Source organism: Lontra canadensis, unplaced genomic scaffold (genome assembly GCF_010015895.1).
Source record: "Lontra canadensis isolate GAN:19392208 unplaced genomic scaffold, GSC_riverotter_1.0 scaffold5, whole genome shotgun sequence".
In the NCBI taxonomy this organism is placed as follows: domain Eukaryota; kingdom Metazoa; phylum Chordata; class Mammalia; order Carnivora; family Mustelidae; genus Lontra; species Lontra canadensis.
The window spans coordinates 10,711,975-10,856,153 of record NW_022630999.1 but is presented as its reverse complement, the minus strand read 5'-3'; the positions used below and the strand labels follow the sequence as shown (position 1 = coordinate 10,856,153).

General features: G+C 37.7%; 1 protein-coding gene and 1 pseudogene across 3 annotated transcripts; one reads left to right on the top strand and one right to left on the bottom strand.

Moving 5' to 3' along the window:
* Nucleotides 1-68,628: 68,628 nt before the first annotated feature.
* LOC116864408 lies at nucleotides 68,629-80,822 on the bottom strand (annotated as a pseudogene).
* On the top strand, nucleotides 80,642-124,909 carry EMB (embigin). 3 transcript variants are annotated; one of them, XM_032851444.1, is made up of 10 exons: nucleotides 80,642-80,950; nucleotides 92,103-92,192; nucleotides 93,764-93,853; nucleotides 107,481-107,664; nucleotides 107,897-107,985; nucleotides 116,020-116,147; nucleotides 118,403-118,676; nucleotides 119,439-119,478; nucleotides 123,663-123,717; nucleotides 124,509-124,909. In XM_032851444.1, the coding sequence occupies exons 1-10, from the start codon at nucleotides 80,821-80,823 to the stop codon at nucleotides 124,524-124,526; spliced, it is 1,098 nt and encodes a 365-aa protein (XP_032707335.1). In that variant the 5' UTR covers nucleotides 80,642-80,820; the 3' UTR covers nucleotides 124,527-124,909. The 3 variants fall into 3 exon arrangements, with proteins under 3 accessions (XP_032707335.1, XP_032707336.1, XP_032707334.1); XM_032851443.1 differs by having other exon boundaries at nucleotides 80,643-80,950; nucleotides 118,403-118,682; nucleotides 119,445-119,478; XM_032851445.1 differs by lacking the exon at nucleotides 93,764-93,853 and having other exon boundaries at nucleotides 118,403-118,682; nucleotides 119,445-119,478.
* Nucleotides 124,910-144,179: the final 19,270 nt, after the last annotated feature.

Here is a 144,179-nt window from a genome sequence, read left to right as displayed (position 1 = left end):
TAAATGTACTGTAATATGACTTTTTTTCTCATTTTTACTTTCCAAATTCCATTCTGTCTCAAAAGTTGGCAATAAATAAAAGAACGTGGCATAAATTTATCATTTACAAATAATCACAGTGATAAAAATCATTTTTCATTTGAATTGTACTTGGTAGTTTTTCCAACACTTAGCTGTATGATTGCCTCGTTTCATAAAGTCCTTTGATGTGTATATGGCAAGGGATACCACAGCCTTTTGACCTGTGAGGAAACCAGGGCATATATTGGTTAGAGATGAGCTCAAAATAGAGAGCAATGTCATGACGCCTAGTCTCAAATTCTGAACCACAGGCGACCTCATGATGCTCCTGTGCCTAGGCCCTGGTGGCAGGGGTTTAGCTAGAAATTCTGAGCCCTTCATCTATAAATCTGAAGAGAACAACTTTACCTGGAAAGTTCAGGGGCCATGTGAATGACAGGCTGGGAAGAAGCTACAATTGAGGCATGTTCGATTTTGTTCTTCTCCCCTCAGCCTTCTTGCAGACCAGAGAAACACAAGTGGATCTTCAATCCACTAAAAGACTGATTTCGAATAAAATGTACTTTCCACAGTCTCCCAAGATTTAGCTGAAACGAGGAATGTAAATACGGTATCTAGGAGCTGAGCGGATAGCCTTGGTTGAATTATGTCCTCCACTTCCGTGACTCGCACTTTAGCTAAACTTATGCCTGCACCGATTTTTGTGTGCTTTGTTTTTGTTTTTTAGGGGAAAGAGAAAGGACATTTTTGAAGCAATGTGTGAACTACAATAGTAATTCTCAATCCTGACCTTTAAAAATCAACACATACGTGGTCCTACCCCAGAGATTCTGATTGAATTGGGCCCAAGCAACAATATATTTTCAAAGACTTCAAAAGGTTTCGATGTGAAGCTGGGGCTGAGAATCACTGTTCCCAGGAAAACACCATAGACATATTTTAGAGAAGCTTTAAAGAAAAGATATGCAATACTATATGCATTTAAAAACATTATTTTTTTGTTTTGGATTTTATTTATTTATTTTTTGGAGAGAGAGGGAGAGTGCACAAGCAGGGGGAATGGCAGGCAGAGGGAGAAGCAGGTTCCCCACCCAGCAAGGAGCCCGATACAGGACCCTGGGACCATGACCTGAGTCAAAGGCACACACTTAACTGACTGAGCCACCCAGGTGTCCTGCACTTAAACCTCTAAAAGGACACATATTAATCAAGCACCTGGGTGGTTCAGCTGATTAAGTATCTGACTCTTGGTTTCAGCTCATGTCATGATCTCAGGGTTATAAGCTTGAACCCCATGTCAGGCTCCAGCCTCACTGAGGAAACTGCTCAAGAGTCCCTCTCTCCCTCTTCTTCTGGCCCTCCCCCTGCTCACATGGGTTCTCTCATTCTAAAATAAATAAATAAATAAATAAATAAATAAATAAATAAATAAAATCTTTAAAAAATAATGACTAAAACAAAAGAACTTATATTAAGGGAGTATACATACTGAGGAAATGCCAATTTTGAAAAAGAATTCAGGGTCATCATGGGACAATTAATGCATACAGGTTTTTAACTCGGTGGACTCAGGTTCTGTTTAAGAAAGCTAAAAAGAAGCAAACTTTACAAACTATGCTCTGATCGAAGGAGATCTGATCCAATCAGGTCAGGTAAGAGTCATTAAGAGAGACTTTGAAAAGGCAGAAGTGGGAGAGAAAGATCTATTGGAAAAGGTGATGTCCAGTCTCTAAAATCTGAGTTGGAAGAAAATTGTGAATCAAGAAGTTGGAGATGTTGATGAAAGAGCCTCGTAGCTCAAGATAAAGATGTCACTCTGATTATGGCACCATATTTCCTAGTATTTCAGGGTATATTTCTTGAGAGATGAAATACTGACTCTTACTTCTTTCCTGTCTTAGAAAAGGAAAAACAAAAGTCATTATTAATTTAATTGCTTTTTCCTAGATAGCTTGCAATACTTGGCAGCAGGGCACAGTAGGAATAATAAATATGTACTTGGGACTCAGTCAGTCCTAGAATCACACCCTGACTCAGGCCATTTATTATAGTGAGAAAGGATTTTGAAATCTTGAACTGGGTACATCTCTTTCTTGTCTACATCTCTTGAGAATCCTAATTGCATTAGAGGAATTAGGTTGAGCAGAGAGGTAAAGAGAAAACACAGGTAACTTAAAAACATATTTTACTTTCAATCTACACTTTTTGAAAATAAAAAAAGAAGGCTGTCAGGGGATCAGAGTGCAGGATTGTCTGCCGTACCATTTCTCTCTTCTGTGGGACAAATGGCAAGAGGGTGGCCGGTCTTGAAGAGAAGTGGAGAAGGACAAGAGTGATGGTCTCCTTGTAGGAGCACTGCAGAGAAGTCTCCTGGGGGAACTGGTATACCCGTCATAAGAAAGACGCTGTAAAGAGCTTTTGAAAAGATTTGCTTGGACCTTCCTGCAGAGATTCTAGTGAGAAATCAGAGTAAAGTCTGAACATGTGTATACACATTCTGGAAGTCTCCCAGATGGTTTTCCATGCACCCAGGGCCCTGTAGAGCCTGTTGCCTGGCTGAGAGTAGGCAGTCAATATCTGTTGGCCTCTCTGTTTCCACCTTTTCATTATTTCCACCATTACCTGAATGCCTCATCAAATCAAATCCATATTACTGCACAAATGTCCACACTAGTTTCCAAAACTGTAATTTTGCGATGAAATTATTGACTTTGCTTTGTCTTCACCATGAATGAAAAGCACTGATGAGTTTACTCCTACTTTTGAAATAAGAATCTCCTATCTCTAGAGTTTAATATTTTCAGTGACATCTTACTGACATGCCCATGCTACCATAACAAACCTTTCCAATTCTCTGCCCTATATAAATTCAGCTACATAAAATTCATCATAATAGATAATGTCTTTGTTTACCTGATTAAGAGTTTTCATTGTTTTTCAATTCTTTTTGTGCCAGCTGCTTTACATATGTAATCTCATCAATCCCCCCCAAGAAACCATAGAGAGTAGGATAGCAATCTTATTTTAGTGATAGCCATTTTGTAGATTTTTAGAAGACATAACCTTGGTGCCTGGGTGGCTCAGTGGGTTACGTGTCTAACTTCCTCTCAGGTCATGATCTTGGGGACCTGGGATCGAGCCCTGTGTAGGGCTCCATGCTCAAAAGGGAATCTGCTTGTGCCTCTCCCTCTTACTCATTCCCTCTCTCTCTCTCTCTCTCTCTCAAATAAATAAAACCTTAAGAGGAAAAAAAAAAAAAAAAAGAAAGAACTGCGCTTTCTGCCTTTTGAAGCCTTGCTCCTTAAAGTGTGGTCTGGGCCAGCAGCACCAGTATCACTCCTTGAATTGCAGAATTTTGGACCCCACCCTAGACTTACTGGATCTGAAAATTAGAAAGGGCAGTTTAACAATATATTTGGTAGTTCACTTACACATTACAGTTTAAGAAATACTGCAAGTTTCAGTGCTCAGCTAGTTTAGCAAACACAGTACGCTCTGCAGTCTGTTAATTGAAGACAGGTAGTATTCATCCTGGAAACAGGGAACTTGTGGTCCCACTGGGGTATATATATAAAAAATATTCATAACGTATATTTACTATGAAGGCAAACTATGGCTTTTTTTTTTTTTTGTCTATTGTGTCATCCCATTAGACAACACTACCAACAACAAAACCACTAGCTTAATTCACTGACCCGTGTCTGGATAAACAACTTAAAGATGCATTAGGTGACGTCTGAGGAATTTCCAGATGAAGGATCACTACACTTGATTAGTTTTACAACTACTACATTCAGGACAATCATTGGAAACTACCATTATAACCTTTTAAGGAAAATGCAAGGGGGAAAGCATCATAGCAACCAAGCCTCATTTTTATTTGGAGACTGTACTGAAAAACAAATTTGATCAGTGAATTTTGCTCTTTCATTCACCTCATCAAGCAGTGATTTCAACCTCATGACGAAAATGTTTAATACAGTTTTTAATCTGACCTTGAAAGATATATGTGCTTGATAATAGTAAACTTATTTCTGCAGTCATTGATGTCTACAGCATTTTAAAAAATACAATGGAAAGCAAAATCTTTGATTGTAAAAATTAACTGCCGGCCATAGTACTTTCACATCCTTTTTAAGAGACCCAAAGAATAGATGCCATTTCTGAGTCTGACTACAAACTGGCCCTCAATCAAAGATCGCTAAAATAAATATCTCAGAATTGCCATACATTTCTCTATCTAAAATGATAATAATAATATATTAATTATTATATGACTCAGTTTAACCACGTGTTATGGAAGAATATTTGTGTCCCCTCCAAACTCAAATGGTAATGCTGTAACTCCTAGGAAGGTGATTAAGATAATGAGGATATCAAAGTGGGGCCTGAGATGATAAAATTCATGTTTTTATAAGAAGAAACACATTTTAAAAAACGTGTTTCTTTTTTTTTTTAAGATTTTATTTATTTATTTGACAGGCAGAGATTACAAGTAGGCAGAGAGGCAGGCAGAGAGAGAGGAGGAAGCAGGCTCCCTGCTGAGCAGAGAGCCCGATGTGGGGCTCGATCCCAAGACCCTGGGATCATGACCTGAGCCAAAGGCAGAGGCTTTATCCCACTGAGCCACCCAGGCACCCCAAACGTGTTTCTTTAATAAGAGGGGCACCTGGTGGCTCAGCTGGTTAAGCGCCCAACTCTTGATTTCGCCTCAGGTTGATCTCAAGTTCACATGATTGAGCCCCACATTGGGCTCTGTGCTTGGTGGGGAGTCTGCTTGAGAGTCTCTCCTTCTGCCCTTCCCCCAACTCTCTGTCTCTGTCTCTCTGTCTTTCAAATAAATAAATAAATATTCTTTTAAAAAAAGAGACACAGAAGAGCTTATTCTCTCTCTCTCTCCCTCTGCCATGTGAGGACACAATGAGAAGGTGACCACCTACAAACTAGGAAAAGAGTTTTCCCCAGAAACTGACCCTATTGGACTTAGATCTTGGACTTCTAGCCTCCAGAATAGTGAGAAAATAAACTTCTGTTGTGTAAGCTGCCTAGTCTATGGTATTTTATTTTGGCAGCCCAAGCAGCCCAGTTACCAATTTTCCCTTCTGCCAACATCATACAGAGAATATAGTAATGATGGGGAGCTCTAACTGTTAGTGAATATGCGAACCCAAAATTCTGTTCAAATCACTGAAGAAGTTTCCCAGAGTCCCGGCAAGTGATCAGGTACTTTTTAAGGATGTATTTCAGAATCTCACCAAACATAATTTTTATCGAAAGTTTACTTACCTGGTTTCACCTTTCCTGGATGATTAAAAAATGAAAGAATGAAAAATGTTGCAAATGTGGTATAAATTTGGGCATGCTTGGTGCCATAGAGGTTGGGAGACTTTTATTTAAGAGTAAGAGACACAGAGTCTAGAATATAGTCCTAGTACTTTACTTCAGTAATGGATGTTCATTGAAAGCCATTGAGACTATATGAATATACACAGATTACCCTTGGTTTAAAAGGCAAAAATGAGATGTCTTCAGTAATGATCCCATCTAATATTACGAAAACTCCATAAGGGTGGGGACTATGTTTTCTGCTGTGCCACTGGGTTAGCCTGATGCTTGGAAAACACAGTAGGCTTATATAAAATTTACACTTACAGAATGAGTGATGAAATAAACACAGGGATGCATCTTGGAGCTATAAGCCTTAGTTACCTGGAAAATTTGCTTATGTATAATGCAAATCTTAGTTCCTGATGTTTAATTGTATTTCTAGAAAGAGTAGTTCATTTTCAGAATGTCAACACTAGAGAATTGTTAACAAGGTTTATATGCTATTATTTCTTTGTATATTCTTTATTGAGTGTATGCAGTAGAAATGTACACAATATAAAATTCTAAGTGTTCCTTCCATAAAGTTCCTTAACTATCCAATGCTTTCCCTAGTGGAAAACACAATTACTTGTTTCTTTTTCATTCTTTCCCAACTACTATTAAATGCAAACAAATTTAGTTTTATTTAATTCAGTAGTGTTTAGGGGCTATTGTCTTGAAAAAGCAGGTGCTCTTTTCTTATAAGGTAAACTTGTTGTAATTAGAATAATTTGTGTCCCATAGATGAAATGCTGTCTAGAATCCAATGATCCAGAAGTGTTCTTTGAACATTAAAGTAAAAATGTGTATTGTTGTTCTTTATTACTCCCTAATGAAATTGGACTTGGCAGGAGCAGAGTCTGGAATAATACCAGGTTTATTCCCAGAGTTTGCAACCAGAGAGCAGACTGTACTCGAAACCATGGAGGCAGTATCGTGAGTGATTATTGGGTCAATGTTGGTCATTTACCAGGGACTGGAGAGAAGAAAGGGTAAGAACATTTATTAGTTAGTAATAATCAAACGCGGTGTGGTAAAAGGATTCCTGGACCCTGGTTCGACACACCTGAGATAGTTCCCTGATTTTCTTTCTGAAGAGGCTTTACCTTGGAAAATTGCCTTCACTTCTCTAGGAGATGTGTCCTCATTAATAAAATTTCAGATGCCTGAGTGGCTCAGTGGGTTAAGCGTCTGCCTTCAGCTCAGGTCATGATCTCAGGGTCCTGGGATTCAGCCCCATATAGGGCTTTCTGCTCGGCAGGGAGCCTGCTTCCCCCCCTCTCTCTGCATGACTCTCTGCCTACTTGTGTTCTCTCTCTGTCAAATAAATACATAAAATCTTTAAAAAGAAATAAAATTTCAAAGATTTCTTGCAAAACTAACATTTGATAATTCTCAAAAGGCTGGCCATATGTTGTCTTTTTTTTTTTTTCTTAAGATTTTGTTTATTTATTTATTTGACAGACAGAGATCACAAGTAGGCAGAGAAGCAGGCAGAGAGAGGGGAGGAAGCCGGCTCCCCGCTGAGCAGAGAACCCAACACAGGGCTCGATTCCAGGACCCCAGGATCATGATCCGAGCCGAAGGCAGAGGCTTTGACCCACTGAGCCACCCAGGCGCCCCTGTTGTGTGTGTGTTTTGTTTTTTTTTTTAAGATTTTATTTATTTATTTCACAGAGAGAGAGAGAGATCATAAGCAAGCAGACAGATAGGCAGAGAGAAAAGGGGAAACAGGCTCCCCGCCTTAGCAGAGAGCCTGATGAGGGGCTTGATCCCAGGATCCTGAGATCATGACTTAAGCCAAAGTCAGAGGCTTAACCCACTGAGCCACCCAGGAGCTCCTGGCCATAGCTTGTCTTAACCATTAAAATATCTCCGTTAACTATAACCAGTCATAGAATCTAAGGTATTACTTTTGTGGTAACACACAGGATCAATGAGGTTTTAAACTGGTATAGAACAGGAGCACAACTATTAACTTAGAGCCAGCTTGAGCTGGAGGGTATATTGGCAACCCCTGCTTCCAGTTACCTTCTGAAGAATTTAGGATTTCTGGATTCAGGTTTTAGGATTTCTGGATCTAGGTTTTCACCAGACCAGGCTGTTTTTTCTTGGCCTGAGAAATGTTTGTTTTACTTCACATGATTCTGAGTGTGTGCACCTGCATGTATGGATTTTTTTAGCTACAATCAACAGCACCGGAACCTTCTTGAATGTTACGCTCTGATATTAGGAAGCAACAAATCCAAAACAATTATGTCAGACCAACCTGAGATTTCAGCCCTGAATCTTTCAGTTACTTGCTTTGATTTACGTATCAGTTTTTTCATCTACAAGTTACGTAACAGATTAATAGTAACTCTCCAGAATGGATACAAAGATTAAATGAGATAATTCATTCAAAGTGTGTACTTCAGTGCCTGATATCAAACAAAAATGTAATTCATTCTTATTATATTTATTATGATAATGTTCTCGTATATCAGATATTTTCTTTCTTTTTTCAGCGTGCTTAGAATTTGTCTCATAAAGCTGATTTTGGTTTCCAGTTGGGTAAGAAGTTAGTTTTTGGAGACATATCATACAAGCTTCATTGACATTCATATTTCATTCCCTCATTTCATTTTAAAATAACAGCTTTATTGTGATAACATTCACATACCATATAATTCACCCATTTAAAGTGTACAATTCAGTGACTTTTATTACATTATTTTTTTATTGTGCAACCATACCACAATCAATTATAGAAAACTTCAATCACTCCAAAAAGAAACCCCATACCATTAGCAGTTACTCTCATTTATTTCATTTGTCTGCATAAGAGAAGGAAAGGTCATTCTCTAACTAAGACTGCTCTTGAATAAATGAGTGTTAAATAAATGAACAATAGATGAGGGGAGAGTATATAATGCAAATAAGCCCGAGAACAGGATACAAATATTTTAATAAAATGAATGCAATAAAATTCAATGAGTCCTGTTTCAAATCTGCAGAGTAATGTGAAAAAAAGTAACTATGAAAAAGAGCACTACTTTTTTTGATGAATATTACTCATCCTATTACTTTTGGCAATCATCACAAAAACATTTATTATTCTTGACTTAATAATGTTCTTCTGGAAGTATATCCTTAGAAAATCTTTCAAATTGGGGGGGGAAAAGTAAGAGCTCTGTTTACAGTGAGGATGTAAAAACACATGAAAGACCTTCACTCCCACTGACATAAGTTACCCAAGACAGCAAATATTGATACTTTTGTTCAAAACCACCATTTCAAGACAATCTTGTTTCACAGACACACATAAATCTAAAAGAACTGAACTTTCCAGAGAGACAAACTCTTCATCAGTAAGCAAAAGGTGGAGAACACTTTGACTCAGGGCTATGGCTGCAGTTGGGGTCAAGACAAGCAGAGGAGCAAGTGTCCACCTCAAAAACAATCTTGGCTTGCAGTAGGAGGAATTTTCCAAACTTTTTAAACCTTTGTGCTAATAGGAGGCCTTTGAGGCTGAAGAATTCTCAAAGGCAAAGAAAATGCTCTTCCCTATTTAGGGCTTTTACCAGAGTATTTCACTGAGTAATCAAATCTTGGACCAGGAAATTTAGAGATTGCATTATCTTGCAATCTCAGTTTAAAAGTCTCTTCATTGTTTCCTGACCTTAGAAAACCTGCAGCCCTCAGACATGAAATCGTGTGGTCTCACTGTCCTGTTGTCCTATGTGGCTGGAAAGAGTGATAAATGTTGGCAAGAATGGGGAGCAACTGGAACACCTATATATTGTTTGTTGGCAGTGAAATGCTACGCTTACTTAGGAAAATGGTTGAATACATTCTTATAAACATGCATCTACCCTATGACTCAGAAATTCTACTCTTAGGTATTTATCCAAGAGAAAGAAAAAACTATGTCCACAGAAAGACCTGGATAAGAATATTGGCAAAGTTTTATTCATAATCTAAATTGGAGGCAACCCAAATGTCCTCCAACACATGAAGGAATGAATAAATTCATACAATGGAAAACTCCTCTGTGATACAGAGAAAAAAGCTACCAGTACAGATGACCACATAGATGACTTCAAAAATATGCTGAACTGAAAGAGTCAGACACTCAAATAAATACTGTATCATTATTTGTATCTCATCCTAGAAAAGGCCAAATTAAAATGTGGTGATAGAAAGTTGATAAATTGCCTTGGGATAGGGCACTGGGGGAAGATAGGATTGACTGCCAGGGGCTCAAGGGAACTGTAAGTGTGATGAAAATATTCTATGTATTGATGGTTATATGGAATTAGACGTTTGTCAGGACTCATTGATCTTTATAATTAAATGTGTGCATTTTATATATAAGCTATCTCTCAATAAAATTGATTTTTAAAAAGGAAAATGTACTTGCAAATTCAAATAAATCTTCTAAACAGTTCTTTGCTGGAAAGTATTCATTTCAGTGTTCCCTAATACAGCAAAACGAAGACATTGAAACAAACTATGTAACTAGCAGTTAAGCAATGGCAGGGTCAAATTAAGGTGTCTCAGTGCTGAATAACATTATTCAGGGCAGTTAAATTTCTAATTTTATTAGAATATTTCATAATATTTCTAATATTGTTATTCGGAATGACATTAGTTAGGACAGTTAGATTTCTAATTATTAAGACTGCATAGCAGAATGGCAAAAGTTTAGATATATACAAAAACATTTAACTAGGAAATTGACTAAAAAATTGGAATGTTACAGATTGTTGACATTGAGATTAATGGGATTTGTAAATCTAAGCTCTACAGTCTTGAAAAAAATCTGTTATCATTTTTAGCTGACTCTATACTGAAAATGTGCAAACAAAATAACCATAATAAGAAGAAATAATATGGTTAGCAAGAGTAAGACAGTGGAATAGATCATGCATGTCTAGCTTAAATGATTACATTTGTGAAAGTTTATCATCATTCTTTCTCAATAAGAATTACGAAAACCTTTGTAAAAATTTTACATGCTAAAATTTTTCATTTCTAGTCTTGTAAGTATTAATGTTTGTTAAGTATTGTCCCTGTTTATTATATTAATTACTAAGTGAGGCAAGCAGCATAAAGTTTACATCTCTCTGCCTTGTTTTTTGTGTAATAATAATATTGGTTAAAGTTTAGCGAATTGTTCAGATCATGCAACATATCAGTTTTTTTTTCAAGTTTAACACCAGCAAATCTTGTGAAGAAGTGTCTTAATATATTACTATTCCTCAAATTCTATAAATATTTAATATTACAACAAAACTTTAGTGAGAATAAGCCTGTATCCTACAACTTAAAATAAATTCATGTCTCAAGTATGGACTATTTCTAGGTTAAAAGTTTCAAAAGTCCCAAATATTTTTTAAGGAAAATTTAGAAAATATATGTCAGGCTATGGTTTCTAGAAACCACTGCTTTAATGGTTTTATGATACTACACTTCTTAGTCAAAATGTAAATTTTGTCAAATGTAAATTTGAAAAAGTAACCTGCATTTCCAGTGTTTTGGGTATGGGATAAAACAATAGGAAAGATAACAGTAATATTTGGATATATTTTAGCATTAAAAAATATTCACAGCAGCAATACACCTATTCAGTGTTCTTAGTACTCTCAGCAAAATAATTGATCCTGATTTCAGTTGTCTTTGTACCTGTAACTCATACTGTTCAAGTAGTCTATGCTGGGCTTGCAAAGCAACGGTATGATGGAGGTGAGACAGGTAACATATATGAGTTTGAATTGCATTTTGGAATTCAAGGGCACAAGGTAAAGAATAATTGGGATTTGAGCTATTGAGGGAAGTCTTTCGAGTAGTTAGCAATGAAATAAAGCGAGGCTTAAGACTGTTCTTTTAGGCAGGGTAGGGAGTGCAGCTAGACTGTGTCACTGCGGGAGGCTTTATCCTTGAAACACAAGATGTCACAATGCATCAAATATGGCTAGTCCCTTGAAGAAAGAGAGAAAGGTAATATTTCTTCTCACAAACTCAAGCTTTCTTAAATCTGAGGTTCTGTCCTATATGTAGCCATAGATATATCTGACTGGTTTACAGTTTAAAAAACATATAATGGCCAGTTTTTAAAATTTCTTCCAATGTATTTATTGTCTATAAAGCTTAGGCACATTGGAAGTCCTTCCAATGTTTCACATAATTAATGTCTTTGCAACTGAAGAATCACTATTGTCTGAAATACTTAAACATCTATCTTTCTTTTAAAAGAATTTATTTATTTATTTGACAGATTGAGATCATAAATAGGCAGAGAGGCAGGCAGAGAGAGAGAGGAGGAGGACGCAGGCTCCCTGCCAAGTAGAGAGCCCGATGCGGGACTCAATTCCAGGACCCCGAGATCATGACCTGAGCCAAAAGCAGAGGCTTAACCCACTGAGCCACCCAGGCACCCTTAAACATCTATCTTTAGTTACAACTTCCCTAGATAATCTTCTACTTTATTTTGATAAAATAGATGTTTTCCTTGTATATATTTACTTTGAGAGTGAAAGAAAATGGTCCATAATAAGACATATGTAGTAAGGAATATAGCTTTTTTTTCTTTCTTGGTATGGTAGACTTTTATAAAGAGCTGATGATTAAAAGTTAAGTTTTCAGGGGTGCCTGTCTGGCTCAGTGGAAAAAGCATATGACTCTTAATCTTGGGGTTGTAAGTTCAAGCCCCATGGTGGGTGTAGAGTTTACTTAAATAAATAAAACTTACAAATAAATAAAATTAAGTTTTCAAAGAGGGTAGGGTCCCTACTTTTACTTTTATATGTGACTGTATATGGTTTACAGAATGCAAATAATTTTTTAAATTATTGTCTGCAATGGCAAAATTCCTATACACGGTAGAGAGAACTGAATTTCACACTAAAATCAAGACCCAGATATGCTTATTCATATATTTAACAAAGAGCAACTATTGGAATTTGACTACATTCCCGGACAATGGTGAACAAAATTAGTCATGTTTTCCTGTTTTTATTATAGTCTAATGGGGGAAGACAAACAGTAGTGCTATAATTTTTAAAATGACCATCAAATTAATAATCTTGCTAAGGGCCATAAGAGAAAGATGAATATTGTTTTAAGAATGTAGAAGTAAAGGGGTGCCTGGGTGGCTCAGTGGGTTAAGCCTCTGCCTTCGGCTAGGGTCGTGATCTCAGGGTCTTGGGATGGAGCCCCGCATCAGGCTCTTTGCTCAGCAGGGAACATGCTTCCCCCACTCTCTCTGCCTGCCTCTCTGCTTACTTGTGATCTCTCTCTCTCTCTCTGTCAAATAAAATCTTAAAAAAAAAAAAAAGTAAAAAAAAAAAAAGAATGTAGAAGTAAAATTGATTGGTCAGGTAAGAGTTTTCTGGGAATTAATCATTTCAACTAATCTAAAGAATGAGTAGGAGGACCTAGGCAAGAGGTGTTCTAAGATGAGGTAAATGCTAGTGCAAGAAATTCAAAAACCTAAAAGACTAGAGTGGCTGGAACTCCAAGTGAGGGAGGAAGCAGAATCAGATACAGCTGAAGATCTAGACAAGAGGAAGAACTTGCAGAGCCTTGTAGCCCACATTGAGGATTTGGATTTTCTCCTAAGATGAGTGGGGAAACATTAGTGTATTGAGCAGGAGAGGGGCGTGATCAAATGTCATCAAGACGTATTTTGGGTTTTGTGGGCAGAACAGAGAGGAAAGGAAAAGTTTGAATTGACTAGTTAGGAAGCAATTACAGTTGTGGTGAAAAACAGAGAGTAGCGTTGACTAGGATAATGGTACTGGAAATGGAGAGAATGGGATGGATTTAAAATACATCCCATTTTAAGATGTATAATTAGTAGGATTTGAGGATGTTTGGGTATGAGGGCTGAAGGAGAGGGAGATGCAGATGAAAAGTCTTTGGCTTGTGAAATTAAGTAAATGGTGATGCCATTAATTGAGCTAGTGAGTCCGGAAAGAGGGCAGGCTCATGAGTTTAGCTTTAGTTTTTTGTTTGTTGAATGACTTCGAGGCAGGTAAGTGAAAGCATCTGGAAGGAAAAAAAAAAAAAAAGAAGATATATTAATCTAAAGCAAAAAGAGATGTCTGTGCTAAAGGTGTACATTTGGGAGTCAATTCGTGGGGATAGTAATTAAAATCTTTGGAAAGAAGGAAATTACTGAGAGAAAGCAATAGAGGAGAAAAAAAAATCCAATCTTGAAATATTTAATGTGTGGGTAAGAGAGGTTAAATTTGACAAAGAATTTGAGTAGTTAAAGCCAGAATATAAGAACAAATCTGGAAATAAATAGTACTCGTGAAGCCAAGGGAAGACAGAAGTGGTCAACAGGTATAAATGTTACAAATGGATTAAATAAAATGAGGTTGAGAAGTTTTTGCATTAATAACTTAATGGGGCAGAGGATGGAGACTGAGGCGTGAACACATGGGAAGGAAATGAAGACAGTGAATATGGATAACTTGTTAAGGAGTTGGGCTGTGGAGAGCTAGAGAGGGACCTAAGAGTAAGGTTTATCTGTTTTGTTTGTGTTTGTTTGTTTTGATTAGTTTTAAATATAGTAAAAACATGAAGATATTTAAAGTTGATGTAGTTGAGACAAGGAGGAAAGAGAATTGGTAATGTCAGTTTCCCAAGAAGGCAAAAGAAGAGTTGGTTCAGAGTGCCCATGAAAAGGACTGGGCTCAGTTCCTTTACTCCACTTTGAAAGGAAAGAAGATGTAGTAGAAGGAGACAAGACTGTTGGGTTTATTTGGAGGGAACTGAAGTAAGTTCAATCCAATGGTTTTTTCTTTTCTCTTTGTGAAGGAGGGAGACAAGATCATAACTACATGTTTACTATTAGATTGAGTTCCCTACCTTTAAATGGAATGTTTTGAGGATTGGTTGGATTAATGAATATGAAAGCATTGTGACAAACTGAAAGTGTTGTTACACTAATTATTTGCATTACAGATATACCGCTGTAAATTTGGATAGGCTTCAATATTTTTTAACAATCAGTGAGGTCTTTTTACTTCGTAGTATTGTTTCAAAATCCTTTATCAGATAAATAACAGTATTTACTATCTCAAAATATTGTGAGAGTAAAAAAAAACTGTATAAATATTTTATTTTATTAAAAATCACAACATAAATTCAGTATTTTATTTTACTTATATATAGTGAGTTTAACATTCATTCTGTAGGCATTCAATCAATCTCTTATGGTACTTTATTTTTGGATGGAAAGTCAATGGTATCATGTAAAGTGTCTAAGAATAATACCTATTCTTCTCAAACTATTTAAAAAAATAGGAGGGAAAACTTATAAGTTCACTTTATAAGGATAGCATTATCCTAATACTTAAACTGGATGAACTCACTACAAATAAAATAAACTACAGGCCAATATCTCTGAGGAACACAGATGTAAAAATCCTCAACAAGATACTAGCAAACCAAATTCAATAACACATTAAAAAAATCATTCACCAAGATCAAATGGGATTTATTTCAGGGATGCAAGTTTGGCAGAACATCCTCAAATCAATGTTATACATCACATTAGGAAGAGAAAGAATAAAAACCATATAATCATCTCAATAAATGCAGGAACAGATTTTGACAAACTGTAATAGTTCTTCATGATAAGAGTTAGGTTTAGAGGGAACATATCTCAACATAATAAAGGCCATATAAAAAAAAAACCCACAGCTAACATCACACTCAATGGTCAAAACCCACAAGATTTTCCTCTAAGATCAGGAACAAGACAAAAATGCCCACTCTCCCCACTATGCAACAGCACTGGAAGTCCTAGTCATAGCAATCAGACAAGAAAAAGCAATAAAATCATTTAAATTGGTAAGGAAAAAGTAAAATCATGAATATTTGCAGAATACTGAATAACAATATATAGAAAACCTAAAGAGGCCACTAAAAAACTCTTATATCTGATAAACAAATTCAGTAAAATTGCAGGATACAAAATTAATGTACAGAAATCTGCTGCATTTCTACACACTAGTAATGAAGTTGCAGGAGAAATTAAGAAAACAATCCCATTTACAATTACTCAATAAGAATAAAATACCTAGGAATAAACTTAACCAAGGAGATGAAAAGACTCCAAAAACATTGATGAAAGAAATTGAAGATGACACAGATAAGTGGAAAGATTCCATGCTGCATGGACTGGGAAAACAAATATTGTTAAAATGCCCATACTACCCAGAGAAATCTATGGATTTAATGCAGTCCCTACGGAAATACCAACAGCATTTTTCACAGAACTAGTACAAATAATACTAAAATTCAAAAAAATATATAATGTGAAATATTTATGAAGCTTATTGTAAGCAAACCCTGTGTCTTGCCATATCCCCTACGTTTTAGCTTTGTCACGTATGCTGGTAAACTTCCAAAGACAGCATGAACATCTCTTGGTCTGAAGGTTTTCTCTGGCAATCTGAGGCTGTTCTTCTGGTACACAGTGGCAGTCTGAAAGTCCCCCCTCTGAGGAGCCACAACCAATGGAAGACTGTTTTTAAATACCCCAGCTCCCTAGCCCTTCATTTTGAATAAGGTACATGCTCTGCATTGACTCCCAAAGCTTACAGTAGTAACTTGCCTAATAAAGAACCCAGTTATTGTGTTAAGCTATTATGTCATTGTGCTATTAAATTTGTCTCCATTCCCTATTTCACTTCCTCACTCTGTCACCAGTGTTTCCTGAGGTCACTGCCGATCTAAACTACTTACACTTGAATCCCTTTTTTAGGGTTTTTTGTGGAGAAACTCAAACTCAGATACAATCACAAGTCCTCATATGTATTTTCTAACATAGCTTAAAAATTCTAAATATGGTGGAGTGAAAAGAGAACAGAAAGGTCACTTACTGCCACCACTGTGGTGCTCTTCTTATATCGGAGATATGTTCCAAGACCCCTAGTGGATGCCTAAAACTACAGATTGTACAGAACCCTAAATATATTGTGTTTTTTCCTATATATATGTACCTATGATGAAGTTTATAAATTAGGCACACTAAGAGATTAACAATAACTAATAATTAAGTTGAACAATAGTAATAATATGCTGAAAGTTATGTGAATAAAGTTATGTGAATGTCATCTCTCTCTCTCTCTCTCTTTCAACATATTTTATTGTACTGTACTCACCCCTTCTTTTTTTTTTTTTTTTAAGATTTATTTATTTATTTGGAAGAGAGTGCATGCAAGCAGGGGCTGGGAGTGGGGCAAAGAGAGAGAATTGAAGCCTTCTCCCCGCTGAGCACAGAGCCGAATGAGGGACTCGATCTCACGACCCTGAGATCATGACCTGAGCCGAAACTAAGTGTTGGATGCTCAACTGACTGAAACATCCAGACACACCTGTACTCACCCTTCTTGCTGTGATGATGTGAAATGATAAAATGCCTCTGTGATGAGACAAAGTGAGGTGAACGACAGAGGCATGGTGACATAGTGTTAGGCTGCTATTGACCTGAGGACTCTTCAGAAGGAGGATCCTTTGCTTCCAGGCCATGGTTGACTGCAGGTAACTGAACTGCAGATAGTGAAAACATGGATAAAGGGGGACTCCTGTATTTTTAGGAAAATTCATCTTATGACCACTCTGAACATAATAGCACTCCTGGATCATCTGAATTCACCTATATAAATTACAAAACACTGAAAATTCTATTATTGCTTTTTCATCAACATAAAGTTATAACTGCCATGTGGTGTCTACAGTCATTCAGTCAAAAATATTTCTTGCACACCTACTAGATCCTAGACAGTGCTAGGTTGTGAGGATAAAATAGTGAGTCAAACAGATAAGGTCTATTTTTACCCCTGGACCTTATAGTACCATCTGTACTCATGGTTATATATTTATCCTCATTCAATGTCAAACTGTGACAAGTGGTATTAGATGTGCATGTGACAGAGGAAACTGATCTAATCTGAGAGTCCGAGGAGAAAAGTTTTTATTCACATATGAACCAGGGTTTAGCTAAAAGGGTTGTGGGCACATTTCAGCAAAAAGAGGGAACACAAAGGTGAGAACCTGGGGACTGTGGAACTTTGGAAGAACTAGAAGATGCTCACTGTGGCTGGCATACAGAAACAGAAGAGAACCGTGGGTTGAACTTCTCTTTTAGATTCCGGTAAGATTTTGTTAAGGAATTTGACCTTGGGAAACCATTAGAGGGTTTAAGTTGGGAGGTAAAACAAGATTTGTATTTTTAAGCAACCTAGAGACTATTGAAAAACACACATAGTTTATATCAATGTCCAAGTAACTTGTGCTAAAGCCTAAAACTCAAGTCCAAATCATTAGAAATGTGAAACTAAGGTATCTTGCATCGACCTGACTATAATAATATGTTGAGATTGCAGAGTTTTTCAAATGTTTACTGGAGAGTATTTACAAAGCATAACACGAGTAGCCTGTCACCGTATCAGGACTATTCTCTGTTTCAAATTCAAAGGCATCTCATTTACATTCAGGTGTATATGAAGAGAACGCTAGCCAACAGCTTCTCTATTAACAAAAAATAAAGCAAAATAAAAAGCAATGACGAAGTTGTATTTGGTTCACAGTAGCTTCCATATTTGTCACAGTCTCTGTGCTGCCTGTTCTTAATGTTGAAAACAATTTAGAATAAATGAAGTATGACATCTTTCCTTTTACTTGTGAATTACAAAGCTACCATTTTGTCAAAGTTATGATTGTTTTCATTCTGAGACAGAGCCTGGGCAACTGAAGGAAATTCTGTAATATAATTTTGAAAATGTAAATGGAATTACCAGTTACCTTTCTAATTTTCCCCTTCTTCTTTTTCTTCTTCTTCTTTTTTTAAAAGATTTTATATATTTGCCAGAGAGAGAGAGAGAGAGACAGCACAAGCAGGGGGAGTGGCAGGCAGAAGGCTCCCTGCTGAGCAAGGATCCTGAAGTGGGAAGGGTGGGACTTGATCCCACGACTTGATCCCTGGGATCATAACCTGAGCCAAAGGCAGATGCTTAACCCTCTGGTCCACCCAGGTGTCCCTTCCCCTCCTTCTCTTCTTCTATATTTCCTCCTTCATAATCTAGGCACTTTCCTTGTGGAATTTTCCCATTGACTCACAAAGAGTAGATACAGCTAGACTTTCAGAAGTCTTCAGTGGATCTCTGTGTTTAAAGATATCTACGTGTGCGTTTTCTCCTCTTCAGCTTTGACTCACTGTCTCACTTTGAGTCTTAGTACCCACTGGACAACTATGTACTGCTACAGACAGTACTTCATGAGCCATTGCTCTCCCAGTTGTCAAGAGGAAACCATTTAGAAGTTTGGATCTCCATTCAAGAAAATAGCACCATGATGTTTTCAAGCAATTATGAATACATTGGTATAAGAAAAATGATTACTGATAAAAACAAGTAATACATTCTGAAATTATACTAATATTGGAGGAAATACATACTTTTGATGAACCAAAAGTGAAACTGCTTTAGTGTCATATCTTTTTTTTGAAATTTTTTATAAACATGTAGTGTCTCATTTGCCCCAGGGGTACAGGTCTGTGAATCGCCAGGTTTACACACTTCACAGCACTCACCATAGCACATACCCACCCCAATGTCCATAACCCCATCACTCTCTCCCTCCTCCCCACGTGTCATATCTTTTTTTCTGAAGCTCTTAAAGCATTTAATAAAAGAGAAAATAATTTCAGTAAATACATTTTATCGTAAAAAAGTAGGGGCAACTGTTAACATTTTAAGATCAATGATACAACTTGAAGAGACTAATGTGTTCTAAGATATGACCAAAGTAATTGTTTTTATTGTACATTGCAAATGAGAATAAGCATTTTCACCGCAGATGAAAACAGACATAAACTACAGCTATATTAGGAATTTAAAAAGTTGTAAGACAACATGAGTGCCCGTAAATTTGAAAATATACATGAAATAAAAATTCTCTCCAAGGAATAAATGAAAATAATCAAGCTGAGGCAAAAAAAAAATTAATGAACAAACAAAAATTGGGAAACATATATAGACTAATGACGATTTCAAGTAATTTTTTTAAAGATTAATTTATTTATTTTATAGAGAGAGCACGTGAGCAGCGGGAGGGGCAGAGGGGAAGGGAGAGGATCTCAAGCAGGCTCCTATGCCCTGCTGAGCTCACAGAGCCTGACGCTGGGCTCAGTCTCACCACCCTGTGATCATGACCTGAGCAGAAATGGAGAACAGTCTGCTTAACCCACTAAGCTACCCAGGCACCCCTATTTCATCAGGTAATTGGGTGCTAATGCCAATTAATCACATTGCTCTGCTGAAGAAAAGATTAGACCGACTTCAGTGTCTGGTGTCAGAAAGGTGCTAAAGAGAGTATTCTTCTGATCTATAACCCCAATTTGTCTCGTACCTTAAATCACAAAACCCCTTTTTAGACGTGCATAAATCTTATTTGAAAATACCACAAAATCAAGCTATGCTATTTCCATAACTCTCGAATGTAACTTTAAATAAACCATTTATTTCATTTTCCCTCTGCAAAAATCTTAACTTCAGCCACATTTGGGATAACCATTCTAATCTTCACCAGAAAATGAACTATATCTTTTATATAATTTGCATTCATTGGCCATCAATGAATAGAATATACCTTTTTTGGTGCTTATAAAAGATCCATTTATCTTTAATTCAGACTACATTATGTAAGATGCTGAAAAGTTATGTAAGAAAATGCATGCTAAATGTGCTTTATTTAATTACTTTTCTTTTGTTTTACTTAGTTATCGCCATTTTCTAAGCTACACAGATAAAAGTCTTGGCACTGCACGGTATACAGACATGGGAGTGTTTTATGAGAAATGCAGTTGGACAGGTTCCCAAATTTTCTAAATGATTCATGTACAACAGTATAAAGGTAGCTAGATTATGGTAACTTTTTTTTCCCTCTTCCTGAAAAAGACTATAATATTTAACTGCTGTGAAATGAAACCGTAACTTATAATGTACGTGGCAAAGAAAGAAAATCTGTCAAAACACATTCAAAATTGTTAAAGATATAAGTGGATGTGTCTGGCTAAATGAGATTTAGAACTCCTTAAGCCTCACTTGATTTTAGAAAGAAAAAAGACCTTGAGTTTTTAAGTCTAAATAGAATGGTCAAAGAAAACAAAGCATTAACCTCACCAGTCTCTCTGCCATTAGTCATTTTTGAACATCATCCATTTCCTTCATCCAATCAAATGATATAAAATTTTAATAGGAAGAAAGACATTTTACTAAGAGGAAAATAAATTTTGCTAATAGAGGAAACCAAAGAGACTTAATAAATAAATGCTTTATTGAGATATGTAATTAGCAATGATAACAGCAATACTTAAATTATGAGAGTAAAGTGATTTTTCTTCCTGCTAGGCTATAAAAGATGCCTTTTTAAGGACACATTAATACCATCCCTTTGATGTAAGCTTGGGCATCAGCCCAGGTGCCATTTCTAAAAGCAGTAAGCACTTTACAAGGCGCTCTGCAGAAATACCTCAGAAGTATTGCTTGAGGGGAGCTATGCATTTCTAGCGAAAGGGCTTGTAGCCATTAGCAATTTTTACAGAAATCTTTGGACAACTTTCCCAGGAAAACAATGAGAATATTCACTAAGCTAACTTCTCAGGGAAGTTAATTCCAAATGAGAGAAATGCACTTGCAATTCAAGAAATTGAGTGGTAATGCCAGTTAATCACATTTTCTATTTAAGAAAGGAAAGATACACTTCAAGTTCAGGATGACGGAAGAAACACATCCCTTCTTGTGTGCATTCTCTCTTCCTCTTTCTGATATATTACATACATTGATGTATCTCTACCTGTTATGTATACATGTATATGTATGTATATACAACAGAAAGATAGATAATGGTACAGATATAGATAGAGAATCTCCAAAGTCGGAATAAAAAAAGTGAAGTGTCTACATGTCTCGTTGTCAGAAACACAGAAGGATCATACTTCAGTGAGACAGATGTGAAGCCATTAGGCCCATGTAGAGAGTGACTGTTAACCTAGAAAATCCATGATGGCTAAGGCCTCAGCACCTGCACAGAAAGAGAAGCCAAGTTTCTAGGCCCTACATAAAGTGGGGAAGCAGAACTTGGAAACATCTGTGAATCCAGAGATGGAACGCATTAAAAGTGACAAAGGGAAATATTTCATAATGATAAAATGAACAATCCACCAAAATATGAAAACTAAAACTTGTGTGTGCTAAACCAGAACTTTGTAGGATATAAAGCAAGACTGACAGAATTAAAGAGGAGAAAATCCTAAATCTATATTTCTGGTAAGACATTTTAACCAACTAATTAAGAAATTGATAGAGTAAGCAGACAAAAAGTAGGTCTTGAAATACTCAATTAAGAATTTTTAGCTATAGATACTTTAGAGAACTAGTCATTAAATAGAGAATACATGTTTTTAAGCACATATTTTGGACCTTTATAAAATGAATTATTACCATAGACAAAAGTTTTAAGAAATTCAAAAAGTTACCATTAAATAACCCACAATTCTTTAGTCAAAATGGTAAATGAAATTTAAAATTAACGACCAAACACATCTAATAAAACACAATAATTTTGGAAATAAAAAAACCACATTGCTAAATAAGATGCATTGCTAAATAAAGAACAATGAAGATTTAAAAATATTTAAAACAAATGGAAAAGGCACTTTATGTCCTAACTGGTGGTCTAAAATCAAATTTGGATAGAGATATATGGTTTCATGTCCCTTACTTAAAAGAGGAGACAAATGGAGAATAAATAAGTTTAGCAATTGTCTCCAAGAGTTACAATTGTAGTTACCCAAGAGAATGTGGACAAATAAATGCTATAGGTAAAAGGAAAAGTTAATAAAATAGAAAATGACAAGAGTAACAGAAGCAATAACAACCACGAATCAGAATGATGATCAATACAACTAAGAAATAATTTACTGAAAAGACAAATAAAATAGATAATCTTATAAGTATGGTAATGGTATGGTATGAAACTAGAGAATAAGGGCAAAAACAGTTAAGAATGAGAAAAACATAAACTGAACCTACATTATAAATTTTTTAAACTTTTTTTTTAAATTTTTTTAACTGCTAAGAGAACATAATATATACACACACATTAACAAATTTGAAAGCATAAATGAAATTGTAATTTTCTCCAAGGATTGAATGATGTAAATCAAACCAGGGCAAGAGCAAGAAGATGAGAAAAATGCATAGAAAACCTACAAATTTCCCTCAGAAGCAGACCTCTAGGCAAGTATTTGGGTGCAAGTAGTTTACATAGGAGTTGATCTCCCAAAGCACGGATAGGGAAGTAGAGAGCGTGTGGGAAGAAAGTGAAGGCAATGTGAGAACATTCTTGTGTTGGTTACCAGTGGTGATGAGTGGAGCTGAGTCCCCTGGAGATCTCTGGAAGGCTGTGTGAAATATTCCTCAGAATTATCCTACTGGAGGAGCTGGGAAACTAAGATATATATCCACAAGCTCTTATCTTTCATTTGTCGAGGGTTTCTCCTGGAGGTGCTGGAAATTGTGTGGCCTTCTCTGCATGGAAGGCAAAGGCAGTCCTCAGCTAGAAAATTCCAGGTGCTTCCAGTAAGCTTTTTTAGGTATGCACAGTACGGATGAGTTACTGGCAGGACACCAGCTGTCTTTGCTACAGTATCTGTTCTTTGTCACAGTCATTGTCCTTGTTGTTTAAATGCTTGAGCAGGATGGTGGAGGGAGAATTCCAGTGGTGATCCCCACCACCACTCAGCACCTACCTTGGAAAGCCTCTCTATCCCCAAGGACCTGAGAACTCCCCTCTCCAACCCATTAACCTATTAACTCTCTTCTCCATTGACCTGAGAGTTCACGGTGCAAGACAAATTGTTTTGGTTTGGGGGTAATCAGAGTAGATTTTTAGAGAATGTGAAATATAAGCAGGGCAAAATTACAGTGGATGACAAGAAAGGAAGAGAACATTCCAGGTAGAGAGCACTGGTATACATAAAAATGCACAAAAGAGTAGAAATGAGAAAGGCCAGTGCATGTTTTTATATTGAGTGACCCAGGTTGACTTGGGGCCGAAAGGTAGGAGGTCTGTGTAGCAAGAAATTTCAGAGGCAAGTGATTTGGGGAGATCTGGAAAATGACTTAATCTAACTAACACCTCTAGCCATTTCAGGTAAAGCAATAAAGAAAACTGAGTTTTAAGAAGTTAAACCTGTTGGAAAGATCAAAGGTGGATTTTAGGCAAGAGTTGCAGTGATTTTTGAAGTAATGTAAACATCTACAAAGTCATAAGTGCCCATCTTTGGACTGGCTACAACGGGAATGAAAAGAAAGGGACAAATTGAGAACCACACAGAATTTTAGAAGGGAAAGGTATTTTCGAATACCACCCACTTCTCCACCATTTCAAAGATCAGGTAACTGAAGCAGAGAACAGAAGAGTCTTAGTTGATGTCAGCAGGCTAGTTAGTATCGGAGACAAGAATAGATATTTTGATCACTGGACTCTAGGCAAGGGCTATTTTAAAATTCAGAGGTTCCTTCTTCCAATGATAAGCAAATGATTGAACTGTGGTTGTTACATTTAGAATTTCCTTTCCCCTTTCTGGTTTGAGACTTTAAAAAAAGGAAAAACCACCAAATTTCTTATCTCTCCAGAAAAATTTCACAACTTGGTAACTGGTTAGACATGAGGTTTGAAATCCAATGAGGAATGAAAGATAAATGATTGTCTTGATGACTGAGAAAACAAAATGGATTTTGATTGAGAAAATGGAACTATTTTGCAGAGATAAATATTTTCTTCTAGGCTTGCTGAGTTTAAGTTACAACAGGACCGACGTCTGGGTGGCTCTGTCAGTTAAGAGTCTGACTCTTGATTTCGCCTCAGGTCATGATCTCGGGGTTGTGAGATCAAGCCCTGCACTGGGCCCTGTTTGAGATTCTCTGTCCCTTGCTACCTCTCTTTAAAAACAAAAAAAAAAAGTATAACAGGATATATAAGTATATATGGTTAGCACGAAGATGGAAATATGATCAGGAAGGCTTGAGATAGTTGAGATTTTTTTTTAAGATTTTATTTATTTATTTGACAGACAGAGATCACAAGTAGGCAGAGAGGCAGGCAGAGAGAGAAGAGGAAGCAGGCTCCCCGCCGAGCAGAGAGCCCGATGCGGGGCTCGATCCCAGGACCCTGGGATCATGACCTGAGCTGAAGGCAGCGGCTTAACCCACTGAGCCACCCAGGCACCCTGAGATAGTTGTGATTTTTGAAGTTACTTTATTTGCTCAAATTTCTTTTCTTTCCTATTCTAAAAGGCCTAGGATGGAAAAGGAACTTATTTGCTTAACTTTGGATGGTTTGATTCATCTCTGATACCAGTTTCTTTGTAATAATACGTGCATCAGCATTTCTAATTTTATAGTTAGACAAAGTTATTTTTAAGGAAATTTCATGGAGGGGTGCCTGAGTGGCTCAGTCGGTTAAGCGTCTGCCTTCAGCTCAGGTCATGATCTTAGGGTCCTGGGATGGAGCCCCACATTAGGCTCTCTGCTCAGCAGGGAGCCTGCTTCACCCCCGCCACCCCGCCTACTTGTGATCTATCTGTTAAATAAATAAATAAAATCTTTAAAAAAATATAAAGGAAATTTCATGGAGAAAGATTTGAATGTTTAGAAAATTTGTGTAGAATGTAATATCTAACTCCATAATGCCAAATAAATGATGTACAACCTTTTTTTAAGTCAAGCACAAATTATATAGTCTTCTTATTCTTTGAGGAATGTTTAATAAGAATATCTTTAAATAATTATTTTTCAAGTTTGTTTGAATCTCAGCTCTATTAAATTGATTATGAAAAATATTTTTTCCTTGGGATGCCTGGGTGGCTCAGTTGGTTAAGAGTCTGCCTTCAGCTCAGGTCATGATCCCAGGGTCCTGGGATTGAGTCACGCATTGGGCTCCCTCCTCAGTGGGGCACCTGCTCCTCCTTTTCCTTGTGCTCTCTCTCTCTGACAAATGAATAAATAAAATCTTTAAAAATATTTTTTTCCTTGAACTATTGTATATCTCCCTCCTTCCTTCCTTTTCTTCTTTCTCTCTTTCTTTTATTCATTCATTTTTTTCTCCCTCACTTCTTTTCAATCTTTTTAATTGAATTATAATTAATATACAATATTGTATTAGTTTCAGATGTACAATGAATTGTTTTGATATTTTAAAATACTGTGAAGTGATACGAGATATTGAGATATGATTGAGATATCATCTCAAAAGTTGCAGTTACCATGGTCACTATATAAAGTTATAATACTATGGAGTATATTCCCTATACTTACATTACATCCTCATTATCATTTATTTTTTTAAAAAATTTTATTTTTTAATAAACTTTTATTTTTTTAATTTGTTGTTATTATTATTTTAATTTAAATTTTAAGTAGTTAACACACAGTGCAATATTGGTTACTGGAGTAGAATTCAATGATTCATCACTTACATACAACACCCAGCGCTCATAACAAATGCCCTCCTTAAAACCCATCACCCGTCTAGCCCATCCCCAACCTGCCTCCCTCCATCCACCCTCAGTTTGTTCTGTATCATTAAGAGTCTCTCATGGCTTATTTCCCTTTCTCCTGTTTTTCTTTTCACCCTTCTATGTTCATCTGTTTTGTTTCTTAAATTCCACATATGAGTAAGACCACAGGGTATCTCTTTCTCTGATGAACTTATTTCACTGAGCATAATACACTCTAGCTCTATCTACATCATTGCAAATGGCAAGATTTCATTCTTTTTGATGGCTGAGTAGTATTCATTTATGTATACCACATATTCTTTATCCATTCATTGGTAGACGGACATTTGGGCTCTCCCCATAGTTTGGCTATTGCCAATAATGCTGCTGTAAACATCAGGGTGCGTGCATCCCTTCGAATCTGTGGTGGTTTTTTTTTTTTTTTTTTTTTTTTTTATCCTTTGGGTAAATACCTAGTAGTGCAATTGCTGGGTCATAGGATAGTTCTATTTTTAACATTTTGAAGAACCTCCATGCTGTTCTCCAGAGTGGCTGTTCTGTGACAACCACCAGTTCATTCTCTGGATCTATAAGTCTGTTTCGGTTTTGTTTGCTCATTTGTTTTGTTTTCCAGAGTCTGCATTCTCTTACCATATTCTCTCTAGGTCCATCTATGTTGTCACAAATGGCAAGGTTTCATTCTTTCTTTCTAGCTTAATAATATTTCATTATACATATACATATACATATATATGTATATCTGTCCCCACATCTTCTTTACTCATCTATCTTTTGATGGACACTTGGGTTGCCTCCATATTTTGGCTTTTGTAAATAATGTTGCAGTGAACATGGGGGTGCATATGTCTTTTCGAGTTAGTTTTTGTTTTGTTCAGACAAATACCCAGAAGAGGAATAACTGGATTTTATGGTTGTTCTATTTTTAATTTTTTGATGAACCTCCATGCTGTTTCTCATAGTGGCTGCACTAATTTACATTCCCACCAATAGTGCATGAAGGTTCCCTTTCTTTATATCCTCACTGGCACTTGTTGGTACTTCACTGTGGTTTTGATTTGCATTTCTCTGATGATTAGTGATGTTGAGCAACATTTCATATGCCTCTTGGCCATCTGTATGTCTTCTTTGGAAAAATATCTATTCTGGCCATTTTTAAATTGGGTTGTTTTTTTGTTACTGAGTTGTATGGGTTCTTTATATGTTTTGGATAGCAGTCTCTGATCAGTAATATTGTTTGCAAGTATCTTTTCTCATTCAGTAGTGGACCTTTTCATTTTATTGATGGATTCCTTCACTGTAGTCCTAATTGTTTATTTTTTGCTTTTGTTGCCCTTTCATTTTTCTTTTAAAAGACAATTTTTAGAGTGGTTTTGGGCTTACAACAACATTTAGGAGGTCCAGAGATTTTCTGTGTACCTCCCATTCCATAATATGTATAACCTCTCCCAGTGTCAACACCACTCACCAGAATGATACTTTTCTTTGTTTCTTTCTTTCTCTCCCTCTCTCCCTCTCTCTCTCTCTTTCTTTTAGAGAGGGAGAGAGAGAGGGAGAGAGAGGAGTGAGGAGCAGCAGACGGAGAGGGAGAGAGAGAGAGAGAGAGTATCTTAAGCCGGCTCCACACCCAGGGCGGGAGCCCAGTATGGGGCTTGATCTCATGATTCTAAGATCATGACCTCAGCTGAAATCAAGAATTAGACACTTAATTGACTGAATCACACAGGTGCCCCAGAATGATACTTTTTACACCAAGCATCCTTGGTGCAAAGGATCTCTGCATCGATACACTGTAATCATCACACAAAGTCCATAGCATTGATAGATCATAATCATACAATGTCCATAGCTTACCACAGAAAGTGTTTACTCTTGATGTACCTTCTATGGGTTTGGACAAAGGTATAATGGCATTTGCCTATGATTATACTATCATACAGAGTATTATTTTTAAAGATTCTATTCATTTATTTGAGAGAGAGGGAATGAAAAAGAGAGAGAGAGAGAACATGAGCAGGGGGAGGGTCAAAGGGAGAAGGGGACTCCCTGCCAAGCAGGGAGCCTGCTGTGGGACTTGATCCCGAGACTCCGGATCATGACCTGAGCCAAAGGTAGTCGCTCAACCAGCTGAGCCACCCGGCACCCCTATACAGAGTATTTTTATGCCTTAAAAATCCTCAATGCTCTGCCTGTTCATCTCTCCTTCCTGCACTTCTCTCCTGGCAACCACTGAACTTTTTATCATTTCCATAATTTTGCCTTTTCCAGAAAGTCACGTAGTTAGAATCATATAGTGTGTAGCCTTCTCAGATTGGCTTCTTTTACTTAGTAATATACATTTAGGATCCTTGTGTTTTAATAATGAGATTATTATTTTATTTGTTGCTACAGCCTCTTGATTATATAATTGCTACCTATTTGTTGCTACACCCATTAAGCTTTTAACACTATCAGTGAATATTCATTAAGTAGCAATTTGAATAGAGAACAGAATATAATATGTCTTTGGAGAATGTTGGCTTTCTAATATATATAAGCTGAAGTGATTTAAAATGGAAAACAAAGAAAAAAAAATAAAATTTCTAATATATGCCAAGAACTCTCTTAGCATTCCACTTAGTCCAGAAAAGTTTTTAAATTAGATACTGTTATCCTCACTTTAAAGATAAAGAAATGAAAACACATATAGATTAAGTAACTTAAGTAACTTTATATCATTACTAAGGGACAGAGCTCATATTTGAACACAGGTTTTCATTCACTTACTTGTTTATAAATGAGGAGACTGGGAAAAATCGATTCTGCATTTTAGCCTGACAATGCTTGACGTGGTGCTCACATCAAGCTACCCACCATTCCTTGTTTCCATGGGACATGGCTTACTCATTGTGTGATTTGCCTACCTTCTCAGTGAAGCCCCAATAGCCCAATAAACCTTAGAAAATCCTGTTTATTTTGAGAATCCGTCTAGGATAGTCCTCCGGGTTGTAAACTTCTTAAAAGTTTCAGCACTGATATGGAGTCCCAAAAAGCCAAGTACTATGCTATGGCTTCTTGGAATTCCCAGAGCAGCACACCATCATCTTGGAAAGCTCATGAAGCCCCTTTCATCCTAGGGACCTCCTGGTGAAGGGTCAAGTGGAAAGAGATTCCAAAGACACCCCCATCTGTGAATCGCTGATAGCTGTGTAAAACTTCAACAGGGACTACAGGGAATGATTTCTCTACATCCGCTGACTTCCAATTTAATAAAGCACGGAGAACTGAGGTACTAATTCATTCAGGAGCAAATACTTATTCAACTTCTAATGTGAGTTTTGCTCTGTGCAGTGTGCTGGAGGGTCCTTGGAAACACAACCCCCTATTGGGCATGGTCACTGCTCTCAAGAAACCCAAGTCAGGGGGAGGAGGAGTCAAGATGGCGGAGAATTAGCAGGCTGAGACTACTTCAGGTAGCGGGAGATCAGCTAGATAGCTTATCTAAAGATTGCAAACACCTAAAAATCCAACGGGAGATCGAAGAGAAGAACAGCAATTCTAGAAACAGAAAATCAACCACTTTCTGAAAAGTAGGACTGGCGGAGAAGTGAATCCAAAGCGACAGGAAGATAGACCGCGGGGGGAGGGTCCGGCTCCCGGCAAGCGGAGGAGCAATGGAGCACAAAATCAGGACTTTTAAAAGTCTGTTCTGCTGAGGGACATCGCTCCAGAGCCTTAACCGGGGTGAAGCCCACGCGGGATCAGCGTGGCCTCAGGTCCCGCAGGGCACAGAAGGATCGGGGGTGTCTGAGTGTCGCAGAGCTTACAGATACTAGAACGGGGAAGCCGGCGACAGAGACAGAGCCGAGGAGTGACTCTCAGCTCGGGGTTACCTTGAACCGGTCGCAGGCTCGGTCAGTTGGGAGCGCGGCCAGAGGCCAGAGTGACGGGAGGAATTGGGCGCTGTTCTCTGAGGGCGCACTGAGGAGTGGGGCCCCGAGCTCTCGGCTCCTCCAGGCCAGAGACTGGGCGGCCGCCATCTTCATTCCCGTCCTCCGGAACTCTACGGAAAGCGCTCAGGGAACAAAAGCTCCCGAAAGCAAACCCGAGCGGATTACTCAGCCCGGCCCCTCGTAAGGGCAGTGCAACTCCGCCTGGGGCAAAGACACTTGAGAATCACTACAACAGGCCCCTCCCCCAGAAGATCAACAAGAAACCCAGCCAGGACCAAGTTCACCTACCAAGGAGTGCAGTTTCAATACCAAGGAGAGCAGCGGAATTCCAGAGGAGGAGAAAGCAAAGCACAGAACTCATGGCTTTCTCCCCATGATTCTTTAGCCTTGCAGTTAATTTAATTTTTTTTTCAATTTTTTTTCTCTTATTCTGCTAAATTTTTTAAACTTTTACCCTTTTCTTTTTTAACGTTTTTTAACTAGTTTATCTAATATATATATATATTTTTTTTCCTTTCTATATTTTTTCATTATTGGTTTTCTTTTTTTATTTGTTTGTTTCTTTCTTTTTTTTTTTCTTTCTGAACCTCTTTTTATCCCCTTTCTCCCCGCTCACGATTTGGGATCTCTTCTGATTTGGCTAAAGCATATTTTCCTGGGGTTGTTGCCACCCTTTTAGTATTTTACTTGCTCCTTCATATGCTCTTATCTGGACAAAATGACAAGGCGGAAAAATTCACCACAAAAAAAAGAACAAGAGGCAGTACCAAAGGCCAGGGACCTAATCAATACAGACATTGGTAATATGTCAGATCTCGAGTTCAGAATGACGATTCTCAAGGTTCTAGCCGGGCTCGAAAAAGGCATGGAAGATATTAGAGAAACCCTCTTGGGAGATATAAAAGCCCTTTCTGGAGAAATAAAAGAACTAAAATCTAACCAAGCTGAAATCAAAAAAGCTATTAATGAGGTGCAATCAAAAATGGAGGCTCTCGCTGCTAGGATAAATGAGGCAGAAGAGAGAATTAGCGATATAGAAGACCAAATGACAGAGAATAAAGAAGCTGAGCAAAAGAGGGACAAACAGCTACTGGACCATGAGGGGAGAATTTGAGAGATAAGTGACACCATAAGACAAAACAACATTAGAATAATTGGGATTCCAGAAGAAGAAGAAAGAGTGAGGGGAACAGAAGGTATATTGGAGAGAATTATTGGAGAGAATTTCCCCAATATGGCAAAGGGAACAAGCATCAAAATCCAGGAGGTTCAGAGAACCCTCCTCAAAATCAATAAGAATAGGTCCACACCCCGTCACCTAATAGTAAAATTTACAAGTCTTAGTGACAAAGAGAAAATCCTGAAAGCAGCCCGGGAAAAGAAGTCTGTAACATACAATGGTAAAAATATTAGATTGGTAGCAGACTTATCCACAGAGACCTGGCAGGCCAGAAGGAGCTGGCATGATATATTCAGAGCACTAAACAAGAAAAACATGCAGCCAAGAATACTATATCCAGTTAGGCTATCATTGGAAATAGAAGGAGAGATTAAAAGCTTCCAGTACAAACAACAACTGAAAGAATTTGCAAACACCAAACCAGCTCTACAGGAAATATTGAAAGGGGTCCTCTAAGCAAAGAGAGAGCCTAAAAGTAGTAGATCAGAAAGGAACAGAAACAATATACAATAACAGTCACCTTACAGGCAATACAATGGCACTAAATTCATATCTCTCAATAGTTACCCTGAATGTTAATGGGCTAAATGCCCCAATCAAAAGACACAGGGTATCAGAATGGATAAAAAAACAAAACCCATCTATATGTTGCCTGCAAGAAACGCATTTTAAACCCAAAGACAACTCCAGATTTAAAGTGAGGGGGTGGAAAACAATTTACCATGCTAATGGACATCAGAAGAAAGCAGGAGTGGCAATCCTTATATCAGAGCAATTAGATTTTAAGCCAAAGACTGTAATAAGAGATGAGGAAGGACACTATATCATACTCAAAGGATCTGTCCAACAAGAAGATCTAACAATTTTAAATATCTATGCCCCTAACGTGGGAGCAGCCAACTATATAAACCAATTAATAACAAAATCAAAGAAACACATCAACAATAATACAATAATAGTAGAGGACTTTAACACTCCCCTCACTGAAATGGACAGATCATCCAAGCAAAAGATCAACAAGGAAATAAAGGCCTTAAATGACACACTGGACCAGATGGACATCACAGACATATTCAGAACATTTCATCCCAAAGCAACAGAATACACATTCTTCTCTAGTGCACATGGAACATTCTCCAGAATAGATCACATCCTCGGTCCTAAATCAGGTCTTAACCGGTATCAAAAGATTGGGATCATTCCCTGCATATTTTCAGACCACAATGCTCTGAAGCTAGAACTCAATCACAAGAGGAAATTTGGAAAGAACCCAAATACATGGAGACTAAACAGCATCCTTCTAAAGAATGAATGGGTCAACCAGGAAATTAAAGAAGAATTGAAAAAATTCATGGAAACAAATGATAATGAAAACACAACGGTTCAAAATCTGTGGGACACAACAAAGTCCTGAGAGGAAAATATATAGCGGTACAAGCCTTTCTCAAGAAACAAGAGAGGTCTCAGGTACACAACCTAACCCTACACCTAAAGGAGCTGGAGAAAGAACAAGAAAGAAACCCTAAACCCAGCAGGAAAAGAGAAATCATAAAGATCAGAGAAGAAATCAATGAAATAGAAACCAAAAAAACAATAGAACAAATCAACGAAACTAGGAGCTGGTTCTTTGAAAAAATTAATAAGATTGATAAACCCCTGGCCAGACTTCTCAAAAAGAAAAGAGAAAGGACCCAAATAAATAAAATCATGAATGAAAGAGAAGAGATCACAACTAACACCAAAGAAATACAGACAATTATAAGAACATACTATGAGCAACTCTACGCCAACAAATTTGACAATCTGGAAGAAATGGATGCATTCCTAGAGACATATAAACTACCACAACTGAACCAGGAAGAAATAGAAAGCCTGAACAGACCCATAACCAGTAAGGAGATTGAAACAGTCATCAAAAATCTCCAAACAAACAAAAGCCCAGGGCCAGACGGCTTCCCGGGGGAATTCTACCAAACATTTAAAGAAGAACTAATTCCTATTCTCCTGAAACTGTTCAAAAAAATAGAAATGGAAGGAAAACTTCCAAACTCATTTTATGAGGCCAGCCTCACCTTGATCCCCAAACCAGACAAGGATCCCATCAAAAAAGAGAACTACAGACCAATATCCTTGATGAACACAGATGCGAAAATTCTCACCCAAATACTAGCCAGTAGGATTCAACAGTACATTAAAAGGATTATTCACCAAGACCAAGTGGGATTTATTCCAGGGCTGCAAGGTTGGTTCAACATCCACAAATCAATCAATGTGATACAACACATTAATAAAAGAAAGAACAAGAACCATATGATACTCTCAATAGATGCTGAAAAAGCATTTGACAAAATACAGCATCCCTTCCTGATCAAAACTCTTCAAAGTGTAGGGATAGAGGGCACATACCTCAATATTATCAAAGCCATCTATGAAAAACCCACCGCAAATATCATTCTCAATGGAGAAAAACTGAAAGCTTTCCCGCTAAGGTCAGCAACACGGCAGGGATGTCCGTTATCACCACTGCTATTCAACATAGTACTAGAAGTCCTAGCATCAGCAATCAGACAACAAAAAGAAAGGCATCCAAATTGGCAAAGAAGAAGTCAAACTATCACTCTTCGCAGATGATACGATACTATATGTGGAAAACCCAAAAGACTCCACTCCAAAACTGCTAGAACTTGTACAGGAATTCAGTAAAGTGTCAGGATATAAAATCAATGCACAGAAATCAGTTGCATTTCTCTACACCAACAACAAGACAGAAGAAAGAGAAATTAAGGAGTCCATCCCATTTACAATTGCACCCAAAACTATAGGATACCTAGGAATAAACCTAACCAAAGAGGCTAAGAATCTATACACAGAAAACTATAAAGTACTCATGAAAGAAATTGAGGAAGACACAAAGAAATGGAAAGATGTTCCATGCTCCTGGATTGGAAGAATAAGTATTGTGAAAATGTCTATACTACCTAAAGCAATCTACACATTTAATGCAATTCCTATCAAACTACCATCCATTTTTTTCAGAGAAATGGAACAAATAATGCTAAAATTTATATGGAACCAGAAAAGACCGCGAATAGCTGAAAGAATATTGAAAAAGAAAGCCAAAGTGGGTGGCATCACAATTCCAGACTTCAAGCTCTATTACAAAGCTGTCATCATCAAGACAGCATGGTACTGGCACAAAAACAGACACATAGATCAATGGAACAGAATAGAGAGCCCAGAAATAGACCCTCAACTCTATGGTCAACTAATCTTCGACAAAGCAGGAAAGAATGTCCAATGGAAAAAAGACAGCCTCTTCAATAAATGGTGTTGGGAAAATTGGACAGCCACATGCAGAAAAATGAAATTGGATCATTTCCTTACACCACACACGAAAATAGACTCAAAATGGATGAAGGACCTCAATGTGAGAAAGGAATCCATCAAAATCCTTGAGGAGAACACAGACAGCAACCTCCTTGACCTCAGCCACAGCAACATCTTCCTAGGAACATCGCCAAAGGCAAGGGAACCAAGGGCAAAAATGAACTATTGGGATTTCATCAAGATCAAAAGCTTTTGCACAGCAAAGGAAATAGTTAACAAAACCAAAAAACAACTGACAGAATTGGAGAAGATATTTGCAAATGACATATCAGATAAAGGGCTAGTGTCCAAAACCTATAAAGAACTTATCAAACTCAACACCCAAAGAACAAATAATCCAATCAAGAAATGGGCAGAAGACATAAACAGAAATTTCTGCAAAGAAGACATCCAGATGGCCAACAGACACATGAAAAAGTGCTCCATATCACTCGGCATCAGGGAAATACAAATCAAAACCACAATGAGGTACCACCTCACACCAGTCAGAATGGCTAAAATTAACAAGTCAGGAAATGACAGATGCTGGCGAGGATGCGGAGAAAGGGGAACCCTCCTACACTGTTGGTGGGAATGCAAGCTGGTGCAACCACTCTGGAAAACAGCATGGAGGTTCCTCAAAATGTTGAAAATAGAACTACCCTATGACCCAGCAATTGCACTACTGGGTATTTACCCTAAAGATACAAACATAGTGATCCGAAGGGGCACCGAATGTTTATAGCAGCAATGTCTACAATAACCAAACTATGGAAAGAACCTAGATGTCCATCAACAGATGAATGGATAAAGAAGATGTGGTATATATACACAATGGAATACTATGCAGCCATCAAAAGAAATGAAATCTGGCCATTTGCGGCGACGTGGATGGAACTAGAGGGTATCATGCTTAGCGAAATAAGTCAATCGGAGAAAGACAACTCTCATGTGATCTCCCTGATATGAGGGAGAGGAGATGCAACATGGGGGGTTAAGGGGGTAGGAGAAGAGTAAATGAAACAAGATGGGATTGGGAGGGAGACAAACCATAAGTGACTCTTAATCTCACAAAACAAACTGAGGGTTGATGGGGGGAGGGGGGTTGGGGGCGGTGGGGTTATGGACATTGGGGAGGGTATGTGCTATGGTGAGTGCTGTGAAGTGTGTAAACCTGGCGATTCACAGACCTGTACCCCTGGGGATAAAAATATATTATATGTTTATAAAAAATAAAATTAAAAAAAATACAGAAATCTTAAAAAAAAAAAAAGAAGCCCAAGTCAGTGTGGAGGAAAATAGTAAGTAAATAAACAAACAAATGAAAATATGGAATGCGGGTGATAAGAAGTGATGGAACAGGATGCTGTGAACAGAAAGGTCAAAAAGGGCTTTATTTTTGATGGGTTGGTCAGGAGGGTATCCCTAAGAATATGACAGTTGAGCTGAGAGCTGAAGTATAGAAGGATCCAGGGTCATGAGGGGACAGGGGAGGCGAATGTTGGGCAGAGCTACTGGTTAGAGCAGTGTGAGGTGGGGGTAAGAACTGGGCCTGTTCTAAGAACAGGTAGAAGGTAAGACTAGAGCTAACTTCCTGAGGAAGGAAGATAAAAGCAGAAAACAAAGTAAGTAATTGTTCTTTTTTCCATAAGTGTAATTGAAATGTTTTGGCATGTTTGCAAACCTCAAGACCCCTGAGTGGATTCTGAAGGCTCTTCACTGTTTTAAAGTGAATAAGACAAACACCAATAAAAATGAACAGAAGATTTGCACAGACACTTTTCAAAAAGATAGAACATGGTTACAGGAAAAGATGCTCAATACCACCACACAGCAAGAAAGTACAAATTAAAAGTACTAGGAAAGGGAAACCTGGGTGGCTCAGTCACTAAGTGTCTGCCTTCATGATCCTGGGGTCCCGGGATTGAGCCCCACATCAGGCTCCTGGCTATATGGGTAGCCTGCTTCTCTCTCTCCCACTCTCCCTCCTTGTGTTTCCTCTCTGGCTGTCTCTCTCTCTGTCAAGTAAATTAAAAAAAAAAAAAAGTACAGGAAAGAACACTGCCCACTCAAATGGCTACAATGATAATGCCAAGTGTTAGAAAGGTCATGAAACAGCCAGAAACCTTGCCTTTGTTTATGGGTACAACTACTTTAGAAAATAATTCTGTGGTTTCTTATAACGTTAAACATACACTTACCCTACAATACAGCAATTCCATTGCTAGATATTTACCCAAAATACATGAAAATGCCTATCTACATGAAAGCTTGAACACCAATGTCCATAGTAGCTATATTAGTAATAGGCAAAAATTAGAAACACTGCCAAGGTCCATTAACATGTGGTACATAGATATGATGGCATCTTCCTCAGCAAGAAAAAGGAATAACTCACTTACACACGTAACTATATAGATGAACTTCAAAAACGTTATGCTGAGAGAAGGAAGCTGGACATACACATACACATATGATTCTGTGTATATGAAGTTCTAGAATGGACAAAATTACTGTATAATGACAGAAACTGAAAGCTGGTGAGACTAGTGGCTGCCTGGGGCCTAGAGTGGGAAATTTCTGCTGCAAAGAGTCATGAGGGATCTATTTGGGGTGATGCAAATATTCCAAATCTTGATTGTGATGATGGTAATATGGGTACAGATATTTCTCAGAACTGACTGAACTGTATACTTAAAATGGGTGCATCTTATTGTATATAAATTATACCTCAATAGAGTTCACTGTAAAGAAAAAAAAACTGAACGTGTTTGTTTTGTTAATGTTCATTATTAGAACTCATAAGATCTATTTTTCATAGTAAACTAAACACGTGTTTCCTGTATTCCTTTAAAAATCTGTCCTGACTGAAGTTTTAAACATAATTATTAGTGGTGTCCCTGGGTAGCTCAGTCGGTTAGGCATCGAACTTCTGATTCCAGCTCAGGTCGTGATCTCTGGGTTGTGAGGTTGAGCCCCTCATCGTGCTCAGCGGGAGTCTGCTTGAGATTCTCGCCCTCTCTCTTGCCTGCCACCTCCCCAACCCACTCTCTTTCTCTCAAATAAATAAATCCATCTTTAAAAAATAAATTAGTGGTATTTTACATTATGTGGCACAGAGCTATAAAAAGAACAGGATATCCTGAACTGCATTAATTTAAGGGCATTCAGGAGAACTTTGTTTCATTATTTTTTTAACTTTGGCACATTGTTGTTAAAGAGTGAATACTATGGATATTCAAGGGAAATTTTACAGAAAGATTTTAAATTATTACCATAGAATTCTAGGTTTCTTTCTTTCTTTCTTTTTAAAAAGATTTTAGTTATTTGAGAGAGGGAGTGAACGAAAGACAGCAGAGCACAACTGGGGGGAGGTGCAGAGGGAGAGGGAGGAGCAGACCCCCTGCTGAGCAGGTAGCCCCAGCGTGGGGACTCAATCCTGGGACCCCAGGATTATGACCTGAACTGAAGGGCACTTCACCGATGGAGCCACCCAGGTGCCCACATTTTAAGTTTCTTACGGGTTTAAGATTAGATATGCCTCTAAGTGGATGTGTTAAAATTCCCGGATAGATAGAGCCTGAGCCAAAGCTTACTTCGTTAAGACTTTACTGGGAGAGTTAATGCCAGGGTAGCTGGAGTGAGGGGAAATGAAGAGAGTTGAAGGAAGGCAAGTGTTAGGTTGCTTAGCAGACCTCGGCCTCAGAAACAAGCACAGTGTGTCTCACGTCAGTCAGGAAGTCTTGGAAGAGATTCTTAAGGAACCCCTGCTACTTAAGACAGTCTAAGAGAGAAGGAAAGGAGAGGGATTAATCTGAGGCTCTTTCCATTTTCCTGATGCTAAGTAGTCTAAGTTTGTCAATGGAGCATTAAACCCCCAAACTTCTGGGTTGTATCATGAGGTACTGGGAAAGCCCTCTTCCACCTCCCATGGCACAATACTTTATCTGAGTCTGGACAGGATGGGAAGAACCAGAATCACTGTGGATCTTATCATTTGGGCCTGGGAGCATGGGCTGCTGCAGCCACACTTGGAGATAGTGCAAGCAGGCTGTGACCACCCAGCTGACACCTGTGGGGCCTGAGACAGCTGGCAGTGGTTAGTAGGTGACACACCCATGGTGACAGTGGAACATTCCAATGAGCAACCTGTCGAAGCCTAGAGGGGCAGATGTGAATGTGAGAATCTGGGAAAACACATAATGTGGGTTCTGTACTCTGGATCAGAAAATTCTAGAAGCCAATGGAGCATTTGTAATTGTATGATAATTTTCCTTTCAAGTTTGGGGGAAATTTGGTGGTGGTGTTAAAGAAAGAAAAATTTCCTCCTGGACTATTTTGGGAAGGGTGTTTACTACTTCCAACTAATAATGATATTTGGTAACTGTACTTTTCTCCTTAAAATATTCACATCTGGGGTACTTGGCTGGCTCAGTCAGTAGAGAATGTGACTCTTGATCTCAGGCTATGAGTTGGAGCCCCACATTGGGCGTGGAGATTACTTAAAAATAATATCTAAAAAAAAAAAAAAAGAATTAACATCTCCTATGAGGGCACATATTTATTTTTTTTTAATTTTTACTTATTATTTGACAAAGAGAGAGCACAAGCAGGGGGAGTAGTAGAGGGAGGCAGAGAAGAAGGCCCTCTACGAGCAGGGAGTCTGCTGCTGGACTCAATCCCAGGACCCTGGGATCATGACCTGAGTAGAAGGGAGATACTTAATCAACTGAGCCACCCAGGTGCCCTTAAATTTCTTTTAATGCTTCTACTGTATTTTATTTCTGCCATAAGTACCTCTATACTTCATTAAACTATAGAGTTGTGCAGTTAAGAATGTTCATCTATAAGGATCAATGACGAGATTCTGATTCCCTCACATTTGCAACTCAACCCTTATTAAAGGTGAGAACAAAACAAAAAGAATCACCATAACATGATGTTATGTATGCAAGATGTGAATTCATTTAAATTTTACTTCAAATAAGTTGAACATTGCCTTAAGCAATAAATATTCACCTTAAAGTTTAAATGCAGATTTAATTTTATAAATTAAGTAACATTTTAAATATTAGGCTAAGTCCATTTGAAAGTAAACAAATCCTACTTAATTTATAACTTTTGCATATTAAAAATTTTCCATGCAGAGTCTTGTAAATATTTTACCTTCTTAAAATATACTTGAACTAGAATTTGATGAAGCCAATTTATACAGTTCTAAGGAAAACTGCATGGTCCAAGCTAAGGAGAAAAATCCAAGCATTAGTAAAACATGAATGTGGCTTCTCCGTCATATATTTCTCCTCAAAATTTGTTTTCCTTTTGGGGAAAGTGCATCTGCCTGTATTTTCTTGGTTCTTTCAGGTCCCAAGTAATCGAAGTTTGTTTGCCTTTCTCCACCAAGAATAAACCAGAGGAAACATCTTGTTTCATTTTTTGTAGTGCTAGGAAACTTTTGTTATCTCTGGGGGGAATTTCTGGGACACATGTAAGTCATGGGTTGCCTTGGGAAAACAAATTCTACTAAATATTGAGGACCTATTTGACCCAATAAATAGAATCAGTATGGATTATCTAATCATACATAGAATGCCAGATATTTTATACAAGTGAGAAAAAAAAAAAAAAAAGAGGTGCGGAAAAGCAAGATCAGAGAAGTAAGGTCATGAGACTGAGCAGTGACCAAAAGAGATCTAGAAGTTTGACACTCTATGGCTAACTACATTTTTGTTCTCCCAATAGCTCATTTTATTACAAGGCAATTTTTCCCTGGCTCTGACCCTAAAATGTAATGGAAGGAGAGAAAATACTCTCCTTGGGTTCACTGTAAGCTATGTCAACAGTATTTACATCCAATGCATAATTTTAGTTATGAGCTTGGCAAAACAGAGATTTCTAGGGCAGAAACCCCATCCCCTTGGGTCTCTTTAATCAATATTCAAATTAGTTTCATGGATAATAAATATTCCTGTTTGACTACAATTTGTGTTCTGTGCTTCAGATCAATTTTTATAATTAAAAATTATGTCACACTTTTCATCAGATACACACACACATATGTACACACATGCACCAGCATATACACACAACATCACAAAGGTTTTTGATTGTGAAAAACCTGGTGGATCTTCCTGAGACAAAACATGGATAACAAATAACAAGGAAAGATTGGATTTGTGTCATTATTATATTTATTATACATGAACTGACATCTCTCATTTCTAATTATTAATTCTAATATTTTGTACATATTATTCTGTAAGTTATGATTTGAAATTGTGTAGAAAATCCTTAATAAGGTTAGTGACATACTGATAATTAAATTTCGAGGGAAGTAATTCCCAAACTTGAAAATAGAAAGACGAATGAGGGTTTTTATGCACAAGATAATATTCTTGACCCATGTTCAAATCACACAAATATTTGTGAAGTGACAATGTTTAATGAATGGATTTTACATTTTTAATTGTTAAAATGTATTATGGAATATTTCATAATTCCAAAAGAACAAAAAATCAACAAAAATCTATATATTAATTATTCAGCTTAGAAATAAGACATTCTGATATGGTTAAAGCTGATTATGAATCTCTTTTTAACAGCATCACATTTGAGTTTCTGAGGTTTACTTCAGTTTCAGCTTCTGAGGTTTCTACTTTCATGCAATTTAATGTTTATCATTACCATGCCTGGCAGATTTGATATAGACATAGAAATATACATAAATATGTAAATATGTGTGTACACATACATATATGTGTACATAAACATTTTACAATTTTCATATAAAAAGCATTATACTATATGCTTTTGGCAATTTTTGTCAACATTAGATTTGTAAGTTTCACCTATTGGATATGTATAACTTGGATTGATTCGTCTGCTCTACTATATAACATTTCATTGTACAGATCTGTCACAATTTACTTATCTATTTTCCAGTTAATGGACATTTCAGATTTTTATTCAATTTTTTCCTCTTACAGAAAATGCTGTCATCACTTATTTTATTCACTATCACACGTGGATTATTGATCCTGTGACCAAAATTTGGTGGCTTGTTTAAAATAAAAATGCTACCTGTAGATGTTTTACTGGAGCTTGCCATATTTTTTTATGTTAGGGCAGATTTATTTCCTTCCAACATTTATACATTTAGTATAAGATTGTTGTGTACAGATACTGCCATGTATTGAACTGCACAAAAGAACGCAATGAAATATCTTAAAAGCGAAGAACTGGGGGAGCAGACAAGAAGGAATGATTTGGCTTTAATTATTGAACTTTATCCTCACTGCTCTATCCTTGCTAGTTCAAACTATGCTTATTAAGTGCTTAACGTATTCTTGTTGAATACATTTGTATTAAATTTAGAAATATTATTAATAGTTTATGGCTTGGAAGTCCACTTTAAAATAGCTTTCGGTTTATTCTTTCCCAACTTTCCATTAAAATACGTATAAAGAAAAAGAAGGAGCCCACAACACCATCAAAACCTAGATGGTCATAACCTTGTGACTGGAAATGGAAAATATTTATGATCCAGAGGCTGCTACAACCAGGTAGAAAATTGCAGTGGCCAACCCACCTGGGGAAGTAACCTTCAATGGTATAACGCTGCCTTCCAAAAGCAGGCTGGGAGCAGTCGTCTGTTGGAGCCAGCTCACAGTGGGTTGAGACAGACAAGGTTTCATTTATCAGGGGTTTTGCAAGGTGGTTTTTCCACAGAAGCCTGAAATCGACCCTGGTGGGAGTATTTATATCACAAAAATCTTCAAGAGGTACAAACCAGCCCATTTCCACAGCTGGCTGTTAGACACGTTATCAGCACGGCACTCATTTTACCTCCGCTCCCTTCCCCATTGTTACACCCATCAGAATTCTGCAAGGTTGTTACTCTACTGCAAATGTACTAGTTTTAAGACAACAGGGGTATTTTTAAATCCTTTATTTGTACTTGTCCTTTTTTTTGGTCCAGTTGGACACTGTAAATTCCAGAGAACAAAATGGAGAGAGGTAGAGCAAGGGAGCTTACGGAGGCACAGAGTGGCAAGGGGATGGAGGCAGGCATAACCCTTCCAGTTAGAGTACTGCATTGCAAGTCAGACAAGTGTGGGTGGAATGCAGTGGACAGATCAGACCCACCCAAAACCCGAGTTCCATTCCCAAATCACACAGCTACTTAGGAGGGAGATGATAGGATGGATGTAAGAAACTAACTACACTGTTTACTGCCTCTTGAAATGGACTCCTTCTATCTAGGCAACCTTATTCTTCATGGTTCTATAATATGTACCAAAATTAGGCCATTTTTTACTAACTTCTTCTCCTTTAAACTGTTTCTCCCACATGAGTCATGTCCTCTTTTTCCTAATTACATTATATTGTCCTTTTCCCTTGTTTAGATTCTCTGATCCTATGGCTTTTAGACTAGGTCTGTGCGTCACACTCATTACTGTTCTGTGTAGCCATTTTCTACATATATTGGTGTGAATTATCATTTACTCTCTTTTTTTAAGGTCTACTTATTTATTTATTTTATTTTAGAGGGAGAGTGTGTGCAGGAGAGGGATAGAGAGAAAGGGAGAAAGAATCTCAAGCAGACTCCCCACTGAGTGTGGAGCCTAACATGGGGCTCAATCCCAGGACCCTGAGATCATGATCTGAGCAGAAACCAAGGGCCATCCTCTTAACTGAATGAGCCACCAAGGCATCTCTCATATCTTCTCTTTTAGATTACTTTTTAAGTTTCAAGTTCTTGAGTCTCTAATCCTCCTATTTTGTATGCTTAGTCTCATTCATGGTTGTTTATTTCTGTGATTCCCATTCATGTTGTTCGTTGTTAATTCTCTATTTTAGTGAGCCTCTTTTACTCTTTATTTCTCAAATTATACTGTGGTATGGCTGCAACCAACAGCTTTGCATTAGCTTTGCCAGGTGGCCCAGGGGTAATCACTGTCTCAAGAACCATATTATGCATGTTGTTACCACTAGCCATATGCTAATTTTATCCTCAAGCCTACAGAGGCATATGACTGGAACTTTACTTTATTTTGGGTTATATTTTTTCCCACATAGCTGAGGCAGAGACAGACACTTTTCTTTGTGATGTTGGACAATTTTAAAAAGATTAAATGATCCACCAAATGTGTAGACATTGAAGGGTCCCCACTCTGTTCAGATTTTTCAGTCCCAACTTTCTGTTGTGCCCAGGCATGTCCCCTTTCTCACATGGGAACTATGACTTGAGTCTCTAAAGTACTGGGAAGAAAAGTAGATCACAGGACAGTCTTAGGTCCCAGTCATATGCTTACCCTTTGGTTTTCAGTTTCTATTTTATTTCTGGCACCTACAAAATTTCCTCCCTTTGTTGAAAATTTAGCTGTGCATTTAAAAAAAAAGTTTGGTTTGTTCCATCCACCATATCTTGGTATTTATAGTGCCCAGATTTCTAGTTATCCTTATCAGTTAGCTCATAAGAGGTGAGAGTTTCATTTTATCTACCTTTATAGGCAGGAAAAGCTATTTGAAGAGAGAAATTACCCCATTAATGGGAATAACAATTGCTAGTAAACACACTTTGGTAAAATTAGCCACTGTTTTCTATACTGTTTTTTTTTTTTTTAATATTTTATTTATTTACTGAAGAGTGAGAGAGGGAGCCAGAAAGAGAGCATGAGCTGGAAGGAGAGGGAGCTCAATGCGGGGCTCGATCCCAGGACCCTGGGATCATGACCTGAGCTGAAGGCAGATGCTTAACCGACTGAGCCACCCATGCACCCCTGTTTTCTATACTGTTAAGGTATGATTTTTTTTAAATGTCTACTACATAAAATTTGCGGCTACAAATATTTGTGAAGTCTTTTAATTGGTAGACTTCTTAAATTCAATAGAGAAGTAATTAAAAAGCTTCCTTGAAGTGTAAAACATTAAGATTTTCATCTCAAGATTAGAGGGAAATAAAATATATTGGAAGAATACAGCTTTGTGAACTATTGGGGACAAATATGAACTTATATTCACATCCTAGCTAAAAACTGAGTGGTAAAGGTAGTTGTAAAAAGGACTGTCAGTCTGCAATGATGCTATCGTACTAATCATATTTCCATTTCATCTCACAAACATTTGTGATGCATCTAATACGTTCCAGGCACGGTGCTCACACCTGGATTACTCAAACACCATGATTGTTCTCAAGAATATTACTTATTTACTCCAGTGGGAGAACAACATGTCAAACAAAGAATTAAAATCCAGAGTGACTGAGCAGTACTGACAAATGCAGGAGTCTTATGTCTTGGATGTAATACATGAAGTAATATATGAAGGAAGCCTTCACTGATGACACCACACTCTAGCAAGAGTTTGAACAATAAATAGGTTTCGACATGCAAATTAACAAAAGAGCATTTCAGCCACAGAACCGATGCTTAGGTGGGATCATCTATATTGAAGAAGAGTGTGCTAATATTGATTCACAGAGTTGGAGTGAGAGGATCTCAGAGTATCTGAGTCCTCATCTGTTAGTTCAGTTACTTCTCAAGAAGAACCACATTTGAGAATGGAAGCAGGATTCCCATATAAGGGAAGAACAGCAAATTAGAAAGCAGAATATAAATCCTAGTGTTCCCCAGAAGTATCTGGTAGTCAAGTGAGAAATATGAGTCAATCAAGATAGCGGATGGGTGCTAGTTTTGTACCAGTGTGGCGGGAGCTGGTTAAGAGACCAGTACTCAGTCACGGGCTCCATTTTTGTTAACATAGCTTGTATATGATATGGGGATTTTCAGCCAGACTAGGAGCCATACTGCTTAGGTTCAAATCCTAGCTCCACTACTTGCAACACCATGACTTTGGAGAAATTATGGAAAATTTGGGGGAAAAGAATGATTGTTTACTCATCTGAACAATGGGAATAATGGGTAGTACATAACAATGATACCATGAGCTCTTGTAAGGCTTATGTGTGTTAAAGTGTGCACAGTATTTAGAAAAACAACTGAAGTTTAGTAGATATTAATTATATCTATTATTGCTATGTAGATAGCCTGCCTTGGTTTAGTCCTTCATTCCTCTTATAAAACATCTACCCAGAGTATATTGGGGGAAAAAATCCACAAATCCACAAATCCACAAAACAATCCAGTATATATTGTTTACAGAGTAGTGTTCAAAGGTACCTTAATCTTATCTACAATATTTAAAAATGTTTACACAGAGAATAAATTTATGTATTACTTACATATGATAGAAATTTAAAATCATTGCTACTCTTTCTTTGTAGTTCTAGTTTAATGCTGGCTGAGATACAAGTTTTATCTTATCAAAGATTTTTTTTTTAGACTTTTATTTATTGATTTGACAGAGAGAGAGATCACAAGTAGGCAGAGAGGCAGGCAGGGGGGGCGGGAAACAGGTTCCTTGCTGAGCAGAGAGGCTGATGCAGGCCTCGATCCCAGGACCTTGGGATCATACCCCGAGCCAAAAGCAGAGGCTTTAACCCACTCAGCCACCCAGGAACCCTTACCAAAGATTTTTATCATTTGAGCTTTTGTTGGATTAACCACAAATACGATCAATACTTTGCTTCCCCAATACCCACTGTTGCATTTAACCTTCATTCCGTCATCATTCATTCATTTTTCAGTTACCAAATTCCTACTATGTACAGACAGTGATTCTAAATATTTAGATATGAGTTATAGTTTGATTTTTTAATTAGCAGATAGCTAAAAACACACACACACACACAAAGTGTATCCACACTTGAAGCATCTCATCAAGAAACAAATATTTTAGGGAAAATGACAAAGCTTGTAAGAAACACAAGATGATGATTATCATATATGCACAAAGAACCAGTGAAATGCCAATGAAAGCACCACCAAGCAATTTTCAATTAACTTGCAATGGGAGGAGGGAATCTTCTTCGCATTTTGGTGGGTACTTTTTTAAGAAAAATAAACGTAAAGATGGTCTATCAAGTATGAAGTCCAAATAGGTATCATTTTTGAAATGTATTGGAAAAAGAGCAAAAAAACTTTTTCTGCAGCTCTCAATGGAATAGATGACCCATAAGTGACTAAACTTTGCACAAAGCAACGAGGAAGAAAATAAAACTGATGTAAAGATCCAATCGTGGTTGTATTGTTTATTTTTTCTGTCACTAGGAAACAAGACAGATACTCTGCAGCTGAACTAAATTACTTTAACAACTTTTTCTCTTTCCTTTAAATGCTGTGCATTATCTGTTAGTTGGAGAAACCAAAGGAAACTTAATTGTATGTATCAACTTGACTGGGACACAAGGTGCCCAGATATTTGGTGAAATGCTATTTTAAATGTTCCTGTCAGGGTGTTTTGGGTGAGATTAACATTTGAATCCGTAAACTGAGTAATGTAAATTGCCCTCACTAATACGGATGGGCCCCATCCAGTTCCCTGAAGGCCTAATACACCAAAAAGGCCAAATAAGAGGGGACTCATCTTGCCTGACTGCCTTTGGACTGAGATAATCAGCTTTTTCCTACCTTTGCACTCAGACTGAAACACTGCCTCTTCCTCGTCTCCAGCCCGCTAGCCTATGGACAGGAACTATGCCATCCTGGGTGTCTAACCTGCTTGTTCACCCTGCAGACCTCGGGAATTTCCAGCCTCTGTAATTGCATGAGCCAATTCCTTATAATAAGTCTATATCTATAGATGTACAAATGTATACCTATAGTATCTATTTAATGTTTATTTATCTATATTTATTTATGTATTTATTATATATTTAATATTTATGTATTTATATTAAGTAGATAATATAGACATAGATCTGAACATCTGTAGGTAGGTAAAGATATCTTCTATTGGTTCTTTTTCTCTGGAGAAGCCTGATGAATACAGTTACACTTGGTACAGTGGAGCCCCTTAGGAGGCTTCTCGTCAGTATCTTTTTAAAATACAATCACTGTTGCAGCCCTTGGGTGGGTCAGTCAGTTAGGCATCTGCCATCAGCTCAGGTCAGGATCCCAGAGTCCTGGGATCAAGCCCAGCATCAGGTTCCCGGCTCAGGGAGGAGTCTCTGCTTCTCCATGTGCCTCTACTGTCCCCATCCCCCTATTGAATTCTCTCCCTCTTATCTTTCTCAAATAAATACATTCAATTTTTTTAAAATAATAAAATAAAATACAATCTACTCTTAAAGCTCTGTGCAAAAACAAACAAAAGCCAAACCAAAGCAAAGTAAACAAAAGAATGAGAGAAAAATTTAATGGTTAATAGGCCTATAATTAAGCTATACCTCAGGGCAGGACAATATATGCGAACTTAAGAAAAAAAAAATCTTAACCAGAAAATTCGACATAAGCCCAAATCACAATAGTCTATTTCATTTAAATTTGAAAGAAAGAAATACTTTAGGACCTTCACTCATAAAACCCAATGAATAAACATTTAGCTGTGGTGAGTGTATGAAGGTACGAATATATATGGTATATTATTCAAATTTCTTGGAAGGTACCTGCGATTATGTGCATTTAACAAATGATATATCACTCACTAGAAATCTTAAAATACGATCAATTCTATCCCACTATTTTGTAAAGTTTAATATAGATTCTCATCTTGATCTCAGGTATTTTCTTTCTAGTGGCATTTTTGTATTTTGATAGTAATAAATTTTGAAGCAAAGATGCACTTTTTGAGGGAAATAACAGATCGCAGTATTATTATGATTGACATTTTCCTTCATCTGTCTACAGTTCCAAGGCCTTGATTTATGTAGCTTCCCATGTCCTTTGCACTTTTATTCTGTAGTTCTTCCTTAGGACAATAGACTGAATACAAGCTCCATTAACTCAAGGTTCTTTCTGGTTGTGCTTGCCTTATATCTTTAGCATTTAAGATAGTGTCCAGCCCATGGGAAAAGATAAAAAAAATTTATGGATGAATAAATGGCAAAACAATGCACAAGAAAAATTCAGCAATATCTATTCAGGCAGATTCATCTTAGAAGATAGAACTTGAGTGAAATTTTATTTTGTGAAATTTTGCTACATTATCTAAACCTTACAGGTAATAGTAAGAATCAGATAAGCAGCAGGTGTTTCTAAATATACCTAAAACAATATACATTTTTTTTTTTATCAGAACCAGTCAATGGGATCAGAGATCTTACTTAAATAAACTTTTTTTTTGTATTATTGAACTTCCTTAAGAACAGAACCTCTGTTAACTTTTAAATATAAAACATGTCATACTTAACATCAAAAGCTTAAAAGGATTTTCAACAACTAGAATGCCAGTTGTTTTTTATAGAACTTAGGCACTTCTGTGGTAAGAAGAAAAAAAAAAGGTTTTGAAATTGTGTGGTTTCAGAACAGAGAGGAAGAAAGCAACAAACTTTAGAAGTTCCTCATTGCCCATCTTTTGTATAAATTTGCAGGTTTCAGTACATACATTTTTCACCTGGGTGGAAAAAGTAAAGATTTTTCCTCCTCCAGAATTGTTGACCATGTAAAATATGTTAAAAGTGTAAATGACTGAAACATTCAATTGAAGTACAGAGAAGTGCAAATTTTAAAAAAATTAAAGAAAAAACTGCATGAGTGTGTCTGGTGGTTAGATGTTTGAGGTTTGGTATTTCCTACTAGTTATCTTGCTAATTCTTTTTTTAAAACATAGTTCCTGAAGAATAATAAAAAGAAAAATTCTAATGTCCACGTCCTACCTATTTATCTTTTAACTTCTTGGTGATCCAACTTCTTGGATATCTTTTTCTGCTTTCTTCATAGAGCCAGAGTCTATTTGTTTCTTTGTTTCTATCCCTCTTTAGTACAGTCCCTCCTCCTTTTCATCATCTGTGTCTTGTATAGAGGAAATGCAGTTGTAATAATTGTGTTGTGTATTTTGATTTATACTTTGTCTCCTATCCTTTGGTAAATTAACTAAAACCTTGCATATAGTATGTTCTTAGTGTGGTGCTTTTTTATTCAATTAAAATGAAGGTCTCAGTTTCCTCATTTACAAGTTAAGGTGGAGTGGAAATACACCCGCCCCATTTTTCCAACAAACCAGCTCTCCTTCTAGTGTTTCTTACTTTATTTATCTCATTTTATCTAATCTTATTTCATTTTATTTTTTTAAGTAATCTGTACAGCCAACGTAGGGCTTGAACTTATGACTCTGAGGTTCAGAGTCTTATGCTCTATCAATTGAGCCAGTCAGGTACCCTTCCCCCACTTTCCCAAACCCCTGTTCCTTGTGTTTCTTGTTTTATTTTATTTTTAAATTTATTTTATGTTATTTATTTGTGTGTGTTTCTCTTATTTTAGAAGCATGGCTGCCCCACTCACTGAACGGCCTGGCCCCAAATGGGAATTTCAACTTCAGCTTCTTCCCTTCTACCCCACAGTTAAGTAACCCCCAGTTCCTGTATATTCTGTCTCCTAAATAATTGTGAATAAATCCATTTCTTTCCAATTCTTGTCTTATTTTTTACAATCCATTTTCCACAAAAAAGCCACATGAACCCTTATTGGAAACCCTTATTGTCTTCCCCTGCCTGTGTGAGAAGATACAAATAAGCCCCCCAAGACCTTTTAGAGTTTGGTTCCAGCTTTCCTCCTTTGTCTTGGATTTCTCCATCATTCTCCTCCTTGACCTAATAACCAAGCACTCTCCAGCCATGACACAGTTCTTTCTGCTCCTGGAATCTGCTCATTCTCTTGCGCTTGCGCTTTCGTTCTTTTACTTCCTGGCCTTTGCACCTGCTTCCCTCTCCGTCTAAAACACACTTTTCTCCGCTCTTTCTCTGCCCAGCTCCCGCTTATCCTTCAGAATTCATCTTAGATATTATTTTCACTTGTAAATCTTAACGCAGTTTCCAAGGCAAGTTCTCTGAAGAACTCTATCTTGATCCCTTCATAGTACTTACACACCATTTTATTTTTAAGTGGGTGGAGCGTCGTGCTGCTGTTTCTTCCTAGGAGAAACCTTTTGTTCACTATTTCGTCCCTTATACTTAACATTATACTTTAGTATAATAAGCACTAATAAAACTAATAAAATAAAATAAAATAAAGTAAAATAAAATGAAATATTTCCTTTTAGTTTTATTATTTTGACTAGGTTGGGTCTTTCTCCCTTCTTATTTTTTCTGTTTCTTCCACTTCCTTCTGTCAGAGAGAAACAAAACCTGGCACTAGCCGAACTGGTAAGGAAAATTCAGTAACACGCTACCGCATGGAGAAGAGATCCGGTGTGAACTGAACTCAACTTCGATTTGTACAGAAGTGACCGGGCGTTTCAAAAGAAGAATGAGCGAATCGGAAAGAAGGTGAGCGCGGGCACAGTAGAGCCAGGGAAGTGGAAAATAACAAGAGCCCTGCAAGGCTTGTTCCGTGTGAAACCCACCTGGGTTTGCTGACTGGCACGCTGATGGGGGCGACGCTCCAGTCCTCCAACAGCGGCCGGGAGACAGGAGCTCCCTCTTCAGGTGTTAGCCGGAACAAACAGCAAATTCTTTTGGCAGCTTTGAGTTTTCTTAGGCCTGCTTTAAGGGGTGCTGGAGTCATCCTAGGGATGTGACCTTGAGCTTTTAGAAACTATGCTAATGTTTGTTTAAGCTTTCCTAGGCTTGATGCTTACCAAAGGACAGGGGCATGGCAGGGGGGGTGGTTGAAATAGGTGATGGGGATGAAGGAGGGCACTTGGGATGAGCACACGGTGATGTACGGAAGTGTTAAATCACTGTATTGTACACCTGAAACTCATATAACACTGTATGTGAACCAATTAGAATTAAAATTAAAACTTAAGGTTGAAAAAAAGTTTTCAGAGGTCAAGGCTGAGGCTTGTCGAGAAGAGGAATCAGAAGAGTCTTAGAGTTGGTCAAGGAGGAAACGTCACTTCGTTGAATACTTCTAAAATCTCTTCTTTTTTACTTTTATTTTGCCTTTGCTAACGTTTCCATCCAATAGAACTGAAGCAAATTAAATGTATTAAATGAGCTTTGAGATGTACATCTGTATGTACATATAGATATATAGATTTATACATTTATTTATCTATTTTAGAGAAAGAGCACTCAAGTCGGGGGGGTGGGTCAAAGGGAGAGAGAGATTCTCAAACAGACTCCCCGCTGAGGATGGAGCCAGATGTGGGCCTCCATCACTAGTCACCTGCTTACTCAACTGGGCCAATCAGGTGCTTCAAGTCTGGGTATATAATATTGGGGCATCTGGCTGGCTCAGCCAGTACAGTGTGCAACTCTTGATCTCAGGCGTCATGAGTTCAAGTCCCACCTTGGGCAAATAACTGAGATAACTTAAAAAGAATAATAAACCTTGAATATAATATAAATTTAACACAGCTATATTAGCTTATACTGATTATACCTGTAGAGTTTGGAACTGAGAGCATGTTGATATGAACTGGCACCAAGGCATTGATTTCTAACACTGATGCTATTTATTGCCCCAGAATAGTTATTTATGAACCAGGTTTATGATTATTCCTGAAAAGTCATTGTTGGCCACTCTAGAATGAGTCTCCTAGCTTTCTTCTCCCTTTATTCTGCTCTAATCCTTCTCAGTCTATGGTAACAATTATGATCTTACATCTTACATTTCTGACATCAGAAGGACATGCCTTCATCATTTCACTAACTTAGAAATTAAGGTAATAAAACTTTTTTTATGGTAAGCATTTTTCTACTCCAAGCTCAGAGAAAGAAGTTTTAGGGAGCATGAAATAAATGTTATCAGTCAAACTGAACAGACTTATTAAGCCAGGAGTTTCTTTCTTTCCCTGATATTTATGGACTTATCCTGATCAAGGACAAAATAATGCATGGACAAATTAAGCAGTTCAAGATCATTTTTGGAATATTTGATCCACTTACTAAATCAGTAACCTTACAGCTCTTCAATTCTCCTTTCTAACTCCATTTCTTGGTTTATAAGCAAAAATACAAGGTCTTTCAGGTAACTCAATTAATTTCTTACAGTTTAATATATCCCTTTTTATGATATGTCTAGTTGCTAAAACTGTATGGTCCAAGGTGATATTTTAAAACTCAATATAAAGAGCTATGTTGTAAAAACACCAAAGTTCTGTTCTTAAAAATGCCAGTTGGGGAGAGGGAGGCTATGCATATGTGGGGACAAAGGATATATGAGAAATCTCTATACCTCCTTCTCAGTTTGTCTGTGAACCCCACACTGCCCTAAAAGTCTTTTTAAAAAGACAAAGAAGAATGCCAGTTAGGTTTTTGCTATTTCTTATATTCTGATACTGGGAGAAAGGGGAAATGAGGAGATGTTGGCCAGTGGGTACAAACTTCCAGTTATAGGATGAGTAAGTTCTTGGGACCTAATGTATAGCTCAATGACGACAGTAGCAAGACTATACTGTGTACCTGAAAGTTACCAAGAGAGTAGATCTTAAATGTTCTCACCACACATACAAAAATGGTAATTGTATGAGATGATAGAGATAACTAACTCTAGTATGGTAATCATTTCACAATATATATGTATATCAAATCACCATGTATATACATCTTAAACTTTCACCTAGTTATCTGTCCAATTATATTTCAGTAAAGCTGGTGGGGGGGTAGGAATAATCTGCTTTATCTCTAAATTCACATTGACAGTAGGGATATTGGAAAGGAGGTTGTGTTAAAAGGAAGAAAGTGACATATTTTTCAAGGCAACAAATAGCTTCAAGTAAGTATTTTTATCATCCTTTGATTAAATATTTCAATAGCTTATGGATGCTGCCATTCTATATTTGGAGCATTGTTATTTTTGGAGTTAGATGTTTCCTTTTCAGGAAGCAGGGAAAGTAATTCCTTTACTGTAAAAATTTACAAGGCATCAAATGGGTGGGATCTCACAGGTAAGATCAGGTAAAGAAGAGGTCTTGTTTCTAGAGAAAGGGATTGCTTTTGGAGAGCTTGCTTAGAGAGATGAATATAAATAGGCATTGAAAAGAAAATTCTTTTTGAAAAGAATTCTCAAATTATTTCTTATCAAATTCATTTAAAAAATTGGTTGCAAATTGCATGCAATCATACATATATAAGACTGCACTTAAAACAACTTTAGCTTAGGGACGCCTGGGTGGCTCAGTTGGTTAAACATCTACCTTTGGCTCAGGTCATGATCCCGGGGTCTGAGATTGACGTCCGCATCCAGCTCCTTCCTCAGTGGGAAGTCTTCTTCTCTCTCCGCTGGCTGCTCCCCCTGCTTGTACTTGCTTGCGTTCTCTCTCTCTCTAACAAATAAATAAAATCTTTTTAAAAATTGGGCTTAATAAGACTAGGGCAACAAAGTGGGTTTACATATGCAAGACCAAGAATTTCCTTTAAAATCAAATAAAGAAGTCATATTTGAAGTTACCACTAGAGGGCACTAAATGGGGAAAGGGAAAATAATAAGAGCGGATTTCTAGAATCAGAATTTTCAAGCTTTTGGAACCTCTGAAAACAACTATGATAATAACAAGAGTTAATATGTATCCAGTGCCTACTATGTGCGGCCCAAATTTAAAGATTTCCATCTTGTAAATTGGGAAATAAGTTAAATGATTTCTTCAAGGTCTCATAGTAAGTGAAAGGTAGCACTAGATTCAAATCCAGGCAATATGACCTCAAAGTCTTTACATGGAATCACAACCTCTTTCCATGGATGACAGTCTCTTTCACTTGAATGTACTCTATTAAAAAGAAAATCGTGTACAATCATCCTCTGAACTGTGAAAGAAAGCAAGATAAATCTTCCAACTTGCTTTTACTGTGTTACCTGACAAACTAGGAATTTTGTGGGTGTTCTCATATGCACACGTTGGAAAACAAAAGTCTAAAAATGTGTTTTATTAATGCTGCAAAATGCCAAAACTTTGAAGTTTTCTTAGTCATCTAAACAAACAAGCAGGACCTGTGATGGTATCATTATTAACAGTATAAAGGGGAGGTTGAGCCCACAGTGAAAGAGAAGTTGTATTAGTTCAACAGAAGACCAGAGGTCCCAGCTCGTCCTTCAGTCACATTTGTGCCACGAGGAGGAGGGGTGTAAATTAAAATAGAATAGGTAAGTCTTCATTGTTAAGACACAAGATCTCTAAAAATAAAAAAGGACACAAGCTCTCTGCACTCCCTCCCATTTCTAAACTCACCGGTTGAGCACAACTTAGGACCTGAATTTTACCACCTGCCTCGACACATATAACTATTTAAGGTAGCTGATACTCTAATATCAGTGCACAGGAAAAAATTAGGAGACTGTTATCTCAGTGCTATCAAAGAAAGGCAGTAAACTGAATCCCAAAGCTAACAGGATTAATGGACCAGACAGAATAAGGGACTAAAATATTCATGGTTAATATTTTCAAGGAGATGCTATCTTATTTTCAATCAAAATTCAATCAGACATTTTTGGAAGAATTTAGTGATTGTATTCAAAAACGTATACAGAAGAATAAAGACTCATGAATATTTTAGGCATTTTTATTTTTAGGAAAGAAAAGAATGAAAACACATCTGGCTAGGTATGACATAGTACAAAGCCATATTAATAATAATAATAATAAATTATTATTTTAAAATAATTATTATTAAATAATAATTAATATTTAAATATTAATTAAAATAATAATTAAATAATAATATGTAAAATAATATATATTTAAAATATATTTAAATTAAATATATTATATTATATACATTATATTATATTATATATAATAATATATATAATTAAAATATATTTAAAATAATAATTAAATAAAATATTAATTAAAATAAAAATAATTAAATAATAATAATTATTATTATTAATTTTTTTAGCAAGAGTATTTTTAAATTAAGGTATATACATTTTTAAAGACGGAATGCTACTGCACACTTAATAGATACACTTAATAGATACAGGATAGTGTGAACATAATTTTACCCTGAGAAAGCAAAAAGAAAAAAAAAATTCATTTACCTGCCTTATCGTGGTTATCACAAATAGAGAGATTATCGTATTGTGATATCGTAGTTATCACAAATAGAGAGATTATAGAGCATAATGGAGAGCTCAGGAATATACATATATATATATGCATACACAGTTATAAACTCATATATAAATGTTTGTATGATATAGCTGAACTATAAGTGAGTACAGAAAAGTTGGATTGTTTGACAGATAGCACTGGGAAAGTGGTATAAATCCAAAAAATTACACTGGGCCCATAACTTATACCATAAATAAGATACTCCAGAAACAGTAAACATGATAATAAAAAGCAAAATTACAGAAAGAAAAAAATTTAGGAGAATATATGTGTTACCTTGGAGTAATGGAAAATCATATTGATTAAAACTCTAGGAGGACAAACCACAAAGGAAAGAAAAAAAAAGAGAGACAGAGAAAGAGAGAGAGAGAGGGAGAGAGAGAGAGAGAAAGAAACAGAGAATAAAGATTTAATTACATTAAATTAAAAAGTTCCTTTAATGAACAAAATCTGTCAAAGTTGATAAGCTGGGAGAAGATATTTGCAATGTTTAAAATAAACAAGGGGTTGGCATCTAGAATATGCAAGGAATTCCTAAAAATCAAGATGGAAAAGATAGGAAATCCAGTTTAAAAAAAGAGGCAAGGAAGGATAATACACAATTTTCATCCAGAGAAAACTGCATGGTTAAGAACTTTGGGGAGAGTTGCTCAGTTTCCCATCTAAGCAAAGACAGGCAAATGAAATTAACCATGAGATAGGACTTTACTCCCATTAGTTTGGCAACATGTTGAGAGCAGGACAGCACCAAGTATGGGTAAAGCAGTGGGAAAGGGAGTATAAATGTGCAACCACTGCAGAGCGCGAGGTGACTTTGTAGAGTAAAATTACTGGGTACAACTTGTATGTCAGCTGTATTTCAATAAAAAAATTTTAATAAACAAGTAAACAAACCCTAAAACCATGTATAATTTATGCCCTAGTGATTCCACACCTGGGTGTTTCCCAGAGAACCTTCTATACAGATTGATAAGGTGACATATGTAAAGGCATGTGTCCATTACTGCATTGTTTTGGAAGCAAGAAATAAGTTAAACCTCGCTGTTCTTACCAAGAGGATGATTAAAAAGGTGGTACAGCAGACTAGGAATGTTAGTGTCACGGATAGAAGCATTGAGCTAGATGCGTTTGAAGAACATGGAGAGATTTTTAAAATAAGATTGACTGAAAAAATTAAAAAAAAAAAAAAACAGACTGAGAGAAAAACAATTGTTTAGTTAAATTCAAGGCACCTGTGCTCCCAAAAGACAATTTGCAGAGTACATGTATACCTTGTTTTGTTGTGCTTTGCAGATACTGAAATTGAAGGTTTGTGAAAACTTTGTGTCGAGCAAGTGTATCCAACAGATCCAACAGCATATGCTCACTTCATGTCTCTGTGTCACATTTTGGTGATTCTCATAATATTTCACTTTTCCATTATTATAATGAAAATTTTGAAAAAGAAATTGAAAAATTTGTTATGGTGATCCGTGATTGCTGATTATGACTCCCTGAAAACTCAGATGATGGTTAGCTTTTTTTTTTTTTAGCAAGAGTATTTTTAAATTAAGGTATATACATTTTTAAAGACGGAATGCTACTGCACACTTAATAGATACACTTAATAGATACATGATAGTGTGAACATAATTTTACCCTGAGAAAGCAAAAAGAAAAAAAAAATTCATTTACCTGCCTTATCGTGGTAGTCTGCAAAGGAACCCGTGATATGTTCCAGATGTGCCTGCATAGAGAGGAAAGACTGTTTTCCCCTTCCCTGTCTTAGTTTCATTAACTGGGGCCCTAAATATTAGACTAAAAAAGACAGACTAACAAGAAGAAAGTAGACAGAGTTTTAGTAACCTGTGCATTGCGCATAATTACGGGAACTCCCAGTGATGAGTGACTAGAAAGAGGTGGTTAGAAGTTGAATTTACATAGCCTCTTTTTTTTTTTAAAGATTTTATTTATTTATTTGACAAACAGAGATCACAAGTAGGCAGAGAGGGAGGGGGGAAGCAGGCTCCCTGATGAGCAGAGAACCTAATGCGCGACTCTATCCCAGGACCCTGAGATCATGACCTGAGGTTTTAACCCACTGAGACACCCAGGTGCCCCTGATTTATATAGCCTCTTAACCAAAAAAGCCAGTATGTTGTTGAAGAAGCAACAAGACAAAAGAAAAGGACCTTGAGCTTCTGAGGCACCAAATGCGGGAAGGCTAATCTTTGGGGTAACTAATAGTAGGTAAGACCTGGTTGTGGCAAGGTTTGTGATGTAGATTCCTCTGGTGCTGTCTTCAGGCTAATAAGGCTTTGGAGTTGTCCTCTGTGATTAACATCTTCTCTTCCTGGTAGAGAGGGCGAAGGGACACCTTTATAAATTGATATCCAGTTTTTAGGCAAAGAGAGGGAAGGTGGAGAATGTTTATTACATCTGCTTCTTCTCAACTTACCTTCAGCTCAAATAATCCTTATGTTAAAGTGGCATATTTAGGAGTGGCATGTTCTGCTACCCTTCAAGAGTTACATATGTATTTAGGAACAGATATCCAGCGAAGTGCCTAGGCAGTGAGGTGGGAAATATGGTGGAGGCAGGACCCAGGGATAAAAGGGATAAGTAAATACAAATCCAGAGAAGATCTTGTGTGTAGTGACAATACGTTTCAGAGTAAAATCTACTCGATTTCTGACAACTTAAGTTATAAAGATAATAAGGGGGTGCCTGGATGGCTCAGTGGGTTAAGCCTCTGCCTTCGGCTCAGGTCATGATCTCAGGGTTCTGGGATTGAGCCCCACATCAGGGTCTCTGCTCAGTGGGGAGCCTGCTTCCCCTCTTTCTCTCTGCCTGCATCTCTGCCTACTTGAGATCTCTGTCTGTCAAATAAATAAATAAAATCTAAAAAAAAAAAAGTAAAGATAATAAGAAAAACACAATAGTTTGAAAAGAGGGATATGGAAAGTTCTGGAAGGAGAACTTTGTTTTTAATGTGAATTAAATTCACATTTATATGAATGTTCATAAATATATAGAATATTAATAATTTACTTTGGAAATTACTGTTGAGGAAATACTTTGAAGAGGAATTTTGGTCACGTGTTTTAATTTAAAAATTTATGTTTAAAGTACTGGGCAGAAGAGCCCTTGGATTATGAGCCAAGAGCAAGAGAGTTTGTATGGCTGTGGAAAGCCAGAGAGCATGGTAGACATTCAGTGGAGATGTCCTTTCTACAGTGTAATTTCTAAGTCAATATACTGACATCTGAATTATAAAAATTAACAACATAAAACTATAGGGGCCCAAGGTAGGCTGTCCCCAAATGTGTCACAACAGCATATTGATTATTTTTAATACAAACTACTTGGGAAATAGCCAGTACAAAGACATTCAGGCCCTCCTCTGCCCCACAGAAATCAGGAAATGAATCTCTCATATGTAAGGCACCCTTCATGTATTAAGCAGGAAAATGACATCCTTATCACCAAAGATAGGGAGTTAAAAGCAGAGAAAGCTGTAGAAACAAACTTTGTTACTTTTTACTAATCTACTACCTCAGTCCAAATTCCACTTGGAATTTCTTACCAGGGGAAACTCCCACACTGTTTCCTTTATTCTGTCAAGTCCTCCCAAATTCATAGTCTCTTTGTCTAAAATGTTTTAAAACTGCCTGCCTTGGTTATCTCTTTGGGTGTCAGTTTCGTCATGGGACCTCTGTGCATACATAGTAAAACTTTTTCTCCTGCTAATCTGTCTCAGGTCAGTCTAATTATTAAACCAGTGGAAAGAATGTTGAAGATAAAAGGAATTTTCCCCCTCCCCTACAAAACTGAAAGTAGAAAAAAAAAAAAGGAAAGGGACTAATTCAAAAACAATGCAAAACATTTTGAAATCCTTGAGTTTTAAAGAAAAGTGATTGGTATTCTTACTGCATCTGTAGGTCCCTGTGAAGGACACAGGCTTCCTGTGATGGAAATATTGGTGAATATACATGCATGCATATAGATAGATAGATAGATGCCAGTTACCTACAAGTAAAACCATAAACATCCCCAAGTGATCACTATTCTGTCTCCTCAGTGTTTTTATCTGTGAGATAGAATTAGTCACATTCAAATGATTGGTAACTTCCAAGTCACTGAAAATAAATGAAAAACGAAATCACATTTTTGTCTATTATTACATATGGAACTAACAGACCTTCTTGCCATAGAAAATGGAAACCTTTATTTACCCTCCACCTAGTTTTATAATTCAGTAGACACATTCGAGCTGCCCATGGAAGTATAAAATATTTTTAGTCATTGCACTATTTTTATGATTTTACTACACTGTAATTTCTCCAAGATCTGAGATTTCATGACTCTTATGGAGATTGCTTATGTTTTTAAACTTTCCTGTTATTTGATTTTTACAACCTTGAAAGAACATATGCTTATGAAGAGATGGTGTGTTTACTCTGCTGTGATAAAATGGAATTATGTAATATGTGCATGGTCCATTTCACAGTTAGCTAGTTCTATTTTATTTGTTAGAAAACTGTCCCAGTTGTCCGTTAATTAATTGGCTAATCCAAGGAACATTTTTATCACTTTATACATATTCAAATACATACTGAGCATTGGAAATTGAAAGCACACACACACACACACAATTTCCTGCCTTTGTGGAGCTTGCGGTCCAAAGGGATTTTTTAGCTTTTTAATTGAAGCAAAAGTCTACCTTCCTGTGACATTTTAATTGCTGATTCTCTATAGCATATCGAAAAAGACTTATTACCTCTTCCACATGAGAAGTCCTTAAAAATCTTAAGGATCGGGGTGCCTGGGTGGCTTGCTCGGTTAAGCTTTCAGCTCAGTTACTGATCCCAGAGCCCTGGGATTGAGTCCCATATGCAGCTCCCCATTCAGCAGGGAATCTGCCTCTCTCTCTGATACCTCCCCTTCTCATGTTCTCTCTCTCACTCTCTGTCCTTCAAATAAATAAATAAATAAACAAACACCTTAAGAATCATCAGAACCTTCCTTATCTAGATATTATGAGTAAATCTTCAGATCACATTTCATTTTCTCCAAGACCCTCTTAAAATGGAATGCTCAGAACTGAATGTAGACATTGTCAGCCAAATACAGTAAATGGATGAGAGGCATTCTTTTACAACAGCCTGGTATGTCAACAGTTTGTCATTACTGTTTCGGCTATGCAGAACTACATTTTCCATTCCCTTTCTTGTATGCTAGGATGGACCACAGCGGAGATACTTGGGAGACTGGAAAGGACGAGGGGAAGAAGCCCCTCTTTCATAGCTCACGCTCATTGTTTCCGATCTGCTAAGTCCCCTTCTTGGGGTGAAGTAGCTTCTGGATCTGCAACTGTTCTGGTTTGCCCTGAATCCAAGTGCAACTTCCTTAACTCCTGAGTCAGGTGCATTTGTTAGCTCTGGGATGGAGGACCCTGGAGATTTTGCAGGACACCCTTGTCGACAAGATCCAAGGCAAAAACTGTAACATGGTTTCATTCTGTCCTCCCCGGGTTCTGGCTTGGGCTTATGGGTTCCAACTGTGCCTTGGTCTCCTCCACTTTACATCCATCTTCCCTTCCTGACTGCCTGCGTTGTTCACCCCATGCTTCAGCGTTAGAAGCAGCCACAATCACCTTGCCAGAGGCGCTTAACTGGCTCCCATGGCTGCCCGATTCTCGGTAGCAAATGATATATATTTGCCTCCTAGTGAGTCTGCTTTTCTAGTTGAATGGATACAATTACTATATATATAAGTTGTTATTATTTTCTTTTCAAAATTGTTTGTTTGTTTACTTATTTATTTATAGAGATTGGGGAGGGTCAGAGAGAGAGAGAGAGAGAGAGAGAGAGAGGAGAATCTTCAAGCAGACTCCCCGTGGAGTGTGCCGCTTAATGCGGGGCTCAAGCTCACAACCCTGAGATCATGACCTGAGCCCAAACCAAGAGTTGGATGCTTAACCAACAGTGCCACCTAGGCACCCCAAAGTTTTTATTATATTCAAATTTAATTTTGAAATAATTCACACACAGACACATGCACGCACTGACATACGATGTATGAAGCAAGACGCTACCGATATACTTGACCCTGGTGCCCTTTTGCTCCCAAAGATGCTGCATTTGCATTGCTCCACATGCCCCCCTCTCTTTCAGGTAACCCCTAGTCTGAATTTTATGCTTATCATTCCTTTGCTTTTCTTAACATCCTAGTGTATACGTTATTTACTTTTGTACATTTTTGAACTTTAAATAAACGGCATCATATTAGACAGCCATATGACCATGATGATGTATAAAACTTATTTTCTTAAAGCTGTGTATCTTTTGTTAAAAAGTATTCTCTAGATGGGCATCTTCCATCCCATACTGTATGTTCCCTTTGTTCAATTTGATTACATTGATTTTAGACCATCAATGTTGACATTTGTTTGGATCTTGGTACAGCTCTCTAGCATATTAGATATCCCACCTGCTGTGTTGCTTTCCCTCAAGTCCTCAAGGGACTATTTCCTATGTTTCCATTCAAATGATAAAAATATTAAGAGCAGGGGTGCCTGGGTGGCTCACTGGGTGAAGCCTCTGCCTTCAGCTCAGGTCATGATTTCAGGGTCCTGGGATGGAGCCCCGCATCGGGTTCTCTGCTCAGCAGGAAGCCTGCTTCCTCCTCTCTCTCTCTGCCTGACTCTCTGCCTACTTGTGATCTCTGTCAAACAAATAAATAAAATCTTTAAAAAAATATATTAAGAAGAGAGGTTCAAAAACAGATTGCAGACACACATTACTATTAGCTTCACCTTAGTATGGCCTTCTAGCTACATGCTGCTTTGCTGTGTTAGCAAAGTGTTCTTAGCATCATTCTTATCATACTTGCTGTAATTGTTTATTTACTTATCACTCTCAACAGCTAGACAGTAATGTCTTTGATGAAGGGACAAAGCCCAATTCCATTTGTATTTTCTGTGCAAATCTCAATTCTTGGTACTAAATAGTCTCTCGGTAATTAAATTATCTGCTGAATGAACCCGTTTCATTTAGAAGGATAAATAGGAATTCAAGAAATGAAGAAGGTGGGAAAAGATGTTTTAGGCAATGGAAGCAATTAAGGGAGGGGTAAATTGAACAAAATTAGGGACAAGCTTGGTACCGTTAAATTTCCTTTAGGGCATTCATATTACAGAAACATAAATAGGCAGATAAGCCAGTGATCTGACTGGGCCTTCAGCTGAAACATCTCCAAGAGTTTCAATAACATATTACAGGAAAATGAAAGTGGGGACCACTGAATCTTGAAAGAAATGTCTTTAATTTAAAAAGAATAAAATGGGGGCTGCCTCTTCTTGTCTTACATTTGGTTTTGAATAGTTTCGTATAACTTTTAAATGAGTTGGATAAACTGTCATTTTTTCACTTGAAAAAGAAACTCAGAACTATTTGATTCTTTGCTTTTGTTCACTTAAGCAAGGATTTTTTTGACACTGATTTCTTCTTTTTTTTATTATTTCTTTGTTTCTCTCTTCTATCTGGCACCAATGGATTTTTTTCCTATAATATGCCTAAGGGAAGGAGAGGAAGAGAGGAAGGAAAGAAGGTGTGTGGCGGGGGGAGTGGAAAATGGAGGGAGAAAGGAAGAGAGGGATGGGCAGAAGGAAAAGATGTATAGATTTTCCTCCCAAAGATTCTGATTCAGTGGACTGAACTGGATGGTACTAAAAAACTGAATTTGGAGACATTTCCAGAATTAATGGTGATGTGCAACTAGGTTTGAGAGCCATCATCTAAGGGATAAGGTCATTGTTGACAAACAAATGAACACATAACCACAAAAAATCATCTATGAGTCTAGTGTAAGCCAGTGATCTACTATTAGGATATTAGTGACGCCTACCATTGGAACTGCATCAGCAAATGTCTGTTCTCATTCTGTCTCTGGATCACATTTTACTGCTCTTCCCTTGGTTCACCTGTAAATCAAACACCAGTACATTTTCTGAGTTGACCCATGTCCATTTCCCTGAACAGATGTTGACATCTTAATTTCAGTGTTCCTCAATGGTGTTATTTGAAATTAGAACAATTTTGAGGCAGTAAAACCTTCCAAATTATATTTCTATTGATTACATTTCTCTTCTGTATTAATTAGATTATAGGCTTATAAATTCAATGGTATATATGAAAGAAGTATATTAACAAAGGTTGCTTGTAAGAAAAAACGAATTGTGGAGACTGGAAAATTATGGGTAGTAATTGCAGAAAGAATCTCTCCAAAGTTGGGGGGGAACCCTGAAAATTGGAAGCTTATGTCCATAAAGCTTATTCTCACAAAAATCACCCGGAATGTTCCAAATCATTCCATCACAAAAGTTTAAAGATAGAAAAAGCCTAAGAAAAATAACTACATAAAATCTGAAGTCATAAAAATTTCAAAGTCAATGCTGACTTGAATCCAATTTGGAAGTATTAGAGGAGAACACTGTATACCTAGAGTCTTGATTTTTAAATCAAACTACCATAATTGGTGACACTTAAAATTATACTTTCCTGCACTGGCTATATTTTGAGACACCTTTATTTTCAGTTGTTTAAAATTATTTTCCAGTAAATTATTTCTACCAATCAACCACTGCTTCATTAACATGCAGATTTCAAACTATAGTGCAGTTTTGGGGCTTTTTTTTTTTAGTATATAGTTTGATCTGAGAATGAGAGATTGAAATAAGCTCAGGTTCTACCCTAGACTGGGAAAATTAGAGTTAAATGGAACAGCCATTTGACAGGATTATGTTGCTATTTTAACACTAGTCAGTTCACAACCTAAAAAGTTCTGTTAACTTTTAAGTTGTATATATAGCTTCATATTTTAAAGAGTAATACACCTTACATTTTGCTTTGCATGAAGAATTTGTACTTTCAGTCAAATATTTCTGACTTTTCCAATCACATTCTTGGGAATACTTAAACCGAAAATTTTATCATATATATGAGTTTGAAATAATATGTATGAATATATATGTTATATACATACCTATATAAGTGTGTATATATCTTTAGATATCTACTTTTAGTTATATAGATGTGTGTGTGTGTGTGTGTGTGTGTGTGTGTGTGTGTGAGAGAGAGAGAGAGAGAAAGAGAGAGAGACTTAAAATGAAGTTATGTTAAGAGCATGTCATGTCCTTCCATTCCAAGAGGGCACTACTGTTTTGCTAACTAAGAATCTGAATATTCTTTCCAGCAAACAAAAGAGGCAAAATATTTAAAAAGTGTTTTATATGATTAATTATAATCCAGACCAATAGAAGATGTTATATAGAAAACAAGAAGTAATACTAAAAGCTGTGTTCCAATAGCATGAAATCACTGTAAAATAGTATAATGTTGATGAAATTCAATTTTTAGAAAAACATTTGGCTCTTGGTGTCAAGGACATAGTAACCGTGAGCGCAGAGATGCTAACCAGGCTAGTACTCCCTTCTGGAAATGTGTACACAGTTAGTGGAAGAGCTGAAATCACGGAGGAAAGCGAATGCCACCTAGGACATTCTTTAGTAATAAACTCGCGAAGGTTGTCTTGTCTTCCTCTCTTCTCTTCCTTTGTGTGTAGATGCTACCCTCTCTTCCTTTTTTAAACTTGAGTGGATTACAGAGAAGTGAAACTGAAGGGCAGGTGTCTAGAATTTCAGTTCCTTGAGGAGCAGTATCTGATCTCACATACTCCACTTCAAAGACAAACGCTTTGTTGAAATAGGAAACAGGTAGGGTCACCGGTGGGCATAATCAGTTATTTGAAAGCTCTCCAGAAACTGCCAAATATTATCGCTTTTAAAGTGAGCTGGGGCTGGGGTGCCTGGCTGGCTCAATTTGTGAAGCATGGAACTCTGGATCTTGGGGTTGTGTGTTCGAGCCCCGTGTTGGGTAGAGGGATGACTTAAAAAAATAAAATCTTTAAAATACATAAATAGAGATATGGGCTAATTAATTTTTTTTTGCTATATATTCATAGAGCAATTCCTGATAACGTTTGTAAGTAAAATGTTTTCTTAACTTTAAATATGTTATCTTTATAGTTTCTAAAGTTTTATTATGTTATATAATCTTTACTGAAAACAAAATATTTTGTAAAGAAATGACAGTATTTTTTATAGATAGTACGCATAATAATTGTAAACTGAAGATGAATTTTTGCCCTACCAGCCTATGAGGAATTTAGTCTTTCACAATGCATTCATTTTCAGTTTGGAGGAAAAGTTGAATAAATACATGAGAGTGTGTGTGTGTGTGTGTGTGTGTGTATGCACATGTGCATATGTGTGCATGTGCCTGCAAAGGTCTACATGTGTATCCGAAATATCTGTGTTTTTTTTAGTACTCACTTTCATATATGTGACATGAATCATTCATCAGTATATTTAACTCAATTTATGAGTAACTCTTAAGGGTAACTTAATATGTTTCTTTAAGATCTCTTGACTCATGTATTCAGGAAAACAAATACTGAGATATAACATGTATTTATCATATGTACATTGTAATCTCTTAAATTTGATAGATTACTATCAAATAATCTCCATTAATAAATGCTGGATGAAAGAATGCATCACCTTTGGAATCAATACATGTAAACTATCCGTCCTCATTGGCACTTACACTGAAAATGACATAAAGGAAGAAAGGGTAACCCTTAGGTCTTTTCCATTTCATTTCTTCCTTGCTCATCAATAAGTTGAAGGTAGGGTGTTGGTGGAATGTGCATGTGCCAAGAAGCAAAATAAAAACAGCAGCATTACATTTATGCAACATTTTCACTCACTTTGTAAGAACCAAAAACATGTAGGTATAAACTATGGCATATGAATTGTGTAATTTCAGTGACTCTGCATGTGAATTATACATTCTTATATTTGCATCTAATCTGGTATTGAACAATATAAAGATGAAAGGTAAAATTCTTTCTAGTACTTAACTTTTTTTTTTTCTACTTAGAACATTACAGAGCAAATAAAAAAGGCAGGGGAAGTCCAGAGCGAGACCACAGAAGAAAGGTAAAAAGCTTTATAGTTTAGTACTTGTAACATAACTTCATCTTGCTTTTTGAACAGGGACCTCACACTTCCATTCTGCACTGGGTCCTGCAAATTACGGAGAGATCTCTGCCGAGTTTATGGAAGTGCTGGAGAGGATAGCACCACGGCATAGAGATCAGCGACACTGTCTTCCAGGTGTTGCAGCCAGTATTTTGGCCATCCTACCTGATTCCACGATGGTGGCAAAACTTTCCAGATCCTCTTTGCCAGCATGCTGGGGCACGTTTACTCAGACTCACGCCCTTGCCCTGGCCTGCCCTGTTTCTTTGCTTCAACAACAAAGGGACCGGCATTTCTAAAATATTTTTTCAAAGCATCCCAAGACAACAGAGCTCTTCTCTTTTGGCTAAGAAGCCTGGCTGGGCTACAAACAGATGGAGAATGTAGTTTGTCCCCTCAAAGGTCTGGAAGATGCTGAGACTCTGAAGAGCTTGTTGTACACGTGGGTTCTCCAAGGGCGCCCTGATCTGAATGAACTTGCTTTTCAGGCTGCGTCTGTGCCATTGACTTTGCTGATGGCTCTATGTGTCCTTTTTATTTCTGTTCCTTGCAGAAATTCATTGCAGAAGCTATGAACTGAGATCTTTGTTATTTGGGTACTCACAAAGAAAGCTGAGAAAGTGCAATGAACTCCTTCTTACCCAGATCTTTAAGACTAATCTTAATCCATTTATATATGGCCCCAAATGTATCCCATGCCACTTTATTTTAAAGTGGAGTCTTTATCATTTGTACTGATGATTTTGTACTCTGTTCATGTCTTCTGCCCATTTCTTGATTGGATTATTTATTCTGTGGGGGTTGAGTTTGATAAGCTCTTTATAGATTTTGGATATTAACTCTTTATCTGATATGTCACTTGCAAATATCTTCTCCCAGTCTGTCCGTTGTCTTTTGGCTTTGTCGACTGCTTCCTTGGCTGTGCAGAAACCTTTTATCTTGATGAAGTCCCAATAGTACATTTTTGCCTTTGTTTCCCTTGCCTTTGTAGACATGTCTAGCAAGAAATTGCTATGGCCAAGGTCACAGAGGTTACTGCCTGTGTTCTCTAGGATTTTGATTGATTCCTGTCTCACATTTAGGTCTTTTATCTATTTTGAGTCTATTTTCGTGTATCATGTAAGGAAATGGTCCTGGTTCATTGTTCTGCATGTGGCTGTCCTGTCCAATTTTCCCAACATATTGGTGCTCTTTTAATATTAGGGATATTAACTGTTTATAGATGACACACTGTACATATTTTCTCCTAATCTGTATTTTGTTTTTATCTTGTGGTGTCTTTCATCATGTATAAATTTTCTTTAAATTTTTATGTAGTCAAAAATATCAGTCTTTTTCTGTATTTCTAATGTCCTTTTCTATCCCTAAGATAATTTGTGACTCCTATAGCTTTTACACAATTTTATAGTTTTATCTTTAGAACTCTCATGAATTTGGAATTTATCAGTTCATATGATGTGTGTGATAAGAACCTAAATATATCTATCAAAATGGATAACGCATTAGCCTCTAATTTATTGGATTATCTTTCTCTTCCTCAATATTCTGAAACATTGTGTAATATTCTCATGTACAGGAGTGTCTCTTTTTGTCTCTCTACTCTTCACTGAATTATTTCTCTTTTCCTCCACTAATATCACACTTATTTTCCAAATATGGCTCTCCAGTTTTCCTTGAGCTATTTTTATTGTTTTGTTTTGCCAAAATTTACCAGAGTCTGGTTTATTCTGTTGTTTCAAATTAAGTACCATGATTATTACATAAAAATGTGGGGCCAAATGTGATAAAACAAGAACTTAAATAAGAGAAATAAATATCGGAAAGGGAGAAACAAAAAAAGTCACAATTAGTTACAATTTGTGTGATTTTCTACATAGAAAATCCTGGAAAGTCAATTAAAAAACTATTAAAATGAACAAAATAATTTAGTAAGGTGACTATTTAGAAGATAATATATATGATAATACTTTTTCTTGGTGGGGGAAGCAAACTGGTATTTATTCTAGGCAGTGCCAGTGTGGGGTGCGGTGTGGATGGGGGGCTCTCCTATATCACACTGGAGTCTCTGCAGACAGAACTGGGGCTTGGGTAGACTACCCACCCACAGGCCAAGCCTGTGGTCACCTGAGGGTCTGCCTGTGCTGCAGAGGACCAGGGCCCTTGGGGGTGGGCAGGCAACCCCTCCCCTGAGTCACCAGGACTTCAGTGCCCACTCACCCCCCATGCCCCCAGCCAGCTGTGACTCACAGCACCCTCCATGCAGCCCATGGCTGTTGATGCCACCACTGCCTGCTCTGTGGGGAACCCATGTGCTCCAGCTGCTGCAGCTGCAGAGAGGAGACTGGACTTAGGCAGCCATCATGGGCTCTCAGGACACTGTGCGGGCCCCTCAGGAGTGAGGCCTGGATCCCCTCCTGCAGCATCTCTTCCTCTCACGCTGCCCACAGTGGAGTCCCTGGGGAGAAGCTGGGCTAAGACCAGGCTGGGCTCCCCTCTCAGGAGTGCTCCCAGATCTGCTACCCAGGCCCCAGGCCTGGGAGGAGCAGGGCTGAGCCTTCACTATGGGATGGGAGGCCGTGTAAGGAAATCCAGGGGCAAGAGGCCTCACTCCAACTGGATGGGGACTAGGCAGGCAGCTCAGCCAGGCCACTTGGGGTGGGAAGGCATCGGAGTGGCTTGTGCTCTGCCAGGGCCCTGCACAAGAGGCCCTCCTGCAGCGCTTATGGCTTCAGCTCCGAGAGCTCTAGCCACTGCAAGGTCCCAGCTGCATAGTCCCAGCTGCATAAGCCAGGCCCCAAGTAGGCTGCAGAATAGCTACAGGAAGGGTGGCTCGGAGCTGAGCAGCGATGTAAGGCCAACAGCAGCTATAGCAGCAGCCACAGTGATAGGAACCCCTGGGGAGGTCTAAGGGGTAACTCTGCTCTGCCACCATGGCCAGCTGGACAGGCACGGAGGTGTAGCCAACAGTGGCACTGGACACCCCGAGACCTGTCAGCAGCACACCTATTAGCCCAGCAGTCAAGGGGAACAGGGCAGAGGCATGCAGGAGCTGCCATGTGCCCAGGTTGCCCTCTTGGCACTGACCCAGTGTGGGCAGGAGCAGCGGACTCAGGAGCAGGCCAGGATGGGCCATGTAGCCCAGGGTGTGGGTCAGCAGCCAGGGAGCCTGCCAGGGGCCTAGCAACAGCTCTGGGGCCAGGGTGAGGCTGGGGCCAGACCCCACCAGCCTCATGTTGCTCAACAGCAGCAGCATAATGGAGGAGACAAGAGGCCATGCTGGGGACAGTAAGAGTGCATGGAAGGGGGGATGCTCTGGCATGCACAGAGTGGCTGAAGGTGTCAAGGGTGGTCTTGGGGCGCTGTGCTTGCTTACTGAGAAAACTGGAAGACAGAATGAAAACACAAGGATGGGAAATGATAGAGAGTGGGGAGCCCACTTTTTTTTAATTTATAGAAATAACAAAATACAAGCATTTATTTTAAAATACATTTTTTAAAGATTTTACTTATTTATTTACTTGACACAGAGAGAGAGAGAGAGATCACAAGTAGGCAGAGAGGCAGGCAGAGGGGAAGGGGGAAGCAGGCTCCCTGCAGAGGAAAGAGCCCAATGTGAGGCTCGATCCCAGGACCCCGAGATCACGACCTGAGCTGAAGGCAGAGGCTTAACCCACTGAGCCGCCCAGGCACCCCCTATTTTAAAATACCTTTAACAAAAACGAAAACAAAATGTTATGAATTATATACTCATGAATATATTGTAATGATTTATTTATTCATTTGAGAGAGACAGAGATAGTGTGAGTGGGGGGAGGGGCAGAGGGAGAGGGAGAGCATCCTCAAACAGAATCCCCACTGAGCATGGCACCTGGAGCTTGGGGCTCCATTCCCAGGATCATGACCAGAGCTAAAATCAAAAGTTGGTCGTTTGACTGAGCCACCCAGGTGCCCCTTTATATTTACCTAAAATCAGTAAAACTTACAAGAAGGAAAATTTAAAATTTCTCAACACTCAATAAAATGGTGATAACAAAACAGAGAGGACTCAACATTACAAAGATGTCAATCCTCCCCAAATTAATCTATAAATTGATGCAATTTCTATTTAAATTTTACTTTTAAAAGTAATTGATCAGGAGCGATTGATTCAAAAGAATCTGTTAAGTACAAAAACATTTGGTAAACTAGAAATAAAACAAAGTTCCTTTGTATAATTATGTGTGTCTACCAAAAATTATATGTTCAGGAGTATACGACCATCCCAAGGGTCCCCAAAAACATTTAAGATAATCTTCAAGTGGGGGTGCCTGGCTAGCTCAGTCAGTGGAGTGTGTGACTCTTAATCTTGTGTTGTAGGTTGGAGCACCATGTTGGGTGTAAAAATTGCTTAAAAATAAAATCTTAAAAAAAAAATACACCTCAAATGAAGTGGAAAGTCCCATGTTATGTGTTCAGAGTGATTAAAATAAACTTTTCATTCCCACAATCTTGAACAAGAATAAACAGCTAAAGATCACCCGACACCAAGGAAAAGATTTCATATAGAAAGAGCAACCAACAAAAATTATATTTAATAAAAGAATACTGTAGGATTTCTAATTAACGTAAAGTATTAATCATACTTTCCTCACTACTCTTCAGTGTTTTGGTGAGTCTGAGATATTTTTTGTAATTGTTTCTCATCCTAGGATCTTTCTTCCTGTTCCCCTATTTCCCCCTTTAATTTGATTTACTCTCTTGATTTTGAGGAGGACTTTCTTCAGTAGCTTGCTGAAAACAAGTATGGATGGGAGATAAATTTTTTGAGATAGTTCCTACTTTAACATGTTTTTATTTTGTACTCATATTTAGTTGACATTTCAACAGGGTCTATAACTCTAGGTTAGAAACATTTCTCTGCAGAATTTTGGAGGTGTTTCTCTTCTATTAAGAATATCAAAGCTACTCTATTTTTTGACCATATCCCCTTCTAGCGAACCAGTATGATTTCTCCTTATCCACAGTGTTCTGAAATTTCACGTAATGTCCTTGATATGAGTCTATTTTCATTCAACTGGGAATTTGGTGGAAACCTTCAGCCTGCATTTCCTTCAGATTAGTTAATTTTTGAATTATTTTATATAATTTTATATAATTAGTTAATTTTTGAATTATTTCATTGTTTATTTCCTCAAATTTCTTTGTTCTATCTTTCTATTATTTGGATATTGGGCCTCCTGGACTAATTATACAATATTACCTTTTTTTCTCTTCCTACAGCCATCTCTTTGTCCTTCTGCTTTATTTTCTGTGAAGTTTTCCTGAACTTTATTTTCCCAAATCTTTTCATTTCTTTCATCATGTTTTAAAATCTAATTTCCCCCCCAAATGTTCTTTCTCATAATAGCTTGTTCTTTTTTTTCATAGATGGAATATCATTTCTTAATCTGAGGATTTTTATGATAATTTTCTACTGAAATTTCTTGTCTTTATATAATTTTTACTAATAAGTTAAGTTTCTTCTGTTTTGGTTTCTGTTTCCATATTAAATCTCTTCCTTGGGTCTTTGGTGATCTTTTTTTATTTATTCTTGTTCAAGACTGTAGGGATTAAAAGTTTATTTTAATCATTCAGAGCAAATATATGGGACTTTTCTGACTTTGAGATTCATTTGAAGATCATCTTAAATACTTTGGGGACCCTTAGGCTGGTCACATACATCTGAAAGTCTTCTTTTAATCTCCTATCTGGAGAGTAAAGGTAATAGTCAATTAGTAAAAAGATACAGGCTTCCAGTTAAGGATTGAATAAGTCATGGAAATGAAAGTTACAGCATAAGGAATATAGTCAATGTGTTATATAATAGTCATGGTGACTGATGGTAGTTCCCTTGTTGTGAATATAACATAATACATAGAGTTGTGAAATCAACATGTTGCATACCTGAAACTAATGTAACATTGTGTGTCAGGTATAGTTAAATTTAAAAAAAAAAAAAAAAGGAAAGAGAAGAAAAGGTTCTTAGCATCCAGCATTCAGTGTGTTTGAGGACACTGATCTTCCTATTTTCAGTGAAGTACCCATGCAGCAGCTCTACAGAGACAGAACAAACTTGTACGGTCACACTGAGTCCTATCCTAATCAGGGCTGGAGACATGGTTTAATTCTCTACGGAGTCATCTTAACATTAGTAATTTTTGAACAACGGGTATGCATTTTAGTTTTACTCTGAGCCTCACAAATTAGGTGTCCAGTCCTGAGTACTCACACCTTCAAGTCTGCAGATCCAAGACTAAAGACCCTTAGTTTTCCTCTCTTCTGTTTTCTCTGAGGGTGGGAAAAGGGCCTTTGGCCAACAACATACAATTCAGGTGGGGGTTCAGGGATCTGTTTCTAAATTAAACTTCACACAATTCTCTTTATTCTAACACTGCTTTTTACCATTCTTTCCCCTCCCTCCAAAAGTAACTGTGCCTAGATCTAGCTTTGCATGGGCACCAAGGCCACAGTATGTTGGAAACTGATATTTCTCTATCATTTCTGTATGTCTTGGCTACAAAATCTATCAAAGTGGCTCCTCTTTATGCACAGTGGGATAGGGTCCTTCCCCTGAATGCTAAACTTGCATTGTATGTCCAGTAGAGTACTCTGGTATTAGCCTGACTCTTCATGGTATTGTGGGATATAAGGGGAGGTATTGGCCAACTTCTGCCTTTCTTTCTGGTGATCACATCCATTATATGTTTTGCCAATAAAATCTGTTCCTTAATCCATTACAGTGACTTGGTAGCGTTTATTCCAAGCTCCAGTGCACAAGGCACAGCTCCAAATTGGATGCATTTTGCACAAAATTACTTCAAGAAAAAAAAAATACCACTGTTGTGCAATCTATAACAATAGTGGTAATAACAACAAAATCATTACAACAAACATCCACATATTTTGTTTTATAGTTTGCAATAGTGCCAAAACATTTTTTCTTTACAACATTGGCAGATATGTACTATTTCCCTGTTTTATAGGAAAGGAAACCGAACTTTGGAATGGTGACTATTTCTAAATTCATAAAAAGATGAAATGGTAGTGCTGTGACTCAAAACCACTGTCTTCAAATAAATATTCTTTTAGCCAGTATAAAACAGCAAGCCTGTCTCATCCACACACAGAGGTTTCTCTTTTTCATATACTATCTCCATTTTTGCGAATTTTCCGTTTTTAAAAAAATATTCTATTTATTTATTTGAGAGAGAGATCACAAGTAGGCAGAGAGGCAGTCAGAGAGAGAGGGGGAAGCAGGCTCCCCACTGAGCAGAGAGCCCGATGCAGGGCTCAATCCCAGGACCCTGAGATCATGACCTGAGCCGAAGGCAGAGGCTTAACCCACTGAGCCACCCAGGCGCCCCCATTTTTGCTAAATTTTCTACACTGAGAAGAACTAAACCTTCTGTCTTTCCCTTTTGGTCAAAAGTTCCTTAACAAGCAAAAACCTATATTTATTAACTCTCCTGAGCAACCATTAATCTTCCAGAATGCATACAAAGCTGCTTTGTATCAGAAGCCAAACCCAGTTACTGCTTATCGATTTCACCCATCTTCAAAAAGACATTTATAGAACACCTAACATGTTGCTTATCCTAAAATAGAGTATGCCTTCTCTGCAACAGTTTAACAAAAAACAAGTTCACTACAAATGGCCAAATATCTAGTCATAGAGATGAATTAGTTTTATCTAACTTAATTTTAATTAAAAAAAATTAAAATGTTATGAGAAATAATATACTGGTTCTATTCTGAGATAAAACTCCATACATAAAGTCAAATATTCGGATATAAATTGAAATTTAAGTCATTTATAGTGAAAAATGTTCTCTCTCACCATCTGCTCCCCCAACATTGGAAATGTTGAGGTAAGATTTTAGGGATCAGTGTTTTGACATCTTGATTTTGCCTTCTATAAATTGCTTCAACTCCAAAATGTGAACATGAGCTGCAGTTCTTAAGATACAGTCCAGCATGAAATCTTTACTTTCATCGGGCAAATATTCAGATTATTGGGCATATTCAGATTATTTAATATCTCTTCTTATTCATATGTTTGGTTAGCCACTCCTCCCCATAATCTTAACTAAACATTGTCACTTCTCTGACATAACTTGAAATATGAGAAACAGTCAGCAAAATTAAACAAATAATAAATGAATTATTTATTTATTTATTTATTTATTTATTTTTCTAAGATTTTATTTATTTATTTGACAGACAGAGATCTTAAGTAGGCAGAGAGGCAGGCAGAGAGAGAGAGGAGGAGGAAGCAGGCTCCCTGGGGAACAGAGAGCCCGATGCGGGGCTCCATCCCAGGACCCTGGGATTATGACCTGAGCCGAAGGCAGAGGTTTTAACCCACTGAGCCACCCAGGTGCCCGTGAACATTTATTTAAATGACTGGTTAGTTTATTGCCAAAAATCAAACATGACATAAAGTTCTAAAATAAAAGATGGCTGAAGATGACAGGAAGATGAGTCATAATTATTACCATGAATTTACATAATAAATTTACATTTGTAGAGATTAACATTTATATTAACATGAATTGCAAACATAAAAAAAAGAAAGCAAAAAAGAATGGAAGAAAACTTAGGATGAGTTTATTTTTTTCTTTAAACAATGAAGGCTTTTCTAGGTATGACAAAAACATGGGCCATTTTTTAAAAATACTGGTTAATTTGACTACATAACAAATAATTTTTGGTGATAAAGTCACAAGACAAAAAGCATCCTAGGAAAAGTTATTACCAAAAACTAAGTAGATAGTGACAAATTATGGAAGTAGGTTTGGATTCTCCTGAGGCCTCTTTCCTTTGCCTGCAGATGGCTACCATCAATTTATGTCCTCATGTTCTCACATAGGATTTTCTGTGTGTGTATGTGTGTTCTGACTATGGTGTCTTTCCTTTTTTTTTTTTTTTTTTCTTTAGCATAAGGTCCATGCCCAGGGTGGATTCCAACATGGGGTTTAAACTCATGACCTTGAGATAAAAACCTGAGCTGAGTTCAAGTGTTGGATACTTAACCAACTGAAAGACCCAGGTGCCCTCTTTTTCTTATAAGGGTGCAATATTGGATTAGGTCCAAGTCTGGTCATATTAGATCCCATGCCTACTCATATGACTTCATTTAACCTTAATTACCTCTTTACAGGTTTATCTCCGAACACAGTTACAATCTAAGCTACTGAGGGTTAGAGCTTCAATATATGAATTGGGTGGGTAAGGGGGATATAATTCAGTCCATTACACCTTTGATCTGGCAATGGGATCCTTCTCCCTCCCTATCAACATACTTCTGGTGCCAAGTGACCATACAGAGTGTTATTGGGATCTGGTCTCTGATTCTTCACCTTTAAGTTGGGATGCCCAGAGAGCCGATTCAGTCATAGGGCTGGTTGGGTCACACAGCAAAAGTTCTGTATGCCCTTTAAGCCATTTCTGATTGGGTGACCAGTAATAACTTATTGCTTATACTAAAGGGACTACAAAATGCAAAACTATATTATAATAAATCCCTATGAAGTGTGTTCTTAACTAAACTTCCTCTTAGCAGGATCCCCAAAACGTTCACAGCATGCCATCTGACATATGGGAAAGTGAATTGCAAGAGCAGCTGGAGTAGAAATACATGGTCATATTAAATAATTCCAGCTAAAATGTTTACTTTAGCACATTTTACAAAAACGTATGTGAAATGAACATACTACTAGTTCCCGTCCCAGAACCTTGGAGTGGACATCTGTACAAGTCAGGGACCCAGCTCCCCCTTCTAATGAGACAGGCCTCTTTCTGGGTGGGATGGGGTGTCCGCATTTGAAATGAGTACCTCATGTATTAAGTTGGGGAGCATCTGCTTTTGTTTCAAAGAATAAGTATTGAAGAAATGTTGCCTGTCCTAGTGGGGAGGACTGGAGTGGATATTCAGGGCATCTTGTCATATTTTGAAAACATTTCTATATTTGGGGAGATTTTCACATTAGGAATCCTGCCTTCTCCCATCGAGGTCAGAGCTCAAACACTCAGCCTGTCTTGAAGCTAGCAGACGGGCATGCGCTCTGGCCTTGGACACTCCCAGGGGAGGGGGACTGATTCCAAGAGGAGCAGAGGAGCACAGTAGCACTCCCATTTGGATGGTGAAGGTAGCAGTGGGCATTACAAGGGCCAGTTGCTGACCCGCAGGTGGCCTCAGGGGTGTAAGTAGTAGGGTATGGAGTCCCCAGCATCTCCTGTTTGATGGCGGATGCATCCGTGGTATCGATATTTGGTGAGTTTACTGCATGAATCCTGGTGCTCCTGAAAGTTTATCCTTGAGTCTGTTTTTTCAACAATCCCAAGTAGTACCTAATAAACTTTAAGTGCTTATTTTTCTGCTTAAACTAGCCAGGCTGGATTTTGTTGTTTGCAACAACATTTGGACATGATATTTTCACATCTTAAAAAAGCTCACCCCAACTTACAATAAAACAAATGTAAGTTAAACTATAAATGCATCCTGTTTGTCAACTGTCAGATTGACAAAGATAGACATTTTGACTTGTTGGCATTGATATAGTGAAACATGTCCTTTCATCTATTACTGTTTGATGTAATGTTTTCTTCAATAATAATTTTTAAAAATTAAATATTGCCTTCCATAAGAGGTAACCCATATCCACATTCCCATTCTCATTTTCACACCTTTCTAGTACCCTGTCACACATTTTTCACTCAACAACAGCTTATATCCTAAAGGAAAATAAAAATAAGAATTTTATAGCATTATTCCACAAACACAAGTTTTAGGGGGAAAAAAAGAAAAAATGTATTTCTTAACTGATTCTCTAATAAGTAAAAAAGAGAGCACACAAGAAGTACTATTTATTTTATGATAGTGCAGGTAATACAAAGACTTGTGTAACTATTTTGATGTACTGAAAAGAGTTGTAATGGAATTGGGAAAGAAGATATAATCATATAACAAGCTGAATGCTAATAAAATATTTAAATGTAACTTGAAGCCAACAATGAAGATCAAGCCACAAGGCTATAAATTATTAGTTGTCAGATTAACTGTAGGGACAGTATGCGTTCAGAGGACAGTGTTTGGATCATTTAGTGTGGTGACACAAGTTACCCTAAAGTTTAGTGGTTTAAAACAACAGTGTTATCTCCCAATTGTGTGGGCCAGGAGTTTAGGCAGGGCTCAGCTGGGCATTTCTCCTCCAAGAAGTATCAACTGGGATCACTGTATGGTACTCAGCTGGGGGCTGGCCTTGCCTGAGGCTCTGAGACACACACAGATCTAGCACCTTGCTGCCCTTTGGCCTCTCCAGGTATCATCTCATTGTTGTCTCTGTGTGGTTTGGGCTTCTCACAGCATGTTGCTCTCAAGGTAGTCATACATACTCCTGGCAGCTTGTAAGAACAGGGAGGAAGGAAGTGGATGCTCTTGTGGCTTGGTTCAGGAAACTCTCACAATGTTACTGTTGCAATATTCGATAGGTCAGGGAGGTCAGGGAGACCACCCAGCTTGAAGAAAGGAACCACAGGACCCTTTTTCCCCTCCATGTTGAGGATAGTGTCAATGTATTTGTGGCCATATTTAACTCATCATGCAAAGAACGGTCAATTTGGATTAGAAAGGTCAGAAAAAGCCATACAAGGAAGGTATCATATTAGCTGGTTTTAAAGAATATAGAACATTTGAAAAAAATGAAGTGAAGTTAGGATAAGAACAAAAACATTAACTCTCTAAAATTAAAGCAGTTAACAATAGGGAAAAGATGTTCAAAATGCTTAGCAAACCAAGCATTATATTTCTTTCTCAATTTATTTCACTGTAACAACAAAAGTGACTGTGGGAATTAGTCTTAGCTTGGGCAAGTCACTTTTCCCTAATTCATGAACACATTGGTTCCACTGAGAAGATGATCTTTCTTTGAATGAGATCAACTCATTCGAAGTAGAGTGAATTTGAGCTAATAGGGCCAACTAGGGAAGGTCAGTCAATGTTCAGCTTGTTTGGAGAAGAGCTCACCGTTAAAACTCCAAAGGTATAGACAAATGATTATAATCAATCCTGAGACAGGATGCAGGACAGAAAGACAGGGGTGTGATTTACCCATCAGGCAATATGGGTTTAGCAAGTCTGGTCAAGGTCCTAAGAGAGTCATGATGGAAAATGTTAGTCCTACAGGGTTTCTTATAAGGCTTTGTTCAGAAAGGGTTAATCATCATAAAGGCTTTGTTCAGAAAGGGTTAATCATCATAACCATAATTTGTTCACTGAGAAGAGGTTTTCCTGAGATTTGTAGTTCATAGATTAATAGTTCTGTAGGTATGTGTGTGTGTGTGTGTGTGCACGTACATACTTCTTGTGGTATGTACAACCTCTTCTGAACCTAGTGCCTGACATTTGGCAGATATGTAATATTAATTAGGTATTACTATGCTTAATGGACTTTATTACTCATATTCTCTTAACACCAATTTAAATAATCTATATGCCTCTTAAATTTTCCCTGTATAATATTAAACTGGAACAGGCATATTTTAGTGATACCTACCAATTAAAAATCAACCATTCCTCTGTGAAGCAAGCATAGCTCTTGTTTAGCACTTCAGTTTTCAAAGTTTGTGTCTGACATGATCTTTCAATCTTTTTTTTTTTCTTTTTAAGATTTTATTTATTTAAAAGAGAGGGGGAGAGCAAGAGCACAAGCGGGGGTGGGAGGGGGGAGAGGGAGAGGGAGAAGCGGACTCCCCTGCTAAGCAGAGAACCTGATGCAGGGCGCTATCCCAGGACGGCCTGATCATGATCTGAGCAGAAGGCAGCTGCTTAACAAAATGAGCCACTCAGGCGCCCCTCAATCTTTTTTTTTTTTTTTTTTTGACACTGATATGGAATGAATTTATGAATATCAAACCTGGCATTCTAAAAACAAAGGAAGAGGGAACAAGACTTATGAAAACTGCTTTTTAAAAAAATCTTTTAATGTTTTTTAACACCCTGGAGAATCATCAGATCTTAACTGTTTTTTTTTACGTTAGATCGTAGATTTCTCCTCCTCTCTTTGATAGTTTTTAGTTTTATTTGGTCGGGAGTGCAGAAAATTCCAAGCTACAACCTTGCGGGGTAGGAGATAGCATTATCTTTTTTTTTTTTTTTTTTTTTTTTGAAGATTTTATTTATTTGACAGAGATCACAAGTAGGCAGAGAAGCGGGGAGAGAGAGAGAGGAAGGGAAGCAGGCTCCCCGCTGAGCAGAGAGCCTGATGCGGGGCCGGATTCCAGGACCCCGAGATCATGACCTGAGCTGAAGGCAGAGGCTTAACCCACTGAACCACCCAGGCGCCCCTAGGAGATAGCATTATCTTAAACAGTGCTCCAGTCTGACGAAGGTCAACCGGCTTGTGCCGTTTACACACTATCTACTTTCGGTAGTTTTTTGTTTCTTGACCTCTAGGTGGCTCCTTAAAAGCTGTTAGGCTAAGCAAACAATAGGAAAAGAAAAACAGACACTGTGGGGCCTTGGGACTCGGAAACCTTAATCTAGAGAGAACGGGCTAAGCCTTCAGAGACTGGTGGGGAAGGTGTGAGCGTTTGGTACGGAAAGTAGAGAAAGACTCGTCCAGGAGGCAGGGCAGCTGGATAGCGCCTTCCACCTGCGCAAGCATTAATCTCTTTAATAACCCAGGGATGTCGGGGGCGGGGGGGGGGCTTGCGGGGGGGAGGAGAAAAGTGTTGTCCATCCTCTCATCTGTCCCATCAAAGTAAATAAGTGCATCTTGCCTCAGACGAACTGTAAAGGATAGTCTGTAGATTATATCTATGCACACACCCATTAGGAGTTTCAAGCTGTCCTGCAGGAGACGAGCTAGACATCACCTGCCGCGTCCTTAGCAAGCTCCCGCGCAGACCTGCGGGAGCCGGGAGGGAGGAGGCAGGAGAGGATGCGGCGCGGAGGTGGCTCCTGCACATCCGGACACGCCCGCTGCGGCCGCGGAGCTGCATAATTGATGGGGGACGGGGCGCAGTCCGGGGTCGGCTTCGGACGCAGTGAGAGCGTCTCAGGGGAGGAGGGCAGGGCGGCCGGGCCCCTCCCACTCTGACTTTTGTCGCGTGTCCCGCCCCCGGGACCGGCAGCAGGCACCGGGCCACCGGCGAGTGTGCGCAGAAACTTCGGCCACCGACGGCGGTGCGCGAGGACCGCGGCTGACCTGCCGGCGCCATGCGCGCCCTGCCCGGCCTGAGGGGGCTCCGGGGGCTCCGGGGGCCGCCGCCCGCGCTGCGGCTGCAGCTGCTCCTCCTGTGCCTCCTCGCCGGCGAGCGCCGGAGCTGGGCGGACGGCAACACTACAGGTGCGAAGGCTGCGGGGCCGGGTTGCGGGGGAGGGTGCGCAGGAAAGGACGCGCTAGGCGGTGCGCGGGTGAGGCCGAGGGTTTGGCCGAGGCGCGGGGGCAGGGGTGGTGGGGAGCGGCGCGGGGATGCTGGCGACGGCGGGTGGCGAGCGGCGGCCGCCTCCTCCCATGGGCCGGGCTTGGGTTGTCTAAGCTGGAAGAGGAGACTGCAGCGGACGGGGCGCCTCCGCGCCAGGATGGAGTCTGGAAGGAAGAGCGCCTCGCGAGTCGGGGGCGTTAGTAGTAGGGCAGTGTCTGGGTGTTGTTCCCAGGACGAGGGCGGCTGGGTGTGCGGGTGCGGGAGGGAGCAAGGTAGCGTCTGGGTTTCTGCAAAAGCGGCAGGACTTCTGAAAGCCACATTCCCCGAGGCCAACTCCCTTCGCTGGAATCAATAGTAGGTTTAAATATCACCTCCCTGCCTGGCAGGTGGGTTGGCTTTGAGGATGTGCAAAACATTACGAAAACCAACACCAAGTTTGCCATTTTAGCTTCACCTGTTTATAATGACTTCTTGTGTTGAAAGTATTTCATCCAACCTACCTTCTAATGCAGTTTTTTTTAAATGTGTGTTAACATTTTCAACGTGTTAGCAGCTAATGAGGACAGTCGACTGCCAGTCAGGTTAGCAAAGAGTGCCTATGGGCAACTACAACTAAGATACTCTACACGAGATTTTCTAACTTTCATAGGAATTCACTTTTATGAACTTACAGCATGTAGACTTTTTGTAAAATAAAGATGGTAAGATAATCAAGGATAAGATTATTCAACTTTTACAACTGTCCTTTAAAAGGCCTAGTTGTTAACAACTTGGACAAAACATTTTGGGTTGCTTCAGTTCCTAAATTTCCTTGACACCCTTTCTAGGGGACATACCTAGGAAGGAGGGGACGTACCTCTTTTTCATTCATGGGACTTACAAAAAAATGGTCAAGGACTTTTCCGCTTGGGGCTATTCCTAGATTCACTCCTGTTTCACTTAAGACTGTTGCAGCTTTGAGGACCATTGCATTCTGGGTCAGTTCTAGAATTGGGGTTCTCCGCGTAGCTCTATGTTGGAATTAACTGGGAGCTTTAACAACTGATAGCTGGATCCTGCCCTCAAAGTTTTTGATTCAGTTGGCCTGGGATTTAGCCTGGGCATCAGGTATTTTGAAGGTTCCCTTGTGATTTTAATCACGTGATCCTAAGCAGGTTAAATACCATGCTATAAAATTATAATGGCCTAGAGTGTGCACTATTGGATGAATATTTATACTGTTGGTAGGTTTAAACTGACATTCAGAGCAGACTTCTAAAGACAAAAAAGTAGGAAACAAATGGGAGTGGAATAAATTAACAAAGTTGTAAATAAGTGGGATGATGGTATGTAGGTATGGTGAGTGTCTGTGTGTGTATAGTGTCAGTCTGACCTTTTAGCTCCACTTGAGTTAAAATTGTAGAATGATATGCCATATGAAAGGTATTAAGTTAGCATCTATTGTAAGGCAGAATTAAAAATTGTGGAGAAGAAAAAAAAAAGAAAAATAAATAAAATAAAAAAAGTTGTGAAACAACCTTATCTCATTTTATAGACTGTATGGATCTCTGTGAGATTCTGTTTCCTCTTTGCTAATGGCTGTTAGGAAGTTCGCTGGGTATTTTTTAGCTGGGTGCATTGAACCAACTTGGAAAATAGGTTTTCTGTAAACCTAAGACTTGGGGTCAAAATTTAATAATAAAAATGGTTATAATTAGTCATATTTACTATATAACAACTATGTGCCAGGCATTGCACTGTGCAGTGTATAACCTTATGAGTTAGTTTTTATTGTCCCTGACTTTCAGATGAAGACACTGGAATTTGGGGAGATTAAGTGATTGCCCAAGTGTATATAACTATTTAAGTAGTAGAGCAGGAAACTTAGCATTGTTCAGTCTGACTCCCAATGCCTGTTTTCTTTCTTTCTTTCTTTTTTTATGTTTTTATGTAAGCTCTGAACGCAATAGGGGGCTTGAACTCATGACCCTGAGATCAAGGGTTGTTTGCTCTACTGACTGAGACAGCCAGGCGCCTCCTCCAATGCCTGTTTTCTTAAACACAATACTCAGTTGTCTCTGTGAGATAACTGGGTATGTCTATGAAAGTTTGGAACCACTGACAGGGCACGGTGTATGGATCTAAATACTTGACTGGAGCCGAAGGACATGCTAACATACTTGGAGTTCTAGAATAAAAAGTTTGGCACAGGGACTCACCTTAATTCTTTTAAGCTGTTTCAAATAAATAAGAAAGGTAAAGTAGCTTTATAAAAGCAAATATTAGATAAATGGGACTATTTAAACATCTTTATTATTACTTTTAAGTAGAAAATTGAGGGAAGGGGTCATTTATCTTTTGAAAAATGTGTCTGCAGGGGAGTCATTTGAAACGATCGTATTTAGCTTCTGGAGGACATTGCTTATATACTCTCCTGATCAACCACCTTCCTTTCTAGAGACACTCCCCAACCCACATACATACGTACACAGCAACTGCCTAGCAATAAATATTTTGAGAACAAATGTTATTCAAGCACCTACATGCTCTTGACATTGTGTTAGTCTGTGTCTAATAGAAAACTTCAGCAGTGTTTTAGCAGTTTCAAGTCATTTAAATTGTTTAAAGGAACAGATTAACTATAACCTTATCTTACTTTATCTTTAATGGAGTTGTATCTGATGCATCAAAATTGTGACCTTAAATTATCATCACATTTAAAATTCTATAAACATTTGTTAAGAATTAGTTCAACTGCCTTTGCTTCTTCCTGTTCTTTTTTTCCAATCTTTTGTCCCCATCTCCCTCTCCTTTTTATGGGAATGGGTCCTATATGCATTAGGTTGGGGAATGCTAGGAGGCAATCTCCCTTGCTGGAGGAAGCCAGAGGGTCCCAGGTCAGGGAATTAGAGGCTGAGCCAAGTCTGGAGGGCATCCAGGTAGGGGAGTGGCTCCATGTACAGTCCTAGAGCCTGAGCACAGGGAGGTGGGTCCTTCTGCAGAGTGGGGTCCTAGATCGGCCTCAGAGCTGAGCAGAGTGACAGAGGTTTCTGTGCAGGGGCAGCCTGACATTGTGGTGTCTGATCCTGATCTGGGGGTGTAGGTTAAGCATGCAGAGGGCAAGTAGTGGAGGATGTCGGAGCTGAGTGGTGTGGAAGACATTTCTTCGGAGGTAAGAGTGGCAGTGGCAATGGGAGATTAGTTGCATACAGGAAGACTGAGCAAGTAAGTAAAGCTAGTAAGGGTAATAGGATCTGGGTTTTTCTCTAGAGAAGAAGGAAATAAAGAAAGGGGGAAAACCAGAGTGAAGCTTGTGGTGTTGGATTGCATCTGACAGCATTGGCATAAATTCATGTCTTCAGATCTGTCATGATCTATCTTTCATTTCTATATCTATATAACAGATGCATAGACATAAATGTGTATATGTGTAAAATATGTATAATGCATATATATCACATATATTTTTATATATATGTGTATGTGTCAATATACAAGTATGTATTACTCTGCCCACTGAAGTGGAGAAATGATTTCCCAATGGTGGTGAGTCAGATCTTGATCTACATACCATTCTCTACTAGTGGAACAAAGACTTCTTGGAGAAATGGCTGATTTTATGAATAGGGAGGAGAAAGGATAAGACAAGCCCAGAACCTCTTGTGCCAGAGAGCAGTGAAGTGCTCAAAGAATGATGGGCCACGTCCGAAGGCTACAAGAGCCAGAGGGCTCCCACTGGACAGATCTGGGACAAATTGAGCATCAACATAAATAATAAGACTAATGGACTTGTATCCATTAGTAGCCACTGAATAATAATACAGATATTCATGAGTATATACCGATATAAATTAATTAAAAGGATCAATTGAAAGTTTGATGAGGCACAAGATACTACATAGTTTTAAAGTAAGTTCCCACAAAATGCATAAAGTAGTATTCATGAAAAGAGAAAAAGAAAAGGAAAAAGAGAAAAAGAAAAAAAAAATTCGTCTTTATTGTGGAGCAGCCTGGCAGACACTGCTGTAAACAAATGGTCAAAGTAAAAGCCATCAGCAAAGAGAGGAAGAGAAATGGGCCATCTGATAGGATGCAATGAGAGAGCACAACATCCCCTCTGTGATGTATTTGCCAAAGATCTACTCCAAATCTAGTTACATTACAACATAACCATACTGGAACTCTACTGGTTGTAAGAGTCAAGAATGGCTAAAGCTGAGAGAGAGTGAAGGAGAATAGAGGGGACACGGCAGCTGAGAGCAGCATGTAATTCTGAACTACAACCTTTGGCTGAAGAATACATCTCCAGGACTTTTGATGAAACCTCGATGAGCTGCGGGATGAGATGGTAATGCATCAATGTCAATTTCCCAACTCTGATGGCCTTGTGGGGAGGAAGTGGAGCGGGGGTAGGTCCTTTCTGGGAATGCAAGGTCTTGTTCTAGAGGGGGATGAGTCATCAGGTCAGCAGCAGATTCTCAGGTGGTAGGGGGAAGAATTCTTTATTCTGTACTCAACCTTTTGAAAAGATCTTTTGAAAAGAAGCAAAAAGAATTTCACCTCTTTCTGAGAAAGCTTTCCTTAGCATAGACATTAGGCCATAATGAGAGTTGAGAAACTGTCATCAGTTTATGTAATTAAGTACCATTTTCCAAAGGAGTAGTTGTCCTCAAACAGATTATAAGTGTGGAGGCTGTTTGTCCTGGACTGTCCTCTTTTGAAATTACTTTTGTATCATTGGTCTCCCGTATTTCATAATATAATGTGAATTGTAGAAATAAACAACTGGGACACACAATGACGTAGAAGAAAAACTGGGTGGCTCAGTCAGTGGAGCCTATGACTCTTGATCTTGAGGTTGTGAGTTCACAATCCCTGTTGGGTGTAGAGATTACTTAAAATAAAATCTTGAAAAGAAAAGAAAGAAAAAAGTTCAAAACGTTTTATTAAAAATAAAAACCCCTACTCTTAATAAAACATAGTCACTCTTCACGCATAATAAACTATCTCAAATAGTATGTTGTCAGTGTAGAAATAATGGATGTTATCTTTGAAACTGGTGTTATTCTTTTAATCGAAAATAACATTTTTCTATAAGTTTTAAAGTTGTGATTATATCATTACTAATGTATCTCTACTCCCAAGATAGAATCATTTTTATAGCCTTATAATGACATAGTTCTGAGATCCTGAAAGGGAATTTAGATATCTCATTTGATTGATCTTGAAGCCCAAAGTGCTTTCAGGATGTAGCCAAGAGTCTGGAGATAGCTAATAGCTACAACAGATTTCCTGGTTTGCATTTTAAAACTCCATGTAGCACTTAGTGCCTCTCCATAAAAGGTCCTCAAAATAGGCTCCAGGCAAGAGTGGGGTTGGCCAAAAAGGGTGGTAAGAAATGTTCTTGCTTTAAAATATCTACGCGTAAAATACATCAAAAGGACCTCAGGGCCACAGGGCCATTTGAAGATTATTAAAAAACATCCCTTTGAAGAATCAGAGTTGAGGATATTCCTGCTGTGAAATCAGGGTTTTCAGCCTTGGCATTATTGACATTTGGGGCTGGATAATTCTCTGTTGTGGGGCATTGTCATTGCAGAATGCTTAGTAGCAGCTCTGGCCTCTCCTATGTAGTGGGTGAGTTGTGTCTCCAAAAAAGTCGTGTTCAAGTCCTGACTGTTCGTACCCACGAAACATCATTTGAGAGTAATGTCTTTGCAGATGTAATCAAGTTAGCATGAGGTCATACTAGATTAGGGTAGACCTTTAACCCAATGACTGTGGTCTTTATGAAAGAAACCAGAGGGAGATTTGGATAGGGAGACAGACATACTCAGAGGGAAGATGGCTGTGAGATGGAGCTAGAGATGGGAGTGAGGCCAATAAGAGTCAAGGAATGCCAAGGATTGCTGGCCACCCCCAAAAGCTAGGAAGAGGCAGGGAGGTTTTCTTCCCTAGAGCCTCCAGAGGGGGCAAAGCCCTGCACCTTGATTTCAGGCTTCCCGTCTCCAGAACTATGAGAGAATAAACTTCTGGTGTTTTAAGCTGCTGTGTTTGTGGCAATTTTTTCTGACAGCCCTAGGAAACTACTGTAACCTATTAGATACAAGTAGTAACCTCCTTCAAGTTGTGGCATCCACATGTCTCCAGACATTGCTACATGTCCCATGGAGGGCAAAAGTCAGCTCCAGGTGAGAACCACTGAACAGAATCTAGGTCTTATCAAAGAAAAATCTAGTGGGTGAAACATTGGAAAAACCCACAGTCATTAGAAAGAACAGGAATGCTAGTCAGACTTCTGGTGTTTTATTTCTTAAGAGTTTTATTTGGTCTAAGATTCACTGTTAACATATTTTAATGACCACTTAGAGGTAGTCTGAACAAGAGTTTTTAACGCTGCCTTTTGACATGGATTTTATTGCAATAATCCGTTTTCAAAGGAAAGATCAATTTGTTTATATTTCAATATGACCAAGGTTTAAAACCAGTCTTACAAGGCTTTGGAAAAGTGCGCACTGTTCTTGCTATTAGGCTTTTTAATTGTTCTTCAATTGTTGTTGGTCTAAAAATGGCCCTTTTTTTTTTTTTTTAAAGAGGGAGAGAGTGTGTGTGTGAATGTGTGCAAGTAGAGTGGGGGAGGGGCCGAAGGAGAAGGAGAATGTTAAGCAGCCTCCATGCCCAGCTCAGAGCCCAGTGCAGGGCTCGCCCTCACAACCCTGAGATCATAACCTGAGCTGAAATCAAGAGATGCTTAACTGACTGAGCCACCCAGGTGCCCCTAAAAATGGCCTTTTGCTCAGTGGTTCTCATTCTATGGAGAAAAGATAATGGGCTTTCTGTTTGTTTTTTTAACTGTCCCTGACTTAGAAGACTGACTTATAAAATGTCCCCATCAGGAATTTATTTTCTTGCCAAACCTTCTTTTCTTGACAAACTCTCTGTGGATTATAGTGTCTGGGAATCAATATAGCCTTAATTCTCCCCTTCTCTTCTTTCTACTATTGCCATTATAGATGGGATAAGAATACTGTATTCCTAGCTTCCAGAAGTAGAACTCTAAAAGCACTATTTATTAGAAATATTGGTAATTAGATATTTTAATGCTATAGTTTAGCCATATCATGCCTTAAATGGCCTTTACAATTTGGCATGGCATCTTGGGGTTATATATAGCATTGCTTCCATGAGGAAATGTATTCCGAATTCCAAACCTTTGTTTTATAAATAGTATGTATTATCCATTCCTAGGTTATAGGGTTTTTATAATTGGGCTATACATTTATAATACTGTGTATCAGAATGCTAAAATTAAAATTTAATAAAAATATTGGTAATTATGCATATTGATAGCAATCAGTACATTATATGGAGGAGAGCGAGAAAGAGAGAGAATGATATTTACCCTAATAATAGCTTTTACTTACACCTTTCTCTACATGAAATCTAGACCCTTCCAGGATCATAAAATATAATAAAGTTGTTTGGGGGGGGGATTTAGAGAAAATGCTTATTTTTTTTTTAAAGATTATGTTTATTTATTTGACAGAGAGAGATAGTGGGAGAGGGAACACAAGCAGGAGGTATTGGAGAGGGAGAAGCAGGCTTCCCACCGAGCAGGGAGCCCAATGTGGGACTCGATCCCAGGACTCTGGAATCATGGCCTGAGCCTAAGGCAGACGCTCAACCAACTGAGCCACCCAGGTGCCCCCAAAATGCTTATTCTTAAACAGAGTTGTGATTGAACTTTTCTGATCTAGAGGAAAGCAAATGTGAAGACCCAATGTAGTGTTCTGGTGTTACTTATCCTTTTTTTTTTCTTCCCAATTTACTTCAATTAAAATGGAGCTCCAGAATGAAATATGTAAAAATGTTACCTTAATATTGTAAGTAGAAATTATAACGTTTATCTCTTAAAAATATTAATAGCGTATATTATAAGCCCATCTAGCAATGTCTATTTTAAAATGTAATATGTGACAGATATTTAAGTAGAGACCATTTTGCTATTTTACAGAAACTAACAATAGGTGAAAATTGGGTCGTTACTCAGCTCTTTGATGCAACACTGGCATGCCCCTTGCCCCTGTAGAGGGAGAAAAATCTTTAATCTTTAGAAAAACTATTAGATGTTACTTCTTAATGTGGCATTTTTGCCACTAACTGTAAAAGAAGTCGGGGTGGAAAGTTTCCTGCCATGATTAAGAGAGGGATGAGCGTGACAACTTGAGGAATGTATGCTGTGATCTTGGCGCCATCACTCAGTATTAGACTCTTCTGATCCTCCCTCTTTTTTCCATGAAATGAAACCCCGAGTAACAAGTCAGAGGGAGGACTTGGATTAGGATCCAAATTCCTGCCTCTCCATTTTGTGTTTCTTTTTGTGACTCAGCCTAATCCTTTAGGGGGAGTATTCAAACCACATCTGCCTGACTCTCCTGCCAGTTTCCTTTAAACACCCATCTCTGCCTCCTGCCAGTTGTCCTCCTACGGAAAGCAGTAAGGTTTACGTTCCCACTTCTTTGATTTAAAAAAAAAAAAAAAAAAAAAAAAAAAAAACTTGGCTAAGCAAAGAACTTCTCACTTTTACTATTCTAGCACCTTCTGTGGAAGGCCCTGCTTTTTCCACTCTAGACGTTTGTGTACGTTGCCTTTTGGAGGGACTTTCCTTGAGGCAAAAACAAACAAACAAACAAACGAACAAACAAAAAAACCACAAGAATAGCACATGTTCTTTTGCACTTCGGGCTTGTTCAGTGGAATCTGAAACCTGATCAAGAAAAATGCTTTAGAGGGGATACGAAGTTAGGGTACAGGTGGTGGCTGGTTTATGGATGTCTGTATTTTTAATCTATGGACAGGTGGTGGGAAGTGGTTGTAACAGCTCGTATCTTCTGGAGCTGCCCAAACTTCTCTATTCTTGAAGCTTGACTTTTTTCCCCCCTCCCATTCCATCAGCTCCTGTGAGCTTAGATTTTGCCCAAGCCGCGTCTAGACCTCTCTTCTCTTGTGCTAATATAGGTAGGCTCTCCCATCCAGGCCCGATACCGAGAAATGGCAAAATAACCCCAGCCTCTGAGCTTATCTCTGTGGCATCATCTCCACCTCTGTTCCACCTCCAGAGTCTCTCAAAGATGTAAATCAGGCTTCATCCTCTGCCTCTCCCCTGCCAAGCTGGAAAATACACGGGCTAGTAGTTATAGTCATACTATGAATGGTGGCACTCTGAAATTTTAATGACTCTCACTTACAAACTGGGGGCCTAAATCGCTGTTATTATCATCCATGTGGTCCTGTAGGGACCGAGTTTGCTCAGCTTCCTGCTCCTTACCAGCATCAAGCACGGATCAAGTGCTCCCTGTATTCACTTATTTAAATAAAATAGGAAGGATAAAACACATGTTTTCAGCTTATGTCACTTTCTTATTGCTTTTGATAGTGTGACTAATACTACTAATAATATGAATAAATAATATTAGATGATCTCAAAGGATTATGGTCTTGTTTTAGGGATAAAGAGTGTGATGAGAAACCTCACAATTACATTCACCTCTGGAGTAGGCTAGGCCAAGAAAGGAGACTCCCTAGCAAGGAAGCAAAGATATCAAAGCTTATGTTTTGCACGTTTCACTGAACGGATGATCTAGAACAGCTCATTCCTTCCCAACCACACCTTCCTGGCTTTCTATCTGTAAGTCAAAAGCATCTACTTTCTTCTTTCTGAGATATTTCCTCTTAAATACAACCTCTAAGTGAGCTATGCCCTAAGAATGGAAAAACAATTTTTTTCATCAGAAAAAGAATGTTGATAGGAGCCTTTTGGGCTGTGTGTGCATGTGTGTGTGTGTGTGTGTGTGTGTGTGTGAGAGAGAGAGAGAGAGAGAGACAGAGACAGAGACAGAGACGTGGAGACAGAAAGAATATGTATGAATGAATATTAAATGTGAGTGGAAGAAATGTTTTCTATTCTTGATAGCCCAGTCAGACACTCAGGGCATATTTTCTTGTACAATCACTGTCAGGGGGTGGTATGATTTACATATTAAATTTGTTAAAAGGATGACTTTATGAGAAAGTGCCCTCCACCTTCCAAAGCTGCTTTAGAAGTGATCCAGCCTTTGGAACACAGCTTACTGGAGAGTGAGGTTCTGCTAGGTAGATTTGTTTATTAGGCAATGTTGTCAAACGTGTGCATAAGCGGAGGCAACAAAGGTGATCACCAGCTTTGATAATATTTTTCATACATGTAAGAAAAGAACTGGAAATCTAATCTTGCACTAGGAGTAAGTTTCTGCTCAGAGTATTAGGAAAGTGAAATAAAAAAAAGGCTCAGGTTTAATTTAAACTGAATGAGAAGTTTTAAGAATGCAGCCAAGACTACAGTCTTTTCCCCTTTTCTGACTTATTTGATGGAATTGGGGTCGTTTTTATGGGAGATAAGTTCTGATGCCTCACAAAGAACAGTAGCCACTGTACCAAAAAAAAAAAAAAAAAAAAAGTTTTGAGGAGAGTGGAAGGGAGGAAATGGAAACCTTTTTTTTTCAATAAAGATTTTGAAAAGGTGAGAGAAATGGCAGAGGAGAACCAAAAGTCAGTTTGGTAGAGCCGGTCTATAACTGTAGCTGGAAAACCAAACAACAGAAACTCTCACTGTGATCCATTTTCTCTTCTCTGTCCTCATTTTATGCCCTTTATTATGGTCTCTCTGTCTCTCTTTGTTCACTCACCTTCTTTCTGCCTCTTTGTGTCTGTCTTTTTCCCGGCAGTCTTGTCTCATTCTTCAGTATCTTCATGTATGTTTCATAAAGAAACTACAAATGGTAGGATAAGACAATAAATTTTTTTAAGCTACTTGATTAAATCAGTAGGGATTTTTCAGTAAATAAAAGAGCATAGAAAAAGTTGGAAATTTGGTCGCATTTGATAGCCCAATATATTTCTGAATATCTGCGAATGTATGAGATCTAGTTCCTTGGAGCTTCCTGAAAACGTTATTTTTCACTAATAGTATACAATATAGAATATTAGCTGTTACAAAATAGCTTGCAGTCATTTCATCTTGATAATAATATGCGATCGCATTTTCTTTTCTTACAGCTTCACCTCTTACAAGTCTACCCATCCCAGAAGTAATGATGACAAAATACTCCAACCTTTCCTTGAAGAGTCATAACATCTCACTGACTGGTAAATGTGTTGCCTTTCAAATAATACAGTGCCCCCCAAAGTTTTTATTTTTAAGTAAGCCATTGCATTTTGCCTCATAAATTATTAATCCTTGCTCACGGTCTGGTGGGAGACACACACACCAGTACCTCCTACAATTAGAACACAGTATGTGGGAGTCTACCGCAATGAGGGCAGTGTTTACTCTGTGTGCTGGGAGGGGGCGGCTGGCCAGAGTGGGAAGCCTGAGAAGGACTCTCTAGAAGAGGGACACCTGGGAAGAAGGGAGGGTTCATTTTGATTGGCATATACTCTTAAGTTTTCTTCTGTTCTTGCGGTGCCTCCGTTCAGATCTCTCTGCATTGAAGAGGGAATTTGTGTACCCGTGGAAGAGCTTTAGGCAGGGAAATTAAAAATGCTATCGAGTGAGTCAATGACAGTGCCATGGAAAAGTAAGGAAGGCATTCTGCACTGAAACTCAACTTGGCTTTCTTTTTCACAGTCTTAGATTCCAGTAGTTCAAAAGGAATCACAGATTTTTTTTAAAGGAGTAAGAGTAATTGTCTATTTTAGGAACAATGTTACAGGTGTAATTAGAATTTAAATATTGTAAACGCATTTTTTACAGAGTCAATAACATGTTTTCTCGTTATCTGTTCAGTCTTTAACTGTACTTTAGTCTTAAGAACTGTTTCTCTCTTTCTCATATGAATGAAAGCTATGCTTCCCTCATCTCCCATCTGATACCAAAAGAATGTTTGCACTGCCCTTTTGGGGTAGAAAACTTTTTTTATTATCTTGTACAACACCTGTTTTTTCTCAGGTTCTATTCCAATATTTGGAGTTTATTCTAGATTGTAAAAAGTACTTACCTTACCACCTGGGTGGCTCATCTGCCTTCAGCTCAGGTCGTGATCCTGGGGTCCTGGGATCAAGCCCCACGTAGGGCTCCCTACTTAGCAGGGAATCTGCATCCCCTTCTCCCTCTGCCCCTCCCCTTTGCTAATGCTCTCTCTGTCAAATAAATAAAACCTTTTTTTAAAAAAGCACTTACAGGGGCGCCTGGGTGGCTCAGTGGGTTAAAGCCTCTGCCTCCAGCTCAGGTCGTGATCTCAGGGTCCTGGAATCGAGCCCCGCATCAGGATCTCTGCTCAGCAGGGAGCCTGATTCCCCCCACCCCACCCCCAACCCTGCTTGCCTCTCTGCCTACTTGTGATCTCTGATTGTCAAATAAATAAATAAAATCTTTAAAAAACAACAATAAGGGCGCCTGGGTGGCTCAGTGGGTTAAGCTGCTACCTTCGGCTCAGGTCATCATCTCATGGTCCTGGGATCGAGTCCCACATCGGGGGAGCCTGCTTCCCTCTCTCTCTCTCTGCCTGCCTGTCTACTGTGATTTCTGTCAAATAAATAAATAAAATCTTTAAAAACAACAACAACAACAAAAGCACTGACAACAATCCTATGTTATTTTTTAAATTAATTTTATTTTACATTAATAGTGTACAATATAGCATTTTAGCTGTTAAAAACTAGCTTATAGTCATTTCATCTTGAAAATAATATGCGATCTCATTTTCTTCTTCTTACAGCTTCACCTCTTACAAGTCTACCCATCCCAGAAGTAATGATGACAAAATACTCCAGCCTTTTCTTGGAGAGTCATAACATCTCACTGACTGGTAAATGTGTTGCCTTGCAAATAATTTTTGAAACCCTGTTTTCATGTTCTAGTTATTGGTTTCCTCTGTCAGATGAAGTTTTGCTTTGAGAGAGATCCGTATGAGAACATGAGTTTGCAAATCCTTTGAGTATCCAGGTAATGTAGGCAGCAGACACCCTTCCTTACCCAGTAAGGACCCTGGGGGAAAAAGGGTTAGTGTCCAAGAAGAGAGGAAAAAGTGGACATTTTAGTTGATGTGGGGTTGGTTATTTACCTAATCTGTTTGGAAGGTTAAACTCCTGACTACTCTTTTACTGTAATACTATCATTAAAACCAGTATTCTTGCTGCTATGAAGAGACCAGTGGTCCGTAGTTGTCTGTTAGTTACCTATTAGTTACCTTCTGCCTTAGCTTGATCAAACCTTAAACAAGTTTTTCTTCCTCCCGGGCCCCTGAACTTTAGTTTGACCCAAGTCTGAGCAGCACTAATGCTTGACTACAGTGTGATCATGCTTCCTGCTCCCCCCGTTAGTTTGTCCCATTTCCTCTCAAAAGTTCCTGCTAGCCTGCTTACCCCTCCCTAGAAAAGAAAGGCATTTTCTGTTTGACTTTGAGATGCTTGCAGACAGATCCAAAGTTCGGTGCATCTTCCTTATTGCAATAGACTTTTTGAATAAAATCTCTGTTTACATAGATCTGGATTTGTTTTTATATGACAAAAGAAAAGATTTGACATTCATTTTGAAAGACTGGATTTCCAACCTGTGGCCTACATGGTTGCGTTTTCCTGTAGGTTATTGTTCTGGTTGCCCTTGCATCAAAAAATTTGGTCTTAGGAACTGCCTTCCTGAAATATAGAAGTTAAATCTGAAGATATGTTTATGCTTACTAGGAACCATAGGCTTTCTTCCTACTGCTATCTCTAGGATTTTTAACCTCCCTGATGAATGGAATGTTTTCATGTGGTCATATTTATGTTTACTTGAATTGCACATTTTTTTTTAAATTTTATTTTTTCAGTGTTCCAAGATTCATTGTTTACACACCACACCCAGTGCTCCATGCAATATGTGCCCTCCTTAATACCCACCACCTGGCTCACCCATCCCCCCACCCCCCTGCATATATTTCTGCGTTGTCCTTACTGTTTTCTCTTTCCCTCAGGCCCTTTTAGAAACTAGAGATGAAATGTTTCTTGTAGAGAGATTCAAATATAATACATTAGTTGCACATTTTGGACCAGCATGACATTGGCCCAGCTCTTAGCAGCTTACTTACCAAAGATGCTAGAGGGGCACCCGGGTGGCTCAGTTGGTTAGGCGGCTGCCTTCGGCTCAGTTCATGATCCCAGGGTCCTGGGATTGAGCCCCACATCGGGCTCCCTGCTCAGCAGGGAGGTCTGCTTTACCCTCTCCCACTGCCTGCCTTTCCCTTTGCTTGTGCTCTCTTAATCTCTGTCAAATAAATAAATAAAATCTTAAATAAAACAACAACAAAGATGCTAGAGACTGGGGGAACACAAGGTGCTGTGCCTGGGAGAATGGGAAACATGACCTTTGATTCACGGATGCCTGGTTGTTTACTTATCTTGTGTTTTCAAAATGTTGTTAGTTATTTACTTAACAGACACATGGGACTGACTTCATACAATGTTTATATTTCTAAATGTAACTTAATTTAGCCCTCATAATATCCCTGTGCAGTAGGTACTACTACTGTTTGCAATTTACAAATGAGGAAAAGGAGGCACAAAGAACTTAAATGAACTGAACAAGGCCCAGGTGATAAGTCAGAGCTTGGTTCTGAATCCAGGCGGTCTGGCGCCAGGGGCCATGCTATTGTTCATTATATATGCTGTCTTTCTTAGTGCCCAATTATTCATTTCCTTCAACAGCATTATTAAAATAATTATGTCTATTTTAAGGGAATTTACGTTATTTTTGAAACCATGTAAAAAGTTCCAAAAACAATGAAAAACAGAAGTATTTTAATTACCTTATTTTTAAATACGTGCAAATCGCATTTGCAGAGATAATGAATATATTGGTGATAGTATAATTGACAAGTAAGAATAAAAGGTTTCTTTTTTTTTTTTTTGCTTTTGTTTTTGTTTTTCCTTTCTGATATCCCTGGGTTTTAAAGCTTCTCTTTTGATAATGGACTTTTTTTTTTACATCAGTGAACTAAGCTTCCCATTGTCAGCATTTGAAATTCATTGTTTGCATTACAGCAATTAGAACATTTCTTTATTGTTACTTTTATTTTTCTTTCTTTGCCTCTGCATATTACAGTGATTGGTATCTCAATCAGTGTGTTATAGTTTAACCAAAGAGGTTAAAATCAAAACACCACTGGGCAGTACTCTTGACCATCCTGGTAATGTTGGGGTAGGCTCTCCCAATAACAAATTTTATTTACCATGTTGAAATGTGAGCAGCTGGCCTGATGAGGTCCTGGTGAGACAAGGAGTTAGACAAAGCAGTCACTCAGGGAAGAGATACTTAGATTATGGTATCGAGTGAAATTTGGGAGGACTAGTTAAGGTCAGGAAAGGTAGCCATGTTCCCTAGAGCCTGCCAGGCAAGAGGTCAGTGTTAAGACCTCTCAGACTCCAAGGCCAGGTACCTGTTCCATGACATGAGAAGAGGGTGTTCGGGAAGAGAGAACAAGAAGTGGGGTTTTTTTTTGTTTTGTTTTCTTTGTTTGTTTTTTTAGCTTAAAAAGAAAAAGAATAGTGAGTCCCTTACATTTGGCTGCTCAGACATTTTGTGGCAGGGAAGACCCTACTAGAATGACTTCAAGGAGGTTCAAATGTGTATGATGTTTCTCAGTCATCACACCTGATGAAAAGACTGCTGAGGTACATGCCTGTGAACTGAAGTCATGTTAGTCTTCCTTGTGCTTGTTGACAGGGCATTTGAGTTCTAAGAGTCACAGATCTAAGAACGAGGGCTTGAATCTAGGCAAGGAGAGGAGCAGGAACTGAAAATCCCCAGAAAGCTGATCTTTGCAGAAAACTGGAACTGAAGACCCTCAGAAGGCTATAAACATGGTGAAAAATATTTGACCTGGGATGTGGGGAGGGCTGGGGAACCAGAGTGGATCTGCACAAGGCCACCCACGATAAGTGGGCTTCCTGGTTTTAGCTTTGTTCTGAATCAAAAACAAAGACTTCCCTGAGTACTCAAAGTCAAAGGCCTGCCCTCAGTGGCATTGAGATTGCAAATTTACATTCCCTGCGTGACACGCAAGCCTTGCAAGCTGAGAAATAACACAAACATGACCCTGGTTCTGCCGGAAAGCAAATGGAAGAAAACATTTATGGCAGGACACTTTGCCTGCTCTGGCTATGGATCTGGGCTGAGGACTTGCTCACAAATAAAAATACAATGATGTGGACCCCAAGACTGAGAGTGAACTAAAGAACAGTAGGATTAGATTGTCCAGAATTTAAGATGACAGAAATAGTGGGTAGAGTTACAGAAGAAGAAATATTGTAAAACAGGGGAAAACAATAGTATGTTATCAAAAAAAAAAAAAAAGATAAAGCATGTTTGAAAAATAGCCAAATAGAATTTCAAAGGGGTAAAATCTCAGCTTGTCAGAGGATGTCAAAGCCCTTTTGACCACCCTCTGCTTCTGTCTCAGCTGAGCTCTTTCCAGGGGTAACCTCTGTTCCATGTATGTACTTATGTGTGTATTCATAGAAACTGTAGAGTCCTATGGGACATTGTGTTGTATTCTTTAATATTAGTGGTTTAAATCCATATGTATCGTCCTGAATTTTTTGTCGATCAGTGTTAGTTCTTGAGATCTAGCCATATTACATGGACATACCTTATTTCTTTTACTTGTGTGCACAGTATAAACATACCAGTTTTCTTAAACATTTTCCTCTAAATGGACCCTAGTTTGCTTAAATTGTTTTCAGTTGTAAACCATTCAATAATGAAGACTTCTTTCTACATCTCTCTCTCTGGGCATGACTGTGTGTGTTCCTTTGGGATAAATGCTACAGGGTAGAATTGCTGAATTAGGAATTGTGTGCATTTTAATTTTAATACATACTTGCAAATTGCCCGCCAAAGTAGCAGTTTACCTTTTCCCTCACTCCCATATTTGACTGTAATCCTCCTTAGTTCCTGACTAGCACCACTCGATATTATTAAATTCTTTCATCTTTGCCAGCAGGATTGCTAAAAGCTGTATTACTGTTGTTTTAATTTGCGTTTTGGAGTTGGACATACTTATGTATATATGGTGTGTTTGTGTTAATACCCTGTATCCGTTTTCCTGTTGGGTTTATATACTTTTTAATTGGTGCGAGACAGCTATACACTTTAAATTCTAATTTGCACTTTTTATTGAAATTGCAAATATTGTCTCCCAGTTGTCTTTAAACATTTATAAGGTGTTTTTTATTGTGAAGAAGTTTCATTGTTTTTGTTTTCTCCTATCATTTTTGCAGAAATATTTTCATAGGAGTTTTTTACCCTTCAGTTTTTAATCCTTTTGAAATATAGATTTATGTACTGTGTGTGATAGGGCACTAACTTTATTAAATTATTATTTTAATATAGATAGCCAAGGTCTCAACACCCTGTACTGAATAGTTCTTTTTCCTACGGCTTTGAAATATCACCCTAATCATATTCCAAATTCCTATGTGCTACTCTGTTCCTTTATTGTTTCAATATTTTTCAAACATTTTAGAGAGTTGGACAAAGTAAGGAATAAATTTACCTTGTAAACTGATTTACCACCCATGCACACACATGGGCAAACACACACATGATACAAAGTATGCATTAAGCAACACACACACCTCACAGATGTGTTGCACTGATAAGTTTCTCTTCTCTTTCAATCCATTAAAAAACAAATTTGGTTGGGGCACCTGGGTGGCTCAGTGGGTTAAAGCCTCTGTCTTCGGCTCAGGACATGATCCCAGGGTCCTGGGATCGAGCCCCACATTGGGCTCTCTGCTCAGCAGGGAGCCTGCTTCCTCCTCTCTCTCTCTGCCTGTCTCTCTGCCTACTTGTGATCTCTGTCTGTCAAATAAATAAAATCTTAAAAAAAATAAAATAAAAAATAAATAAAAAACAAATTTGGTGATAACTATTAACTTGACTTCCTGACCATTAAGTTTCCAACTTGCAATCCAGAAAATTCTACCTATTTATTCCATTAATTTCTTGGTATTTTCCAGCATCATTAACACATTAATCTTTTTTTGAAACATTATGATACATCTTTATATCTTTGTTCTTTGTTTTTTAACATAGGTTTTCCAATGTCTTACATTTTCACTCTTTCATGTAGATTTTTTTGGAATCAAGTTCCACAACAAATACTTATTGGATTTTGGCTGCTTTTTCACTAAATTTATAGAATAATTTGGAGAATTAATGATTTTATTATATTGTATTACTATCTATAATTTAGATCTCATTTGACTTAAGATTTCTGTTACAGTTTTTTTTCCTTTTTAAAAAGTATTAAAAATAATAATTATATATACTTAGGGTGTACAACATGATGGTTTTATATATAAATATATATAGTGAAATGTTGCTACAGTCAACTAATAAACCTGTCATCTCACAAAGTAATTTTTTTCTATGATGAGTTTACCTGAAATCTACTATCTTAGCATATTTCCAGTGTTCAATACAACATTATTTTTTTAAGACTTTATTTATTTATTTGAGAGACAGAGAGAGAGAGACAGAGCGAGAGAACATGAGAGGGGAGGTCAGAGTAAGAAGCAGACTCCCCATGGAGCTGGGAGTCTGATGTGGGACTCGATCCCAGGACTCTGGGATCATGACCTGAGCTGAAGGCAGTTGCTTAACCAACTGAGCCACACAGGCACCCTCAATACAGCATTATTAAGTAGAATCTTCATGCCTTCCATTAGTTGTCTAGTCTTATCCTACATAATTGCAACTTTGTACTTTTTGACCAGAATCTCCCCATTCTCCCTGCCCTCCCCCTACCGCCCCCCCACTGCCCCCCCCCCCCAGTCCCTGGTAACCATCCCTTTACTCTCTGTTTCAATAAGTTCAACTTTCTTCTTCTTTTTTAAGAGTCTACCTATAAATAAAAAAAAAAAAAATTGTCTTTCTCTGTCTGGCTTATTTCACTTAGCATAATGTCTTCCAGATTCATCCTTGTTATTATAAAAGGCAGACTTTCCTTCTTTCTCATGTCTGAATAAGTCCATCTTCTTTACCCGTCCTTCCTTCTGCAGGCACTTGGGTTGTTTCCACATCTTGGTTCATGAACAATGCTGCAGTGTTCATGGCAGTACAAATATCTCTTTGGGATCCCAATTTTATTTCCTTTAGGTATATACTCAGAAATAGGATTGCTGGGTCATATGGCAGTTCTACTTTTTAGTTTTTTGAGGAAGCCCCATACCGTTTTCCATTATGGCTGTACCAATTTACGATCCCACCAACATTGTATAGGAGTTCTCTTTTCTCTTTTTCTCTTTTATATCTTTTGATCATTTTTATCTCTTCTTTAGAAAAATGTTTATTCAGGTCCTTTGCCCATTTTTAAATTGAGTTATTTGTTTTCTGGCTTTTGAGTAAGTAATGTTGCTTATATATTTGGGATATTAGCCCCTTATCAGATTAGGTTGGCAAATATTTTCCTCCATTCTGTAAGTTGTCTCTTTACTGTGTCTTTGCTGTGTTGATTGCCTATTGTGCAGAAACTTTAGTTTGATTAATTCTACACGTTTATTTTTGCTTTTGTTGCTTATGCTTTTGGGCTCATATCCATGAAATCATTGCCCAGACCAATGTCAAGAAGCTTTTCCCCTAAGTTTTCTGTTTCCCTAGTTCTATGATGAGGATGGAAACCAAATTCTAGAGTATGTCAAAGACTTAAAGGAGGAAAGACAGCAAGAAACCTTGACATCGTCTGGTTAAGATATTGCTGTTAATACTGTACTCTTGATATCAGCGCTCAGGGTAAAGACACATAGTAGATATTTAGTACAATCATGAATGGTTGGATGAGTGAAAGGCATGTAGCAGGTGTTCAGTAAATAAGTGTTGAATGAAGGGGTAAATGAAGAAATGATGCCTTATCACTGCTAAACATTTGCCATTGCTGTTGTGATTAATTTCTCAATTCTGCCTAGCTCCTTAAGTCATTTCCGCTAACTTTAAAGTCCTAGGTAGGAGGATATTAGCCAAATGGCATTGCCCTTAGCATCAGAGAGTTAGAAGGAATATTTTTGGCTTACACAGTAACTGAGGGTGCTTTGTTTCTCATTAAAACTTACACAGAGGGGAAAGGTGTTAGGATTCTGGTTATCCAAAAATATAATAGTCTACTACCACAGTGCTGGATTAACTCTAACTGATGTGAAAAGTTGTTGCAATATTGTCCTATCCCTTACGTTGTAGAAAAATGTATTTGACTGATGGATTATTACTCAAGGTAATCCCCTCAAATTAAATACCACATTGTTGAAAAAAAGAAATAATGTGTCTTTCTAAAATTCAAATGGAGCAATGTCCCTTTGGAATTTTTCTTTGAAATATTTTTAAAAATCAGTTTAGAAAGTAGAGAAATAACCATTATACCTGCTACTAATGGAAACGGAGGAAAACGGTGACCAGCAGGAAATTTGATAATGAAATTCAGCCAGCATCTTTTCTTGGCTAATTTTAGAATATTTTCCATAATATTGTAGAGGCTTTGAATTATGTTTGGTAAACCCAGCTTCACTTGTATAGAAGCCATCCACATTTTCTAGTATTCCTCTTTCTTTTGATGCTGCTTGCATAAAATTCCCAAAAGCTTGAGAATAAGCTGTGCTTATTTAACGCCGGACACATAGTTCCTAGGTCTTGAGGGATTCCCAAGGCAGGACTTGGAGAGTGTGTGTGTGTATCTGTGTGTTTGTATACAGACACACATATACATACAGACCCGTACACTCTTTGATCCTCAGGTTAGGCTTTCCTCCTTTTGGGTTTCCTGTGCACGTTGGTGATTTTCTGTCCTAAGCTATGAATTCAGGAGTGCAGGTATTTTAGACTCTATCACATCAGTACTGCGCTGATGAGGGAGCATGTAGATAACTTGATAGATTCAGAGAAAAAAAAGATCACGAATGAAATTTAATTCAGGAGGAGTTAAATATTATAAGAATCAAGGAGCAATTTTCTTTTGTTATTGTACATGTTTTGAATATGAAGTTTAAGATACTGTATTTTATTCTTATTTAGAGGAGTTATTTTATAAACTTACCATATGGTCAGGAGCATCATATAAATGGAGCAACAACGTGTTAAAAATAGGATCGTTTCACTTTTACATAGGGCTGTTGGCCTCATGTTAGAGTGGCCATCCGCATTATTTCTGTAAGGGTTGTTCGTGTTCCATCTATACTTTAGGATATAACATGGGACCTCATTGACTTCTATGGTAAAATAAGGGAGAGCTCGGTATTTCCTCTCTCTCTCAGCCGGAATTGTCCCATTTTACCAGTTTTTTATGTTGTGCATTTAACTCTTATAAATAAAAGTTTCTGCTTCTCAAGCATGTTTGGAAACACTGTCCTATGCAAGAAATTTTAATTTGCTTTTTTCCAGTTTTCTCTTTTTTTATAAAGGAACAAAATAGACTTTTATATCAAGTGATAAGATTCTTAAATGGGCCCATTAAGGTCTAACTGTTATCATTTCTATGAAGATTTCAAATTGCTTAAGTGTCCATATAATTTAAAATTTTTAATTACAAAAATAAGAGACAAATACAAATTACTATATGACTTTAAGGGTAGTCTTTTAAAATATAGCTCAGAAACCAGACAAATAGGTGTAGTCTTAGAAATGCTGATATCGTGGATGTTTTTGCAATACTCTAAAATAGCAGAAATGCATTGCAGTTGTGGTTTTGGGGAGGCTGAAACATTGTCCATTGAGTTCAATGGAAATATTAGTTTGTTGGCTAATTACAAAGTATTTTAAAGTTAGAGGTGAAACTTTTTACATATTTTTGATTTTCTCATAGGAAAGCAAACTACAGAAGCATCTGAGAAGTGTTGCAAGAAACAGGGAGGTAACAATTAGGACTTGGAGCCTGGCATGAGTTACAGAGAGGCTACTGTGCAGTTTTAATAGAATTATTTAGTTGAAAGTGTCAATTTTTTTTAAAGATTTTATTTCTTTATTTGACAGAGAGAGATCACAAGTAGGCAGAGAGGCAGGCAAAGAGAGAGGGGGGAAACAGGCTCCCTGTTGAGCAGAGAGCCTGATGGGGGGCTCAATCCCAGGACCCTGAGATCATGACCTGAGCCGAAGGCAGAGGCTTAATTCACTGAGCCACCCAGACACCCCAAAAGTGTAAATGTTTGAAATATGTTGGTCATACCATTTGTCTATTATCACTTTGCTGTATTGCTGCATTATAAGTTATTTCATCTTCTATTAATATTTTCTTTCATTTAAAATCTCAATTCAGTGGTGCCTAGGTAGCTTAGTGGGTTAGGTATATGACTCTTGATTTCAGCTCAGGTCATGATCCCAGGGTCATGAGATCGAGCCCCACCTCAGGCTCCATGCTCAGTCCAGAGTCTGCTTGTCGCTTTCTCTTTGCTCCTCCCCCTGCTTATGGGTGTGCATGTTCTCACGCGCTCTCTCTCTCAAATAAATAAATAAATAAAATCTAAAAAAAAATTAAAACCTCAGTTCAGTAGTTTGAAAGTGAGAATCTGGACTCAGTCCCATCCAAATTTATATTCACATCTGTCATTATCAGGATGCATGATCTAGGGAAATATAGTTAACCTTATATAGTTAACCCTGAGTTAAGCCTCAGTTCCTCCTCTATGAAGCTGGAGTGATAATAATGATACTCATCTCATAGAAAGGCTGTAAAGATTAAATGATATGAGCAATACAGAACTTCAGGCAATACGTGAAAGCTTTTGTTACATTCCCCAGTATTGAGAAGGAAGAAAATGGAGAAGCAGCTAAGTGGGAAATTATTTGGCAGTTACTATATCACTAAAATTTTCCTTATAACTCATTTAATCCTTTCTGTAGTCTCACGAAATGGGTCTTGTGCCATTCTACAAATGAGGAAACTGAGATGTCCACCATAAAGATACTCGGTGTTGCCCTCTGAGTCACTTCAGGCAAGGAACCTGACATGGGGCCCCTCCCTTATGACATGGAGGTCATCATTCATATTTTAACTTCCCGATATTTTAGGAGGCTCCAGTGAGCTGTACCACTGAAAAGAGCGTGGTGTCCTGGAGTCCCCTTCTGGAACAGAAATACCTCTGTACTGACTCCTGCTAGGAGTGATAATGCTGCTGTATCTTCTTGCCAGTCCTCCAGAAAGAAAGATGGTCTGTATTCAACCCCGTAAGGTGCCCAAGAAATAATGCAAGAGTCAAAATAGCCTTCTCTGGGTGCTCTGGGATCTCTGTGGCCTATTGCAAGGCCTGGGTCTCCACAATTCTGAGCAGAGTGGCTTTGCAAGCATAAACCCAGGCTGGGCAGAGGCCAGCAGTAATGAATGACACTCAGCTTAGACTTGGGGAAAAGACTCAAGAAATGTCCAGAGGCTTTGTTTGTCCTTGAAGCAACAACTTAGCAGAGTTTTGCAGGATGTGAAAGAATTTTCTGTAGACTGTGGTAGATGGTCTGTGTCCCACAAGGAAGGAAAAGAGGTAGTCAGGTTAAACATTTTTAACTTATGGTAAAGCACTTTCTGGAACTTGGTAAGATACCAGAATATGCTATATTGGGGTGAAGACAGAGAGTGAATGGAGAACTCCTTCATGAAATTGATGAATGAAGCAAATTTCTTTGACAGAGGGACAGGAATAGGTTTTCAGGGTACCCCAGAGCTTAAGCTGAAGGAGGAAAATTTACAGAAAACAGAAGCTTAGGACTGAATATGACAAATCGTTTTGTTGTTGTTGTTGTTTTTTAAAGGTTTTACTTATTTATTTGAGAGAGAGAGAATGAGGGAAAGGGATCATGAGAGGGGAGAGGTCAGCGGGAGAAGCAGACTCCCTGCTGAGCAGGAAGCCCGATGCCGGGCTCGATCCTGGGACTCCAGGATCATGACCTGAGCCGAAGGCAGTTGCTCAACCAACGGAGGCACCCAGGCGCCCTGAATATGATGAATCTTGAGATATTTTCTCCTGTTACTAGCATCTCCTATAAATTCTGGTATGCAGTAGATGCTCAGCAAATGCACCAAAAGATGCAGTTTGACCCACTCAGTTTTTTCTCTGTATAACTGAATCTTGTTAAGATCTGCCTATACCTAGGGCTTTTGTTTTGTTTTGTTTTTTGTTTTACCTTTCTCTTTGCGCATAAAATTCAGCTCAGCACTTCTGCAATTCCTGAGCTGTTATTTCAGGCACGTGCTCACAAAGCACTTCACACGAGCTGAACTTCACTGTTTGCAAACTTTGCACCTGGTCATTGCTTAGGGAAGCATTTTTATAAAGTTTTCAGTGTAATTAAAAGTGACGTTATGCTATTTGGGTTCTGTTTGTTTTGTTTTGTTTTGTTTTTTTCTCTCTCTACATTGTGGCCCTGCATTCTGCTTTTACTGACACCACGTTATTGGGCAGGAAATTGAGAAATGTGTTTATGTACTGCAATGCCCTCTCCCAAACACAACCCCCCATTTCCCTTTAAGAGTAACCACCACCGGGGCGCCTGGGTGGCTCAGAGGGTTAAAGCCTCTGCCTTCGGCTCAGGTCATGACCCCAGGGTCCTGAGATCGAGCCCCGCATCGGGCTCTCTGCTCAGCAGGGAGCCTGATTTCTCCTCTCTCTCTGCCTGCCTCTCTGCCTACTTGTGATCTCTGTCAAATAAATAAATAAAATCTAAAAAAAAAAAAAAAAGAGTAACCACCACCGTTCTGGTTTTCATAGTCATGTTCTTGCTTTTTAAAAAATTGTTTTATCACACAAGAGTACCTCCCTAATATTATAGTTTAGGTTTTGTTTTTTTTTTTAAGATTTTATTTATTTGACAGAGAGAGAGAGATCACAAGTAGTCAGAGAGGCAGGGAGAGAGAGAGGGGGAAGCAGGCTCCCTGCTGAGCAGAGAGCCCGATGCAGGGCTCCATCCCAGGACTCTGAGATCATGACCTGAGGCGAAGGCAGAGGATTTAACCCACGGAGCCACCCAGGTGCCCCTATTATAGTTTAGTTTTACTTTGTTGTTGTTGTTGTTTTAAAGGCGTGTTTCTAAGGTATCTTTTCATTTTTAGGTTTCTTTCTTTCCCTTTTCTAATTTATCTGTTGAAAACACCAGATTGTCTTGTCGAGTTTTCTCACACTCTATATTTGGTCGATCACTTTCATGGGGTGCTGTTTAACATGTTTTTCCATCCTCCATATTTCCTGGAAACTGGTAGTTGAATCTAGAGACTTAGGACCCCGTCCCCCTTTACTCCTCGCCCCCCACCCTGGACAAAATGACTGCCTAGGTAGTGGGTGTCCTCCTTGGGAGACACACAGTTCCGTGTCTGAGAGGGTTGCTGCAGCTGATGGAAAATGCCGAGATCCATGATTCACCAGGAGTTACAGCATCATTCTGTCAGATTTCTAGAGTTTCTTCATTTACTGGCTGGAACTGTATAAAAAGAAAGTTTTCCTCCTCTATGATCTGGTTGCCTTTAGTGGCACATTTAGTATAGGAAGAGCAGTGTACCTTTTTGTTATTTTCCCTTTATTTACTATTGCTCAAAAAAAAAAAAGTTGTCTCTAATGTATCCACCATAAGTGGGATATAGATATCTACATATATTTATATATAGATAGTGATCTCATGGTTTGGTTTTTTTTTAAGATTTTATTTATTTATTTGACAGAGATCACAAGTAGGCAGAGAGGCAGGCAGAGAGAGAGAGAGGAAGAGGAAGCAGGCTCCCCGCTGAGCAGAGAGCCCAATGTGGGGCTCGATCCCAGGACCCTGAGATCATGAACCAACTCGAAGGCAGAGGCTTACCCCACTGAGCCACCCAGGTGCCCCTGACCTCACGGTTTTGTACCGGAATTGCAAATTCAGTGAAAATGCAGAAGTACAGGTTGAGTATTTGAATTCTGCCATTCATCTGTATGTTTGTCCAGTCCCCACAAGAGTTTAAGGACTAAGAAGACTAGGAATGACAGAATTAGTGTAACACACAAACCCATATTTTACACAGAACATTCTTGTAATAACTACGAATAGCACGGTTCCTTAAAGGAGCCAAAGCAGTTACTCCATTCTTTCTCTCCCTTAGGTTTTGTTTTTACAGTTGGGGTGTTTCTCTGGTTAGAGGGTAGGGCCCTCCTTTATACCGTGCTCTTCCCCCATAACCTCATCAGCTGGAAATTTTGAGGAGATTAAGATTATAGCCTTAGGCTTTTGCTATTCTGGTAATGTAACAAACACTTTCTTCCTCTGTGACTATGAAAGAGAATAATAAAGGGAACCAAATCTGTGTCAACAGAAGAATAATTCTTCAAAGGAATATTACATTCAGAAACTGGTGATAGAGCATTATTATAGATGACTTAAAACTGCTTTGTCTATATTGGATGTCCCCTAAATGTAACTTTTACAACATCTTTTGTCTTGTTTTCTTTTGTGGCTAACAGAACATTCCAGTGTGCCAGTGGAAAAAAATATCACCTTAGAACGACCTTCTGCTATAGAACTCACATGTCAATTCACAACTTCTGGGGATGTGAATTCAATAAATGTGACTTGGAAAAAAGGGGATGAACAACTTAAGAATTACCATGTCAATGCCACAGGAGGCATCCTGTATACCCAGTACAAGTGAGTACATAACATTTTAACCTGCGTGGCTCAAGGAAATTCATCAACTTCTAAACATTTTTGATGACTGGGCAGTCTTGCCTTTGCTGTCTCCTGAAGGTTATGCTAATGTTCTAATTTGCATATTTACGTCATTGTTTCTATTTTAGAATTTTGATTAAATGCTGAGTCTTTTTCATTTTTATCAAGAAGTGTTTTGAGAACTAAGCCTATATTAATAAATTCTCTTTAGGTTTCCCATCATTAATAGCGAACAACTGGGAAGCTATTCTTGTTTCTTTGAAGAGGAAAAGGAACGAAGGGGCACATTTAATTTCGGAGGTTAGTACTAATAATTTATAGAGTAATAACTTCAGCATTATATTTTTAGAATTCTAAACCCCCCAATTTTTGAATTACCATTACAATACTAAACACAATGGGCTGAGAGAGAATCATATATTTTCCACTGAATCTTAAGTGGTGACCTTAAAAATGGAGTGTCCCAGTCTCTCTAAGTGGTAGCATTTGCATTTCCCAATCCATTCCCACTCCTGTCCCTCCCCTAGCTCACTAAAGTGAGACGTTAGTGTGAAAGATGGGGCTGCCAGGTTACTTGTACCAATCTCTCGAATTTCTTCGCTTATTCATTTGTTTAGCCCACTAAACTGAGAGCTTTTATATACTGTCTCTTTAGGTGTCTGAGTTACTGTACCCCTAGACTGTGCTTTGGTGTTCTGTACCAGTGGGTCTGGGACTTGGGGGTTTTAGGGAGCCCTAAAATTTAAAAATAATACGGAGATGCACAAAGGGTGCCTGTTTTTGGTCTCTTCCAATAAGGACAAAACCCAGAATACAATCCTCCCTGTGGAATGAGAAAAAGTAAAATCAGAATATTTTACTCTTCTCTCATTAGACCAGAACTGTAAAGGTCTCAGTCTCATAATAAAGACTAGTCGCTGAGTCGGGCACTTATCTTCATGAAAAACCCCTTTTCTGTGATAGATTAGTGAACCACAGTGTCCAGACTGGTATCTGGGATATGTGGTCTATTGCCACATTAACTATTCTGGGCTTTGCTTCACATTATGTGTATTTCCCAAGGTACATGAGAAATTGTGCTCTACTTCTTCTGAAAATTGTGAGGTCTGGCTAGCTGCCCTGACAAAATATGGATATTGTCTCCAAGGCCCTATCAATAGCAGAGCAGCCTACTTCCACATGATCATGATTTCAGGTGGTTTGCTCCCTCATGGCGCCCTGCCTTCCCTACGTTCTCACAGACTCATTTCCTTCACTTGGTTTTGTAAATGTTCCTCCTTGGCAAATGTAATAAATCCTTGTGTTTTTGCAATTTGGTCTCTGCAAAGGCAGAAACTATTCCCATCCTTTGATTATTTTGATCATGTACATCCTCTCTTAACCTCCTTTCCTCTGCGTAATTTAATTTTGTGGAGGAGAGAGGCACCATACATTTCCTTCCCTTATTCCCTTCCTTCCCTGGTCTTTTTCTTTCTTTCCTTCCCTCCCACTCCTCCCCCTCTTCCCTTCTTTCTTTCCTTCTTGATGAGCTAAAAAGATATTAAACACCTGCACAAACACATAATCCTCTATTAGGCATTTTATTGAGTCTCCTTTAAATATGTAAAGAAGGTCTGTAGGTTTTGAGGGAATCTTCGTCAAATCTTGAGGCTTAAAGTGATTCCAGAGATTCAGTTCTTAAAAATTGTCTTTTTCAGGGGTGCCTTGTTGGCTCAGTTGGTTAAACATCTACCTTTGGCTCAAGTCGTGATCCCAGGGTCCTGGGATGGAGCCCCGAGTCCAGCTCTCTGCTCAGCAGGGAGCCTGTTTCTCCCTCTCCCTCTGCCTGCCGCTCTGCCTGCTTGTGCTCTAGCTCTGTCTGTGTCAAATAAATAAAATCTCGAGAAAAAAAGAAAAATTACTTTTTCCCACCATCTAAATAGGACTGTTTTCTAGAAATACGTACTAATTACACCTGTTCACAGTTTAAATGTTGAATATACTATGTTTTTTCCTATTTGCTCTCTTATAATAAATTACTTCAGTTATTATTTGGCACTGATCGGTCCTGCTTCTAATGTGAAGATTAACAGAAACATTTTACTTTTCAATATGCCAATACATTTAATGCCATGTGGACTTGGAGAAAGCCTCTTGATTCCATATCTATTTTGAGATGACTGGGCTCAACTGGCTGGTGTCAGGAGCACCAACACAAGGCTTGGGTTTGAAATCAAACGCTTGAGGAATGCAAATAGCCACTGAATATTTACTGTTTTTCTTTTTCCTTTTTATAGTTTTTTTAAAGTACTTTTTAGTTCAGTTTATTAGTTTTTTTGTTTTGTTTTGTTTTGTTTTGTTTTTGACAGAGATCACAAGTAGGCAGAGGCAGGCAGAGAGAGAGAGAGGGAGAAGCAGGCACCCACTGAGCAGAGAGCCCGATGCGGGGCTCGATCCCAGGACCCTGAGATCATGACCTGAGCCGAAGGCAGAGGCTTTAACCCACTGAGCCACCCAGGCACCCCTGTTTATTAGTTTTTAATCCCCACTTAACATTTATAAACTTTTAAATATGCATTATGTCTCGAAGACATTTATAAAATTAATAAGTTGGGCCTTTCTAGATCTTTTGTAAAATCATAACTTCCTGTAACTCATCTAAATTGAATGAATATTGCTTGGAGAAATAATTTCATTTGATTACAACTTAAAGGCATCTGCAGAAGAGTTCATATTATAGTTATTATTTACTTAGATCTGTAAGGCTTATAAAATGGCATCTATTTTTATAAATATCCTATTATATCTCCACATGACTTGCTTACGGGTTTTCCTAAGAAGAAGGCTTAGTTTTCCTTAGTAATCCTACAACTAAGTGTGGTTGAAAGCCTTTTTATCCTCTATTTTAAGTTCAGCCAGGAAAAACCCATTTTGCTATTGACTATGTGAGTCAACTAGTGCATGAGCATGAGTCCTTGGAATAATTCATCGGCAGAGCCCCTGCTTGTGCCTTTTTGGGAGCTGGTTGATTTATTACTAGAGATTATAAAAGGGCCTCAGTATCACTGATTAGTACAATGCAAAAAACCTGCTGACTTTGTGGGTTTGGCTGTTGATGCTGGGCCCCAAAGAGAGAACGAAAGTCACACTGGAAGCTGGCAGGTACTAACATGTTGGTGATTACTTTTCATTCAAGAAAGATGAGTGGTGGGCCCCATGTTTCTTGGTAGCTGGTCAGCTCTTCTGACATAGTTGCTGAAAACTTCTATAACATTCATCAGTGTTAAAATCTCCTAGTAGAAAGATGCAGAAATTTAGTTGGTGAAGGATGAGATTTTGATGGCACCAAGTGCTATGAAACCTTTCTTGGCCTGGCCGTCTGTCTCCGTATCCAAGGAGATGTAGTATTATACTACATCTAGTATATAGTACTATTCTACATAGCACTATGTAGAATCGGTTGGAGCTTTAAACCCCAGTGTTGATGTCTAGTTAGCGGTCTTTGACTACATGGAAGAGTCTTTTCCTAATTCGGTGATTCCTAAATGTCCTTGAGCCAAAAATGACCTAGGCTGATTTTTTCCTAGTTCGTGATTTAAATCTCTAAGTTTATAACTCCATAGGGCTTTTACTATCACCAGGCAGATCCTGAGCCCCATCCAGACAATAGTTTGAATCAGCAATTCAGCATCTTCAAACTTGGATTCTACCAATCCCAAGACTCTCGCTGGTCCTGCCTTATCCAAAGTTTCAAAAGGTTAACAGCACACATTAAAATACTGTATCGTTATCCTTCTTTGCATAAATATTTCCAAACATTAAGTAGCAGCCCAGAACCAACTGTGACCTCTGGAAAAGTTCCAACAAAGTAGAGTTTCCTGACCTTGGTGCATTTTATAGTTTAGATCCACACTGCTGTTATCAGCCATATAAAGTGTAGCAGAGCAGTAGTTAATGTCCACCTTTTCACATGGAACTCAGGAAGTGTGGTTCTGCTTCAGCTGAGGTTTGGAAGGAACCTTGTGGCTTCAGAAAAGAATCCTTATTTTGGCCAAGCTTGAATCTCTGCTTAATCTGCACGTTTTCAGTGGAGGCCTCCCCTAAGGTAGGGTTGACCTTCCCAGGAACTTCTGTGTTCTCAGACTTCATTTAACAATAAAGCCACACCAGGTATCGGGCATATTGGAATGAAGTATGACTACAGTGTGATCTTGAACTGATAGACTCATAGTGTTTTGTCAGGAGGCCCTCGAATAACTTCCTTCTCACTATGTCCAGTCATTCCTTTTCCCAACAAAATCTCAAGTAAAGAAACACACACCCAAAAAAGGACACTAAGGCAAAGTCACATTTTATTATTGGCCAGCCTTGGCCACAGATGTTGCTGAAATTCTTGGAAGGCTTTGCCATACAGAAGGCTTCTTTCTCCTCAGTGAGGTTGTACTAACCTTAAGCCAAAGCAGAGCCATGGGTTCCTTCACAGCCCAAGGTCAGTTAGGTCTTTACTCCTCTAAACGGGAGATAACACCCTCCTGAGCCGGGAAAAATATGCTGAGCATGAGGCTGAGTTATTTATACCTCCAGATTTCTATCCCTAGAAAACAGGGCCCAATCAGCGCCCGGGACCATGACTAATCCAGGATAATCCTCCTCTCTAAGACTGGAAAACTGAAAGGAGGGAATTTCTGGTGAGGTCACTGGGGGACTTCATTCCACAGGCTGCTGCTCAGCCTTTTTTTCCCACCACCTCCAGTGTCTAGTGAGGAAACAGGATCTACCATAAGAAAAAAACAGAATGGGGAGCCCCTGGGGGGCTTAGTCAGTTAAGTGTTTGCCTTCAGCTCAGGTCATGATCTTGGGGTCCTTGAATTGAGTCCCGCATCTAGCTCCTTGCTCAGCGGGGAGCCTCTTTCTCCCTCTCCCTCTGCCTACCACGCCCCTTGCTTGAGCTCTCTCTCTCTCTCTCTGTGTCAAATAAATATATATAAAAAATATAATTTATAATGATAAATAATACATAATATAATATATAAATATACAATAATAATATAATAATGTAAATAAATGAAAAACAAAATTTTCAAAAAAAAAAGAAAAGGAAACAGAATGAAATGTACTATGGTTCAGCATAATTTAGGCCTACAACGTTCTGATGCTGAAATTTATTTTCTTGTTCCTCAAGAACTTAAAATGTAGTTACGTTAATATCGGGACAGATGGTCATCCTATTCTCTTGGATCCTAGAGTTGCTTCCAGTTTTCTTATATTGGTTATTTCCCTGCAGTAGCTTGCTCTCTGGGTTCCCAGATGAACCCAGAGGCCGGTAGTTACAGGCTGAAGAAACCAAACAAAAGTAGTTTGAGTTAATAGGGAGAACACTTAACACGAGAGACATCATCTTTATTGTTATTTTAAAAATGCATGTGGATAGCAATTATTTTCTTATTTAAAAATTTCACTCATAGATTATGTCAAAGTACCAGTTGCTTTATTCTGCTTTTTCTTGTTAAAACCAGTATGTGGTGAGCGGGCCCTTTTTATTCTTAGATTTTTATGTAATATGTAAAGTTATCATTCCACGTGTCTTTTCTGCTATATACGACATAGGTCTGGAAGCAAGATTTTCCTTTTAACTTTTTAACCAATTTAATTTCTTGTTATGGTAAGGAGCAATAATGAGGTGCCCTGATTTAAATTGTTTTTAATTTATGCTGAAATTGTAATCCTTACACAAAAATCTTACTCAGCTGCTTTCACCAAGTACATGAAGTTGTGTTTCAAGCAGTAGAATTTGTTTCACAGCCTCACAAAGTTCTTTAATAGATGTTATTAAAGGATCTCAAAGCTCCTCTGTTTTTTCATTCTTTGGGGCCTTGTCTCCTGTAAATTCATCCCCTTGAATTTTTTCGTCATTTTACTCTTTTAGTCTCCTTTCTCACATGGGCTGGGTGGTCTATAAAGGATTCAGTTTGGAGCCTTTCCCATGTTTTGGGGGTTTTTATGTGTTTCTACAGTTCTGAGATGTATTCAGATGAATTTCCAGTTCTCTTTTTTTTATTCTAGGTCTTATTTCCTCTCTGTTCCACATGACCAGCTGACCTAGAAATCATTCTCGCACATGATAATGATCTATCCTAGTAAGCTGGCTCATGACCACTAGGTAATAAGGCTGTGGGCATTACAAATTGCAAGGAAGGTCAGTTAAGAAAAGCTGTACCAGTTCATGATCAAAACTTTGTGGTGTTTACTTTGCACCAAACACTTTATTTATTATGATCTCATACTTAATCCTTTACAACAACATGGTAGGATGGGTTATGACCTATTGAAGTCCTCAACGTTAGTAACACTGAAACTGTGATTTGAGTGTATGTACTTCCTGGACCCAAATCAATTCTTGGTCACATCATGGCCACATTGTGCTGACTTCCTTCAAACACTTAATAACGACCTGACATTTGAAATGGACACATATTAGCCACATATTAACTAAATAGCCCTCAGCCTGTTGGTGACTGATCAGAATGTGGGACACTGGTGGCTTCAGTCAAAAGAAATGCTCAGAATATCTTCTGGCTGAGATGTCTTAGATAAAGACAGTCACATGTATTCATTCTCTCCTCTCTCAGGAGTGCCCTAGTGATACCTGACTAGGTTTATGAAGTATTAGTTGGTGATTATAAATTTTGATTGGCAGTTCACAGCTTTAGTTGATTTAAAATTGTAGACCATTCGGTTTCATGAAAACATGTTTCCTTGGTTATGTAAAGGGTGAGAATTGATTTATAGATTGCTCTGTTATCTTTCGTATGAATTACTTGAATCACTAATGCTGACATGGGTGACATACCTTCCTCTTATTTAAATCTCTTTTTATTAGCATTGCCTCATTCAACACTCAGCTGGTCAGCAGCCTTGATGAAGGAGAGGGTGATATATGCAGTTGTATTTAGGCACATTTTATTTATTTATTTTTAAAAGATTTTATTTATTTATTTGAGAGAGAGAGAGCGTGCGTACACAAGTAGGGGGTGTGGAGGGGCAGAGGGAGAGGGTGAAGCAGACTCCCTGCTGAGCAGGGAGCCCAATCCTGGAGATCATGACCTGAGCTGAAGACAGATGCTTAATAGACTATGGCTCCCCTTTAGGCACATTTTAAACAATAAGGATAAAAGGAGACTTCCCACACCGATCATTGTAACCTTAATCACCTGAGGACAGAACTCATAAAGAAATCCTATTCTCCAACCCTATGTTACCACTTCTATGGTAGTTACACAAGTCAGGATTTCTTTTCTCGTTATTACCAACTATTTCCCCTTTCCTCATCTTTATGATTTATACAGCAAACGCCAATTATCTTTGGGTAGTACAAAGCCAAGATCACTTAGAAAATGTATTCAATCTAGAAACCTAACTTTAGTACTTCAAACCAATCTTTATATTTCTACCCTGGCCAATCCCAAAACAAAATATAAATATAGGATAACAAGGGAATATCAAGCAATATTTATAAAATTTGTCAATATAGCATTAAAAATTTATACATGACTTTATACTTTCTCTCTGTTGCCAAATAAAAAAAGGAAAAACAAAACATAAAACCAAAAACTTGCTAGAATGAGTAAAAGAAAAAAAGTAAAAATAATCTTCATTGGTCAGTCTACACCTCCAGTATAAGTGCACATTCAATAATATATCCTTTGAGGTCAGTGAGAAGAAACTGATTCCACCATGGAGTTTGGGTGGAATTCTTTCATTGCTTTGCTTATGTTCTGATGTTTTAATTTTCCTTACCAAGTTATTCATATCCCTAAAACTTAATTTTTCTGAATTCAGTGGTCATTTTTATTCTGTTACTAATGGCACCTACCTCAAACTTTCTTAGGAAATTTATCATCCAAAACAAATAAACAAAAACAGGAGAAAAAGAGTCATAGAGACAACAAACCTGTGGTTGCCAGGGGCTGTGGTGTGGTGGGGAAAATGACAAAATGGGTAAAGGGCAGTGGAGGTATGGGACTCCAGTTATGGCATGGGTAAGTCAGGGGGATGAAAGCTACAGCATAGGGAATAAGGTCTATGATATTATAATAATGTTTCATGGTGATAGATAGTAGGTACATGTGTGGTGAGCTTAACATGTAGACCGCTATGTTGTATACCTGGAACTAATGTAATACTGTGTACCAACTATACTCCCAATTAAGAAAATAGTTTCACATTATCTGAAACTAAAATTATATAAAGAAAATCATGCTGATGAGAACATGGAAGGGGAATTTGTCTTCAACTTTAATACATGTCCCTATTCAAACTCTTACATTAACATATATTTCTCTAAATTTTTCTTAGTCCCTGAAGTTCAAGGAAAAAAGAAACCATTGATCACTTATGTGGGGGATTCCGTTGTCTTGGTGTGTAAATGCCAACACTGTGCTCCTTTAAATTGGACCTGGTACAGTGGTAATAGGAGTGTACAGGTAAGATCATATTTCTGTGATTTGAAGAAAACAAAATTCATTCATTTATAAATGAATTTATTTATAAATTTTATTTATAATTTTAAATTTTATTTCATAAATAATATTATTAACAGACTCAGAATTCCTAGGACTATTTGTACTTCTGTTATCTTATTATTTAGTATGTCTTCATGAAGTAAAAACCGTGGAGTTGTCCTACCTTTCATGTTTTTAGCGTCTTACATTACACATCTGAAGAGACTCTTAATGTGTTATTAACCAGTACTTTGTTTTTTAGATTTAGCAATTTATTTAAATTTTTTGAAAGGAAGTTATCATTCATTTTTAGTTGATGAGTTTAAAAATAACCCTAACAAAAACATCTTTTTTTCTTATCATTCCAAGAAAGTATCTAGAAAAAAAAGTAGGTTTATTTTCCAACTTCTGTCTCTGGAAACATTTGTGAAAGAATTTAATACAGTGATGACACTTGAGAAAAGAATGAAAATTTGGTAACTTAAACCTAGGTCTTGGGTTCTTTCAGTAAGTGTCATTGGCCTCTTTTGGCCTTCCAGAATCCAAAGGGAGGCCAAATACCTTACACTCCCACTAAAGAATTAATGGCTATTCAAAGAGCTAATAACAAGAAAAACAAGAGTATTCAGAAAATCATTCCTCACTTTCTTTCTTCCTCCCAAAGAGCTTCTAATAGCAGGGAAATTAAGGACATTGTCCTTCACGGGACACCTGTCTATTGCTCTGGTACTAATGAGCATTGAAATTAAAGTCCTGCGGCAAGCTATAAGGGACAGACAGTATGAGACTGTGTAGATCTTACAAGGAAATAGTAGGTTCCTTAGACAAAATTGATACTGCCATAGACCGTTGAAGGGACCAGAGGAAGGGACTTAAAAGGGAGAGTGACTGATTCTGTGATAACGCTGGTTTGAGTTTTCAAAGAAATCTCCAAATCACTTAGGAGCAGACCTAAATCATTAATATTTCTGCTTCACTTCTTCTTGATGATTAAGAAAGGCAATCATTTTGAGTAGGTAAATATTAACAAACATGTATGTGAATTTATAAAGATAAATATCATTTGTAGTGGCTTGAAATACATAGCCCAGTTTATTTCTTTATATGTGATACCATGCAAAAAAAACCCCTAAATCTAATTGTATTAAACTCTTACAATGTAGTCTGTGTTTCTCTCCATTTGCTGTCATAATTTGTTCTCAATTTGGCCCTAAGCTTGGGTCGTATTAGGATGTGAGGGAGGTGTAGGGCTGTGAGAACAGGTTACAATGTTAAGTCAAGTGTTTTTTTCAAAATGCAGACCAACCATCTGCCTCCGAATCACCTGGGGTGCCTGTGAAACACGCATGGCTTTGATGTATCAGCTCCGAGTTAGAGAGGGTGCATTTAAACAGGCATCACAGACTGTGGCTGGGCACAGGGAGCCAGGTGGCTTTAATTTGGTGGCGGGGAAGGCAAATAATAAACTCACAGACTGTCCTTCATCAGAAAGCCTCCAAGAATATTTGTATGCAGATCAGCATTTATTGAACAGTGCCGCTGAGTGATAGCACAGTGAAGGCATCAAATAGCCTGAGAATAAGTTTTAATTTAAACGGATTAAATAACTCAGCTCCCAAAAGCTTAGTATGGCTCTGGATAGGCTGGGGAAAGTCCAGTGAATCTCAGGAGGCAGCTTGCCTGAGAAAGAAAGAAGCTCAGATACGAGAAGACAGGTGTGCAGAAGACCACAGATCCCAGGCTCACAGTGGATTTCTACCTTTCCCGCTCCACCAGCCTCACAGGCCTGGAGATTTCATCCTCATTTCCAGTCTGAGGAACGCCCACTGTCAGGAGCCAGTGATCTTCCTTTGTAGGAATGATCACATCTAATAGCTTCATTAATTCATTAATTCTGGAGTTGATTTGATAGGTGCCTGCTCTTGTGAAGGAGGAAGTACTTTGAACAGCTAGTCGGGGATTAGATCGAGAAACCCAGAAGGCTGGAATTTTTCTATATCTTTGATTCGAATATTTACCCACGATGCTCTACAATATAGTTTCAAACATGGAGTACTTAGCACTTAAAATATCCCTTCCCTCTGCTACCTTTGGGAGGTGAAGCTTGTGGACTCTGTTATGTAAACTTCTCATAAACTTTACTATGCCTTACAGCTTTTGCTCAAAACTCGATCATTTAGAACGTGTGTCTTTTATGCAATATGATAGGAATGCATTTTGATGTTTTCTTGTATTAGGTTCCTCTTGATGTTCACATGAATGATAAGTATGTGATCAATGGAACAAACGCTAATGAAACAAGGCTCAAGATAATGCAGCTTTCAGAAGACGATAAAGGATCTTACTGGTGCCATGCAATGTTCCAGTTGGGCGAGAGCCAAGAAAGTGTTGAACTTGTTGTGATAAGTTATTTGGTGCCCCTCAAACCATTTCTTGGAATAGTTGTTGAAGTTATTCTTTTAGTGGCTATTATTCTGTTTTGTGAAATGCACACCCAAAAGAAAAAGATGCACACGGGTAAGATTTCTTTTTTTAGATAATGTTCTTATGTTATGACAATATATTATAATGGCTTTAGAATTATCTAACTTCTGTTATTTGGAGCAGTATTCATTTAACATTAATGGTGACAGTGCTGTGAGCTTATATTGACAGTCTTTCTGTTTCAACTTCCTAAGAAATTTTAGTGTGAAAATATACTTTTCCTCCTTTTGCTTTGGTGTTACTGGTACCTAAACACCAAATTGGTGATACGTGCTTCGGTACTAGAATATTAGAAGATTCCGTGATAGCTTAATGTAAAAGATGTCAAAGACAAACAGTCTTTTCCTTAGATAACTCACTTAAAAATATTTTATCAAACATTCTGGAGTTCTCATAAGAGAGACATTGTCTGGTCAGCTCTCTGTTTTTGTAGCATGTGCTTGATAGACTGCAGGTTGAGAAACGAATGGTCCTCTAAGAAAATTTATCTTACATTCTGTATTCTTTTCTGATTTTGTACAAGATTTTTAGTAACTTAAAGAATTACAGGTCAATCAGTCTGATTTTGAAAATTTCAGGCACTAGACTGTGCTCGATCAAAATTGCAGGTAAGGTCTGGAGAGCAGGGAAGGAGAACGTGATAGATGTGTGGCGTCTCACGTTGTATATCTCTCTCTCTTGTTCCAAAGAGGGAAACCACACATTGCATTCTTAACATGGGGAAAGTTGAATTCAACATACATGCTCCATAAGAATAATAAACCAATCTTAATGAATTCCTTTTTTGTTATACAGATGATGGGAAAGAATTTGAACAAGTTGAACAGTTGTAAGTATTATTTTTACAGATTAATTTTCACTTGAGTAAAATACAGATAAATATGGAATTGAATAAAAAGTTTGTGGTTAGACTAGGTATTTACTCCAAAGATACAGAAGTAGTGATTGGAAGGGGCATCTGCCCTCCAGTGTTTATAGCAGCAATAGCCAAACTACCTCTGTCCATTGACAGAGGAATGGATGAAGAAGATGTGTTATACATAGTCAATGGAACACTACTCAGCCATCAGAGAGGGTGACATCTTACCATTTACATCGCCATGGATTGAACTGGAGGGTATTATGCTGGGTGAAATAAGACAATCAGAGAAAGACAATTATCATACGGTTTCGTTCATATGTGGAATATAAGGAATAGTACAGAGGATCATGGGGAAAGGGAAGGAAAACTGAATGGAAAGAAATCAGAAATGGAGACAAACCATAAGAGACTCTTTTTTTTTTTTTTAAGAGTTTATTTATTTATTCATGAGAGACAGAGAGAGAGGCAGAGGGAGAAGCAGGCTCCCCATTGAACAGGGAGGCTGATTCAGTACTCAGTCCCAGGACCCCAGGATCATGACCTGAGCTGAAGGCAGATGCTTAACCATCTGAGCCACCCAGGCGCCCCACCATGAGAGACTCTTAACTATAGGATACAAACTGAGGGTTGCCAGAACGGGAGAGGGGTAGGAGGATGGGGTAACTGGGTGATGGGCATTAAAGAGGGCACATGATGTGATGAGCAGTGGGTGTTCTATGGAACTGATGAGTTATTGAAGTCTATATCTAAAACTAATGATGTACTATATGTTGGTTAGCTGAATTTATTTATTTATTTTAAGATTTTGCATATTTATTTGAGAAAGAGAAGACAAAGAGAGAGAGCCAAGGGGTGGCGGGTAGAGGCAGAGACCCTAGGATCATGACCTGAGCCCAAAGGCAGACACTTAACTGACTGGAGCTATCCAGGCGCCCTCGCTAATTGAATTTAAAAAAAAAAAAAAAGTTTGCAATTAGGACAAAAACACAAGAGTATATTATTTGTGTGTTATTTTTTGTACACATCCATGTTGTGGAGAGGCATGTGGAGTTTGCCTGCCTACATTAGGATCCCCCCTCTACCATTCACTTTTTTACCTCTCTGTGCTTCAATTTTGCCTGCAACAAAATGACTTTAATTATAGTATTTGCTTTATAAGGCTTTTGGGTTAAATGATATTCTCTATGTAAAAATGCTTAGCATAGGCTTTGATGCACAGGGGTGTTCAATAACCATAAGGAAGTATTATTTGTATAAGTCAGTAATTCTTAACCCTGGCTATATTTTTGGTCACTTTGGATGTTCCTTAAAAATACAGTTACTCAGAATTTACTGGATCTCCTGGATCAGAACCTCTGGGATTGGTGCCTGGACATCTGGATTTCTTTAAAATGTCTATCCCTGATTCTAAGTCTCTCTCATGTGGAAAATCACTGGTCTAGAATTTTATTAGTCACTGTTTTTGAAAGAACACATATTGTGTCCCAGGTTCACTTAACAGCTGCTTTGTTCAGAGTGGAACATGAGGAGGGCTGAGAAGAAAGTTTTCTGGGGTATAATTTAGTTTGGTGAAGATGGGAGTGACTAGTTCCTCTCCGCAGAGGATTGAGCATGGAATCCAGTGATGGAGGTCCCTGAGACTGGGATTAAAGTCTGATTAACGTAGCTGAGGATTGGACCAGGAAAAGGAGATCAGGTTAAAACAGCTGGAAGAAATGTAGGAAATGGAAGGTCTGAGCCAATATAACCAACACAGAATGGCACCTGGAGTTTATCTTCAAACGGCCAGCACAGGTTCTGAGTGTGGTCTCTAGCCATGGTCAAAGAGCAGGAGTGGGGTGGCCAGCTGTCATTTAGAGATTTGTAGACATTATTCACATAGTTATTTTTATTCAGTTCACATATGGCAGGTAAAATAAATCAACAAAATATGAGCTTCTACAGTAAGGCCATGAAATAATTATATCAGGAGTTCCGTAACCTCGGATAGGAGAAACAAAACGATGTTGTCTTGACATCAATTCTTTTTTTTTTTTTTTTTTTTTTTTTTTTTTTTTTTTTTTTTTTTAAAGATTTTTATTTATTGATTTGACAGAGAGAGATCACAAGCAGACAGAGAGGCAGGCAGAGAGAGAGAGGGAAGCAGGCTCCCTGCTGAGCAGAGAGCCTGATGCGGGACTCGATCCCAGGACCCCGAGATCATGACCTGAGCCGAAGGCAGCGGCTTAACCCACTGAGCCACCCAGGCGCCCCTTGACATCAATTCTTAAGAGTTGGAAGGAAACTGCACCTCTTTCTGGTGAACTTGGACATCCAGTTTATAGTACTTTGAATGTTTCATCTTTCTGGTTCCCAGGTACTGATTCCCATTCTTAAACGTGGAGTCATATAAAAAATAAGACAGTCATTCAGATATTTGAAACAGTTACAGCCTTGCTCAAATGCTGTTGTCCCAGCTCAGCTATCCCAATGTTTCCAGCCATTCATTCCCTTGCAGTCACATCTGGAGGCTGCTCCTGTCTCGGTGGATTCTGGTTCATCTAAGACACACTCTGAAAGGGTAGCACCAGAACCCTATGGAGTAGACTTACCAAATCTTAATTTAATTTTCATTTATGTAGCTTATCTTAATTAAAAAATATTTTTAAGGCACTTTTTTCTAGAATTCCTTAGGCGGAACGCCAAACTGATTCAATCTACAGTAGAAATGATTTACTTTCTTTTCTTTTATTGATAATTGGAATAGTGTACATAATATTCTCTACCCTGTACTCTTCCACAGACAGCACTGGCAGTGTTAAATTTTTTAGTTTATTTCTTATTTCAGTATCTTTAGATTTAATACAAGTATCAAGGGCACATGAACTCATATGCAGAAACCTTTTTACCAGTGCTCTTTTAGAATTTTTAGTTAGCAATGCACTTTTTTTTCTTTAAAGTAATCCCTATTTCCAACGTGGGGTTCTAAAATTTTTAGTTAGGAGATAAATTGTTCTTGATAGAATATATAATATAATATAGTATAGTGTAATATAATATAATAATATATAGTATATAATAGGATAGTATTATTAGTATACTTTCTATTTTATACTATATTAATAGTATAAAGGGACACCTGGGTGGCTCAGTTGGTTAAGCATCTGCCTTTGACTCAGGTCATGATCCCAGGGTCCTGGGATCAAGTCCAATATCCAGCTCCCTGCTCAGCAGGAAGTCTGCTTCTCCCTCTCCCTCTCCTGCTCCCCCTGCTTATGCTCTCTCTGTTTCTCTCGCTGACAAATAAATAAAATCTTTTAAAAATATATATAAAATAATAGTATATAATATAGTATAATAATACTGTATATAAATAAAATAGATATATATTTTTATCATTACATGTTCTATATAGTGCATATATGTTTAGATGTCAGGAAGAGTCAGAGTTCCTTGATGAAAATAAATCTTAAAAGCAGTGCTAAATGTGTAACATCAAAACAACCTCTAACTTCAGATATTTCAATGAGGAGCTCATTCGTTTATTTGATCCACTCATATATTTAATCCATATAATCTCACCTGCTGGCCTCTCCCCCAAATCTGAATTAGGTGGTTGAATTTACTTTCTGATGGTGATACCTTAATGAGCTCAGGCCTGCCCATAAAACCTAGAAGGGTATTGATTATGCACTGTTGTTACCCAGTTTAGTCATTCTTGTCTTAAGAATCTGAAGGTCACATTTGTAGTCTTGCCCTGATGTGCACTGGATAGACAACCACATTTAACCTCTAATTCATTGTAATAAACATGTCCGATCACAGCACCTGTATCTCACATGTTGGCAGAACTTCTGCTTGGCTATTATCTTGCAGGCCTCAAAACTGCTCACAAGTTGCCATATACCTAAGTCTCATTCATGCTGGGGGAGAAGCCGTTTTCCCTCTGCATAAAACAAACAGGACTGGTCACTGTCCTCTGTGGCAACAGTTCTTCTCTAAAGCAATGGTAGAAAAACAATATCAACATTATGAGTAAAACATTTTTAGGAAAAATGAATTATCTCTATTGACTTTTATGTTTTAACCTGATGGCCACGATATAGATGATGTTTTCACTTGATTTAGTGCAATGTAAATATTTCATGATTTTCTTTTTGTTTTCTGTACAGGAAATCAGATGATAGCAATGGCATAGAAAATAATGCCCCTAGGCACAGAAAAAATGTAAGTTACTTCCAAATGATATTCTTTTTTTTTTTAAGATTTTATTTATTTATTTGAAAGACAGAGATCACAAGAAGGCAGAAAGGCAGGCAGAGAGAGAGGAAGGGAAGCATCCCTGCTGAGCAAAGAGCCCGATGTGGGGCTTGATCCCAGGACCCTGGGATCACGACCCGAGCCAAAGGCAGAGGCTTTAACCCACTGAGCCACCCAGGCACCCCTCTGAATGATATTCTAAATAAAAGGTAAAATTCCCTATACATAGACTATTATCCAGCTACATTTTTTGGTTTCATATGAGACCTAATCATTCACTATGGGTTTGAATATAGTTGTTTAGAATATTATAGGAGAAAATATATAGTTATACAAACATAAATGACACCTTTTTTCTATCAGAGAACATGTAGCAACCAATCTAAAAATATATCTTTTGTACCACCTATATATATGTATATATATTTGTCACCATGGGCTAGTTCCTTCTATTTTTCATAGTTTTTTTTTCCCCTCTCTTAGGTTTTCTGGATTCTCCTTTCTTTAAATTCTCATATACTCCCATATATTTGGGATTATGAACAAATCCACAGTAGCTTATTTCCTTTACTGATTAGAATAAAAATATTCAGAGTTGATCAACATTTTCCCCCCAAGTATTTAGAAAACAGATACTGTTAGTTTCAGCAGTGATTTGGATCACTCCTTCCTAGCACTTTTTGCTTTGCTAAAGTGATGAAAGTTATAGAATAATCAGGACATACTAATTATGTTTCCTTATGCTTTATTTAACTCAGGAAGCTATGAGCCAGTGAAAGCAAAACATCGTGTCAAGAGTAATGGGAAGATGTATAGTTTCTACTTCAGCTTTGTTTATGTTTCCTGTGAAGAATATCTGAGTTTTTATTTTTACAAGGATGAAAAGTTTATGCAATATGCTCAGCAGTAGTTTTGCAATAATACATGCTATCTCAGATCCAAAGATATATTTTCCTTCTGTGATTATTTAACATTAAAGCAAGGTAAATCGTATTAAATATGTTCTATGAGCTATAACCCAGGATAACTAATTTCATCTTGGTCATCAAGGGATGCACAGAGGAGATACCAGCAAAACCAGTTAGTACTACATAAACTAATGTCATTCAAGACCTGTGTATAACCAAAGAATTCATTAAAGAGAAAACTTTTACCATTTGCCTTAAGTTTTTTTTTCCAATTATGCTTACTATGGATAGAAATATTTGTAATAATTTTCATGTAATGTTCACCCTCTGTCATATTGGATAAAAACATTTTTATTAGGAAATGAATACGTTCTGCCTTTGCTAATGATTTGCAATCTGCAGAAGAAAAACATACATTTCCTCCACAAATACTGGTTTAAGGCAAGGAAATATAACCATATACTTGCCCCAAATCACCTATCATACAAAAATATGTTTCCCAATCTTTGTTCTACTCATTTCCATTACTTATACACACTAGGGAAAAGTGACTTTTAGCCTTTATGTAGAGCATTTTTTAAACGCCATGGGTTTCAGATTTCTTAAGTTCCACGAGGCATTAACGCTGTGGGTACAGGTCGCTGTAGTCATAATATTGCCCTGCTACAGGGATGCCTCTGTGGTTCATGGTTTCCTGGTATCTTTGACTGGTATCTGGTGTCCTGATACCCATGGATGGCTAAAAACCTAAAAATGCATTATTAGTGCTTTATAGTCATGATTTCTTTGTTCGAAATCCAGAAGTACTGAATAATTCTTCTACGTTATTGCAAATGCCCTAAACTTGTCTTCAAAATTAGGATAGTTTCTATTGCATATATAACTGAAATATTTTACAAAATCCCCATAACCAAATCAAATGAAATATGAATAGACATGAAACACTGTCAGTGGCTTTGCGTGGACTATGAAAATCATACTAGATTGGGTTGAAGACAATGATGTGAAGCCTGCTGGATGTCCTTAGTGCTGGTGGGTCCTATCCCACAGAGATCAGAACAATCAGAAGCCAAAGAGGAAGAATTTGGGATGGTGGCAAAGAGCCCACAATTTTTGGTGGAGTTCAACATTTGAGAACAGGCGTTCAATAATTTGGGGAAAAAATAGCTTCTAGAAATGTTCACTATGTACTGGCTGAGAAAATAATAAAATTGTGGTGTGAAAATTATAATTTATATGGCATCTTAACTAATGTTAAAAAATCTTACTATTAGGAATAATACACATAAAGTGGTGACTTGGAATCTGCCCATTATTTTGTTGCAGCACTGTTCTGTGTAAAGCGTGTTAACTTTATCTGCACATTTTATTGAACTAGAATATATCCCTGAAGTAATGACAGATTTCATTTTATTCTTAGTCTTACAGCCATGAGCCATGCATTGTTTTGGTTTAATACATTATTTTTTTTTAAAGATTTTATTCATTTATTTGAAACAGAGAGAGAGAGATCACAAGTATGCAGAGAGGCAGGCATAGAGAGAGAGAGGAGAAAGCAGGCTCCCCGCTGAGCAGAGAGCCCAATGCGGGCCTCGATCCCAGGACCCTGAGATCATGACCTGAGCCGAAGGCAGAGGCTTTAACCCACTGAGCCACCCAGGCGCCCAAAACATTATTTTTTTAATGATTTTATTTATTCATTTGAGAGAGAGAGAGAGAGCATGAGCAGGGGGAGGGGCAGATGGAGAAGCAGACTCCCTGCTGAGCAGGGAATCTGATGCTGGACTCAATCCGAGGACCCCAGGATCATGACCTGAGCCCAAAGCAGATGCTTAGCCAACGAAGCCACCTAGGAGCTCGGTTTAATTCCTTATTTGATAACATCCTCTTGGATGGTATCTATATGATGGCAGATACCCAATCAGTTTATTTAATTAATATAAACAATTTGAATTAAGTGAAAAATTAGTCAGAACTATTATTTGACTAAGTTCAATTCAAGATGGTGTATTTATGATTGCATTTTTTAAAACCAAAAACAATTTGTATCTCATATGCAGTATGATTCTGTCCATTTTGCCATACTATTTAGGCTAAGATATTTTTCAAGCAAGAGGAATTGCTGCCCCATGGTAAAAATAATCTGAAATAGTTGTATAGTAAATTGAATTTTTAAGTGTCAATGCTTGCTGTTTTTCCTAGGAAAGGCTATTCATTTCAGTAAGTTTAAGCAGAAGAAGTACTCAAAATTAAAGTTGAGTTTTGGCTTTTTAGATTTTCTTTGGAAGAACTGGAAAATTATTTCAGACTCTTAGATTAAAAACGTAATGCTTCTGTTAACTAACCTCATGTGGAAGATAAATGGATTAAGTCATAATAACCTATTGTAAATTGGCTGAAAAACCTAAGTGAGCAGAAAAGCTGAACTAGGAAATCTGTCCCACGTTTATATATTAGATACTCTGGGAAATTCTATTCATCTTTCCAGCCACCAGGATCTTGCAGAATAAGTAGACTTAATGATGTTTTAAAATTCTCAGATACTTTCATATTCAGTTTATGCTTTAGTGTAAATCTTCTCCAATTATATCTTTCTCTTTTTCCTCAGCGATCTGGTCAATCAGGTCAAAACCCAGAATTTATTACGGTATTTTCTTCCCCTCTGTTAACTGAGACTCATTAGTTCTGAATCTTTGCTTCTTTGACCTTCTCATTGCCTATCAATCCACCCACTGCCTTCCCCATCCCACACTCACAGCAGCAACAGCAACAGTCTTGATTTTCCTACCTCTGTCTCATCTTCCTATGAATCCATTTTTTGTATAGCTGCCCGAGTTATCTTTTTAAATACAAATCTTGCTTTGCTAACTTAATATGAAAGCCTCCAGGCCAAGCCTCTGCAGGCTTACCTTTGCCATTTCCTAATACTGCAGTTTTCCAAAAGGCTGACGTCTCTCCGGTGTCTTGACTTTAGTCTTGACATGCAGAGATTCTGTGCAGAATGCTACACTCGCGTGCCCCTCCCATTGACTAACCTGAGTTTAGTTTTCACTACTTTAATCTGACGTTACTTCTTGGTGGATCTTTTCATACCCAGTGGGGTGTACACCGTGTGATTTGCTCAAATAATTCCACATTTCTTTGTGTTTATTACCCTGTATTATAAATAGACATTTGTCTCTTTCCTATGTTGGGTACTTACCACAGAGAGGATACGCTACAGATGTCATGAAATGTGTTTTGAATAGAGAAATGTGTAAGTAAAAATCAAATTTCATTAATTTAGAACAATCTAAATTGTGACATCAGAATTAAAATAACGGGGTGCGTGGGTGTCTGAATCGGTTGAGCGACAGACTTGGTTTTGGCTCAGGTCACGATCTCAGGGTGGTGAGATCAAGCCCTGTGTCGGGCTCTGCTCTCAGCATGGAGTCTGCTTCGGATTCTCTTTTCCTTCTCCCTCCTGTGCTGTCTGTCTCCCTCTCTCTCTCTAATAATAAATAAATCTTTAAAAAATTTTTTAAAGAATTAAAATATAATATATTAACAGAGATAAACAAGGTTTTATGAGTCAATGTTTGCTTCTATTACTTTGAAAAGTACATAGTAATAGGATAAAATATCCCATCAGATTTTAATAATATGTTAGTATCCGGTGAGCAAATAAGTTCTGATTCCTAATTTGTTATACAGGGTATACCCCTTTCAACTTATTTAAATTCCTATTGTTCTCTATTTTTCATGGTTAGTTCAAATCTTTACCTTATATATATCCTTTATTTTAATAGTATAATCTACTGACTTTAAATATAAAGAGCTTTAGAATTGAAGCCCTTTGCATGGTACTATAGAGTACTGATATTTGTGTCCTCTCCACTAATTTCTCATTCCTCTTCCCTTAAGCAATACCTTATAGTATCTTATTAGAGTATCTCAGGATCCAACTCAGAACTTTATCTTAAAAAGAAACGTTTTTTTAAAGAAAGCTTTCATTGTTCTGTTTTGATCACTGAAAGTTTATCTTTAATCAAATTCATCAAAAGGAAAAAAAGTGTCTGTTCTGCTCACTTATTCCCTAGGTCTTCATCTCCGAGGCATTTAAAATAGACTTACACAAAATGGTTTACTGAATACCTACTATACTACCTTATAGAAAATGAATTTTTCTAATTGAAAAAGGCTATGCAGTGAATTAGGGACTTACTCCTTATTACCATTGTTCATCTCCAGGTGGGAGTTAAGTTCAAGTACGTGTTCCAGCATTAATTAAGAGGCACAGTGACCTACTTAGAGCATGCTCTGAATTAATATTTACTAGATGAATGAAAAATAGATGAATGACTCAATTATTATGGAATCTTAAATTATACATATTTACATAATATCTACTTTGATTCTCATTAACTGTGACTATATGCTTATCTAGAGAAAAAGAAAACTAGAACTGCCTGTTTTCAATTCTATGATATTTAAGAATGTATTTGCACTGAATCTAGAAGGTCAGTTACGTGCTGAATTGAGTTCTTCATTGAGAATATATATTATTACATAATGGGGCTCCTGGGTGGCTCAGTGGGTTAAAGCCTCTGCCTTTGGCTCGGGTGGTGATCCCAGGGTCCTGGGATCGAGCCCCGTGTCGGGCTCTCTGCTTGGCAGGGAGCCTGCTTCCCTTCCTCTCTCTCTGTCTGCCTCTCTGCCCGCTTGTGATCTCTGTTTGTCAAATAAATAAATAAAATCTCTAAAAAAACAATAATAATAACTGACATGGTCGAGTGCTTAGCATGTGACAGGCACTGTGCTAAATGCTTTGGCATGTATCACCTCCTCGAATCCCCACATCACATCATCTTATGCTACAGGAACTATTATCATCCGCTGTATTAGAGAAGAGAAAAGCGAAGCTTAGAGAGATGACTTCTCAGGAGTCTAGGTTTAACAGCCGTATTGAACAGCTTAAGCTTCTACTTACCTGCATCTTAGAAAATGAGACTACTATCCATATCAAGCATGTTTTTAAAAATAAACTTACTCTTTTAAATGGTCAGTTAAATAAGATCCAAGTCCTATCCTTAGGGCTTGTATGACCTATGCTATGGCGTACTCGTGTCCCTGCAATGGTGCTGGGGAATCGTGATACTTTTTTTCATGTGGAGAGTCTTTCTTTCTTTCTTCGAGTCCCCCCTGCCCCACCACCATTTCACTTCTCAATGGCTAATGGGACTATTAAACTTCATCATCCAAACACTGAGAACGAGAGAAGGTGCTATGTTATCATTTCACCAGGACAACAGACAGAAAACAGATTGTGTGCTCACATTTTTGTCTGCAGGGAGGATCTACGTACTCTACGGACGATCTAGCCTAGCGCAGCAATAATGTCTGTAGCAAGTGTGAATGATAAACAGAAATTCACTGTCAGGGAAAGAACTATCTTTAGAAAATGCCTGGTGAGTCCCACTATAGAGAAATGTGTAGAATGAGACAATTTAGTAAGCTTAGAGACTTATTACTTTCCAAAAGTAATATGATTAAAATTTATTATGATTCAAAAGTATGATTCACAGTCATAAGTGAAGCTGGAAAAGAAAGTCGTGTTTTTGATAACCTGTGAAATGAACTGGATAGTTTTTGGGCTTGCTTATCTTCATGTTTAATGTGTCATAGTAATGCCCGTGTGATTCTCAACTAATCAGGAATGCCTGATTATGATTTTATAATAAAAATATCTTACAAAATCAGAGAGGATCACTCATGAATACCAATGTCAAAATTACTTATAGTCACATGATTAACTTGTAACATCTATTATTTCTTACTCTCTCATTTTCCAAATGAGAAAATCCTAGGGGCAACTTGTTTAGGGTATTGGTTAAAATCTATATATTATTTTGGTGTGTTATCTATTATGTTAAAGAACTTTTGTTCATAAAATTGGTTTTGCTATTTAATTTGTAATTTACTTCAAGAATAGAACAAATTCTTATTTTTCTGTTTTATTTGACAAATGAAAATACTAGACTTATCACATATGTAATTAACTGTTATTTAATACTATAAAAATAGCACAAAATATGATTACATTAACTGCTTTTGTATGTCTTAAGATAAAAATTTGACCATAATTTTTTTAAAATATTTTATTTGTTATTTGACAGAGACACAGTGAGAACAGGAACACAAGCCCCGGGGGGGAGTGGGAGGGGAGAAGCAGGCTTCCTGTTGAACCGGGAGCTCAATGTACGGCTCGATCCCAGGACCCTGGGATCATGACTTGAGCTTAAGGTAGACGCTTAACGACTGAGCCACCCAGGTGCCCCAAACTTCACTTTTTTTTAAGAAAAAACTCAAGGAACATGGATTTGTTATGACATAATTTCTAATAATTTTAATATTTTTAACATGTATGTCTAAATGCTCCTTAATGTTTTTCTGTATTACATAAAGAGCACAGAAAATATCTTTATTGGAATGTTTAAAAAAACCTTTTTGTTGCGTATAACTCAAAGACTGTGTCTAATATGCAATTAAATTCAATAAAATGTCCTCAGAATTAAAGATGTGAGTATTAGAAAGTATATTTTGAATTTTATACTTTAAAAATGGTTTAAAGTAAATTTAAAGGCAAAAAATAACAGAAAGAATGATGTTTTCCTTTGGCTATACCCACAGAAAAATCAAAGTTTTGTAAAACAATTCATCCTTCTCAAGAGAGCCCTACAAAAATGTGTTCCTGGAGTTAACCTCTGGCTGGGGGTGAGGGGTGGAAGTGGAGGCATGGACAGTCTTTAGTGGATACAGAGTTTCATTTCTGCAAGATGAAAAGTTGGAGATATGTTTTACATCAATGTGAATATATTCAATGCTACTGAACTGTACACTTAAAAATGATTAAGATAGTAAATATTCTTTACTTATTATGGTAATTTTTATACAATTTTTGTTAAAACAAAAGAATGATAGGATTTAAAAAATACTTATAAATCCTTTAGCAGAAAAGTAAAATAAAATCTTTGGAACCTAAGCTTGGTAAAAGAATACAAAGGCATGACATTAAAAAAAATCCATAAAAGAAAAATTTATACTTCTTCAAAATTTAAAAGTTTTATTCTGCAAAAGACCCTCTTAAAAGGATAAAAAAGCAAGTTACACACTGGGAGGAAATATTTGCACACACATATCTGACAAAGGTTTCATATTTAGAATAAATAAAGAACTCTCAAAATTCAGTAGTGGAAACAAAATTAATCCAATCAGAAAATGAGCAAAAAACACAAAGATATTTCAGCAAAGAGGATACTTAGAGGGCAAATAAGCACATACAAAGATGTTCAACATCACCAGTCATTAAGGAAATGCAAATTAAGATCCCAATGAGCTATTACTACACATATATGAAAATAGCTAAAATAAAGAATATTGACAATACCAAATGCTGCAAGGATGCACAGAAATGAGATCTCACATACATTGCTTGTGGAGATGTACAGACATTCTGAAAAGTGGTGTAGCGGTTTTTTAAAATAATATACACTTTCCATCTGACCCAGCAATCACATTCCATTTATCCTTGAGAAACAAAAACTTTAGTCTACACAAAAAACTGTACATGACTGTACATAGCAGGTTTAATCATTTATAGCCTTAAATGGCAAGCAACAAACATGTCTTTCAATAGGTGGCTATTTAAACAAATTACACTACATTCAAACCATGGAATATTACTCAACAATAAAAAGGAACAAACACTTGATACATGCAACCACTTAGGACAAATTTCAAGGACATTATGCTAAGTGAAAAAAGCCTACCTCAAATGGTATGATTCCATTTATATGACATTCTCAAAATAACAAGATTATAGAGATGGAGAACAAATTAGTGTTTCTTAAGGGTTAGCAATGCTGGAAGAGGGTGTGAATGTGATTTTAAAGAGAGCATTCAGGGGATCTTTGTGATGATACGTTAGTTTTATAGATTAATTTTATTATCTTGGTGGCTTCATGAATCCACATATGTGAAAAAGACATTGAACTATACATACACATCATACCAATGCCAATTTCCTTTTTTTTTTTTTTTTAATAGTGTACTACAATTACCTAAGATATAACCATTGGGGGAAATGGAATTAAGGGTAAACAGGAGTTCTCTGTACCATCTTCACAATTTTCTATGAATCCATAATTTTTTCAGGATATTTAAAAGATGTTTGAATTGGCTGAGTAGTTTAGGCATTAAATGATTAGAACCAGAATGGAATATGGTAGAAGTTTTTACTTTTTAATTATAGGTTAACCTATAATTACGTTAGTCAACCTAAAAGGTGAACTAAAACCAGTGAAAAAGTAAAGGACAGGAATGGTTACAAGCCCATGAGCTCAGATTATAATGTCTTATCAGATAGTCCTGGCCAGGAAAAAAGAAATCTGTCTTATTCTTATTTAAATGACAAATACATGTTGATAAGTTTCTTCTCATAATTGATTGGTTGACAACATTTTTGCACAAACTTGGGAAATCATCTGAGCATAAGGATCTTTATTCCGAACTACTGTATCTATGTAAGGGATGGAAATTCTATTAAATCCCTCATTGTACCTAACTATAGCTATAAGAGCAACTTAAAATGCTTTATGTTGACCAAAAAAAAAAAAAAAAAAAAAGATTGCTTTATTTTGGAAATAAATCCATAATCAAGACTAAATAAAAATCTTTTACATTTACAAAATATTTCTTCATACACAAAATGCCAGAGTAAATACTCATATTCATGTCATCTCCCTATCATAACTACATTTACTCATAATTGTTTCTTCAAATAGGGTTGTGGAGCCATTATTATTGCTACCATGTGGAGCAGGAGATAAGGGTGATCAATCAGGGGTTACAATGATTTGCAGTGGCAGGAGACAGTTTGTGTCTAGAGATAGCACTGGCAGCACCAGTTTATCAGTGAGGAAGACATCTGCCTCTCATGACACCGGGAACCAGCCTGTTTGCTCTTCTATGTTAGATAGCTCAGGAAGCATTAAAATTGTATGCTTTCAGAAACATTCTATGTTTTCAAGACTTCTCCTGAAACTCATAATTGAATTACATTTTAATTTTGCTCCTAGTGAAGCCCTGAAGTTTCCTGAGTTGGAGCAAACAAAAAGTTTAGTTAAATACAAAATAATTATGGGAAGCCTTGTAACAAACAAGCATCTTTCATCTAAACAGAAGCCAAAGTTTTGCATTTTAAAAGAATTTTGAAAGTACAAGAAGAGATGATAGAAATGATATGAATCTATTTATATGGGGGAAAACACAATTAAGAAAATGAATCCTTGGCCAGGAAAATTAGTCTTCTCATCTCACACTTACTAAGCAGTGTCTTGCTATTTTCTATGGCATATTTTAGAGCTTAACAATTCATGGTGAAAGTACACTTTGAGTTCATGATCCAAAAACTTGTCCAATAAAGCCAGTTGTAGAGAGAAATGGTGATGTTCCCTTGTGAAATGCTAATTGACATCATCTCATTTTGGGCTTTGGTCTGACTTTAAACCATGTGAAATGTGTCTGTCGTTCTTATTTTTCTGTTCTAATCATAGGAATTTGCCAAAGTACTAATTCCTTTGTATCTTTGTCGCTACCATTGTGCACACAGACTAACTGGGCTCCAATTACTGTAATAATATGTTTCAGAAAAGCAATCAGTATCCATAGGATTGAGCTTAGACTGGAAGCTTCTCAGCCCAAAAGAGAGCTATTAAAAGACAAGAGCTGAAATTCAGGCCTTGCACTGGGCTGACTTGAGAAAGAATGTTGCCAAAGGAATGAACTAGGACAGTTGATTTTTTGCAAAATCCTGGGAACTGTGGCAAAATGTTTTACTTTCATGAGCTTTGAACCACTGAGATCAAAAACAAGAACACACATGTTCATTTCTGTCAATTTTCTCTTTACACCAGGCATAATAGAATGTGGTGGAGTTTACTAAGTTTTATCTGGCAAAACTGTTGCTAACAAGTGTCAAGTGAGGGACAAAATTGGGGATCAGCTGGCACTCTCCTTTGGTTTAGCCTCAGAAATCTAAAAAGTTACATTTGGGGAAGAAAACCGATAGAGGATCACAATTTGAAGCTAGTTTATTTTCTCAGAATTATGTCACAGACTGAGGAAAGAATTCTTTATTTTTTTAAGATTTATTTATTTATTTATATTTATTTATATGCATGAGCAGGAGTGGGGAGGGCAAGGGAGAGAGAATCTCAAGCAGAGAGAGAGAGGGAGAGAATCTCAAGCCGACTTCGCACTGAGCATGGAGCCCAATGCGGGTCTCAACCTCATGACCCTGAGATCATGATCTGAGCTAAAACCATTTCCTTTTTGGTTTCTTCCCATCAAATAATTAAAAAAAAATAATCTTACAGTCTAATCTCACTAAGCTTCTTCCTATTTCCTGTGTCAAATGAAACCGACAACATAATAATTTATGTGCAATTTTGCAAGCTCTTCAGGAGACCTTTAATAAACTCACCATCAAAATAAATGTCTAGTGTTGTATCAGCTTATGAGCCTAACTATCTGGGTATAACAGATAGAATACAGACTTCATGACAGTGTAAGAATCAGAGATAAACCCATTGATGTATAATCAGTTATTCATGTATACTTTCAAGAAATATGTGTTGTACAAGTGCGTCTACAAGTGTACATAAAGAGGTTCTTGTCTGGAAGATGGAGTGGCAAACAAGTGAGGTGCTGACCTCATGTAACTTACCTTCTGGTGGAGAAGACAGAAACAAAAAGTCAAATAAATAAATATACTAACTGGGATTAATAAATGCCATAAAGAAAAAATAAAACAGACAAAGAAAGATTAACTTGTGCTTTTTTTTTTTTTTAACTACAGTAGTTAGAAGGGTTTTCTGGGAGAGGTCCAAGCAGAGACCAGACTAAAGTTTCACACATACCTGGGGAAAATACGATAGGCTGAGGGACAGAAAGTACACAAACCACGAGATAATAATGTGCTTGATGTGTCAAAGCAGCAGCAAGAAGTCCAGTAGAGCTGAATGAGGATGAAGGGTAGGAAATGAGGGATAAAATTAGCCAAGGAACATGTAGGCCATGGAAAGGATTTTAATTTTATTCTCAGTCATGTGAAAAGTTAGAATTAGGTACAGCTGCAAGTGATGAAAAATTTATATTTAGAATAGCTTAAGAAAGATAGATGATTACTTCTCTTTCACATGAAGCCATTAAGATATAGGCATCCTGTTCAGCTTCAAAAAACTGTCAGGGATATAGCTCTTTCCCTCCTTACTGTTCAGTTACTCTCAGAATGTGGCTTTAGCCTCGGGGACTGAGATGGCTGAATGAGCTCCAGCCATCAGCTCTACATTTCAATCACCAGAAAGCAAATGCTTCTATTTATTATAAGGTTATATCCTGGAAAGTGTATCTGTGGCCATACCTCACTCTGCAAGAAAGTAGAAAATGTAGTTTCATTCTAGATACTGGCAAGTATATTGGGGGTTAAATTCTCAGAGAAGAATGGTAAATAGGTATTGGTAGAAAATGAGCTGGTTCTGACATAAGAAGCTATTCGATGGTGTTGAGCAGAAGCATGACACAATGTGATTTACATTATTAAAAAATTACTCTGCTGGAGCACATGGGTGGCTCAGTGGGTTAAAGCCTCTGCCTTTGGCTCGGGTCATGATCACAGGGTCTTGGGATCGAGCCCCACGTCGGGCTCTCTGCTCAGTGGGGAGCCTGTTTCAAACCCCCCCCTCTGCCCACCTTTCTGCCTACTTGTGATCTCTCTCTCTCTGTTAAATAAATAAATAAAATCTTTTAAAAAATTACTTTGCTGTGTGGAGAATGGAGGATGTAAGAATTAAAACAAGAAGATCAGCTAAAATCTACAGTAGTAATCTAAACTTTATTAAGGTCACCTTAGTGATCTTATTAGATCTTATTAGATTTGTAGTGGTGGGGTTAACTTTGGAACAAGCCAAGTACCAGCTGTTGGTATTTTTATCTGTCTTTATCTGTCTATTTTTATCTAATTTTATCTGTCCTTGATTATTCACTTAATACTTGTCTCAAAAAATATAAAAGTCATTTGACAATATAGAAGCCTTTTTCTGTAACCCTATTAAAGTGAGGTACACATCAAATCTCACTGACAGAAAATGCTATCTTTATATTATGTGTAAAAACTTGTGCAAAAATTATGACAAAACATGAGGTGCCTGGGTGGCTCTGTTGTTAAGCCTCTGCTTTTGGCTCAGCTCGTGATCCTGGGGTCCTGGGATTGAGTCCTGCATCGGGCTCCCTGATCAGTGGGAAGCCTGTTTCTCCCTCTCCCACTCCCCCTGCTTATGTTCCCCCTCTCTCTGTGTCTCTGTGTCAAATAAATAAATAAAATATTTAAAAAAAAAAAGATTAAGAGAAGGTTTAAAAAATTATGACAAGACAAATTAATGTGTGTTTGGTGAAACCTATGTTAAGAGAAATAATTGAAATCAATGTTATTCGCTGCAGAGCATAATCTCAGAACAAAGCATTTTGCCATCATTTTCTTGACAGTCCAGATGGACCAAATTTTGAAATATAATTTCTATTTAGTATAAATCTCCTTTCAATGAGAAGCCAAACTATAGTCAAAAGAGTGAAAGAAAGAGGAGAGAAAGAAGAAAAGGTAACAGCCATCCTTATGGAGGATCCTGACTGAAAGAGAGCAAGAAAGAGAATCTGATAAAGTTACTTATAGTTTTTATTGTTTTTCTGTAATTTTTCATATTAACAATTCCTACCAAATATTTTTAATAATGTATGATTATTTTCACCAAGGAGAAAAACATAATGCTTTGTTTCTGAACAAACATATCCTCCAACTTGGCTATGGAAATGCAGTTTGTGTTGTGTATGCTTGAGAGCAAGGTAGAGAGAGAAAAATATAAAAAGGAAAAGAAGCCAGGAAACAAGTCATTATTTTTTCATCAGCTAAAGAGCATTAAATCTGATTTCCTAAATGACTTGATATGTTTGGTCTCTTATTGTCAAGGCCAGCTCTCTGTGCTGTGGTCTGATTTGAATAGCAGAAGAAAAATTCCACAAATATTTGATCCACTCTTTCAGAGAAATAATTCATTTGGGAAAGCACTACCTCGAAAGGGGCACATAAAGAGGGAGTCACCAAAAGTCAATTTTCTAAGGGGCACTACGGTAGATGGTATAGTGTCTGCTAATATACAGAATAGGGAGAATAATGTTTCAATATTTTTATGCTTCATTTTAGTATGCATTGGAGTTTAATAGAATTATTTCAAGAAGTTCCTCAATAAACATATGTTGCAAATCAGCAACAAACTTACACTACTAAGATGGATTTAAAGAGCCATGTAAATTTAGTTTAACTGGACTAGACAATTCCCACAATCTAAGAATGTTTATGGACTAAAATGCAGTAGTTTCAGATGTTTTTGACAGAGTCATCATGGATTATTAGTGAATTAGACTTCCCCAGAATTTTATTGACTTCTTATTCTGCTGTAATGTCTGGATATAACTCAGAGATCACCTTAGTTCATGACTCCAAATGAAGATGGAGGTCAATCTCCACAGTTATAAATTGGAAAATATTGAAGTGTCTTCTTTTAAAAATGACTGGCTTTTTAAAAAAATTCAAAATGGGCACCCAAAGTCCTGATTCATGTCTCATGTAATAGTTAATCAAGAATAGAAAATATTCAAGCTGTGAAAAAAAGAAAATCAGGCCTTTCGTAATTTAAAACTTCTTTTATCTTTAAAATGTCTCTTTGGAAGGTTATGAAATATTGCAGAAATTGAAACTTGATAATCATAATGTTTATCAAGAAAAGTTCACCCTATGTTATTAAAACTCCAAGTGGGAGTTCAATTTTAATGAATCATAGATGACTGATTTAGTTGAATTTATTTCTTCCACAATAATTATCTTTTGAAATAGAAAAATATTCTCTTGCTTCTATGTTTGCTTCTAGTCATCCCACCAAGTGGCTCCAGTCTCAAGAATGGGAAAGGACTCCTGATTTGATTTATTTCCTTACAATCATAGAGTAAGTCTTTAATTACAGCTGAAGAGAAAGGTAGAAACCCAATGGACAAATAATATTTTCAACTAGAGAATAATTAATGGAGAGAATTTTTCAGGTTAAGGAGAGCACATGCAAAGACATAAAGATGGGAAATAAGGCAAAATAAATGAATTTGTTATATTTTAAAATGCTAAAAATTGTGTCACCATTTATTAAAATGGAGGATAGCTAAGAGCTAAGTGGGTTGATGAATCTGCAAAAGTAAATTGGATCTATATTGTTAAAAATTTTGAATTAAATCTTGAAAAGTTTATAGTTTCTTCTATACATAATTAAGAGCTTATAGATGGAACATAACAATCATTCTTACATGACATACATTGCTTCTGGATAGCCAAAGTAATGGTGGCCACTTAAATTGAAATCTCCCAACATGTCCTTCAAAACTATACAAATCAACAACAGTAACAAAAAAGAAAACCACACAAACCACAACCCTTCACAAAGGTAGAAAACAGTGAACACTACAACTTCAAATTACTTGTTAAATAGACAAACATCATGTTTTTGTGGAGCTATTTCTTGAATTATAACCAAACCTTTGCAGAAAGTAGAGAGTAGACATCTTGAAAAACTATCTGGAAGACAGGAGGAGGAAATGGAGGGCCCAAGGTTGTACTAAATCACCACCAGAAAGAAGAAAGTCTATTCTAAGTGCTAAAATACTGAAAAAGGGACCTTATATATCAGAACACTGGTTATAGATACAGGACTTAAAAGTATGCAGTTTGGAAAGTTATTACTTCTAGAGAGAATAGGGTAAAAAAGAAGAGAGAAGTGTTCTCTGGAGATTGTGTAGTGATGAGAACAAGGAGCTATTAGGGAGAAATTCTGAAAGAAAAAAGGAAAAAAAATTCTAGAACTCAACACACAAAACTATCCTCCAAGAGCCCCTGATATAAAATTGCATTTTCCTATACTGACTAAGGGGAAAGGAGTCATTTTTCAATTAAGAATATTCTAAACCACAATACATCAGTAGTCCTTTTCATGAAATGCAAAGCAAAAGACAGTTTGACCTCCAGAAAGCCATTATAAGAAGAAAACCACAAATGAGAATAAAACTATTTTAGCTAATGCAAGCTCCCAACACACACACACACACACACACACACACACACACTCATGTCTGCACACATTCACGTGCACACAGCAGAAGGAATCTGACTAATATTCTGAAATAAATGAAATTCTCAAACATTTGGTGATATAAAAACATCTCAATAACCTTAAATTAGGACTTTAAAAGAGGAAAGAAACTACCAAAATCATTCAAAAAAAATGGTACTGGATCTATCTTAGGAAAGAAATAAAAGAAAAAAGAGAAAATCATATGGGTGAAGAGGAAATTATAAGCTGCCTGAGAAACAAAAGCAGGAAAACACCAAAGAGAATGAAAATTGAGATAACAGAGTAAAATTGGTTAGAGAGGCAATAGTTGAAAAAGCCAAGCAAAGAAGATGCACGTAAGTACAACTGAAGTTACTGAAGAAGAAACAGTACTGGAATAACATTATTATTTATATTTATTAGGCAAAACCCTTTCCAGAAATAAAACACAGATCTATAGGGCTTCCTAATTATCTTTGAAAAGTGATCCAGAATAATCAAGACATAGACAAATTTTAGTGAAACTATTCAACTTTAAATATAAAGAAGAAATTTATCAGGCCCTCCAGGCTTAAGGATATATATATAAGTTTCATGAAAATTAGGCTGTTGTCGGTCTTCTCAAAAGCAATTATGAAGCAAGAAAACAATGACCAACCTTTTCAGGATATTCAAGGAAGAAACAGACAGAAGAAAGGCATTTTTACCTAGGCAAACTGTCCTTCAAGTGTTAAAGCTATGGATGAAAATTTGAAAACATGATATTAGGGGTCACTTTTTGAGCAAACTATGAAAGGACAAGCTTTGTTCCACCAAGAGCTGATGAACGAAAGTTTGGCAAAGGAACTGATGGTGACCACTTTATATGCTTAATTGACAACCTAAGACTAAAATAAACACGGGGAAGAGGGTTACAGAAAAGCATACAAATATATCTTTTCATGGTAGAAATAGTACACCTACAAATGGGAGAAGGGAGTGGAAAGTAGAATAACCTCATTCGTTGTTGGATAAACAATAGGATTCTACTACAATATGACTAACTAGATGTAATAGATCAAATAAGAAAACCAGAACAAAGGGGTACTTGGTATGTACAAAGATAATCATTAGGACCAAAAAAAATTACTTGTTTGTTTTTTTTTTTAAATAAATGAAGAAAGCACATTACATAGAGAAAGCAAATGTAACATAAGTGCTTGGACAGAGTGGAGACCAAACATTATCAGTCTTTTCAATGAATGTGTATTTGCTTAAGATCCTCAGTTTAGCTCACAAAACAAAACTGAACTGTGTGATGTGGATGAGAGCGCACGCAAACAAACGGGCCCAGAAAGGTTAAAAACAAAGAGATAGACAAAGGCTTGTCAGCAAAGGGAGACAATAAGAAAGCATAGGTTGCAAGTTTGGTATCAGACAAGGAGAGTTTAATCACAGGTATTAAGCATGACAAAAAAGGACACATTGTAACTCAAAGCTACAACTCAAAATGAAAATATAATACTTATGAATATCTATGTACCAAATAACTAATTTTATATAGCAGACAGCACAGGTAATGAAAGAAGACACTGAGAAGAGACTTTTAAAAATAAGAGACTTTTTATATGCTTCGTTAAGATTAAAAGGACAAAAATAAATAAATAAATAAATAAAAATAAGTGAGTATATAGAAAATCTGAATAACAAAATCAACTAGGAAGACCTTACACAGTTAGATATTGATCTTTTAAACGCTGATAGAAGAGAAGACATTGATAACTTTTTTATAACAATGCAGGGGCGCCTCGGTGGCTGAGTGGGTTAAGCCTTGCCTTCAGTTCAGGTCATGATCTCAGGGTGCTGGGATCAAGCCCCGCTTCGGGCTCTCTGCTCATTGGGGAGCCTGCTCCCCCACCACCTCTGCCTGACTCTCTGCCTACTTGTGATCTCTGTCAAATAAATAAATAAAATCTTTAAAAAAAACAACAACAACAATGCAGTAAAACTAGAAATAAGTTATCAGATATAAACCAAAGCGTCTTTCTACCAGGAATAAAAATCTTCTGTTAAATACCTCTTTATTCAAAATATAGGTTTTATTATTATTTAGGTATGGTAAGGCCTACAAATCAGAAGACAACTGGCATTGAAAAGAAATCTGTTAAGCTCACAGATCCCAAGAAACAGGGTCATGCCTTACAATGGGGACCACATAGGGAAGCACACTCCGTTGGCTTGTGCTGCTTTCTTAGAAACACCTGGTGGAGTCATTGCAGTTTCCACTTTTACAGTTATTTATTCAGCCACATTTGGTTGATAAACAGGCTTTATTTTCTACTATCTGCTATTCTATTATGAATTCCAGCAGTCAGACTGTATTGTCAAGTGTGTCAGCCAGAATGATGGAAGCTATCCACTTATACAAGAAGAATCCAGTGAAGACACTTAAGACACATGATTTAGTTTAAAAAACAAAAACAAATGCAAATGTCATATACTCTGACTTCTGAAGAATATAAACTAGTACATGAAAAAACAACAACAACAACAACAAAAAACAAAAAAAACCATACTGGTGCCTCTCTGTGTGGAAGGAAGCATCGGAGGCAAATAGTGGCCAAGAGTGTGAGAACCTGATGAAGGAGGTAGTTGGGAGCATGGGCTCTGGATTGGTTGGTTGGCATATAAAAGACATAGCCTCAGTAAATTGTTTGCTATCTCTAGGAATTAGCTAGACTTGGGATGGGCAATCTCTCCAGAGTCAAGAGGACACCAAAATGTGAAAACATCAAAAGTACAGAATAAAAAAGACATGATTTACATATGGGTGAAAGGGGAAATATAAACTAAAACTTAAAAAAAAAAAAAAAGTAATGACAAAAAACACTACAGCCAGTGCAAAGGTAAGAAAAATAACATAAATGTTTACAAGTAGAAAGGGAGAATAAACATATTTCTATTTACAGATGATATTATAATTTCTTTAGTTATAAGTTTAGGTTTTGTATTTGAGACTTTTCTTGCTTTTTGAGGAAGGCCTGTATTGCTATATCCTGTCCTCTTATGACTGTCTCTGCTGCATCCTAAAGGTTTTGATTGTCATGTTTTTTTTCTTTTTTTCCATGTGTATTTTTTAATTTCTTCTCGAATTTTCTGGTTAGCTCATTCATTCTTTTTTTTTAAATTTTTTTTATTTATTTGACAGAGATCACAAGTAGGCAGGAAGGCAGGCAGAGAGAGAGAGGGGGAAGCAGGGAAGCAAGCTCCCTGCCAAGCAGACTGATTTGGGGCTTGATCCCAGGACCCTGGGACCATGACCAGAGCCGAAGGCAGAGGTTTTAACCCACTGAGCCACCCAGGCGCCCCTCTTTCATTCTTTAGTAGGATGTTCTTTAACCTCCATGTATTTGTGTTCTTTCCAAATTTTTTCTTGTGGTTGACTTCAAGTTTTATACCACTGTGGTCAGAAAATATGCATGGTATGATCTCAATCTTTTTGTATTTTTTGAGGCCTGATTTGTGGCCCAGTATGTGATCTATTCTGGAGAATGTTCCATGTGCACTGGAAAAGAATGTGTATCTGTTGCTTTTGATAAAATGTTCTGAATATGCCTGTGAAGTCCATCTGGTCCAGTATGTCATACAAAGCCACTGTTTCCTTGTTGATCTTCTGCTTAGATCATCTATTCTTTGCTGTAAGTGGGGTGTTAAAGTCCCCTACTACTATTGTTTTACTATCAATAAGTTTCTTTGTTTGTTATTAATTGATTTATTTACTTGAGTGCTCCCAAGGTGGGGGCATAAATACTTACAACTGCTAGATCTTCTTGTTGGATACACTTCTTTATGATATAGTACCCTTCTTCATCTCTTATTACAGTCTTTGGTTTAAAATCTAGTTTGTCTGATATAAGTATGGCCAATCCAGCTTTCTTGTGTTGTTCATTAACATGATAGTTGGTTCTCCATCCCCTCACACTCAATCTGGAGGTGTCTTTGGGTCTAAAATGAGTCTCTTATAAGAAGAATATATATAGGTCATTATATATATATATATATTTTTTTTTTTTTTCTTTTAACACCCATTTTGATACCCTGTGTCTTTGGCTTGGAGCATTTAGTCCATTTACATTCAGAGTAATTATTGATAGATATGAATATAGTACTATTGTACTACCTGTAAAGTCACTGTTCCTGTAGTTTGTCTCTGTTCCTTTCGAGCCTTTGTTGCTTTTGGACTCTCTTTCCCACTCAAAGCTTTCCCTTTGATAGTTCTTACAGAACTGGCTCAGTGGTC

What these genes read in the sequence shown, in the direction of transcription:
- EMB (XM_032851444.1), top strand. Translation starts at nt 80,821, where the DNA reads ATGCGCGCCCTGCCCGGCCTGAGGGGGCTCCGGGGGCTCCGGGGGCCG. An exon ending in TCATAACATCTCACTGACTG is followed by an intron (nt 92,193 to 93,763) that starts GTAAATGTGTTG and finishes TTCTTCTTACAG; the next exon opens with CTTCACCTCTTACAAGTCTA. An exon ending in TTTGAACAAGTTGAACAGTT is followed by an intron (nt 119,479 to 123,662) that starts GTAAGTATTATT and finishes TTTTCTGTACAG; the next exon opens with GAAATCAGATGATAGCAATG.